Raw genomic sequence first — 121,896 nt, 5'->3', positions numbered from 1 at the left:
ATAAATGTTGAATATTTTTTATAAAGTTTCAGTTATTTTTTTACCTTAATGTTAATGTTGGACAAGGATTACACGACAACATATGGTTGTGCAGTGTGAGATTACACTTTCGCACTATTGCATTACGGGCCGCGATGGTGAATACGGTTTCACTGTGACTCGCAATTTACTCTGACCGTGACTCGAAAGTCAACAGAAATCCAACCATGCTGAATTTCACCACAACATTCACTATCTTTACTTGTGATTGGCAATACAACTTTTCAGCAACATATATCCCTGGCCTTAATGAGAAAATCTAATTTAACTGATGTCTAAATTATTATTCTGCCAAATATTTTGGTCCTCACTAGTGATGAGCGAGTATACTCGTTGCTCGGGTGACCTCCGAGTATTTCTGACTGCTCGGAGATTTTGTTTTCATCGTGGCAGCTGAATGATTTACAGCTATTAGCCAGCTTGATTACATATGGGGGTTGCCTGGTTGCTAGAGAATCCCCACATGTACTCAGCCTGGCTAGTAGCTGTAAATCATTCAGCTGCCAGAATGAAAACTAAATCTCCGAGCAGTCATAAATACTTGGAGGTCACCTGAGCTTGCTCGAGAAAACCAGAGCAACGAGTACAACCTATAGGTGATGCACACAAATAAAAGTATCTAAAGATGGTGCTTTTTTAGGTTGTTTAGACCAAAAATTAGACAGAATTAGTAAATCTGCCTCATTTTGTGATACTTTCCAGGGTTCCAGGGGTAGACATGTTACTGCAACCTGAGCAGCCGCACAGGAGCCCAAGCAGTACGGGGGCCACTTCCACCTCCAAAGCAGATGGAATTGTACATTATGTTGAGCTATTCGGCTGCAAAGGGCCCATATATTGCTCTTGCACAGGGGCCTCTTCTGTCAGTGTCCCCCTCTGGTACTTTCCATTCAGAGGCGTAGCTAGAGTTTCAGTTCAGGAGGGTGAAACTTCTCAGTGGGCCCCTAATCAGGTAACCTTGATTACAACCCAGTGATGCATCCTAATAGTGGAGGAGAACCTCAGCAGATGACCGCGCTGAAAATAATCACTATATATAGACCAACAAGGATATTACCGCCATATGATCAATGGTAAATACCAGTCCTACAGAACATATAAGAGATCACAGCACAGTTACAGATAATATCTTACCGCTGACGTTCTTTCGGATGGAATCGTTAATTTTTTCCGTCTTTTCCCATCTGGCCCAGACCGACATGACAACTTCTTCAAGCCACGACTCAGCTGCAGAGAATACAACAAAGACACATTTCATTTCTCATATTTCAGCCCCATCACCATCTATTCCCAACCTGCACAAACTCTTCATCCTGCTGATACCCCAATACTGAGCCGCTGCTGCCGTATGTGTCCCTATTACTGCCCCTGCTGTGTGGTTCACTGTGCCTTCTAAATTTTTAAGGAACCCTCTATAGTAATACCGGATGCAAGTGCCCTAGAAAACAGTGTCCATATTTTGCCCCCTAGAAAGTAATAATGCCCTCTGTGTGCCCCTTTGATAGTCACAGTAACCTGAGTTGCCTTGTAACAATAAGTGCCCACTTTACATTCAATAATGTCCTGAGTCTACCCCCTGTACAGCTCCCGTATACACAGTATAATGCCCCCTCACTGTACAGTACCACCCACACAGTATACTGACCCCTTAGTAGCCCCCAAACTGTTTGGCTCCAACACTGTATGATGGCCCCCTTGATAGCCTCCATATAGTATAATGCACCAGATAGTCCTCAATATAGTATAATGCACTCCCCATAGGGAGAAAAACCTGAATGCTGTATCCAGAATACAAACAGTTAAACACAGATGCAGAAGGCTCATAGTGTGCTGACATTAAAGAGATTAGGGATGTAGACAAAAGCCACCAGATGGAGCAGGTCACAGCGGCAGGTTGACATCTGTGCATTAGTCATGTCCTCTGTTCCTGTAACACCACAATGGCTTCTCCAATATGAAGAATCCCCTGAATTGTCTTATGACATCTGCAAAAAATCCTTTATCTGCTGTACAATAATGTAAATAAATATGAACATTTCACATTAGTCGATTCTTATTTTACTTAACACCCGTGCATAAATCTAATGTCTTCTCCCGTGCTCCCCCATTCTCTGGAACTCTCTACCCCAACACATCAGACTCTCGTCTACATAGAAACCTTCAAAAAGAACCTGAAGACTCACCTCTTCCGACAAGCCTACAGCCTGCAGTGATCCTCAACCTACTGAACCGCCGCACAACCAGCTCTACCCTCTCCTAGTGTATCCTCACCCATCCCCTGCAGACTGTGAGCCCTCGCGGGCAGGGTCCTCCCTCCTTCTGTACCTGTTAGTGCCTTGTTTTTTGCTCATGTTTAATGTATTTGTCTATATTTGCCCCCTTTTCACATGTAAAGCGCCATGGAATAAATGGCGCTATAAAAATATATAATAATAATAAAAATAAATAAATAATGTCACCACAACTGGCTATGTGCCGCTGCTGCTATCGAAGGCAAGGTGCGGTATATAAGCTAAAGATTAGTGTGTGTCTGTGCTGATCTGTTGCTGCAGGGCAGAGACAGAGGATGGGGATGCCACTCAACACTATACTGTACTGGTTATATACAGACCAAGGCATATACACACGTGGTCAAAATTGTTGGTACCCCTCGTTTAAATACAGAAAAACCCACAATGGTCACAGAAATGACTTGAATCTGACAAAAGTAATAATAAATGAAAATCTATGAAAATGAACAAATGAAAGTCAGGCATTGCTTTTTTCAACCATTCTTCCACAGACTTTAAAAACAAATAAAATTCATGAAATAGGCCTGGACAGAAATGATGGTACCCTTATCCTAATATTTTGTTGCACAACCTTTAGAGGCAATCACTGCAATCAAATGATTCCTGTAACCATCAATGAGACTTCTGCACCTCTCGACAGGTATTTTGGCCCACTCCTCAAGAGCAAACTGCTCCACTTGTCTCGTGTTTGAAGATTGCCTTTTCCAGACTGCATGTTTCAGCTCTTTCCAAAGATGCCCAATAGGATTTAGGTCAGGGCTCATAGAAGGCCACTTCAGAATAGTCCAATGTTTTCCTCTTAGCCATTCTTGGGTGTTATTAGCTGTGTGTTTTGGGTCATTATCCTGTTGTAATACCCATGGGCTGCGACTGAGACCAAGCTTTCTGACACTGGGCAGTACATTTCTCTCTAGAATCCCTTGATAGTCTTGAGATTTCATTGTACCCTGCACAGATTCTAGACACCCTGTGCCAGATGCAGCAAAGCAGCCCCAGAACATACAGAAACAGAGCCTCCTCCATGTTTCACAGTAAGGACAGTGTTCTTTTCCTGATATGCTTCATTTTTCCGTCTGTGAACATAGAGCTGATGTGTCCTGCTGATGTGTCCTGAGGACATTCTCTCAAAAGCTTTGTGGCTTGTCAACATGTAGTTTGGCAAATTCCAGTCTGGCTTTTTTATGATTTTTTTTTCAACAATGGTGTCCTCCTTGGTCGTCTCTCATGAAGTCCACTTTGGCTCATACAACGACGGATGGTGCGATCTGACACTGATGTTCCTTGAGCTTGAAGTTCACCTTTAATCTATTTAGAAGTTTTTCAGGGCTCTTTTGTTACCATTCGTTTTATCCGTCTCTTTGATTTGTCATCAATTTTCCTCCTGCGACTGTAGGATGCTAGCAGGTGTGTAGGATGCAGTGACACACAGGAGGCAGAGCAAGGGTTAACAAAGATTTTTATGTAACACAACAATAGTTCAAGCAGGGGGGTATTATAATAATAAAGGTAACAACAGTTCAACTTATCAGTCTCTGGGCCCTGGTAGGAGGTAGCTGAAAGATCCCTTGGTGGTGCCGCAGAAAGGCGATGCACTGTCTCCTTGCGATGGTGAATCCTCCGGGTCCTTCGGCACGTGGTCTCCTAGTACGGGCATGAGATGTTGTAGAGGTATAGGTATGTGGCACATTGGTTGTAGAAAACAGTTCAGCAGACAAGGCCGCAGGATTAGTATGCAGTCCAGCGGTTGCGGCCACAGGAGCAGGCCGGCACTCAGTATGCACCGCAGAGATAGGACTCAGCGGTACCTCTGTGATGATGAGCAGAACGATGCTCTGAAGTCCGTACTGGTCACTGTGCTGTGCAGAGATCTCTCTGGGCTCTGTGTCGTCAGTTGGGATGACACTGCTAACCGAGTGGGAAGGCACGGATAGCTGGCGTGGGTAAGTCAAGAGGGAGTCAACCGTCTCTGTGCTCTCACGCTGGTTCCCCACCAAAGGCCCCATCTTCCCGCACACACCGCTATTTAAGTCGGACCCGCCCCCATCAGTCAGGTGTCCTGAACTGCTCCGGTCAGCAATCTCTTCCCCCCAGAATAATGGTGACAGCCCCGACAGTTCCAGCCCAGACACGCAAGAGGGACCATTAGCCTGGCTCTCCTCCCTACACGACCACGTCCAGGGAGGTTGGCTACAGTCCCATGGATCTTAAATTTATGAATAATATGTGCAACTGTAGTCACAGGAACATCAAGCTGATGGTCTTATAACTTTTACGTTTAACATGTTTGTCTATCATTTTCTTTCTAATCTCCTGAGACAACTCTTTCCTTCACTTCCTCTGGTCCATATTGAGTGTGATACACACCATGTCACCAAACAGCACAGTGAGTATATGTAGTCCTATATACAGGCCCACTCACTGATTCCTAGGTTGCAGACACCTGTGATGCTAGCTAGTGGACACGCCTTGATTTAACATGTCCTTTTTGTCACATTATTTTCGAGGGTACCATCATTTCTGTCCAGGCCTATTTCATGAGTTTTATTTTTTTTTAAATTCTGTGGAACCATGGTTGACTTTCATTTGTTAATTTTCATAGATCTTTTATTTATTATTATTTTTGTCAAATTCAAGTTATTTCTGTGACCATTGAGGGTTTTTCTGTTATTAAACGAGGGGTACCAACAATTTTGACCACATGTGTACAGCACGGTAAGAGTATTACTGCCATATAGTTACAGTGCTCTTGTGTATTCCGCAGTCTCTCTGGGATGTAATTACTTGCACAATTAACTTGCAAGGTTGTACTTAGTCATCTGCTGGCCCTTGTCTATACTGATTCTTATTACAGTAAACCTGACATCAAATTTTTGCTGCCCGATGCAGTCTACAGCAGGCTTCCCTCCGCTTCACTCCATTTTACTCTCCCGACCAGTCAGAGAGAAGCTGCCTGGGGGTCATATCGGACTAATCAGATGAGACACAAAGTCCCCTGTTGGCTTTACAAAGTACGCCACAGCGTAACACATGCCTGGCTGCAAGCACGGAGCCCATGGTTCGGGCAGAATGAATCTGATGGCAGGTGCCATTTAACATCTACTGGGTTATACAAATTAGGATATGTTCACATTTAATGGGATTGCTACAGATTTTCTGTCTGGATTTCCAGATGATAAACCTACAGTAGCAGCAAAGTTGATGAGTTTTGGACAAATATCACCCACAGAGTATGTGCACATGACGTCTTTTTCAGCCAGATTCCCCCCAGAATCCATCCACAAAAGTTCCCCATATAAGGAACATAGTGCACTGCAATATCAAAATAACATTGCTGTGTACATGTTCTGTCTCATGTCACTTCTATTAATTGCTTCGGGGTTCAGAAGAGTAACATTTTCATTCTCTGCTTTCTATATTCCATAGTACAGAGTAAAAAGCGGCAGAAGTGGCTCCACCCAGGAGAACTCGGCGGCTGCGCCGGTGGCTAGATGGCGCCGTGTGCACATAGCCGCACACTTTAAAGTTTCAGTTTAGAAACTGACCTGATTTGTGGATTGTTAAATCACTAGCACAAGCAACAGAGGGCACCGCCAGGCATGAAGAGGCGGACTGCTACCTATGTGTCACTGCTTCTATTATACAAGTGAAACAAGGTAGCGCATCACCGAGTCTAGTGCACATCGGACAGCTGAGCTTTATTTGTACAAAAATAAGCAAATTGCAAGACACGTGACAGCAAGACCTGATTACATACACCTTATAAACATGAGACAAACAGAAAAAAAATGTGTTCTCCATGCTGAATTTTGACCCACAATGAAGCACCCAACCTGAAACACAACCTTGTAGGACTTTAGAGCTACTAGACAATGTGCCAAAAGAAACGGCCAAAGAATACAACAATAACGAACAGTTTGTAATAAACACTCATATTACATAGAATATTCCTAGTGCGAATATGCAGCAAGTAAACTTACAATACATTACAGCACGAGAAGGATCCAGTTTTGGGCTCCACATTTTAAAAAGGATATTCAGAAGTTAGAATCAGTTCAACAATGGGCAGCTAGATTATTGCAAGGGATGGAAGGACTCTTATATGATGAAAGGTTGGAAAAGTGGGGCTTGTTTAGCTTAGAAAAAAGACGCCTCAGACGGGATCTCATTTACATGTATATATATATGTGTGGACAGTACAAAACACTGGCACAGGACGTATTCCTTCCAAGGACCGTCCTAAGGACAAGGGGCACTCATTACGGGTGGAAGAAAGGCGATTCTGGCAGCTAAACAGGAAAGGGTTCTTTACAATTAGAGCAGTCAGACTGTGGAATGCCGACTACAGGAGGTAGTAATGGCCGACACTATAACAGCTTTTAAAAAAGGGCTGGATGATTTCCTTGATACACATAACATTGCGGGTTATAGATAGTTTAGTGACGAAATATACAATTGGTGGAGAAAGGTTGAACTTGATGGACCCAGGTCTTTATTCACCTATGTAACTATGTAGCTATGTAACTAAGACAGGTGAGTCATGAATGAATAGTATGGAGAGAGTGGAGAAGAGTCGTATGCTGCTGGGAAAAACAACCCACACATATCGCTGAACTAAAAGTTTTCTCAGGGGTGGACTGAAGGATGTATGCTGCAGGCAGAGGCACACCACATGTATCGCTGGACCAAGCTTCCTCAGGGAGGACTGAAGGATGTACTGTGAGTACGGAAAGTATTCAGACCCCTTTAAAATTGTCACTCTTTGTTTCATTGCAGCCATTTGGTAAATTCAAAAAAGCTAATTTTTTTCTTATTAATGTACACTCTGCACCCCATCTTGACTGAAAAAAAAAACAGAAATGTAATAATTTTTTGCAAAATTATTAAAAAAAGAAAATTTGAAATATCACATGGTCATAAGTATTCAGACCCTTTGCTCAGTATTGAGTAGAAGCACCCTTTTGAGCTAGTTTTGACTCATGATAGTTGGGGGACCTATTGGAGATTTTGCATTCGAGTCCCCAAGCTTCGTCATGCCACTGACAGAAGATCTAGGACTTATATGTTTAAGCTACAGATTTTTCATAATGTAAAAATCCCCACTCAGTACTAAATAAGTACTATAAGTACTAAAGGTTATGGGGCTTTATAATTGATGTCATATCGCTACCAGCTCTATCTATATATATAATTGTCTAAGGGGTACTTCCGGCTGTCTGTCCTGGAAATCCCGCGTCGCTGATTGGTCGAGGCCGCCAGGCACAGAATTAGTCCGAGGCCGAGAATTAGTCCCTCCCTACTTCCGTCCAGTCAGTGCCTGGCGCCTGCTCCATACTCCCCTCCAGTCAGTGCTCACTCAGGGTTAATGGCAGCGTTAATGGACCGCATTATGCCGCGGGTAACGCACTCCGTTAACGCTGCTATTAACCGTGTGTGACCAACTTTTTACTATTGATGTTGCCTATGCAGCATCAATAGTAAAAAAATCTAATGTTAAAAATAAAAAAACAGAAAAACCTGCTATTCTCACCTTCCGTTGTCCGCCGATGCGCGCGCGGCTGCTGCCAGCTTCCATTCCCAGAGATGCATTGCGAAATTACCCAGAAGACTTAGATGTCTCGCGAGACCGCTAAGTCATCTGGGTAATTTCGCAATGCATCTCTGGAAATGGAAGCTGGCGGCAGCCGCTCGCGCATCGAGACAGTTTCGCTGGTCGACGGAGGGTGAGTATATAACTATTTTTTATTTTTATTATTTTTTTCAACAGGGATATGGTATCCACACTGCTATATACTACGTGGGCTATGTTATATACTGCGTCGCTGCTATATACTACGTGGGCAGTGTTATATACTGCGTGGCCTGTGTTATATACCAGGTGGGCTGTGCTATATATTATGTGGGTTGTGTTATATACTGCATGGGCTGTGTTATATACTGCGTGGCCTGTGTTATATACTGCATGGGCTGTGTTATATACTGCGTGGGCTGTGTTATATACTGCGTGGCCTGTGCTATATATTACGTGGGCTGTGTTATAAAGTACGTGGCTGTGTTATATACTGCGTGGCTGCTATATACTACGTGGCTCCTATATACTACGTAGCCTGTGCTATATACTATGTGGCTCCTATATACTACGTGGCCTGTGCTATATACTATGTGGCTGCTATATACATACATACATACAAATTCTAGAATACCCGATGCGTTAGAATCGGGCCACCATCTAGTTATTCATAGACACCATGGAGGCAAGTTTTCTACAGATACAGTACTAGACCGTGTTCCAAATTATTATGCAAATTGCATTTAAGTGTCATAAAGATTTAATTGTTTTGTTTTTTAAATAAACTCGTGGATGGTTTTGTGTCTCAAGGCTTAATGATCACTGAAATCAATCTTAAAGGGAACCTGTCACCCCCCTCAGGCGTTTATAACTAAAACAGCCACCTTGTGCAGCACAAATGCTGCATTCTGACAAGGTGGCTCTTTTAGTTATGATGCCTGCACACGCTGAAATAAACCTTTATAAAATGTGCCCCCTCATACCGTGAAACCGTCCCGGAGGCGGGACTTTCCTTCCTTATCAGACGCAGCACAGCCGTCACTCCGGGGCTGTGCGCGCCGGGCGCCGCCTCCTCTTGCAGCATTATCGTCCCCGGCGCCTGCGCATTAAGTTTTTTTGGGCATGCGCAGTTGCGCTGCCCTTCGTACTTGCAGCGCAGGCGCCTAACTGTTTTGTGACTAAAACAGAGCACAGACAGAGTTCATGCAGATTAAGGCATAATGAGAAAGGTTTCTGCCAGACAAATTCATTGGATTAAGAGAGCAGCTGCCAAATACCATTACAAAGCAGCAAACAGTTATTTGAAGTTACTGGTGCCTCTGCAGTCCCTCGAACCTCAAGGTGAAGGATCCATTAAAGGCTTGCTGTGGTGCATAAACCTACTATTCCACCACCCCTAAACAGTGTTCACAAGCAGAAATGGTTGCAGTGGGCCCAGACATACATGAAGACTAATTTCCAAACAGTCTTGTTTACTGATGAGTGTCGAGCAACCCTGGATGGTCCAGATGGATGGAGTAGTGGATGGTTGGTGGATGGTCACCATGTCCCAACAAGGCTGCGACATCAGCAAGAAGTTGGAGTAGTCATGTTTTCAGCAGGAATCATGGGGAAACAGCTGGTAGGGCCCTTTAAGGTTCCCGAAGGTGTGAAAATGACCTCTGCAAAGTATATAGAGTTTCTGACTGACAACTTTCTTCCATGGTATAAAAAGCAGAAACGAGCCTTGAGGAGCAAAATCATCTTCACACATGACAATGCACCATCTCAGAATACCATCTCAGAGTCATTGGCTGCTATGGGCATAAAAGGAGATAAACTCATGGTGTGGCCACAATCTTCCCCTGACCTCAACCCTATAGAGAACCTTTGGAGTATCATCAAGCAAAAGATCTATGAGGATGGGAGGCAGTTCACATCAAAAAAGCAGCTCTGGGAGGCTATTCTGACTTCATGCAAAGAAATACAAGCAGAAACTCTCCAAAAACTCACAAGTTCAATGGATGCAAGAATTGTGAAGGTGATATCAAAGAAGGGGTCATATGGTAACATGTAACTTGGCCTGTTAGGATGTTTTGGAGTTAAATAGCTTTTTTGTTCACTGAATGTGACCTTCTAATGCTGCAAGTTCCACAAATCAGCATTTTCAGTTCTTTAAAACATATCAAATGTTTAGAAATTCTACTGTGCCTAATAAATTTGGAACAGTGCATTTTGAGTTTTTATTCATTTTGGAGATTATACTGTTATCAATGGGAGGTTTCTTCAATAAAATTTGATGTATAATCTAACGGGTGATGACTTTTATTAGACTGACTCTCATTTGCACTGACCATTTAGGAAAATCCGAGAAAAATATCATTTGCATAATAATTTCAAACATGGTGTATACTAATAGTTAATTAATATTAACCCTCATACAAGACAACACTGTTCAATATGATGCGTTCTTCCATAGATTATGTGACAATACACATAGTTCATCCACACAGCTGGATAAGGAAATACTCCAAGGATATGTGCACTAATTTTAATTTCAAGCAGGCCAATCCGAGTTTTCCAAGTGAATCACGCTTGGTGAAATGTTGGCGTTTTTCTGAAGCTTTTTTTCGTGTTTGTTTTTTTTTGTGTGTATGGCATAGAAATGCATATGTTCATTCTCTTTAGCGCTTTTGAGCTTTTTCAGGTGGATTTTTGGAGCCGGTCTAGATCCGATCTGAGCTGAAAAAAAATGCAGATGGGCATACGATCACAGAATAACATTGGTCTGAATGCAATTCTATTTTTTATCAGATTGCATTCGTCCGATGTATTCGCAAGTGTGAGCGAGCCCTTAGATGTGACGTAAAACACAATTTATTGTAGCTTTTTGCGTTCCTTTATACCAGCCTTTAATGTCAATTTCTATATGTACTGATGCTGACAGTATTAAGCTGTAGTGTTAATATTGTTTTTACTCCCTATCATCCAAGTTCCTCCAGCGTTTTTAGATCCTGCTGAAGTTGCCTAACTGGATTAATGTGTTCCCAACCCCCTCCCTCTCGTCTCTCATTTTTTTTTTTGCAGAGATATACTTTTCATTGAAAGAAAGTGCATGCCGGTTATATTCTCCAGATGATTGGCCGTGGTCTTCTAAAGGATGTGACATCAATGCAGCTTTTTTGTTTGTGAACTGTCGGGATCTTCATGAAGTTTGGGTCTAGTTGAGAGACGGATGATATTCTTCTTGCTGAGTGGCTGCTCTAAGGTTACACAGGTATTACTGAGCTCTGCTCACTGCTACATGTTCCCACAGGACTCCATTAATGCTAGACCGTACGTCACTCATGTAACCGGGCACTAATATTCTCAGAGGAACCTGGACTTTCAAGGTGTCACAAAGATCTTATTATAAATTAAGGATGGAGTCTGAACATAGTGGTCGCTCTCAGGACGACGGAGGTCAGCCCCCAGTAACGTACGTCTCTAACCCTCTAATGGCTGGTGAGTATATTTTACCTCTAACGTGGAAATGATAGCAGTAATCAAATGATAACCTACAGCTCATTACGTCTTATTGCCCCATGTTACTTTTACTTTGTGGCGGTTTTATTGTAGTGCAGGAACTTTTGCAAAAAAATAGGAAAAATAAATGAAGAAAGAAATTGCAAATGAAACCCCAGTGTCTATTCCGTATGGATGGGGGTGTTATTTGCGCAGTTTCCACGTGAATGCTTCCATTGTTGTACTTCCCATTGATACCTTTCTGATAGCTGTACTGTAAGGTGATATATACCTGGAAAGAAATTGCGAATTAATTTGTCCATTAGCGTACATTGTAAGAGCGTATCGATATCAAAAGAAAGAATAAATGACCAACAAATCAATAAATAAGATGATTAAAAATGTATATAATCTTTATTATGTATAAAGGAAGGGAAAAATTGGGGGCACTGACCCAAACAGGGGAGAAAAATGTATATAAAGACAATATGTAAAAAACAAATATGAAAAACAAAAAAACATAGTTATGGAAATATAACCATGTTATACAGGGTTGAATGTATAGTAGTGATCATGGGAATTGATCATAATAATGGTCATCAACGAGGTACAAATAAATGATATGCTGTAAAGTAGCTATGTACTATATGACCAGATACAAATTCCAATGTGAAAATATCAAGTAGTACATCTAAACATTGAAAAAACATGCAAGCAGGAAAATAATGTATCCATACTGAAGTATGGTCACCCCTGTGTGGATGGCGCTTGCCCCGACGCGCGTTTCGCCACTTTGCCTTTGTCTGGGAGGGGCTCATGAACATGCATATTACAGATCCATGTCCTTAAAGCGATATTTTCACTTTTTTAAAATGTTGGCATAATACTAAGATATTCCATCACATTGTGATGGGTGGAGGTCAAACCTTTGGAACCCATGAGTATAAAGTAGCAGTGTTTCCAAGGTATTATAAAATGTGGACATATGAACTACTGCAGGGTTGTAGAAAAAATGGACATTTCTGCTCAATAAATGAATAATAAAGAAGTAGTGCTACTTTATGTAATAATCATAATAAATATAAAAGGCGTCTTATAGCTCATCACACTCAAATGCAATGACTTTTTTTGGCAGATTTTCTGTTTCACCTTTAAATCCTGCGACAGCATGTAAAAAGGAGCATTGAAGCTGAGTATTCATGAGGGTAATGGAGCCAGATTCTCACTGAGCGGTTTGTACATTGGCCAGAACACCTCTGGGACACAAAATATTCAGCACTGGCTCATCCAGCAGGAAAATTACTGGTTATCGGCAGCACTGAGTGACAGAAAGGAACTGTTGTTTTAGTCAGAGAAGAGAACTTTGGACTTATTCTGAAATCATCTGTGTTTCTCATTAACTTGAACAGTTGAATTAAGACCAAATAATTTAAGGTCAGAGAAATTCAGCACCGTGAATGCAACAGTAATATCAAGGATAAAGAATGGCAATAACATAATGCAGGGATTTATCAAAAGTTCTTATTTATGTATAACTATATAACTATATGCACATACAATGCATACACATGTACATTATCTTAATATATATATATATATATATATATATATATATATATACAGTCATGGCCAAAAGTATTAACACCCCTGCAATTCTGTCAGATAATACTCAGTTTCTTCCTGAAAATGATTGCAAACACAAATTCTTTGTTATTATTATCTTCATTTAATTTGTCTTAAATGAAAAAACACAAAAAGAATTGTCCTAAAGCCAAATTGCATATAATTCCACACCAAACATAAAAAAGGGGTGGACAAAAGTATTGGCACCGTTCGAAAAATCATGTGATGCTTCCCTAATTTGTGTAATTAACAGCCCCTGTAACTTACCTGTGGCACCTAACAGGTGTTGGCAATAACTAAATCACACTTGCAGCCAGTTGACATGGATTAAAGTTGACTCAACCTCTGTCCTGTGTCCTTGTGTGTACCACATTGAGCACGGAGAAAAGAAAGAAGACCAAAGAGCTGTCTGAGGACTTGAGAAACCAAATTGTGAGGAAGCATGAGCAATCTCAAGGCTCCAAGTCCATCTCCAAAGACCTGAATGTTCCTGTGTCTACCGTGCGCAGTGTCATCAAGAAGTTTAAAGCCCATGGCACTGTGGCTAACCTCCCTAGATGTGGATGGAAAAGAAAAATTGACAAGAGATTTCAATGCAAGATTGTGCGGATGTTGGATAAAGAACCTAGACTAACATCCAAACAAGTTCAAGCTGCCCTGCAGTCCGAGGGTACAACAGTGTCAACCCGTACTATCCGTTGGCGTCTGAATGAAAAGGGACTGTATGGTAGGAGACCCAGGAAGACTCCACTTCTTACCCCGAGACATAAAAAAGCCAGGCTGGAGTTTGCCAAAACTTACCTGAAAAAGCCTAAAACGTTTTGGAAGAATGTTCTCTGGTCAGATGAGACAAAAGTAGAGCTTTTTGGGCAAAGGCATCAACATAGAGTTTACAGGAGAAAAAAGAGGCATTGAAAGAAAAGAACACGGTCCCTACAGTCAAACATGGTGGAGGTTCCCTGATGTTTTGGGGTTGCTTTGCTGCCTCTGGCACTGGACTGCTTGACCGTGTGCATGGCATTTTGAAGTCTGAAGACTACCAACAAATTTTGCAGCATAATGTAGGACCCAGTGTGAGAAAGCTGGGTCTCCCTCAGAGGTCATGGGTCTTCCAGCAGGACAATGACCCAAAACACACTTCAAAAAGCACTAGAAAATGGTTTGAGAGAAAGCACTGGAGACTTCTAAGGTGGCCAGCAATGAGTCCAGACCTGAATCCCATAAAACACCTGTGGAGAGATCTAAAAATGGCAGTTTGGAGAAGGCACCCTTCAAATATCAGGGACCTGGAGCAGTTTGCCAAAGAAGAATAGTCTAAAATTCCAGCAGAGCATTGTAAGAAACTCATCGATGGTTACCGGAAGTAGTTATTTTGGCTAAAGGTTGTGCAACCAAGTATTAGGCTGAGGGTGCCAATACTTTTGTCTGGCCCATTTTTGGAGTTTTGTGTGAAATGATCAATGTTTTGCTTCTTGCTTCATTCTCTTTTGTGTTTTTTAATTTAAGACAAATTAAGTGAAGATAATAATACCAAAGAATTTGTGATTGCAGTCATTTTCAGGAAGAAACTGAGTACTATCTGACAGAATTGCAGGGGTGTCAATACTTTTGGCCATGACTGTATATATATATATATATATATATATATATATATATATATATATATATATATATATATATATATATATATATATATATATATATATAAATGTATAGAATGTCATGTAAAACTTTGGACATCCCTGGTCAAAATTACTGTTATTTTGAACAGTTAAGCAAGTTGAAGATGAAATGATCTCTAAAAGGCCTAAAGTTAAAGAGGGCACGTTTCCCTTGCATTTTAGGCAAAAAAAACCATATATTGTATTTTTTTTTCATTTTAAAATTTACAAAAAGGAAAATGGGACGATTCAAAAGTTTGGGCATCCTTGGAGAAGTGTGTGCTCAGATAACTTTGACCAAGGTTTCAGACCTTAATTAGCCTGTTAGGGTTATGGCTTGTTTACTATAATCGTTAGGAAAGGCCAGGTGATACAAATTTCTGAGCTTAAAAAAAATCCAGCCTCCTCTAACTTTGTGCTAAAAAACAGCAGCCATGGGATCTTCTAAGCAGCTGCCTAGCACTCTGGAAATTAAAATGTTGGAGTCCCACAAAGCAGGAGAAGGCTATAAGAAGATAGCAAAGTGGTTTCATTTCCTCAGTTCGAAATGTAATTAAGAAAAGGTAGGAGTGGAGGTCAAGATAAGGTCTGGAAGACCAAGCAAAAGTTTAGCCACTTGTAGGATTGCTAATGAGGTAAATCAGAACCGCCGCTTGATAAATATGACCTTCGTGGAAAGGTCATCAGAAGAAAAACTTTCCTGCATCCTCACCATAAAATTCAGCGTCAGAGGTATGCAAAGGAACATCTAAACAAGCCTGATGCATTTTGGAACCAAGTCCTGTTGACCGATGAGGCTAAAATAGAACTGTTTGGCCACAATGATCAAAGGTATGTGAGGAGATACAAGTCTACAGAATTTTAGGAAAATAACGTCTCGCCAAATATTAAGCATACGGGTGGATCAATCATGCTTTGGGGTTGAGTTGCAAACCAATGGCACTGGGAACACTTCCCGGGTAGAGGGAAGAATAGATTAAATTAAATTTCAACAAATTGTTGATGCAAACATAACACCATCTGTAAAAAAGCTGAATTTAAAACTGGATAACTTCTACAATTGGATAATGATCCTAAACACAAGTCAAAATCCTCAATAAACTACCTCAAAATGAGCAAGCTGAAGGTTTTACAATGCTCCTCACAGTCCCCTGATCTTGTCTGGCTACAAAAGTTTTTACAAGCTGTGATACTTGCATGTATATATTATTTTTTTCCTTAAAATACATACGTCATCTTTAACGTTAGACCTTTTAGAGATTATTTCATCTTCAACTTACTTAACTGTTCACAATAACAGTAATTTTGACCAGTGGTGCCCAAACTTTTACATGCCATTGTATATTCTAATGTACATGTGTGTGTGAGTGTATATAGTATATGTTTTCAGATAGATAACTTAATGTAATATATAATCTAAATTTCACATGTTAAAAGTCTAGAAATTATGCAATAATTACCGTATACAGTACAGACCAAAAGTTTGGACACACCTTCTCATTTAAAGATTTTTCTATAATTTCATGACTATGGAAATTGTACATTCACACTGAAGGCATCAAAACTATGAATTAACACATGTGGAATTATATACCGTATTTTCCGCTTTGTAAGACGCACTTTATTTCCCCCAAATTTGGGGGGGAAATGGGGGTGCATCTTACAAAGCGGATATACCGCTTAACATTACAGGATGGGATGAGGGGGTGTCCGCCCCCGCGGTTGTCCGCCACCCTGCCGCCCGCCACCGCTGCCGCGGTTGTCCGCTGCTGCCCCGGGTGATGCTGGAGGCTCCGGTGCTGCGGGGGGCTCTGGCGACATTTTGTGAAAGACCAGAGCTCCCCGGCAGTTCGTCCATGCTTTCCTGTATGACTGACTCCGGGAAAATGGCCGCCGGAATCTCGGGAGATGAGATTTCAGCGCTGAGATCTCATCTCTCGAGATCTTGGTCCCAAGATCTCCATCTGCGCATGTGCTGCCTCCCGGCGGCCATTTTCCCGAAGTCCACTGCACAGGAAAGCATGGACTAACTGCCGCGGGCTGTAGCCATTCACAAAATGTCGGCAGAGCCCCCCTGCAGACCCCCTCATCCCAGCCTGCAGCACATGAGCCCCCCTGCAGCCCAGGAGCCCCCCTGTAGCACAGGAGCCCCCCTGCAGACCCCCTCATCCCAGCCTGAAGCAATGCTCCACTCCTGCCTCCAGCAACGACCCTGGGACCCTGATCCACCGCAGCCACAACCCCTGGTAAGCAATAAGATGCATGGATTATAAGAAGCCCCACCAATTTATTAAAAAAAGTTTTTTCCTATTTTTCTCCTCAAAATTTGGGGTGCGTCTTATAATCCGGAGCGTCTTACAAAGCGAAAAATATGGTACTTAACAAAACATTGTGAAACAACTGAAATTATGTCTTATATTCTAGGCTCTTCAAAGTAGCCACCTTTTGCTTTGATGACTGCTTTGTTCACTTTTGGCATTCTCTTGATGAGCTTCAAGAGGTAGTCACCGGAAATGGTTTTCACTTCACAGGTGTGCCCTGTCAGGTTTAATAAGTGGAAATGGATATTAGACCAGTGGAAATCTGTGCTTTGGTCTGATGAGTCCAAATTTGAGATCTTTGGTTCGAACCACCGTGTCTTTGTGCGACGCAGAAAAGGTGAACGGATGTACTCTACATGCCTGGTTCCCACCGTGAAGCATGGAGGAGGAGGTGTGATGGTGTGGGGGTGCTTTGCTGGTGACACTGTTGGGGATTTATTCAAAATTGAAGGCATACTGAACCAGCAAGGCTACCACAGCATCTTGCGGCGGCATGCTATTCCATCCGGTTTGCGTTTAGTTGGACCATCATTTATTTTTCAACAGGACAATGACCCCAAACACACTTCCAGGCTGTGTAAGGGCTATTTGACCAAGAAGGAGAGTGATGGGGTGCTACGCCAGATTTCCTGGCCTCCACAGTCACCAGACCTGAACCCAATCGAGATGGTTTGGGGTGAGCTGGACTGCAGAGTGAAGGCAAAAGGGCCAACAAGTGCTAAGTGCAGCGCCCCAGAGTCCTGGTCGTTGCAGTACTGTGGCTCCGCCACTATGGGGAGCTATGGTGCGTCCGATGGCACTGAAGGAGTTCATCTGACCAGGTATCACAGACACCAATACATTTCACAGCCGGGCCTCCGGGGGGAGCTAAGGGTTCTATTCATTAGGCCACTTCCCACCATAGTGGGTAAACTGGGGGTCAGGCAGGAAGTTAGATCAGAAAGCTGACTGGATTGGACGAAGCAACACCTAGTGGCAGAGGGTGTTGTGGAGGAAGAGACAGTAGGGTCTCTGTCAGGGGTGGGATCCTGACAGAGGCTTGGCATTGAAAAGAACGTAACGGGTCCGCGCCAGCTCCGGGAAGCGGCGGGACCCAAGAAAGGACTAGAAGCGAGATAGATTGTGCTGAGTGAGAAACGAGATCAAGCAATAGGAGAATTCCAGTAGGGGTCGTGCTGTAAGACCGGAGCAACACCCTACTGAGGCGCACTACCGGTGGCCGGAACGCCGAGGGAGTATTATAACATTCAGCTTCAAGCAATACTCTAAACAGCGGCAGGACAGTCAGTTTAAGGCGGGCTGTCTAACACATATCACCTATGAAGTCTTGGGAGGCAATTGCGGGAGAGGGGCGTCTCTAGGGTCCCGGAAGAACTCCAGGCCTATCCGACAAACGGGTGCCGTTCTAACTGTAACATCAGGAAGGGACGGAAGATTAGAAGAACATCATTTAATCGAGTTGTGAGGGAACTTAAGAAACAGACACAATGGTTGTGGGGTACTTTCCGTAAGCACAGCAGGGGAGGACTACAACACATAGCGCTAAGAAGGAAGGCACCGATTTCCACCTGTGAAGTGAACTCTGGAGGTGCCATTGGACCGGCCGGACTTGCGCAGCCTGGTGAACCGTATTCTGGACTGAGGACTCAGAGATCTCCAGTAAAGAGGTAAAGAGACTGCAACCTGGTGTCCTCGTTATTTACCGCGACCTGCACCCCACAACTGCACCGTTACAACACCACTTATTGCACCGGACGTCCCCCACTGACAGACAGGGCCACGGACCGGGTCTAGCCACCGTGACAACCCCAGGACTGAGACCCAGAGGCCCGGCTCCGGGTACCCCTCGGCCCTGCGGCGGTGTGGGGGCGCTCCAAACTTGGCGTCACGAACAGGATCTACTTAAGCCTGAAGAATCGGGTCATGTGTGCCTTGGAACTGTGATTTACTGTGCTTGGATTGTACTTTATTGCAAAGACTGTGGATTGTCACTTGCCGCCAAAAGTTCGCGCCAAAACCGCCGCCATTACAGCGCTAAGGAGAGCGCAGGAGAAGAAGAAGGGCGTGGAAGTGGGCGTGAACAAGCTGAAGAGCGCGAAAGACAATGGCCGCCCAGTCTAAATATCTCGGCCCCTTGAGGACGTGTCCGTCAGCAGCCGAGATCCGCCTCCTGATCCTCAATGGTGGGCAGAGACAGAGAAAACGAAACCGCCCACGAAGGAGAGAGCGGGAAAAGGACCAGGAAGAAGAAGTCAGCGACATGGAGGATGCCATGACCAGCCGCCCGGAGCCTGAGCGTGGGGTCGGAGCCGAGGACTCCCCCAGCTACCCGGAGAGGCACCGCAGCCAGACCTCCATAGTTGATGCTGACCTCCTGCAGACCGGAGCGGACGAGCTGATTCATCAACCCCGGCGGATGCAGCTGAGCACTGAGGCCGGGTGGAAGAAGACCATCATCGGGAGCCTCGCCAGACGTCTGTCGGCAGCCTCGTCTGGTCCGGAGCAAGAAAGAAGTTCCAGCACTCCGAAGCCAGAAAGCAAGGCCCTGCCGGAAAGCGAGGTACTGCAAGCAGAGATGACAGCGTCGCATGTTGTGAATTTGGATTCTGGGCTCCCCCGGTGGCTACTGGTGGAATTGAACTTGTGACATCATCTTCCCTGTTCACCTGTTCTGATTAGATCTGGGTGTCGCTATATAACCTGGCTTCTCTGTTAGATGCTTGCCGGTCAACAATGTTATCAGAAGCCTCTCTGTGCTTGTTCCTGCTCCCAGACATCTACTAGATAAGTTGGACATTCGTCCTTGTTTTGTTTTTGTATTTTGGTTCCAGTTCACAGCTGCAGTTTCGTTACTGTGTCTGGAAAGCTCTTGTTGATCAGGAATTGCCACTCTGGTATTATGAGTTAATGCCAGAGTCCTAAAGTAATTTCTGGATGTGTTTTGTTAGGGTTTTCTACTGACCATGAAAGTATGCTTTCTGTCTTCTGCTATCTAGAAAGCGGACCTCAAATTTGCTAAAACTATTTTCCTGCTGCGTTTGTTGTTTCATCTCATATCACCGCCAATATATGTGGGGGGCCTCTGTCTCCTTTTTTTTGGGCATTTCTCTAGAGGTGAGTCAGGTCTTATATTTCCCTCTGCTAGCATTATTTAGTTCTCCGGCCGGCGCTGGGCATATAGGGATAAAAAGTAGGACATGCTACCTGGCTACTTCTAGATGATGCGGTAGGTTTAGTTCATGGTCAGTACAGTTACATCTTCCAAGAGCTTGTTCCTATTGAGGCTTATGCTAGTTCTCTGGCCATGGAGATCATGACAGTTTGACCGGCCAACTAAAGGGTTAAAATCCTTGGCTGAGAAAGGAGAGAAATAAGAAGTCTGCTGAAAATTTTTTTTTTTTTTTTTTTTTCTAGTAGTTAGTGTGCTCTTAATTGGATCACTTGCCAGTCTGTCTATGCTGCAGTCTTTTTTTTTTTTTTTCTCTCTCCTTCTAATCTTTGAATGGCTCTATGTTCACCTGTCTATAATGGATCTACAGAGTGTAACTGCAGGTTTGAATAATCTCGCCACGAAAGTACAAAGTTTGCAAGATTTTGTTGTTCATGCTCCGGTATCAGAGCCGAGAATTCCTTTGCCGGAATTCTTCTCAGGGAATAGATCTAGCTTTCAGAATTTTAGAAATAATTGTAAGTTATTTTTGTCCCTGAAATCTCGTTCTGCTGGAGACCCTGCACAGCAGGTTGGGATTGTGATTTCCTTGCTCCGCGGCGACCCTCAAGATTGGGCTTTTGCATTGGCACCAGGGGATCCTGCGTTGCGCAATGTGGATGCGTTTTTTCTGGCCTTGGGCTTGCTTTATGAGGAACCTCATTTGGAACTTCAGGCAGAAAAAACTTTGATGTCCCTATCGCAGGGGCAAGATGAAGCTGAAATTTACTGCCAAAAATTCCGTAAATGGTCTGTGCTTACTCAGTGGAATGAGTGTGCCTTGGCGGCTACTTTCAGAGAGGGTCTTTCTGATGCCATTAAGGATGTTATGGTGGGGTTCCCTGTGCCTGCAAGTCTGAATGAGTCCATGACAATGGCCATTCAGATCGATAGGCGTCTGCGGGAGCGCAAACCAGTGCACCATCTGGCGGTGTCCACTGAGAAGACGCCAGAAAACATGCAGTGTGATAGAATTCTGTCCAGAAGCGAGCGGCAGAATTTTAGACGGAAAAATGGGTTGTGTTTCTATTGTGGGGATTCTACTCATGTTATATCAGCATGCTCTAAGCGTACTAAAAAGCTTGATAAATCCGTTCCCATTGGCACTTTACAGTCTAAATTTATTTTGTCTGTGACCCTGATTTGCTCTTTGTCATCTATTACTACGGACGCCTATATCGACTCTGGCGCCGCTTTGAGTCTTATGGATTGGTCCTTTGCCAATCGTTGTGGGTATGATTTAGAGCCTTTGGAGACTCTTATTCCTCTGAAGGGGATTGACTCCACCCCATTGGCTAATAATAAACCACAATACTGGACACAAGTGACTATGTGTATTAATCCGGATCACCAGGAGACTATTCGTTTTCTGGTGCTGTATAATCTACATGATGATTTGGTGCTGGGATTGCCATGGCTGCAGTCTCACAACCCAGTCCTTGACTGGAGAGCTATGTCTGTGTTGAGCTGGGGATGTAAGGGGACTCATGGGGACGTACCTTTGGTGTCCATTTCATCATCTATTCCCTCTGAAATCCCTGAGTTCCTGTCTGATTATCGTGACGTCTTTGAAGAACCCAAGCTGGGTTCATTACCTCCGCACCGGGAGTGCGATTGTGCTATAGATTTAATTCCGGGTAGTAAGTACCCAAAGGGTCGTTTATTTAATCTGTCTGTGCCTGAACATACTGCTATGCGAGAATATATAAAGGAGTCCTTGGAAAAGGGACATATTCGTCCATCGTCATCTCCCTTAGGAGCCGGTTTTTTCTTTGTGTCAAAAAAAGACGGCTCTTTGAGACCATGTATTGATTATCGGCTTTTGAATAAAATCACGGTTAAATATCAATACCCATTGCCGTTGCTGACTGATTTGTTTGCTCGCATAAAGGGGGCCAAGTGGTTCTCTAAGATTGATCTCCGTGGGGCGTATAATTTGGTGCGGATCAGGCAGGGGGATGAGTGGAAAACCGCATTTAATACGCCCGAGGGCCACTTTGAGTATTTGGTGATGCCTTTTGGTCTTTCTAATGCCCCTTCAGTCTTCCAGTCCTTTATGCATGATATTTTCCGCGATTTTTTGGATAAATTTATGATAGTGTATCTGGATGATATTCTGATTTTTTCGGATGATTGGGACTCTCATGTCCGGCAAGTTAAGAGGGTTTTTCAGGTTTTGCGGTCTAATTCTCTGTGTGTCAAGGGTTCTAAGTGCGTTTTTGGGGTTCAGAGAATTTCCTTTTTGGGATATATTTTTTCTCCCTCTTCCATTGAGATGGATCCTGTCAAGGTTCAAGCTATTTGTGATTGGACGCAGCCCTCTTCTCTTAAAAGTCTTCAGAAATTTTTGGGCTTTGCCAACTTTTATCGTCGATTTATTTCTGGTTTTTCGGATGTCGTTAAGCCATTGACCGATTTGACTAGACAGGGTGCTGATGTTGCTAATTGGTCCCCTGATGCTGTGGAGGCCTTTCAGGAGCTTAAGCGCCGTTTTTCTTCTGCCCCTGTGTTGCGTCAGCCTGATGTGACTCTTCCTTTTCAGGTTGAGGTTGACGCTTCTGAGATCGGGGCTGGGGCAGTGTTGTCGCAGAAAAGTTCTGACTGCGCCGTGATGAGGCCTTGTGCCTTCTTTTCCCGTAAATTTTCGCCCGCTGAGCGGAATTATGATGTTGGGAATCGGGAGCTTTTGGCCATGAAGTGGGCGTTTGAGGAGTGGCGCCATTGGCTCGAGGGGGCCAGACATCAGGTGGTGGTATTGACTGACCACAAAAATTTGATCTATCTTGAGACCGCCAGGCGCCTGAATCCTAGACAGGCGCGCTGGTCATTATTTTTCTCTCGGTTTAATTTTGTGGTATCGTACCTACCGGGTTCTAAGAATGTTAAGGCGGATGCCCTTTCTAGGAGTTTTGAGCCGGATTCACCCGGCAACTCTGACCCCACAGGTATTCTTAAGGAGGGAGTTATCTTGTCAGCCGTTTCTCCAGACCTGCGGCGGGCCTTGCAGGAGTTTCAGGCGGATAGACCGGATCGTTGTCCGCCTGATAGGTTGTTTGTTCCTGATGATTGGACCAGTAGAGTCATCTCTGAGGTACATTCTTCTGCATTGGCAGGTCATCCTGGAATTTTTGGTACCAGGGATTTGGTGGCAAGATCCTTCTGGTGGCCTTCCCTGTCACGAGATGTGCGAGGCTTTGTGCAGTCTTGTGACGTTTGTGCTCGGGCCAAGCCTTGTTGTTCTCGGGCTAGTGGATTATTGTTGCCCTTGCCTATTCCTAAGAGGCCTTGGACACACATCTCGATGGATTTTATTTCAGATCTGCCTGTTTCTCAGAAGATGTCTGTCATCTGGGTGGTGTGTGACCGTTTTTCTAAGATGGTCCATTTGGTTCCCCTGCCCAAATTGCCTTCTTCTTCCGAGTTGGTGCCCCTGTTTTTTCAAAATGTTGTTCGTTTGCATGGTATTCCTGAGAATATCGTTTCTGACAGAGGAACCCAATTTGTGTCTAGATTTTGGCGGGCATTCTGTGCTAGGATGGGCATAGATTTGTCTTTTTCGTCTGCTTTTCACCCTCAGACTAATGGCCAGACCGAGCGGACTAATCAGACCCTGGAGACATATCTGAGGTGTTTTGTGTCTGCTGACCAGGATGATTGGGTTGCTTTTTTGCCATTGGCGGAGTTCGCCCTCAATAATCGGGCCAGCTCTGCCACTTTGGTGTCCCCGTTTTTCTGTAATTCGGGGTTCCACCCTCGATTTTCCTCCGGTCAGATGGAATCCTCGGATTGTCCTGGAGTGGATGCGGTGGTGGAGAGATTGCATCATATCTGGGGGCAGGTGATGGACAATTTAAAGTTGTCCCAGGAGAAGACTCAGCTTTTTGCCAACCGTCACCGTCGTGTTGGTCCTCGGCTTTGTGTTGGAGATTTGGTGTGGTTGTCTTCTCGTTTTGTCCCTATGAGGGTCTCATCTCCTAAGTTTAAGCCTCGGTTCATCGGTCCGTATAAAATATTGGAGATTCTTAACCCTGTTTCCTTCCGTTTGGACCTCCCTGCATCCTTTTCTATTCATAACGTTTTTCATCGGTCGTTATTGCGCAGGTATGAGGCACCGGTTGTGCCTTCCGTTGAGCCTCCTGCTCCGGTGTTGGTTGAGGGTGAGTTGGAGTACGTTGTGGAAAAAATCCTAGACTCCCGTGTTTCCAGACGGAGACTCCAGTATCTGGTTAAGTGGAAGGGATACGGCCAGGAGGATAATTCTTGGGTCACTGCATCTGATGTTCATGCCTCTGATCTGGTTCGTGCCTTTCATAGGGCCCATCCTGATCGCCCTGGTGGTTCTGGTGAGGGTTCGGTGCCCCCTCCTTGAGGGGGGGGTACTGTTGTGAATTTGGATTCTGGGCTCCCCCGGTGGCTACTGGTGGAATTGAACTTGTGACATCATCTTCCCTGTTCACCTGTTCTGATTAGATCTGGGTGTCGCTATATAACCTGGCTTCTCTGTTAGATGCTTGCCGGTCAACAATGTTATCAGAAGCCTCTCTGTGCTTGTTCCTGCTCCCAGACATCTACTAGATAAGTTGGACATTCGTCCTTGTTTTGTTTTTGTATTTTGGTTCCAGTTCACAGCTGCAGTTTCGTTACTGTGTCTGGAAAGCTCTTGTTGATCAGGAATTGCCACTCTGGTATTATGAGTTAATGCCAGAGTCCTAAAGTAATTTCTGGATGTGTTTTGTTAGGGTTTTCTACTGACCATGAAAGTATGCTTTCTGTCTTCTGCTATCTAGAAAGCGGACCTCAAATTTGCTAAAACTATTTTCCTGCTGCGTTTGTTGTTTCATCTCATATCACCGCCAATATATGTGGGGGGCCTCTGTCTCCTTTTTTTTGGGCATTTCTCTAGAGGTGAGTCAGGTCTTATATTTCCCTCTGCTAGCATTATTTAGTTCTCCGGCCGGCGCTGGGCATATAGGGATAAAAAGTAGGACATGCTACCTGGCTACTTCTAGATGATGCGGTAGGTTTAGTTCATGGTCAGTACAGTTACATCTTCCAAGAGCTTGTTCCTATTGAGGCTTATGCTAGTTCTCTGGCCATGGAGATCATGACAGTCGCAGCACAAGGCCCTGCAACCAGCGCTACAGGCCGCAGTGGAGACGGAGCAGACCGGCACCGGAGGGACCGCATCTGAAGCAGGTATGAAGGACGACCCTGCCCTGATGACCGACACCACTCCAGCGACTGCTAGTGCCACAGCTGCTGACTCCGTTCCAGTGACTGATCTTGCAGCAGCCGCTACCTCTGCTGCAGCAAATGCCCCTATTCAAGCTGCGCAGACCTCCATCGCTGCGCATGATTTAACTGTACATGAGAGACGGATTAACGGCGTGTGTCCAGCACTAGGTGCAACCCTGGACTTCACCCTTCCCGGGCCAAGAGGGGTTAAGTGCCAGGTGCAGCCCTGGAAGCCGTTCAACTAAGCCTCGGAAACCTGAAACTGTAAATAGTTAATTGTTTATTTCCTTGCTATTTTGCTGCTAAAACCCGTCCTGGGTTAACTCTTAAAGGGATCCCTTTGTTTACCCGGGATCCCTATTGCTTTTTATTTTTGCTTTCACTTTCGTTTTTGCTTTTTGTTCCACAATGTTATAAGAACTGCCGTAATCATGAACAGTGCATGATACAAACTTCCTGTATATAGTTTGCACCTTCTTAAGGGTGTTTCCTACTGTTCTACTTAAAGACTCTTTGCGAAGATACCATACCAGAGCTTTTGCTGAGTATGGACTGGTAGCTAGAGAACAAATGCTACCTCCTAAAGATTTGGTCCCCTCTTAAAGGGGATGTTCACGTGTTGCACTTAAAGAAATGGTATTGCTTTAAGACTGATAGATAGCAATGATGTTTGATAAGAGAAAATGATGATGTTCACTGATGGTACTTAGAGAATGATGTTGCTCTAAAAAGAAAGTTAATGATGCTGCTGATATGTACAAGTTGTATGTAACTAAATTGTTGAAAGAAAGAAGTGTTTAATAATGTGTTCTGAGATAAAGTGATTATTGGAAAGATGCAGTAGACCCGTAGGGGTAGACATGAAGTCCTGCACAAGTGAAAGTTAGAAGAAAGATGCAGTAGACCCGTAGGGGTAGACAGAATGTCCTGCATAGTCGGAAGTAAGAACGTATTAATGAAGGTTGATGATCTAAGAAGAAAGTTGATAATGTTGATAATAAAATGGGGATAGAAGGTAAACCCTGAGTCCTCCATAGAAAGTTAAGAAAGAGTTAGTAATGTGTTACAGAGGACGGAAAGTGAACCCGTAGGGGTTAGGTAGTGAGTCCTCCTAGGAGCCATATGTAGATGGCTCAAAGCTTCTAAAACTGAAAGTATGTTATGTCCTATACTATGTATAGCAGTTGAAAAGGCAGTAGGTCCTGGCTGAACGGGACGGTCCTGTAACAGAAAGGAGAGGCAGTAGGTCTGGTGCCTATAGGACAGGCGGTCCTGCAGACTCAAAGAAGGAGAATGAAAAAGTTAACTTACCTTATAATGTGATTATAGGAAGGCCTTTGGTGGATACAGAGTGTATGTCCTTAAGGGCAATGTTAAAATGTTATTCAGCAGTTTTTGCACTTAGTAGAATACCCGGTTGGGTAACAGGAGTTATTTATAGCCTGTAATTTATAATGTTTTAATATTTAACCATGTTTTGTAACGTTCAAGTGTCCTCACCTCCCATAAAGGGAAGCTCTGTTCAAGTATACTTATTATTTGCACTCAACAAAATTGTATGTCTTTTTGCTAAACTTGTATTGTTGTTTTCTTCCCAGTCCCGGAGTACTGTGTTTAACCAGGGGGGAGTGCAGCGCCCCAGAGTCCTGGTCGTTGCAGTACTGTGGCTCCGCCACTATGGGGAGCTATGGTGCGTCCGATGGCACTGAAGGAGTTCATCTGACCAGGTATCACAGACACCAATACATTTCACAGCCGGGCCTCCGGGGGGAGCTAAGGGTTCTATTCATTAGGCCACTCCCCACCATAGTGGGTAAACTGGGGGTCAGGCAGGAAGTTAGATCAGAAAGCTGACTGGATTGGACGAAGCAACACCTAGTGGCAGAGGGTGTTGTGGAGGAAGAGACAGTAGGGTCTCTGTCAGGGGTGGGATCCTGACAGAGGCTTGGCATTGAAAAGAACGTAACGGGTCCGCGCCAGCTCCGGGAAGCGGCGGGACCCAAGAAAGGACTAGAAGCGAGATAGATTGTGCTGAGTGAGAAACGAGATCAAGCAATAGGAGAATTCCAGTAGGGGTCGTGCTGTAAGACCGGAGCAACACCCTACTGAGGCGCACTACCGGTGGCCGGAACGCCGAGGGAGTATTATAACATTCAGCTTCAAGCAATACTCTAAACAGCGGCAGGACAGTCAGTTTAAGGCGGGCTGTCTAACACATATCACCTATGAAGTCTTGGGAGGCAATTGCGGGAGAGGGGCGTCTCTAGGGTCCCGGAAGAACTCCAGGCCTATCCGACAAACGGGTGCCGTTCTAACTGTAACATCAGGAAGGGACGGAAGATTAGAAGAACATCATTTAATCGAGTTGTGAGGGAACTTAAGAAACAGACACAACGGTTGTGGGGTACTTTCCGTAAGCACAGCAGGGGAGGACTACAACACATAGCGCTAAGAAGGAAGGCACCGATTTCCACCTGTGAAGTGAACTCTGGAGGTGCCATTGGACCGGCCGGACTTGCGCAGCCTGGTGAACCGTATTCTGGACTGAGGACTCAGAGATCTCCAGTAAAGAGGTAAAGAGACTGCAACCTGGTGTCCTCGTTATTTACCGCGACCTGCACCCCACAACTGCACCGTTACAACACCACTTATTGCACCGGACGTCCCCCACTGACAGACAGGGCCACGGACCGGGTCTAGCCACCGTGACAACCCCAGGACTGAGACCCAGAGGCCCGGCTCCGGGTACCCCTCGGCCCTGCGGCGGTGTGGGGGCGCTCCACTAAGCATCTCTGGGAACTCCTTCAAGATTGTTGGAAGACCATTTCCGGTGACTACCTCTTGAAGCTCATCAAGAGAATGCCAAGAGTGTGCAAAGCAGTCATCAAAGCAAAAGGTGGCTACTTTGAAGAATCTAGAATATAAGACATATTTCAGTTGTTTCACACTTTTATGTTAAGTATATAATTCCACATGTGTTAATTCATAGTTTTGATGCCTTCAGTGTGAATTTACAATTTTCATAGTCATGAAAATACAGAAAAATCTTTAAATGAGAAGGTGTGTCCAATCTTTTGGTCTGTACTGTATGATATTCATTATGTTAACTAGGGGGCAGGTCACTGAAGCCCGTAGCACGAGCATATCATTTAGTCCATGAGCCGGGCCAGATATCGGTACCACCCGGAGTGACTAATTTTCTTTGGTATTTTTAGGTAGATGCATGTCTGTAGTTTATTTTTTGATATGATAGCCCTTACATATACGTAGCTTATTAACCCCTTCAGCCCTAGGCCTATTTGTACCCAAGTGCCTAAGCCAATCTGACCTGTGCCACTTCATGGGCTAATAACTTTGGAACGCTTTCACCTATCCAAGCCATTCTGAGATTGTTTTCTCGTGACATATTGTACTTCACGTCAGTGCTAAATGGGAGTCAATATATTTTACCTTTCTATATAAAAAAATGCTAAATATTCGGAAATTTTGGAAAAATCGGCAATTTTTTAACTTTGAAATTCTCTGCTTTTTACAAAAATACTGATACCCCCCATAATAGTTATTAATTTACACTCCCCACATGTTTACTTCATATTGGCATCATTTTGAAAATGAAACCTTATTGTTTTACGACGTAATAGGGCTTATAGTTTTATGCGCAATTTTTCACATTTACAGCAAAACCCACTTTTCAAAGGACCAAGTCACTTCTGAAGTCACTTTAAGGGGCTTACATAACAGAAACCACCCATAAATTACCCCATTTTGCAAACTACACCCCTCAAGCTGTTCAAAACTCATTTTTAAAAACTGTTAACCCTTTAGGTGTTCCACAGGAATTTTAGCAGAATGAAGGCGAAATTTCAAAATTTCATTTTTTTTCCAGATATTACATTGTAATCCAATTTTACCTGCAACCTAGCAAGGGTTAACGGCAAACCCAAACTTGGTTACCCTAATTCTGCAGTTTATAGAAACACCCCACATGTACTCGTAAACTAAAGTATGGGCACACAGCACAGCTCAACACGGAAGGAGCGCTATGTGGTTTTTGGGTGGCGGATTCACTGGAAGAAATCTAGGGGGCCATGTCACATTTGAAGGCTGCCTGAGGTACCCCCACAGTGGAAACCCCAAAAAGTGACCCTATTTTGGAAACTACACCCCCAAGGAATCTTTTAGGGGGTATAGTGACCACTTTGACCCAACCAGTGTTTCACAGTAGTTGGAAACACTTGGTTGAGAAAATGGAAAAAGTGCATTTTTTACATGAAGGTGTCATTTTAGGCTCATTTTTTTATTTTTAAGAGGTGTACCAGCAAAAAATGCACCCCACTATTTGTTCACCAATCTCTCCCGAACACAACAACACCCGATATCATGGATGTCATACTTGGACATGGTCGAGACCATGCTGGCCCTGGTTCGAGCTTCAAGAGAAGGCAACTGGATGCTTCACCTAGGAGCAATCCGACAGATGATACCATGGTGTTTTGCCTATGACAAGGTCAACTATGCCCGATACCTAACCTATTACTATGCCACAATGTCTCGGCTGCCCATAGAACACCCAGAGGTCCATGAATACTTCATGCAAGGTGGCTTTTCGGTCCAGATCGGTAGCAAGAATCCTTTTGGACGAATTCCTGTGGACCAGACCATTGAAGAGACAATCAACAAAGACACCCAGACACCAGGGGGCACAAAAGGCTTCAGCCTCAAAGTTGGAGCTGTTTCCAGGTTCTACCTGACATCAGAGTACCGCAGTATGTACTTGAGGCAGCTGAGGGCCCTGGTAGGCCAACAATATACTGACTTCAGCCATTCAGACCTACAGGTGTCTAGGATTAGAAGAGATGAAGCCGATGTCCAATCTTTCGTTCAACTGCTGGAGACAGGTTGGGTGAACCCCTTCAACAAAGAGCATAATGGTGAACTTATCAGTTTGTCAACAGCGACTGTAGCACCACCAGATGTAGCCAAAGACCTTCAAGGGGCATACAGTATAGGAGAGGATGCATATCAAACATTCAAGGATGAGCGTTTGGGTACCGATAAGCCAACTACATTGTTTCATGACAAGATGACGAAGAACAAACTTAAAACGTTCTCTAACATCCAAATGAAGACACGCAGACAAGGTCTTGGCAAGGAGGTAATTTTGAAGGCTGACAGAAACCTATTTGGCCAGATGATACTTGTAGCTGAGAACAGAAAGCTACAAATGAGTGATGTCTTGACTCATCCCCTGGGTCCATTGCCATGGGCACTTGCCAATGGTGATGGGTCTATCCGCAAGACCAACAAGGCTGCCCTCGCAAGGGAGTTGGAGAGGAATGCTCGTCCTGCAGAAGTGATCCCCGAGCCCTCTGCAACCATCATTGATGGGATGAGCCTGGTTCAGAAACTGAAGGGAAACAATGCAACATTTGGCCAGCTAGCAGGCACAGCAATGAGTCGCGCTATCCATGAGGGTGCTAAGAGCAAGCGCATTGATATTGTCTTTGACGTCTACAAGGAGACATCCATCAAAGATACAGAAAGAGTCAACAGATATGAAGGCACAGGGATCCATTTCAAGAACATTCAACATGGGCACAACATCCAGCAGTGGAAAAAGCTTCTAAGTAGTTCCTCCAACAAGGCAAGTCTCATAAAGTTTCTGGTAGAAGAATGGAAGGCGAAACACCACAGGGAGAAGCTTGAGGAGAAGGAGCTGTATGTCACATGTGAGCAGCTCTGCTTTAAGATCACCAAAGAACAGTGGGAAGAGGCTGCTGACCTTAAGTCAAATCAAGAAGAAGCAGACACACGCCTCCTTCTCCATGCTCTTCATGCAGCAGAATCTGGTTACAAGTCGGTCATCATCACTTCGGAGGATACTGATGTCATGGTCCTGTGTCTGGGCATGTGCCACAAAATCCCATCCCACCTGTTCCAGAAATGCGGTACACAGAACCGGACAAGATTCCTGGATATCACCACTCTGAGCCGAACATTGGGAGGCAGCGTATGTGATTCATTGATTGGTATGCATGCATTTACAGGCTGTGACACCGTCAGTGCATTCGCTGGCCGTGGGAAGATGACGACACTCAAGCAGTTGAAGATGAACAAGACATACCAGGATGCCTTTCAGGAAGTTGGTCGTTCATGGGAAGTGTCTACCGAACTTTTTGAGAAGTTACAGGAAATCACCTGCCACATGTACCTGCCAACTACCCAAACAACTGAGGTAAACAGGCTCCGTTATCAGCTGTTCTGTGCCAGACGTGGAGTGGTAGAGTCAAGTCAACTCCCTCCTTGCCAGGACTGCCTTTTCATGCATGCACTGCGTGCAAACTACCAGGCTGCGATCTGGAGGAGAAGTCTGCAGAGCCAGCCATGGGTTGCAAACCCAACAGACTGCGGTTGGATGATAGATAACGACGGAAAGCTTGTTGTCAAGTGGATGCAAGGGGCACCAGCACCAGAAGCTATTATACAGCTACTGTCCTGCAAGTGTGTGCGGTCATGTGAACTTCCTCAGTGTACTTGCCTCAGCAATGGCCTGAAGTGCACAGACATGTGCAGATTACAGACATGCCAGAACAAGGGTACTGAAGACGAGCCAGTAGAACAACAGTCAGATTCAGAGTCCGATGTTGAAGATATTATGGAGTAACATATATATATATATATATATATATATATATATATATATATATATATATGCACATGACATGTTCAGTGTGTATTTACATAACTTGGATTAAATTTTGTTACAAATACTACATCTAGTCACTCCGGGTGGTACCGATATCGTCATATTTGGTTCTTGGCTCATGCTAAAATTCCTGTGGAACACCTAAAGGGTTAACAGTTTTTAAAAATGAGTTTTGAACAGCTTGAGGGGTGTAGTTTGCAAAATGGGGTAATTTATGGGTGGTTTCTGTTATGTAAGCCCCTTAAAGTGACTTCAGAAGTGACTTGGTCCTTTGAAAAGTGGGTTTTGCTGTAAATGTGAAAAATTGCGCATAAAACTATAAGCCCTATTACGTCGTAAAACAATAAGGTTTCATTTTCAAAATGATGCCAATATGAAGTAAACATGTGGGGAGTGTAAATTAATAACTATTATGGGGGGTATCAGTATTTTTGTAAAAAGCAGAGAATTTCAAAGTTAAAAAATTGCCGATTTTTCCAAAATTTCCGAATATTTAGCATTTTTTTATATAGAAAGGTAAAATATATTGACTCCCATTTAGCACTGACGTGAAGTACAATATGTCACGAGAAAACAATCTCAGAATGGCTTGGATAGGTGAAAGCGTTCCAAAGTTATTAGCCCATGAAGTGGCACAGGTCAGATTGGCTTAGGCACTTGGGTACAAATAGGCCTAGGGCTGAAGGGGTTAATAAGCTACGTATATGTAAGGGCTATCATATCAAAAAATAAACTACAGACATGCATCTACCTAAAAATACCAAAGAGAATTAGTCACTCCGCTTGGTACCGATATCGTCAAATTTGGTTCTTGGCTCATGGACTAATTAACTCAAAACTGAAAGTAAGGATTAAGCAACAACCAGAAGATGGATTTCATCAACCAAGGTATCATTTTTATCAGTACAATGGCGATGATCTGCCAGTGTCTGTAGGTGCACAATCCTGCTGACAGGTTCCCTTTAAAGAAAACAATGTCAATGTTTTGGAGCAGCCAATACAAAGTCCTGATTTCAAGCCTATTGAAAATTTATGGGCAAAGTTGAAAAGGCAGGTGCGAGGAAGGCGACCTACAAACCTAGATCAGTTACACCAGTTTTGTCAGGAGGAATGGGCCCAAATTCCGACCAACTATTGTGAGAAGCTTGTGGAAGGATATCCGAACGGCTTGACCCAAGTCATTCACTTTAAGGGCAATGGTACCAAATACTAATGAAATGTATGTAAACTTTTGACTTTGCAGTAAAGGTACCTTCACACGAAACGACTTTGTAACGATATCGCTAGCGATCCGTGAAGTTGCAGCGTCCTGGCTAGCGATATCGTTTAGTTTGACACGCAGCAGCGATCAGGATCCTGCTGTGATGTCGCTGGTCGCTGAATAAAGTTCAGAACTTTATTTGGTCGTCCGATCGCTGTGTATCGTTGTGTTTGACAGCAAAAGCAACCATACCAGCGATATTTTACACTGGTAACCAGGGTAAACATCGGGTTACTAAGCGCAGGGCCGCGCTTAGTAACCCGATGTTTACCCTGGTTACCAGTGTAAAATGTAAAAAAAACAAACAGTACATACTTACATTCGCATCCCCCGCCGTCTGCTTCCCACACTGACTGAGCGCCGCAAAGTGAAAGTGAAAGCACAGCACAGCCGTGACGTCACCGCTGTGCCCTGCTACTGCCGGCGCTCAGTCAGTCAGTCAGTGCAGGAAGCGGACGCCGGGGGACGCGCAGGTGAGTATGTAGTGTTTGGTTTTTTTACATTTTACGCTGGTAACCAGGGTAAACATCGGGTTACTAAGTGCGGCCCTGCGCTTAGCAACCCGATGTTTACCCTGGTTACCCGGGGACCTCGGCATCGTTGGTCGCTGGAGAGCGGTCTGTGTGACAGCTCTCCAGCGATCAAACAGCGAAGCTGCAGCGATCGGCATAGTTGTCGCTATCGCTGCAGCGTCGTTTCGTGTGAAGGTACCTTAAGTAATAAAAATGCCTTAAACATTCTCTCTGTCTCATTATTGTGGCATTTGGCAAATATTAACAATTATGGTAATCCTAAATGACCTAAAACGAGAAAGGTTCATTCTGATTTCATGTCAGATATTGAGAAAAACATGCATATGTGTCTTTTTATATAGTGTATATAAACTTCTGGTTTCAACTGTACTGTATATATACAGTGGGTGAAAGAAATATTGAGCAGGCCACGAGTTTTCTAAGTAAATATATCTCTAAAGGTGCTACTTACATGAGATTTTCACCAGATTTCGGTCACAACCCATCCAATCCACTGTTCAAGTCCTGAAGGTCCTGTGGGCTCCTTCTATGAACTCTGAGCTTTAGTTTCTCCCGTAAATTTTCTATTGTATTCAAGTCAGGTGTTTGGCTGGGCCATTCTAGCAGCTTTATGTTCTTTGTCTGAAACCAAAGAGAGTTTCCTTGGTTGTGTGTTTGGGATCATTGTCTTGCTGAAATGCCCAACCTCATTTCATCTTCAGCATCCTGGTAGATGGCAGGAGATTTTTTATCAAGAATGCCTTGGCACCTTTGTCCATTCATCCTTCCATCCATTACATAAAGTTTGCCAGTGCCTTTTCCCATTATTACACACTAGCTATTGAACCCGTTCTACGCCCGGGTGGCGAGCATTTATATTGGTATATGGTCTCCATCCTGGTATGTGCTGCTCCCATCTTGCTCTCCCATCCTGTCATGTGCTGCTCCACCGTGTCATGTGCTGCTTCATCCTGCATCTCCATCCTGTCATGTGCTGCTCCACCGTGTCATGTGCTGCTCCATCCTGCATCCCCATCCTGTCATGTGCTCCCATCCTATCACGTGCTGCTCCATCCTGCGCCCCCATCAGTGCGGGCGGCTGTGCTGAGTGCGGGCGGCTGTGCTGAGTGCGGGCGGCTGTATGTGGCTGTGCTGAGTGCGGGCGGCTGTATGTGGCGCAGCTGTGCTGGGTGCAGTGGCTGTGCTGGGTGCAGCGGCTGTGCGTGGCTGTAGGCAGCTGTGCGTGGCTGTGGGCGGCTGTGCGTGGCTGTGGGCGGCTGTGCTCGGTGCGGCGTCTGTGTGTGGCTGTGCTGGGTGCGGTGGCTGTGGTGGGTGCGGCGGCTGTGGGTGGATGTGCTGGGTGCGGCGGCTGTGGACGGCTGTGCTGGGTGCGGTGGCTGTGCTGGGTGCAGCGGCTGTGCGTGGCTGTGGGCGGCTGTGCGTGGCTGTGGGCGGCGGCTGTGCTCGGTGCGGCGGCTGTGCTGGGTGCGGAGGCTGTGCTGGGTGCGGCGGCTGTGCGTGGCTGTGCTGGGTGTGGCGGCTGTGGGTAGCTGTGCTGGCTGTGGACGGCTGTGCTGGGTGCAGCAGCTGTGCGTGGCTGTGGGCGGCTGTGCTGGGTGCGGTGGCTGTGCTGGGTGCAGCGGCTGTGCGTGGCTGTGGGCGGCTGTGCTGGGTGCGGCGGCTGTGCTGGGTGCGGCGGCTGTGCTGGGTGCGGCGGCTGTGCTGGGTGCGGTGGCTGTGCTGGGTGCGGCGGCTGTGCGTGGTGGCTGTGCAGGGTGTGGCAGCTGTGCGTGGCTGTAGGCGGCTGTGCTGGGTGCAGCGGCTGTGCGTGGCTGTGGGCGGCTGTGCTGGGTGTGGCGGCTGTGCGTGGCTGTGGGCGGCTGTGCTGGGTGCGGTGGCTCTGCTGGGTGCAGCGGCTGTGGGTGGCTGTGGGCGGCTGTGCTGGGTGCGGCGGCTGTGCGTGGCTGTGCGCAGCTGTGCTGGGTGCGGCGGCTGTGCTGGGTGCGGCGGCTGTGCGTGGCTGTGCTGGGTGCGGTGGCTGTGGTGGGTGCGGCGGCTGTGCGTGGCTGTGCTGGGTGCGGCGGCTGTGCTGGGTGCGGCAGCTGTGCGTGGCTGTGCTGGGTGCGGCGGCTGTGGGTGGCTGTGCTGGCTGTGGGTGGCTGTGCTGGCTGTGGACGGCTGTGCTGGGTGCAGCGGCTGTGCGTGGCTGTAGGCGGCTGTGCGTGGCTGTGCTGGGTGCGGTGGCTGTGCTGGATGCAGCGGCTGTGCGTGGCTGTGGGCGGCTGTGCGGGGCTGTGCTGGGTGCGGCGGCTGTGCTGGGTGCGGCGGCTGTGCTGGGTGCGGCGGCTGTGCTGGGTGCGGCGGCTGTGCGTGGCTGTGCTGGGTGCGGCGGCTGTGCTGGGTATGGCGGCTGTGCTGGGTGCGGCTGTGCGTGGCTGTAGGCGGCTGTGCGTGGCTGTGGGCGGCTGTGCTGGGTGCGGTGGCTGTGCTGGGTGCAGCGGCTGTGCGTGGCTGTGGGCGGCTGTGCGTGGCTGTGCTGGGTGCGGCGGCTGTGCTGGGTGCGGCGGCTGTGCTGGGTGCGGTGGCTGTGCGTGGCTGTAGGCGGCTGTGCTCGGTGCGGCGGCTGTGCTGGGTGCGGCGGCTGTGTGTGGCTGTGCTGGGTGCGGTGGCTGTGGGTGGCTGTGCGTGGCTGTGCTGGGTGCGGCGGCTGTGGACGGCTGTGCTAGGTGTGGCGGCTGTGCTGGGTGCGGCGGCTGTGCGTGGCTGTGCTGGGTGCGGCGGCTGTGGGTGGCTGTGCTGGCTGTGGACGGCTGTGCTGGGTGCGGTGGCTGTGCTGGGTGCAGCGGCTGTGCGTGGCTGTAGGTGGCTGTGGATGGCTGTGCATGGCTGTGGGCGGCTGTGCTGGGTGCGGTGGCTGTGCTGGGTGCAGCGGCTGTGCGTGGCTGTGGGCGGCTGTGCGTGGCTGTGCTGGGTGCGGCGGCTGTGCTGGGTGCGGCGGCTGTGCGTGGCTGTAGGCGGCTGTGGGCAGCTGTGCGTGGCTGTGGGCGGCTGTGCTGGGTGCAGCGGCTGTAGGCGGCTGTGCGTGGCTGTGCTGGGTGCGGCGGCTGTGCTGGGTGCGGCGGCTGTGCGTGGCTGTAGGCGGCTGTACGTGGCTGTGGGCGGCTGTGCTCGGTGCGGCGGCTATGCTGGGTGCGGCGGCTGTGCTCGGTGCGGCGGCTGTGCTGGGTGCAGCGGCTGTGCTCGGTGCGGTGGCTGTGCTGGGTGCGGTGGCTGTGCGTGGCTGTGCTGGGTGCGGTGGCTGTGGTGGGTGCGGTGGCTGTGGGTGGCTGTGCTGGGTGCGGCGGCTGTGGACGGCTGTGCTGGGTGCGGTGGCTGTGCTGGGTGCGTCGGCTGTGGACAGCTGTGCTGGGTGCGGTGGCTGTGCTGGGTGCGTCGGCTGTGGATGGCTGTGCTGGGTGCGGTGGCTGTGCTGGGTGCGGCGGCTGTGCTGGGTGCGGTGGCTGTGCGTGGCTGTCCTGGGTGCTGTGGCTGTGGTGGGTGCGGCGGCTGTGGGTGGCTGTGCTGGGTGCGGCGGCTGTGGATGGCTGTGCTGGGTGCGGTGGCTGTGCTGGGTGCGTCAGCTGTGGATGGCTGTGCTGGGTGCGGTGGCTGTGCTGGGTGCGTCGGCTGTGGACGGCTGTGCTGGGTGCGGCGGCTGTCGCCACCTGATTCATTTCCGCCGCCATTTTCTTGGTCCTGCTCCCGGAATCGGCGCCTGCGCAGTCCGTGCTTTCCGGCGCCATTTTCTTGAAGACACACTGCAATGTGTCTTCAAGAAAATGGCGTCGGAAAGCGCGGATTGCGCAGGCGCCGATTCTGGGAGCAGGACCAAGAAAATGGCGGCGGAAATGAATCAGGTGGCGTAAGTAACAAATAGCTGTGGCATGAAGTGCCACAGCCTCATGGCACAGCAATTTGTTACTTGCGCTGCCTCATTCATTTCCGGCGCCATTTTCTGTGTCCTCCTGGTGCCGGAATCGGCGCCTGCGCAGTCCGCGCTTTCCGGCGCCATTTTCTTGAAGACACACTGCAATGTGTCTTCAAGAAAATGGCGCCGGAAAGCGCGGTCTGCGCAGGCGCCGATTCTGGGAGCAGGGGGACATTCATGGCCCGGAATCGCGTCGGTGGAACGGGACAGGTAAGTATACTCACCCTCCGCCTCCTGGCTCGTTCTTGTTTCTCCGTTGGAGATCGCGGTGTGCGTTCAGCGCTTACGCATACCGCGATCTCCTGGGAGCGTCGCTCTGTGGGGTCCAGACTGCGCCGGCGCTTGCACAGTCTATAAAGGCTTCGGACAGAGTGACGCTCCCAGCGTTATATTATAGATAACTTAATTTATTGATACCTGTGGTTTGATTTCTGTGCCTGCATTAGAAATGCATTTACTTAAAAAATTGTTGTGTTCCAATACTTATTTCATCCGCTGTATGTGTGTGTATATACACTGCTCAAAAAACTAAAGGGAATACTAAAATCCCACATCCTAGATATCAACAAATTAAATATTCCAGTTGCAAATCTTTATTCATTACATAGTGGAATGTGTTGAGAACAATAAAACCTAAAAATGATCAACATAAATTACAACTAATATCCCACGGAGGTCTGGAGTTGGAATTATGCTCAAAATCAAAGTGGAAAATGAAGTTACAGGCTGATCCAACTTCAGTGGAAATGCCTCAAGACAAGGAAATGATGCTCAGTAGTGTGTGTGGCCTCCACATGCCTGTATGAACTCCCTACAATGCCTGGGCATGCTCCTGTGGAAGCGGCAGATGGTCTCCTGAGGGATCTCCTCCCAGACCTGGACTAAAGCATCCGCCAACTCCTGGATAGTCAGTGGTGCAACATGACATTGGTGGATGGTGCGAGACATGATGTCCCAGATGTGTTCAATCGGATTCAGGTCTGGAGAACGGGCGGGCCAGTCCATAGCTTCAATGCGTTCATTTTGCAGGAACTGCCGACACACTCCAGCCACATGAGGTCTGGCAATGTCCTGCATTAGGAGGAACCCAGGACCAACCGCACCAGCATATGGTCTCACAAGGGGTCTGAGGATCTCATCTCGGTACCTAATGTCAGTCAGGCTACCTCTGGCAAGCACATAGAGGGCTGTGCGGCCCTCCAAAGAAATGCCACCCCACACCATTACTGACCCACTGCTAAACTGGCCATGCTGAAGGATGTTGCAGACAGCAGATCACTCTCCATGGCGTGTCCAGGCTCTGTCACGTATGTCACATGTGCTCAGTGTGAACCTGCTTTCATCTGTGAAGAGCACAGGGCACCAGTGGCGAATTTGTCAATCCTGGTGTTCTGTGGCAAATGCCAAGCGTCCTGCACAGTGTTGGGCTGCGAGCACAACCCCCATCTGTGGATATCGGGCACTCAGACCATCCTCATGGAGTCGGTTTCTAACCGTTTGTGCAGACACATGCCCATTTGTGGCCTGATGGAGGTCATTTTGCAGGGCTCTGGCAGTGCTCTTCCTGTTCCTTTTTGCACAAAGGTGGAGGTAGCGGTCCTGCTGCTGGGTTATTGCCCTCCTGCGGCCCCCTCCACATCTCCTGGTGTACTGGCCTACTGTATCTCCTGGTAGCGCCTCCAGCCTCTGGACACTACGCTGACAGACACAGCAAACCTTCTTGCCACAACTCGCATTGATGTGCCATCCTGGATGAGCTGCGCTCCCTGAGCCACTTGTGTGGGTTGTAGAGTCCGTCTCATGCTACCATGAGTGTGAAAGCACAACCAACATTCAAAAATGACCAAAACATCAGCCAGAAAGCATTGGTACTGAGTTCTGGTCTGTGGTCCCCACCTCACCTTCAGAACCACTCCTTCATTGAGTGTGTCTTGATAATTGCCAATAATTTCCATCTGTTGTCTATTCCATTTGCACAACAGCATGTGAAATTGATTTGCAAACAGTGTTGCTTCCTAAGTGGATAGTTTGATTTCACAGAAGTTTGATTTACTTGGAGTTATATTCTGTTGTTTAAGTGTTCCTTTTATTTTTTAGAGCAGTGTATATATCCCCTTAAAGGGAAACTGTCACCCCGTTATTTTGATATGAGGTAAAAATATGGTTCAATAGTGCCTGAGCTCTGCTTTACATTAGTATTTTTCATATCCCCCGATTTCCCACCTTTGCAGAGAAAATACCTTAGTAATCTCTCCATTTTGGTCTGTCAATCACCCCGGTCAGTCCGATGGGCGGGGCCTATTCGCCGATTCTCCCCATCTCCGGCTTTGCTAAACTAATCTTCTTTCCTTTCTTTGGCGTCAGTTTCTGCGGTTGCGCATTGAATTAGCGTCTCGCGCGTGCGCAGTATGCTTTGACCAACTGTGGGCAAAGCATGAAATCATTATTGCGCATGCGCCGGCTTTTGACCCTATGCTCTGCGCCCCGGAAGCTTAGAAAGACTTCTGGGGCAAAGAACGTCAAGGAAAATGATATCATGCTTTGCCCACAGTTGGTCAAAGCATACTGCGCACGCTCTAGAGGCTAATGCAATGCGCAACTGCAAAAAATGAACGCGATCTGTGCTATTCACAGATCAAGTTACGGGGGGAGAGACAGTGATTAGGCCCCGCCCATCGGACCGGACCAGGGTGATTTACAGATGAAAACGGAGAGATTACTATGGTATTTTCTCTGCAAAGGTGGGGAATCGAGGGATATGAAAGATACTAATGTAAAGCAGAGCTCAGGCCCTATTGAGCCATATTTTTATCTCATATCGAAAAACGAGGTGACAGGTTCCCTTTAATGACTTCCAATAAGTCTTTTTACTGACTTGTGATATAAGAGATTAGCCTCCACATACAGGAGACAATCCAGCAGCGATTGGTTGTACATTATACCTGACAAACTTGCTGCATTAGCCATGATCAGTGTTGGCACCGTCCATATCTGTTTAACCCCTTAGATGCTGCTGTCAAAAGGGACTACATCATATAAATGGTTAACAGAGTGTGGAGCTTCCTATTTAACCCCATCGGCACCCTGAGATCATGATTGTGTGGTCCTGATGTTTGCCTTGCCAATTCATGACCAAATAACGGTCTACAGCGACCTGTTCAGAAGTTAGTGACTTTTAGGTGGTAAAATACACATTTTCATTTCTGTCATGCCTCTCTGCATTCATTCCTGAAAATCACCTGAAGGGTTAATAAACTACCTGACAACAGTTTTCAATATGTCAAGGGATGCTTTTTCTAAAAATAGTATCACTTTTGGGGGGTTTCCAATATATAGGACCCCCAGAGTCACTTCAAACCTGGATAGGTCCCTAAAAACTAAATTTTGTAAATTTCTTTGAAAAAATGAAAAATTGCTGCTACATTTTTAAAACCTCCTAAAATGCAAACAAAATAAAATAACATTTTACAAATGGTGCTGATGTAAAGCAGACATGTGGGAAATGTTATTTTTTAATGTTTTTCTGTTGTATGATTGGAGCGCCCACTAGGGCCTAGGGGATACTCGGTACCGGGTTCAGTGGTTGTTAAAAGGGTAGTCACGGTGGCAGCAACCCGGTCCGTGGCCCTGAGTATCTAAGTTAAAGGAAAGGTCTTTAAAGGGGTTGTTTTGAATAAAGAATGTTTGTGACGCCACCTGTGGTGCTCGGCCAGGGATGGACGATGCTGCTCAAAGGTGTCCTCTGGGGATGATGGTATTGCAGAAGAGGTGGTATAGTTCCCCACAGGTAGAAATTAGTCCCCAGGGCTCCCAGTGTAGTTGGTAAGGGTTATAGATGGTGAAGTGCAGCAAAGAATTAGAGGACACAAGGTTACAGTCTCTTTACCTTTTACTGGTAGAATGCAGCCACAGTCCAGGGAACGAATCACAGGTGATGGGGAGGTCCGGCCAGCCTGGAAACGATTGAGAATCCCCCTAGCCAGGTGGGGTTGGAAGCCTTCCTTACTGCGCTGTGTTGTAGGTCCTTGCTGCCTAAGGCTTCACACAAGGTCCTCACTTTCTCTCTGTCCTATTAATAGGACAATATCCGTATGGCAGGCAACTCGAGCCTTATCACAGGTGTCCCTACTTGTGGTGACTTCAGGTTCTATATGCTCCTGTGCCTTCGGATGTAATGGTGGACAGGCGACTTGAAATCTCCTGCCCTCCGGTTTCTGCTCTGGGGCATATAGTTATCCCCACAACCTCGGAATTCCAGCTTCCGGTTTCTTGCGCTGATTCTGGAGTGAGCCCTCTCGCAGCTCCACTCCTAGTATCTTTCCTCTCCTTTACTTCTTCTCCCCTCACAGTCTCTCACAGACTGCTCTGTCAGGAGCTGCAGAACCATGTGTCTGCACGGCTCCAACTCTCCTCTAAAACTGACTACCTAACTCCTACTCCAGCCAGAATATATAGGGAAGCCACCTACAAACTGGATCAGAGCTCTCCTTCTGGAGTCAGAATAGTGTTGTCTGTAGGTGTCACCTGTTAAAGGGATCTTCCTTGCTTCCAGGCATGGCATCACCCTCCCCGTGAGGAAGGCAATACCACTGTAACAACTGGCTTCCTGGGGTGCTGCATAACTATCTGGATTAAAGGAATAATCATTCAAAATTTGAAAATTGCACTTTTTTTTACATTTTTGTCAAATGTTTTGTATTTATTTATAAAAAAAATCAAACATATCAACCTAAATTTACCGTTGTCATAAATTATAATGTGCCACGAAAAAACATTCTCGAAATCACTGGGATTTGTTGAAGCATTCCAGAGGTATTACTACCTAAAGGGACACTGGTCAGATTTTTCAAAAATTGGCCCGCCACTAAGAAGATGTACAGTATACATACATACAGTAAATATATGTATGTGTGTGTACATAATGCTTAACATACTGAAACAATTACATGCATGTCTAAAGTAAATAGTTGATCACTAAAATAACTCCGCAGCCCAGACCATACAAACAGCTTCTTGCCATGTAATTAGAGCAATGTGCACCACACATACATAAAATATAGTCTCAACCGTCCACCAAAAATGTATATCCTGTCATACTTGAACATAACGGAGCTGAACTTTTTCTTACACATGAGAGCGGATCATTCAGTTCCCGGACAAGTCTGAACTGGTTACTCTACAATAAGCTGAAAGTAATGCAAATTCTTAAACACAAAAAAACATCAAGTTCTCGGTTTAAAATCACACCAATGAATGATATTATTTGCCGTATTATTACCAGTGTACACAGAAGAAATCTAATCGGTTAGGCATGTGAATTAATCCTTAGGAAATAGACTCTAGTGACCCAAGTGCGTCAATGGCTCCACGTTTACCCCCAAATGTGGTCCCACATCAGTGGTTTGTCCACCCAACCAACAACTACTCATGGTCCTCCAGTTCCAAGATATAGCAATCACTTCTGAGGCTGGTGGTACCTTTTCATCTTAGCATGCCTTCACCACCAGTGACTATACAAGCTCCTATGACCCCAAACATATTTAGGTAATTGCTGTGTAACCAGTGTATTAATTATGTAGCCTGGGAAACACAGATATAAGAGGGCCGCTGTGCAAGAAAAGTATGATAGCTTATCACAATGCATCTCTGCTTTGGAGGTGGTGGTGGTCCCTCTTACCTCTTCTGTCTGTGTGGCTACACAGTTTGCACCAATGATATGTCTCCTCCTGAGATAGGCCATTGTTGACTTTGTAATGGTTCCGAATACAGGACTTTTTACTTTCTGCCAGTCTTTGATTTAGGCCGGTTTCACACATTCACGTATCACGGTCTGAGTACGGCTCAGCCTCGGCTCTCTTGACCCAAACTCAACATCCACATGTGTTTAAATCGAGAGACCTGTGACCGATCCACATTTGTCAGTCTGTACTCGGATCAGGAACAGTGGATGTGTGAAACCAGCCTTACACTTAATGTAGTAGTGAAACATTATTTTTTTATAATCTGTTTATTTATTTTTTTTATCCTATTTTCTAAAATTCATTATGAGGGCTGCCCTCTTTTCTGGACTGCTGGTAACAGCATTTAGAGATATGTTTTATAGTAGCTTTATGGACATAGGACACAATATACTGGGAATGTACATTGACTTTTATAGGAGAGTGTTGTGGGCATGCTCTGTGATATGGACAGAGGTGATTGTGCAGGGAGGGGAAAAGGGTGGGCTGCAACCTTCACCTATTGTGAATAATGGATTGTGTTATCTATGTATAGGCATTATCGTCATTGTAATCTGCCATATGATGGTCATAAGATGATAGGAAGTGATCTCAATAAACAGGAAGTGTCAGCCTATTATGAGGCTCATTAGCCAGAGTGAAAAATGCAAGTTATCAGTTGTTTTTTTTTTTATAATACAACAAATAAATATTTTTTTTTGAAAAATATGTTTAGCATAAAAAAGAAAAATCAATTTTAATAGTACGTCAGAGTGTGTATGTCTGAGATGTTTAGATTTTGATCCTTACTGTGAACTGGGATTGGTGACAAATTTCTGTACAGCAAAATAAGTGTTCATGTGCGCCAAATGAAGTAGTTAAAAAGGTGAACATATTACAAGATGTGAGACAGATGTTCATAAAATAAAATAAGACAGATGTTCATAAGACACATGGACGCTAGATATTTTCCTCTTATTCTAAACTCTCAAAATAGAACAATTTGCTCTATACAAGAACAAAGGAGGTCCTATCGGGATAATGAAACGATTCTTACCATCAAAACCAATCTCTATAAGCAACTATTGCTATTACACCATTACATCCTATGGATACAACAATAGATGATAATGGGTATTATACCTACCGATAATTCGGTTTCCAGGAGTCCATCCTGACAGCACTCTGGAGGACGTCCTCCTCCTCCTCCTTGCAGGGACAGGAAACAACACGAGAGGTTAAAAAGTCCCACTCCGCCCCCTTTCCTTTAGTGTTTTGACAAGTACCACACCATGGATAGATACCATTTGAATTTTATTAACCAAATCATATTTACAGCATATGACATAGTATACATAGGGGGGGAAGTAACGGTGCTGTCAGGATGGACTCCTGGAAACCGAATTATCGGTAGGTATAATACCCATTTTCCAGGACGTCCCCCTGACAGCACTCTGGAGAATACCAAAGAAATCTCCTTTAGGGTGGGACAACTGCCTGGAGAACCTTTCTCCCAAATGACATTTGTTGTGTTGCTAACACATCTAGTTTGTAGTGTTTACAGAATGTGTTCACGCTGGCCCAGGTTGCGGCTTTACAGATTTGCTCTAATGATGCCCCTGCCCATTCCGCCCATGATGCTGAAATGGCCCGAGTGGAATGGGCTTTTATTCCCACAGGACAATCTACCCCTTCTGACGCATAGGCTTTTGAGATTACTGTAGTGATCCATCTAGCTATAGATGTTTTGGATGCTTTTTTACCCCTATTTTTACCTCCAAAAAGGATAAATAGATTGGGATCTTTCCTCCAAGTACTAGTGGCCTCTAAATAGTCTAGTACTGCCTGTCTTACATCAAGAGAATGTAAAGATTGTTCTTTTGTATTAGAGGGTTTATTGCAAAAGGAGGGTAGAATTATTTCCTGGTTTCTATTTTGTACAGAAGCTACCTTGGGAATAAATGATGGATCTAGTTTTAAGATTATATGATCCTCACGAATCTGGAGGTACGGATCCCTAATTGACAGGGCTTGTATCTCCCCTACTCTTTTGGCCGTTGTAATTGCTACCAAAAATGCTGTTTTCCAAGTTCGTATTGCAATGGGCATGTCACTTTTAAGGGTAAAAGGATCTTTACATAGGGCTCTGAGCACTAAATTTAAATCCCAAGTGGGAGTTAATTGTCTAAACGTGGGACGTAATCTCTGGATGGCTTTTACGAATCTAATTATCCAAGGATGAGAGGCCAACGGATAATCCAGGAATGTGCTAAGAGCCGAAATCTGCACCTTAAGGGTACTAGGCCTCAGCCCCATATTGAATCCAGATTGGAGAAAATCCAGAACTCTGGGAACATCCGGGTTTTCCGATATCACGGTCGACCTGCCACCTTTCATACAGAATTTCTTCCAAATTTTGCAGTAAATAGCTGACGCTACTGGCTTACGACTAGCTTGGATTGTTGAGATGACTTCATCAGATAGCCCCCTTGATTTCAAGATGTCCCTCTCAGGATCCATGCTGAAAGGTGTAATCGTTCCGGGTTTTGATGTAACACGGGCCCTTGATGAACGATGTCCTTCCATAGGGGAAGTCTGATTGGACTGTCTGTTGTCATGGCTCCTAACAACGGAAACCAGCTCCTTCTCGGCCAGAATGGCACAACCATCAGCACTGTTGCCTGCTCTTCCTGAATCTTCCTGAGTACTCTCGGAATGAGTGCTATTGGAGGAAATGCATAAGAGAGTGGTTCGACCCATGTTTGACTCAAGGCGTCGACTGCTTCCGACATGTCCGTAGGGTTGAGGGAATAGAATCTGGCCACCTTCGAATTTTTTCTTGTAGCGAATAAGTCTATCCTGGGAGTCCCCCAATGATGACATAATCTTTGAAAGATTTCTTGATTTAATTCCCATTCTGTCGGACAGATTTCTTTTCTGCTCAAATAATCGGCCAGGACGTTTTGAGATCCCTCTAAGTGGACTGCTATGATTGACAGGACTGTGTTCTCTGCCCAAAAAAATATTCTTCGTGCCAACTCTTGAAGTGGTTTGTGTCTGGGACCTCCCTGATGTCTTATGAAGGATACCGCTGTCATGTTGTCTGTTAGGATTTTCACATGTTTGTTCTTCAAGCGAGAGTGGTTTCTTCTTAGAGCTTCCCAAATAGCGTAAAGCTCTCTGTAGTTTGAAGATCTTTGACTGATATCTTCTGGCCACCTGCCCTGAATGAATGATCCTTCTAGATGGGCTCCCCAACCCCACTGACTGGCGTCTGTAGTGATCACCACACAAGGGTTCAAGGTCCATGGAACACCCACTCTTAGGTTGCTGTATTGAGTCCACCAGTGCAATGACTTTTTTACTGCTCTTGACAGACGGATTACTTTGTCCAGCGATGACTGACGTCGATCCCATGTCGAGAGAACCTGATCCTGTAACAATCTTGAGTGAGCCTGTGCCCACCTTACGCAAGTAATACAGGCCGTCATCTTCCCTAAGATCTTCATGGCCGATCTTATAGTAATCCAATGTTTTAGGAATTCCATGATTAACGTTCTCATTGCCACCTGCTTTTCTCTTGGCAAAAAGGATTGTCTTGAGGTGGCATCTAGAAGAACTCCCAGAAACACCTTCCAAGATTCGGGCTTTATGTGTGATTTCTTCTGATTTACAACCCAACCTAGATATTCTAGGACTGAAATGGCTCGATCCCTGTGTAGGATTAAGATGTTTTTTGTTCTGGCTACCAGCAGAAAATCGTCCAAATAAGGAATTATTGTAATTCCCTCGTTTCTTAAGTATGCCACCACCTCTGCTACCAGTTTTGTAATTATTCTTGGTGCTGAGGCCAGGCCGAACGGGAGACACTGAAATTGTAGGTGGCAGGTTTGGTCCGGAATCTTTACAGAAAACCTCAGAAGCTCCTGAGATGTTGCATGGATTGGAACCTGATGATACGCGCTTTTTAGGTCGAGCGTACACATTACCGCATCTTCGTCTATGAGGTGGACAGTTGTTTTTATTGATTCCATTCTGAATCTTTTGTATCTTACATAGACGTTCAAGGGTTTTAGGTTTATTATTGTGCGAGTTTCTCCCGATGGCTTTGGAATTGAAAATAGTGAAGAGTAGTGACCTCTGGCTATTTCTGTTTTGGGAACCCGCACTATAACTTGAGACCTGAACAACTTCATAAGGTCTAAGAACATTGGTGAATTTTTTGCCACACTGGTGGGTGGAATACACCTCTGTGGTGCTGGGGATACGAGCTCTATCTTGTATCCTTCTGAAATTATTTTGAGGACATAGGCATTTTTTGTAATCTTTTTCCAGTTGTTCAGGAAAAGACTGAGTCTGCCCCCTATACCTATGGCGTCATTGTCTCCTAGATCTAGGGCTTGATCCAAACAGGGAATTCCTTCCCCTTCGGTTCTGAGAGTATGCTCCTCTATAGGTACCCCTGTTGGATCTCCACTGTTCTCTATAGTCATGCTGCTTGCCTCTATAGGAACTTCGAGGTGGGGGTCTTTTCCGAAATGGCTGAAACTTTTTCGGTTTTTCCTCTGGAAAACCTTTTTTATTGTCTGAAGCGGATTCTAAAATATCATCTAACGCCTGTCCAAATACTTTGGATCCTGAAAAGGGAATAGCACATAATTTATTTTTAGATGCATTATCCCCTGACCATGATTTAAGCCATATAGCTCTACGAGTCGCATTGGATAATGAGCTATTCCAGGCCGCAAATCTCACGGATTCTGCTGACGTGTCAGCCATAAAGGCTGTGGCAGACTTTATGATGGGTAAGGAAGAAATTATATCGGCCCGCGGGGTTTTATTCACCAAATGTTCCTCTAACTGCCCCATCCACAAATACATTGATCTAGCTACTGACGTGGCTGCAATGTTAGCCTTTATCAGTGCTGCCGACGTTTCCCAGGAACGGCGCAACAGAATATCTGCTTTGCGGTCCATAGCGTCTCTAAGACTAGATGAGTCCTCAAATGGAATAGCCGTTTTTTTAGTAACCTTGGCTATGGGTACGTCAACTTTCGGAATTTCCTCCCATGACTTGATATCCTCCGGATCAAATGGTAGACGACTTTTAAACTCCCGAGACACTATCAGTCTACGTTCCGCATCCTTCCATTCTTGCAATATCATCTGTTTCAGGTGATCGCTTACAGAGAATACCGTCTGTCTTTGTGACGTAAGCCCTCCAAACATCAAATCTTGTCTGGACTTCGGCCGCGGCTCCTCTTTCATCTGCATTGTATTCCTCACAGCTTGTACTAAATCTTCTGTCTCTTCCACGGGAAATAGAAACTTTCTTCCTTGATCCTGTTCCTCCAATGGTAATTCTCCGTCTTCTTGATCCGAACCTCCACCGTCTGATTCTTCCTTAGATGAAGCCTCCACATCGTCCTGGTCCAGGTCCATCCGTGGTCTTTTGCGACCCCGACCTGGGCTGGAGGGGTACCGTTGTGTCATAGTAGCTAATGAATTCTGTACCTCTTCCCGAATTAAAGATCTCATTTCAGATAATAATAACGGTTGCTCTTCTCTTACAACTCTAGAGATGCAGGACCCGCACAACTCCTTTTTATGTGCTTCTGGTAACTTTGCATTACATATGGAGCATCGTCTGGACTTTGTCAGTGCCTTGCCTGACTTTTTTGCCACTGGCAGGGATGTCTGTTGAGTCTCCTTATCCTAAGTATAAGAGTGAGTGTATCTTAGTGACTTAGGAATAAGAGTGGAAGGTAATATGCGCTATGCGCACTTACCCCAGCCTCCTCACTCCTGGGATCCATATCCTCTGTTTAAATATAAATATACCATATAAATAGAACATCTCCTGCCAGATATACATACAGGGATTTAGCAGCACTGCTGCACTTACCCCTTGTCTCTGGCATTGAAGACCTCCTTTCCGGCTCGTGCCTGTGAATGTGCGTCCCGGTTCACTGTAGCGCTTGCTGAGTAGAACGCTGGACGCCCATTCCCATCTCCGGCGCCTTTTTATCGATGTTTCAGCGTTCCACACTGTGGAACGCATGTTCTGCCGCCGAATCCGCCGGAAATGACGCCGCTGACGTCACCGGAAGTGACGATATACACTTACTTCCACGTTCCACGCAGTGGAACGCACGCTGAAGCCGGGAGGTTCTGCCGTCCCTGCATGCTCGTATGAGAGCATGCGGACCTATGCGCCTTTCCACCTTCCTGGCGCCGGCGCCTCTTGTTCCTCCTGGCGCCCGAGCCGAGAGCCTCCCCCTGGGAGGAAGCGGCTCACCCAGGAGCGCGTCCGCTCGACTGGTCTCTGGGCACAGGGACTCCCAACCGGGAAGTATGTGCCCTGGGCTATCGACGAGGGGGAAGGATATTGGACCAGCCGCACGATCCCCCTGAGCCCTCCGGTCCGGTAAGCTTGCTTCTCTCGTGTGTCCCTCCATGCAGGGACAGGAAAAACACTAAAGGAAAGGGGGCGGAGTGGGACCTTTTAACCTCTCGTGTTGTTTCCTGTCCCTGCAAGGAGGAGGAGGACGTCCTCCAGAGTGCTGTCAGGGGGACGTCCTGGAAAATGCAATAATCCACAAATTTATGTCTCTAAAACCATGAGAGCTTAAAGGGAACCCGTCACCTTGGAAAACGCGATCTAGCTGTAGATATAGGTCAATCTGCAGGTAGATAGCATTACGACGATGCTGTATGGCTGACTTACTAGAAGTGCAGCTACTGGGAAAAAATGAACTTATTTTCTAATGGGAGCCTTCAGCTTTCAGTCATTGGGATGTGCGTGAAGCGTCTACAGGCACCACTCACTATTCTGTTACCGGCAGTTATAAGCACATCACAGCACTTTGATTGACAGTTGGCCGTGCACAGATGTCCGCAGAGCCGGTGAGGAGACAGTTGTCATCATGAAAGCAAGCATAAAGGGTAGGTAGGAACCGAGACCTATAAGCAGTGAACTGCAGCTCCAGAGATTTGGTTTAGATCTCATTCAGGTTTACGTTTTTCACGTATGTGTTCTATCAGTGTTTTTCACAGCGAGAACATGTATCTATTGTAGTCTATGTGACTGTTCACATGGCCATGTGTTTTTGTAAACTGAGTGATCTGCAAGAAATCACTGCGAAATGTCCTTTTTTGATCCAAGTCATGAATGTAAATTATCCATACTGGTCTAAGGGTCTGTGAAAATCATGTACAGTGAGCACACAGATGGCAAAAGTCCATGTGCTGTCAATATATTGGCACCCTTGAAATTGTTTCAGAAAATGAAGTATTTCTCCCAGAAAATTATAGCAATATTTTGCTATACACATGTTTATTAATGACAATTATTTGTTTCCCAGACTACAAAAAAGCACACAGTGGTCCTGAAAAATTTTTTCTTTGACCTATGAAAGGCATTGAGATGGCTGATGCCAATTATTTACTTCCCAGACTACTATAAAACTCACACCACTTTAGGAAAATGATTTATCTGGCCTGTAAATGGCAACGAGCTGGCTGATGACAATTATTTATTTCTTAGACTACTAGAAAACACAAATTGATTTATAAAAATTATTTATTTGGCCTAGAAATAGCAATAAGATTGTTGATGACAAATATTTGTTTCCCAGACTACTAAAAAGCACACAGTGGTCCTGAAAATTATTTCTTTGACTTATGAAAGGCATTGAGATGGCTGATGCCAATTATTTAATTCCCAGACTACGATAAAACTCACACCACTTTAGGAAAATGTTTTATTTGGCCTAGAAATGGCCAAAACAGAAATCTGCAGCTGGTTATGTACGATGATACATGGAGGCAGCAGAAGCCAAATGAAGTAACATTTTAATAAGGACCTGTAGGATAACGATTACCATCCAAAAATGTAAACATTTAATAAAAAAAGAATATTAAAGGTGTCAGTGTCCTAAGCTCCTCAGGCTGTTTATTGTTATATTTACTAATAACATTAAATATTTTGTGATGTGATATATATTATAACACTTCTTTTTTTCTTTGCAGACTTTGTGTCTGATTGGTCTTTGTTACATGAAGCATCAATTCATGGACGACAAGGAACATTAAACAAATTAATTAACCAGGTAATACAATAATTGTCATTAATGTGGAACTATCTACTGGAACCCTACAAATCACAACAGAAAAAGGCCTTTTTATGTTTCCCTAGACTCAGCACCACTTGAATACAGTCTCTGGTGCTACGGCTGTTGCAGTTTGGCTAAAGAATATAGTTCTCTGACGTAGGCTGCTGCCCTTTCTTCTCACAATCTCTAAGGGTCTCAGTGTTCAGATCCTCACAGATCATATAATTCTGTTATATCTTAGAGATATTCCATAATTAACTGATGACAGTGATTTTCGAAGAACATGAAAGCACCCTTACCTTTTCTATATTGATCACTGAGCCTGATAATAGGCTGACACTTAGCATTCTGCAGATATCGCTTTCAGTAGTCTCATCATCATCACAAGCAGAATTACACTGAAAGTTAGCACTAGTATATATAGAAAACACAGGATTCGCCATTTACAATAGGTGATGGTCACAGCTCCCCTAATCCTACTCCTTGCACAATGACCTCCCACAAGCCACAGATCATGCTTTCAACAATCTGAAATGGTCAGTGAATCTCCATGGATATTGGCCCCCTCCCAGACTAAAAACATCAGCTTTCAGCCGCCCCAGAAAAGGCTCATCAATAAGATCCATAATTCTGGCGCTTAGCATTCACTCTTCCCACTTTCCCTAGTGCATTGTCAAGGGGGTAATCGTAGTGAGGTTGATGTCTGCTTTGTAATGTCAGCTGACATCAAGCCCAGCAGTTAGTAATGGAGAGGTGTTTCTAGTCATAATGTAAATAAAAAACACCCTGAATAAAGTCCTTTAAGTGAAATAAAGACACTGACAATTTTATATTAATAAAAAAAAAGCAAATTCATACTCACCTTGATGCCTAATCCACTGAGGCCCATGACCCCTGTAAAAGAGTTAAAAAAATAAACAACCATATTCCTCACCTCTCTGACGAGAATATAATCCATTTGCTGCCACATCACAGCAGAGGTGACGGGAGATCCCCTGCTGGGATATGTGTGCCGAGGAGCACAAGATAGTATAAAAAGGGAAATCTGGCCATGGGAGCATGGAGCCACGGGCCTCATGTGGTAGCCCAGATTGCCCTCATTATAATCAGCCTATGATGGGTAATGAAACATTTCGAAACTACTTGTCTAACAATTTGATGAGTTTTACATAGTAATAATCCCATTCCTAATGACAACATTGAAAAATGTTCCCTATGTGCCTAAAAAGTGGGAATCACCCACAAGTAACATCATTTTGGAAACTAGACCCCTTAGGGAACTTATCTAGATGTGTATTGAGCACCTTGAACCTCCAGGTGCTTCACAGAACTTTATATTGTTGAGCTATGAAAATTAAAAAATCAAATTTTTCCCCCAAAAAAATATTTTTAGCTCCAAATTTTATATTTTCATAAGGGTAACATGAGAAAATGGACCCCAAAATCTGTTGTGTAATTTCTCCTGACTTCACTGATACCCCATATGTGGTCGAAAACTACTTTTGAGGCACAGTGCAAAGCTCAGAAGGGAAGGAGCGCCAAATTACAGGGCAGATTTTGCTGCACTGGTTTGAGGGTACCATGTCACATTGGCAGAGCCCCTGAGGTGCCTAGAGGTACAGTGATTATATTGATACCACAGGTGTGTCACAGAATTGCATACCACTGGTCAGTGAAGAAAAAATAATTTACATTTTTACCACCAAGATTGTGTGTTAGCCACAAGTTTTACATTTTCACTCTGGGAAATGGGTAAAAATGGCACCAAAATGTTCCCCACAATTTCTTCTGAATGTAGAAATACCCCATATGTGGATGTACAGTACTGCTTAGCCACACGGTGAGACTCGGGGGAAGGGGGGTCAATGGAGTGCTATTTGCCTTCTGGAGCACAGATTTTCATAAAATAGTTTGGATATAAAGAGCCCTTAAGTGCTAGAAACGCAGAATCCCCCTTCAAGTGACCCCATTTTAGAAATTGCACTCCTCGGAAAGTTTATCTACAGGTGTAGTGACGATTTTGACTCCATGGGTATTTTCCAGAAGCAAGGAGTAGTGGATGTTGTTGAGAGAAAATTGTAAACTGCCATTGTAGTGACCAGTACGCTGGTGAGGAGGCATTTTGCTTTTCCAGAGCCTTTGTGCTACTAGTAACATGGAAGCCCGCTACATTTCTGTTAACAGATGATGGACCTGAATGGGGACTTGCTTTGTTTGTGAATTGAGTTGAAGCTTTTATATTTTACATAACATTTAGGATCACATTTATCCAGCGCTCTACGCTGAGCACTTACAATCTTATAGTGACGTGACAGATCAAACTCTGGATGAATCCATTCACTATAATGAGGCAACAGAGTTATTGTGGACTCCATATGGCCTCTGTTCAGCGTTATCCTTCTTGCCAGAAGTGCATAATGCTGTGGTCAACCGCACTTTTATATTTGCCTAAAAAGATGGACACCACCAGATCACAGGCCATATGGGTCCACAGTGCCTCCATCTGCTTCATTATAGGGAATCTTCCGCCAGGGGTTCCGATTGAATCATGTATTTGAGATATTTAGATGGAAAGTCCGATGTAAGCGCTCAACGTAGAGGGCAGGATAAATATGTGCCAAGGCTTACTGCGATCTTTGGGAGGCAGAATGAAAAATCAACAGCATTTGAAGAATTGGTTTTATTTATTTTTTACGCCGTTCCTCATGCAGTATAAGGTATATGGCGACTTTATTTTCGGGTCGGTGTGATTACAGCAATATCAGATTTATATTGGGTTTTTATGTTTGTCAGCTGTCACACACTAAAAGATACTTTTTATTGCAAAAACTAATTTTTGCATTGCCATATTTTGGGAGCTATAATTTTTCCATATTTCGGCAGACAGAGTCATGTTATGGATTGCTTTTGCTGGATGAGTTGACGTTTTTATTGGTACCATTTTTGGGCACATGACTTTTTTGATTGCTTTCTATTTTGTTTTTTGGGAGATAGAATAAACTAAAACCAGCAATTTAGAAAGTGTTTTCTTTTTATATACAGTTCTGCGTCTGATAAAACTGGTAAAGCAGCTTTATTCTTCAGGTCCGTACCATTACAGCAATACCCCATTTATAACTTTTTTCTATTTTTTGCCTCTTTTACACAATAAAAAATATTTTATAGAAAAAATTATTTTTGTATCGCTTTATTCTAAGAGGTATAACTTTTTTATTTTTCTGCTGATGGAGCTTTGTCATAGCTTGTTTTTTTCTGGACAAGATGACGTTTTCAGTGGTACATTGTTTATTTACCGGTATATTCATCTTTTTTTATCACGTTTTATTCTACTTTTTGTTTGGTCATCTTTTTTTTTTTTTTGTTTTGGTAATTTTTTTTGCCTGTTTTTTTATTTATTTTTTTAGTGTTCACTGAAGGGGTTAACTCGTGGGACAGTTTTATATAGCAGGTCGTTCTGGACGTGGTGATACCAAATATGTGTACTTTTTTGTTTATTTGTTTTTTGCTTTTTTTCTTAAATAAATACATTTACTTATTGGAATTATATTTTTTCTTTTTTATTTGGTGATTTTTTTCAATATATTTTTATATTTTTACACTTTTTTATATTTTTTTAAACTTTCTTGCATTATCCCAGGATGGGACATCACTGTATTGTGACAGATCACTGATCTGATACTCTGCAATGCTTTTGCACTGCAAAGCATCAGATCAGCATCTGAAAGGGAGGGAAGGAGGCGTCTCAGCTGCTGCTCTGAGCAGGAACTGAGAAGTGACCTTCACTGAAGGACCCCATAGCCATCTTGCGACCGGGGTCTCCATGGAGACCATCAAGACAATGCGATCGCTTCCTGATGGAAGCATGCAGGGAGCCCCTCCTCGATGTTGCTCTAACTATTGACAACGGCATCAGAGGGGTTAAATGCCTGTGAATGGTGCTAGCACCGATTGTGGGTGCTGCTGCAGGGTGTCAACTTTCAACCGAGGCCGCACGATCACTGCTCCCTCAGCGCCGTACAGGGCATGTCGTGAAGGGGTTGCGGATAACCTCTCAATTTTGAAAGGTAGCATAAGTCTGGGTTTTGAAAAAAGAGAATGGACAGCACCTCCAAAAAATCATGCATTGATCTAATGCGGCAAAAATGTATATAGCCGAACATGAGGTTTTAGTCTAACATTCTGATCAGACTGTATGAAGCCACTGCCATGTCACGGCAAACCTCTAAGTGGGTCTTAACTTTTATTGCCTTAAAAGAGCGGCATTGTGTGCTAACCACCGTCACAGCGACAATGCACCAGCAGGGCAGGTGGCCAGGTGCCTCATAGCACCCATGGTGCAAGACTGAGTCCCCATGACTCCTGACCGCACTGCCCCACAAGCACAAAACAACAGCAACAATGGCCGCCACACCTTCCTCAAGTTCTCAAATGAGAGCAAAAATAAGCTGGACCCCTTTGCCGACTCTGGCTACTTAAAATCACCTGTGCCAAATGGGAGGAGTGCTGGTCCGTCCAAGAAGAGGGACAGACCATGCAATACGCTGAAGAAAGAGAATGGACAGCACCTCCAAAATCATACATTGATCTAATGCCGCCAGGTAAAAATATATATAATTGAACATGAGGTTCTTAGTTTAACATTCTGATCAAACTTTATGAAGCCCTCTGCCATGTCACGGTGAACCTTTCTGAACTAGGTCCTAACGTTTATTGCCTTAAAGGAGCGTCGTCGTACGGTAATACTGCCGCAATGACAATGCACCAGCAGGGCTGGGTTCACACTTGCATTTTGACATTACATTTTTCTGTTCTATTTTAGGAACAAGCAAACCGAATTTATGCCCAAAATGGGTGTGCTATAATACTAGTGCAAACTGAAGCAGAGGGGATCACTGATTCCGTCTATATCAGTAATGTGACAGATCCTTTATGGGTATGATTTCTGTTTGTTTCTAAATTGGAACAGAAAAACATAATGTTAAAACACAAGTGTGAACCCTGCTGTTCCTCTTCAATTTAAAGATTCTCTACCAGTTGATGCCACATTGTCAGATTAGGAATTGAGTATAGTAACACTTCATATTGTTATTACTTTCTTTTTCTAAGGGATACAGCGTAAATCTGATCACAGCAGATCACGTGACCCCACTTCATGAAGCTTGCCTTGGGGGTCATCCTGGCTGTGCTACACTCCTGCTTAAACATGGAGCTAAGGTATACATCATTTATCCAAAACGTGGTCTTTTATAACATTTAAAATGAAAGGTACAGTAGGTACATGACATTCTTGTAAATTTCCAGCGATCACTGCTGACTTTCCATCTATATGCAGTTCTTCAGCACTGCACTGTCATTGGAAGTCACATACTATTTTTCGGTTGCAGATAATGAACTGTTCATATACTGTACGCTCCACTGCTATATACAGTTAGGTCCATATATATTTGGACAGAGACGACATTTTTCTAATTTTGGTTGTAGACATTACCACAATGAATTTTAAACAAAACATTTCAGATGCAGTTGAAGTTCAGACTTTCACCTTTCATTTGAGGGTGTCCACATTAAAATTGGATGAAGGGTTTAGGAGTTTCAGCTCCTTAACATGTGCCACCCTGTTTTTAAAGGGACCAAAAGTAATTGGACAGATTCAATAATTTTTATTTTTAGTACTTGGTTGAAAACCCTTTGTTGGCAATGACTGCCTGAAGTCTTGAACTCATGGACATCACCAGACGCTGTGTTTCCTCCTTTTTGATGCTCTGCCAGGCCTTCACTGCGGTGGTTTTCAGTTGTTGTTTGTTTGTGGGCCTTTCTGTCTGAAGTTTAGTCTTTAACAAGTGAAATGCTGCTCAATTGGGTTGAGATCAGGTGACTGACTTGGCCATTCAAGAATATTCCACTTCTTTGCTTTAATAGACTCCTGGGTTGCTTTGGCTTCATGTTTTGGGTCATTGTCCATCTGTAGTATGAAACGACGACCAATCAGTAGTGTTGAGCGATACCGTCCGATACTTGAAAGTATCGGTATCGGAAAGTATCGGCCGATACCGGCAAAGTATCGGATCTAATCCGATACCGATACCCGATACCAATACAAGTCAATGGGACTCAAGTATCGGACGGTATCCCTGATGGTTCCCAGGGTCTGAAGGAGAGGAAACTCTCCTTCAGGCCCTGGGAACCATATTAATGTGTAAAATAAAGAATTAAAATAAAAAATATTGCTATACTCACCTCTCTGACGCAGCCTGGACCTCACCGAGGGAACCGGCAGCGTTGTTTGCTTAAAATGCGCGCTTTTCCTTCCTTCCGTGACGTCAAGGCTTCTGATTGGTCGCGTGCCGCCCATGTGGCCGCGACGCGATCAATCACAGCAAGCCGTGACGTAATTTTCAGGTCCTTCTAGGCATTCAGTATTTTAAAATTACGTTCCGGCTTTGTGATTGGTCGCGTCGCGGTCACATGGGCGACGCGACCAATCACAAGCCGTGACGTCACGGGAGGCAGGAGACGCGCGCATTTTAAAATGCGCGCATGTCCAGCCTCCCGTGACGTCACGGCTTGTGATTGGTCGCGTCGCCCATGTGGCCGCGACACAACCAATCACAGCAAGCCGTGACGTAATTTCAGGTCCTTCAGGATTTTAAAATTACGTTCTGGCTTGTGATTGGTCGCGTCGTGGTCACATGGGCGACGCGACCAATCACAAGCCGTGACGTCACGGGAGGCTGGACATGCGCGCATTTTAAAATGCGCGCGTCTCCTGCCTCCCGTGACGTCACGGCTTGTGATTGGTCGCGTCGCCCATGTGACCGCGACGCGACCAATCACAAAGCCGGGACGTAATTTTAAAATACTGAATGCCTAGAAGGACCTGAAATTACGTCACGGCTTGCTGTGATTGGTCGCGTCGTGGCCACATGGGCGGCACGCGACCAATCAGAAGCCGTGACGTCACGGAAGGAAGGAAAAGCGCGCATTTTAAGCAAACAACGCTGCCGGTTCCCTCGGTGAGGTCCAGGCTGCGTCGGAGAGGTGAGTATAGCAATATTTTTTATTTTAATTCTTTCTTTTACACATTAATGTTGTTTCGATACCGATACCCGATACCACAAAAGTATCGGATCTCGGTATCGGAATTCTGATACCCGCAAGTATCGGCCGATACCCGATACTTGCGGTATCGGAATGCTCAACACTACCAATCAGTTTTGCTGCATTTGGCTGGATCTGAGCACACAGTATGGCTCTCAATACCTCAGAATTCATTCGGCTGCTTCTGTCCTGTGTCACATCATCAATAAACACTAGTGACCCAGTGCCACTGGCAGCCATGCAGGCCCAAGCCATCACACTGCCTCCGCCGTGTTTTACAGATGATGTGGTATGCTCTGCATCATGAGCTGTACCACGCCTTCGCCATACTTTTCTCTTTCCATCATTCTGGTAGAGGTTGATCTTGGTTTCATCTGTGCAAAGAATGTTCTTCCAGAACTGTGCTGGCTTTTTTAGATGTTTTTTAGCAAAGTCCAGTCTAGCCTTTTTATTCTTGATGTTTATGAGTGGCTTGCACCGTGCAGTGAACCCTCTGTATTTACTTTCATGCAGTCTTCTCTTTATGATAGATTTGGATATTGATACGCCGACTTCCGGGAGAGTGTTGGTCACTTAGTTGGCTGTTGTGAAGGGGTTTCTCTTCACCATGGAGAGTATTCTGCGATCATCCACCACTGTTGTCTTCCGTGGGCGCCCAGGTCTTTTTGCATTGATGAGTTCACCAGTGCTTTCTTTCTTTCTCAGGATGTACCAAACTGTAGATTTTGCCATTCCTAATATTGTAGCAATTTCTCGGATGTTTTTTTTCTGTTTTCGCAGCTTAAGGATGGCTTGTTTCACCTTCATGGAGAGCTCCTTTGACCGCATGTTTACTTCACAGCAAAACCTTCCAAATGCAAGCACCACACCTCAAATCAACTCCAGGCCTTTTATCTGCTTAATTGAGAATGACATAATGAAGGGATTGCCCACACCTGTCCATGAAATAGCCTTGGAGTCAATTGTCCAATTACTTTTGGTCCCTTTAAAAACAGGGTGGCACATATTAAGGAGCTGAAACTCCTAAACCCTTCATCCAATTTTAATGTGGATTCCATCAAATGAAAGCTGAGAGTCTGAACTTCAACTGCATCTGAATTGTTTTGTTTAAAATTCATTGTGGTAATGTCTATAACCAAAATTAGAAAAATGTTGTTTCTGTCCAAATATATATGGACCTAACTGTAGGTAAAAAAATCCCTTTTTTGACATTTTGCCCCATGCACAAAAAGGCTGGGTTTAACGACCAATATTAATTTCATCGAGAGCTGTTTGAAGCCCACTCAATGACAGCTGTCAGGGGACGATTGGAAGGCCTGCATATATTTAGTTTGTTGTCCCAGTTCGCTAATTTTTATCTTGAGAGTTTAGCCAGCTTTGCATTAAAAATGACCACTTACTAGATTTTTTTTAATTAAATTGACCTACAATTATTGCTGCCCCATTAATTCTCTTTTTCTTCTGCACCCCTCCATTCCAAACCCATGCCCTCTGGCAATTAAGGTACAAATTTTCCCTTCAACCAACTGGACGTATACTACTGTGGGTGCAACCAGGTTTGGATTGGTTAATGTCAGATGAAAAAGAAAACACCTAGAGAGTTCTGTGGTAAATTCCCAGTTAGTTGAAAAGAATATTTTCAGCATTATTACTGGGGGCATAACTGTAGAATGGAGGGCTGCAGTAGAAAAAAGAAAACAGTTCCAGAATATGTGGAGCAGCGGCAAATGGAGGAGTGCTCAATTTAAATTTAAAAAATCGAGTGAAAGGTCCCCTTTAAATTGAAAAAATAAATAGGTAAATTTTAAAGAGGTCACTTAATATGATTTACTTTATGTGACACTTTCTGACTGTAGGTACAGCAAAGTATGTGTTTCGCCTAATGGTGGCTCACATGGGTTTGTGAACCCACTGTGCCACAGGACTGGGCTTGCCTACGAAGGGGCATAGCTAAGCAGCTACCAGGTGTTCACTGGAGCTCATTACAGTGGAGACAGACTGGGCTGCAGGTAGCCACCAGGTACCACTCGTCGCTGACGCTGACACTGGTTAGGGCTAGGTTCAGACGCGACGGTCTAGGATAGTGGAACAGCAACTGGCCGCACATGAACTGGAGGATAATGTTCAGGCAATGGCCATTCATGGACAATGGGATGAGGTACAGGCCCTAGCCGATCTAGAACCAGGAGACGAGATTCATGCACTGGCTACACACAGACCGCAGGACAATGTTCAGGCACTGTATGCACTGGGAGCTGGGGAATTCAGGAACAGGACTGGCCAATGGGACCAGTGGATTTTGGATACAGGACTGGCCACACCGAGACCAAGATTGTTGTGAAATTGGATTCTGGGCTCCCCCGGTGGCCACTTGTGGAATTGTACTTGTGTGCATCATCCCCTCTGTTCACCTGCTCCTATTAGGATGTGGGAGTTGCTATATAACCTTGCTCCTCTGTCAGTTTCATGCCGGTCAACAATGTAATCAGAAGCCTTCTGTGCATGTTCCTGCTACTAGACAACTCCTAGCTAAGTTGGACTTTTGTCCTTGTGTGTTTTTGCATTTTGTTCCTGTTCACAGCTGCTGTTTCGTTACTGTGTCTGGAAAGCTCTTGTGAGCGGAAATTGACACTCTGGTGTTATGAGTTAATGCTAGAGTCTTAAAGTAATTTCTGGATGGTGTTTTGATAGGGTTTTCTGCTGACCATGAAAGTGCCCTTTCTGTCTTCATGCTATCTAGTAAGCGGACCTCGATTTTGCTAAACCTATTTTCATACTACGTTTGTCATTTCATCTAAAATCACCGCCAATATATGTGGGGGCCTCTGTCTGCCTTTTGGGAAAATTTCTCTAGAGGTGAGCCAGGACTGTCTTTTCCTCTGCTAGGATTAGGTAGTTCTCCGGCTGGCGCTGGGCATCTAGGGATAAAAAACGTAGGCATGCTACCCGGCCACTTCTAGTTGTGCGACAGGTTTAGTTCATGGTCAGTATAGTTTCCATCTTCCAAGAGCTAGTTCTCATATATGCTGGGCTATGTTCTCTCGCCATTGAGAATCATGACAGTTTGACCGGCCCAAAAAAGGGTTAAATTACTGGCTGAGAAAGGAGAGAAAAAAGAAGTCTGCTACAATTTTATTTTTTTTTTTCCTCTAGTTCTGAGTGTGCTCTTAATTGAATCACTTGCTAGTTTGCCTATGCTGCAGCCTTCCTCTCTTTCTCTCCTTCTAATCCTTGAATGGCTCTGTGTTCACCTGTTTCAAATGGATCTTCAGAGTGTAGCTACAGGTTTGAATAATCTTGCCACAAAGGTACAAAATTTGCAAGATTTTGTTGTTCATGCACCTATGTCTGAGCCTAGAATTCCTTTGCCTGAATTCTTCTCGGGGAATAGATCTCACTTTCAAAATTTTAAAAATAATTGCAAATTGTTTTTGTCCCTGAAGTCTCGCTCTGCCGGAGACCCTGCACAGCAGGTCAGGATTGTAATTTCCTTGCTCCGGGGCGACCCTCAGGACTGGGCTTTTGCATTGGCACCAGGGGATCCTGCGTTGCTCAATGTGGATGCGTTTTTTCTGGCCTTGGGGTTGCTTTATGAGGAACCTCATTTAGAGCTTCAGGCGGAAAAGGCCTTGATGTCCTTGTCTCAGGGGCAAGATGAAGCTGAAATATACTGCCAAAAATTCCGCAAATGGTCTGTGCTTACTCAGTGGAATGAGTGCGCCCTGGCGGCGATTTTCAGAGAAGGTCTCTCTGATGCCATTAAGGATGTTATGGTGGGGTTCCCTGTGCCTGCGAGTCTGAATGAGTCCATGACGATGGCTATTCAGATCGATAGGCGTCTGCGGGAGCGCAAACCTGTGCACCATTTGGCGGTGTCTACTGAGAAAACGCCAGAAAATATGCTATGTGATAGAATTCTGTCCAGAAGCGAGCGGCAGAATTTTAGACGAAAAAATGGGTTGTGCTTCTATTGTGGTGATTCAACTCATGTTATATCAGCATGCTTTAAGCGTACTAAGAAGCCTGACAAGTCTGTTTCAATTAGCACTTTACAGTCTAAGTTTATTCTATCTGTGACCCTGATTTGTTCTTTGTCATCTATTACCGCGGACGCCTATGTCGACTCTGGCGCTGCTTTGAGTCTTATGGATTGGTCCTTTGCCAAACGCTGTGGATATGATTTGGAGCCATTGGAGGCTCCGATACCTCTGAAAGGGATTGACTCCACCCCATTGGCTAGTAATAAACCACAATACTGGACACAAGTGACTATGCGTGTTAATCCGGATCACCAGGAGGTTATTCGCTTTCTGGTGCTGTATAATCTACATGATGTTTTGGTGCTGGGATTGCCATGGCTGCAATCTCGTAACCCAGTCGTCGACTGGAGAGCTATGTCTGTGTTAGGCTGGGGATGTAAAGGAACTCATGGGGACGTACCTTTGGTTTCCATTTCATCATCTATTCCCTCTGAGATTCCTGAATTCTTGTCTGACTTTCGTGACGTTTTTGAAGAACCCAAGGTTGGTTCACTACCTCCGCACCGGGAGTGCGATTGTGCCATAGACTTGATCCCGGGTAGTAAATACCCTAAGGGTCGTTTATTTAATCTGTCTGTGCCTGAACACGCGGCTATGCGAGAATATATAAAGGAGTCCTTGGAAAAGGGACATATTCGTCCTTCGTCATCTCCCTTAGGAGCCGGTTTTTTCTTTGTGTCTAAGAAAGACGGCTCTTTGAGGCCGTGTATTGATTATCGACTTTTGAATAAAATCACGGTTAAATATCAATATCCGTTACCACTGCTTACTGATTTGTTTGCTCGTATAAAGGGGGCCAAGTGGTTCTCTAAGATTGATCTCCGTGGGGCGTATAATTTGGTGCGAATCAAGCAGGGGGATGAGTGGAAAACCGCATTTAATACGCCCGAGGGCCATTTTGAGTATTTGGTGATGCCTTTTGGTCTTTCAAATGCCCCTTCAGTCTTCCAGTCCTTTATGCATGACATTTTCCGCGATTATTTGGATAAATTTATGATTGTGTATCTGGATGATATTCTGATTTTTTCGGATGACTGGGACTCTCATGTCCAGCAGGTCAGGAGGGTTTTTCAGGTTTTGCGGTCTAATTCCTTGTGTGTGAAGGGTTCTAAGTGTGTTTTTGGGGTTCAAAAGATTTCCTTCTTGGGATACATTTTTTCCCCCTCTTCCATCGAGATGGATCCTGTCAAGGTTCAGGCTATTGGTGATTGGACGCAACCCTCTTCTCTTAAGAGTCTTCAGAAATTTTTGGGCTTTGCTAACTTTTATCGTCGATTTATTGCTGGTTTTTCTGATGTTGTAAAACCATTGACTGATTTGACTAAGAAGGGTGCTGATGTTGCTGATTGGTCCCCTGATGCTGTGGAGGCCTTTCGGGAGCTCAAGCGCCGCTTTTCTTCCGCCCCAGTGTTGCGTCAGCCTGATGTTGCTCTTCCTTTTCAGGTTGAGGTCGACGCTTCTGAAATCGGAGCTGGGGCGGTGTTGTCGCAGAGAAGTTCCGACTGCTCCGTGATGAGACCTTGTGCCTTTTTTTCCCGTAAATTTTCGCCCGCCGAGCGGAATTATGATATTGGGAATCGGGAGCTTTTGGCCATGAAGTGGGCTTTTGAGGAGTGGCGTCACTGGCTTGAGGGGGCCAGACATCAGGTGGTGGTATTGACTGACCACAAAAATTTAATTTACCTTGAGTCTGCCAGGCGCCTGAATCCTAGACAGGCGCGCTGGTCGTTGTTTTTCTCTCGGTTTAATTTTGTGGTGTCTTACCTACCGGGTTCTAAGAATGTTAAGGCGGATGCCCTTTCTAGGAGTTTTGAGCCTGACTCCCCTGGTAATTCTGAGCCCACAGGTATCCTTAAAGATGGAGTGATATTGTCTGCCGTTTCTCCAGACCTGCGGCGGGCCTTGCAGGAGTTTCAGGCGGATAGACCTGATTGTTGCCCACCTGGTAGACTGTTTGTTCCTGATGATTGGACCAGTAGAGTCATCTCTGAGGTTCATTCTTCTGCGTTGGCAGGTCATCCTGGAATCTTTGGTACCAGGGATTTGGTGGCAAGGTCCTTCTGGTGGCCTTCCCTGTCACGAGATGTGCGAGGCTTTGTGCAGTCTTGTGACGTTTGTGCTCGGGCCAAGCCTTGTGGTTCTCGGGCTAGTGGATTGTTGTTACCCTTGCCTATCCTGAAGAGGCCTTGGACGCACATCTCGATGGATTTTATTTCGGATCTGCCTGTTTCTCAGAAGATGTCTGTCATCTGGGTGGTGTGTGACCGTTTCTCTAAGATGGTCCATCTGGTTCCCTTGCCTAAGTTGCTTTCTTCTTCCGAGTTGGTTCCTCTGTTTTTTCAAAATGTTGTTCGTTTGCATGGTATTCCGGAGAATATCGTTTCTGACAGAGGGACCCAATTCGTGTCTAGATTTTGGTGGGCATTCTGTGCTAGGATGGGCATAGATTTGTCTTTTTCGTCTGCTTTCCATCCTCAGACTAATGGCCAGACCGAGCGGACTAATCAGACCTTGGAGACATATTTGAGGTGTTTTGTGTCTGCGGATCAGGATGATTGGGTTGCTTTTTTGCCTTTGGCGGAGTTCGCCCTCAATAATCGGGCCAGCTCTGCCACCTTGGTGTCCCCGTTTTTCTGTAATTCGGGGTTTCATCCTCGATTTTCCTCCGGTCAAGTGGAATCTTCGGATTGTCCTGGAGTGGATGCTGTGGTGGAGAGGTTGCATCAGATTTGGGGGCAGGTGGTGGACAATTTGAAGTTGTCCCAGGAGAAGACTCAGCTTTTTGCCAACCGCCGTCGTCGTGTTGGTCCTCGGCTTTGTGTTGGGGACTTGGTGTGGTTGTCTTCTCGTTTTGTCCCTATGAGGGTTTCTTCTCCTAAGTTTAAGCCTCGGTTCATCGGCCCGTACAAGATATTGGAGATTCTTAACCCTGTGTCCTTCCGTTTGGACCTCCCTGCATCCTTTTCGATTCATAATGTTTTTCATCGGTCATTGTTGCGCAGGTATGAGGTACCGGCTGTGCCTTCCGTTGAGCCTCCTGCTCCGGTGTTGGTTGAGGGTGAGTTGGAGTACGTTGTGGAAAAGATCTTAGACTCTCGTGTTTCCAGACGGAGACTCCAGTATCTGGTCAAATGGAAGGGATACGGTCAGGAGGATAATTCTTGGGTCACTGCCTCTGATGTTCATGCCTCCGATCTTGTCCGTGCCTTTCATAGGGCTCATCCTGATCGCCCTGGTGGTTCTGGTGAGGGTTCGGTGCCCCCTCCTTGAGGGGGGGGGGTACTGTTGTGAAATTGGATTCTGGGCTCCCCCGGTGGCCACTTGTGGAATTGTACTTGTGTGCATCATCCCCTCTGTTCACCTGCTCCTATTAGGATGTGGGAGTCGCTATATAACCTTGCTCCTCTGTCAGTTTCATGCCGGTCAACAATGTAATCAGAAGCCTTCTGTGCATGTTCCTGCTACTAGACAACTCCTAGCTAAGTTGGACTTTTGTCCTTGTGTGTTTTTGCATTTTGTTCCTGTTCACAGCTGCTGTTTCGTTACTGTGTCTGGAAAGCTCTTGTGAGCGGAAATTGCCACTCTGGTGTTATGAGTTAATGCTAGAGTCTTAAAGTAATTTCTGGATGGTGTTTTGATAGGGTTTTCTGCTGACCATGAAAGTGCCCTTTCTGTCTTCATGCTATCTAGTAAGCGGACCTCGATTTTGCTAAACCTATTTTCATACTACGTTTGTCATTTCATCTAAAATCACCGCCAATATATGTGGGGGCCTCTGTCTGCCTTTTGGGAAAATTTCTCTAGAGGTGAGCCAGGACTGTCTTTTCCTCTGCTAGGATTAGGTAGTTCTCCGGCTGGCGCTGGGCATCTAGGGATAAAAAACGTAGGCATGCTACCCGGCCACTTCTAGTTGTGCGACAGGTTTAGTTCATGGTCAGTATAGTTTCCATCTTCCAAGAGCTAGTTCTCATATATGCTGGGCTATGTTCCCTCGCCATTGAGAATCATGACACAAGATACTTCGGATACAAGACTGGCCGCACTGGGACCAGGGAACTACTTCAGGCACCGGCCACACAGAGATGAGGGATTTGGTTTCAGGACATTGGCACACCGGGACCAGAGGTTCAGATTCAGGATGCTGGCCGCACTGGGACAAGGGAACCTCAAAACTCACTAGTCGAAACACTTCACTCACTAATGATTAAACTTGTTGCTTGGCGACTCCCTAAGGGAGAGAGAGTCTTTTCTGCAGGATGACACCCAGCAATTGGCTGGGAACCATCTCGCAGGTGTACTGATTATGCTAAATGCCTCTCAACTACAAGCTGAGGGCATTTAGTATATGTGTGCCTTTAAGAACAGGTAGAGCACACGCGTGTACTAGGCACACCGCCGGAACTGCGATGCGGACACAGGAAGCAGAAGCACGCCAGGAACCGTGCCGAGAGCTGGGGCAGTGAGTATGCCGGTGACCCTGAGGTGAGGGAGAAGGGAACATCGTGCACGGGCACCGGCAATAGAGATACGGCGTGCCATAGACAGACACCTAATTGTCTAGTTAGATCAGGTGGCTCTCTGCCAGTTTTTATAGCATCACTGCTTGCTCTTCCCGATGCGTTGCCCTCTTTCTCCTGAAACACCTTTGAGAGAAGACATGGCTACCCACTCAAAAGACCTTGGCATGCATTTGTAAAAAATTATATGGATGTCTTGCTTTAAAGGGATTGTCCCATAAACAACATTTATCACCTATCTACAGGATGATAAATGTCTGATTGTTGGAGGTACAGTTGCTGAGACTCCCTCACCGGTCTCAAGAATGGGGGAGAGCCAAGTCCCTACGTGAATGGATGGATAGTGAGGATGTAATACCACTAGTGATGAGCGAATATACTCGTTGCTTGGGTTTTCCCGAGCACGCTCGGGTGGTCTCCGAGTTATTTATGACTGCTCGGAGATTTAGTTTTCCTTGCTGCAGCTGCATGATTTGCGACTACTAGACAGCTTGATTACATGTGGGGATTCCCTAGCAACCAGGCAACCCCCACATGTAATCAAGCTGGCTAGTAGCTGTAAATCATGCAGCTGTGTCAACAAAAACTAAATCTCCGAGCAGTCGCAAATATGTGAGACCACCCGAGCAACGAGTATACTCGCTCATCACTAACTACCACCAAACCCAGAGAAAGTGTATGAAGCAATGATCGAACATGCTGAATAACAATTCACTCAAGACTCTGGGACCCCTATTCCTATGATCACTGGTGGTCCCAACAGTTGGTTTCCAAGCAATGAGGAGATTACCACCTATTGTGTGACTAGGTGATACTTTTTTTGTTTTCTGGGTGTAAGAAATACAGTCCGCTCGTTTACCAGTTAAAGGCATGCTATTCATGTAGAAAAAAGTAAGAAACCATTGTAGTAGTCTTATTTTTTTAGTTATTGTGTATCAGAGCAAGAACGTTTAGGGTATCTGTGTCCTCCAGGAGTATCAGGCACAGGAGGACTGATACTAGCATCTAGCAAACCTGAGCAAGTTTTGGGGCTCTTGGTACCTGAGGGGCTCAATCAGCACAGGTGTCAATCCACCGTACATTTATAGTATATGTGCGTGCTGCATTAATGGAGCATGCTCTGAACCTGAGCCCGCTCTATACAGTGTGGGTGCCGAGTTTGTTATACCTCTGGGTTTAATAACTGTAATGGGAACTACTCCTATTGCAGAAGTTTAACCTCTTAGATGATGCTGTCGCTTGTGATAACTCCGTTTAAGAGGATAGAAATGGGGGAAGATGTACCTGCTGACCTTTATTGGACCAATATAATTTTACGGTACGTATGGCATTGTCATGGCAGGCGGAGGGCGTACTGAAAGCCCCGATGCTTAGCCTGTGGCTGGTCTTATCAGAAGGTGAGGTATTGCAGTGCCTTGTACAAATGATCAAGTGATCCTAGGTTTAAGTACCTTAATGGGACCAATATATTTTTTTTTTTTAAAAAAAGCTAAATATTTGAAAATGAAAAAATATATCAAGGAAATCTCATCCCCCACCCTTTTCCCTTAACATAAATAGTAAGAAAATAAATTAAAAAAGTTACAGATTTAGCATTGCTGCAAGTGTATCAGTCAGAAGCAATAAAATAGCATATTTATCCCATACTGTGAAAACTAAAATAGAAGCAAAAAATCAAAATGGCAGAATCACTGTTTTTTGGATCTTTGCCCCCCCCAAAAAATGAAATAAAAAGAGATCAGAAAGTTGTGTTGATTGTAAAATGATGACGTAAAGCAGCTCATACCGGAAAAATTAAAGCCCTGATACAATTCTAGCAACTGAAAAATAGAAAAAGTTACAGCTGTTAGAAGGCGACAAACTCAAAAGCGAAGAAGGGCCCACTTGGACCCCATCACCCAAGTGCCGGCATAAACCTGAGCAGACCTAAGGCACAGTTTTATTTTCAACATATGTGCATTTTATTCTTTATTCATCTTTCAAGTGTATTACACGGTTTGCAGCAAAGTTCTTGTTCTTAAAATAGTTTCTCACGTTGGTACAGAACAATACATGGTGCACATACTGTACAGTCATCGCTCCAATGAAATGAAGCAGCTTCGAAACATATCCAATCCATATATTTATTTCATTTTTGTTATTTCTTGGATATTTGCCCTTTAAAAGACATTTCACAGATATTAGTGATGAGACAACATGCTCATCACTAAGGTGTTATCCGAGCATGCTCGGATGTTAATAGAGTGTCTTCGGCATGCTCGATTACTATGTTTGAGTCCCCGTGGCTGCATGTCCTGCGACTGTTCGACAGCCGCAACACGTGCAGGGATTACCTAACAAACAGTCAATCTCTGCATGTGTTGCGCCTGTTGAACAGCCGTGAGATATGCAGCCGTGGGGACTCGAACTTATTATTCGATCATGCAGAAGTCACTCTATTAGCACTCAAGTGTGCTCGAATAACACCTTAGCGATGAGCACGTTCGCTCATCAATACAGAAATGTGATTTTCTACAGATCAATTAGATCCAACTCTAAGAAATGTTTATGGTGGCTAATCAAACTGTTGCCTGACATATTGAGATCCGTGCTTACTTCTCTTCCAGGTCAATATCCCTAACATTGACTGGAAGACCCCAATATTTAACGCCTGTGTCAGCGGTAACGTGTCTTGTGTGAATCTGCTCTTACAGCAGGGGGCCAGTCCGCATGCAGCATGTGATGTGGCATCTCCAATTCATGAGGCATGTAAGAGAGGTAAGTAGTCATGTGGTGTCACACAATAGGAGGCCACAGGTATTTATCCCAAGTAAACTGTGTAAGAGTTTGATCAGAGTGTGATTAGCATAATTGACTTGATTCTCTCAGATGAGAGAAAATACGGTGATGTGGACGTGGCCTTACCCTGATCCATTATACAGTTAAATTCACCTTCAGGCCTCATTCAGAGACCTGTGATTTTTCTGGCACGTAATAACACGTACCGCTGTTCATCAGTGTTTTGGTATCCGTGTTTGGTCAGAGTCAGTTTCTACCATCAGTGTTTCATCTGCGATTTTTTTATGTACAAAAAAAAAATGCTGAAAATCTTTTCCCATGCGTTCCAATGTTAACTCCTTCACGGTGCAGTAAATTCTGTTTTTTTTGTTTTGTTTATAACCATAAGAGGGCTTCTTTTTTGAGAGACAAGTTGTACTTTTGAATGACACTATTCAATTTACCATATAGTGCACCGGAAAGCGGGAAAAGTATTCCAAGTGTGATGAAATTGCAAAAAAAGTGCAATTCCACAACTTTATTTTTCTTCTCTACCATGGTAACTATATGCTAAAACTGCCCTGACAATATGATTATCCAAGTCAGTACAATTACACACATACCAAACAAGTTTACTGGGTTTTTTTTATTTAAGTGGTGAAAAAACATTCAGAAATTTGTAAAAAAAAAAATAAATAAGATGACCGTATTTTTGGCCCAAGTGTGATCCGACAAAATATCGGATCGCAGTTGGACCGATGTTATTCTGTGGGGCCTTACACATGTCAGATTCTTTTTGCTCGGACAGAACCTGTCTGAAGAAATAAATCACAGTATATTCGAATCGTACTCGGCCATGTTAAGCTAGTTTCACACTAGCATTTTGAGGAGCTGCAGAGGGCTGCGGCCTACTTCTGCATGTGGCCTGCGTACCTATCTTTAACATTAGATACGCAGGTCGTGCGTCTGTATGCGGATGCTTCCACATGCGTCGTTTTGACGATGTGGAGAAAAAAAGAAATTGCAACCTGCTGTGTCCTACGCTGGTCGCCGCATCATCAAAAGGATGTCTCTATTTACTCAGTTTTTTAACTAGGGGCCACAGTATACAGTTACGCATATATTCAGGGGTCACTGTGACATTATGTGAACTGCAGTTGGAAAAAAAACTAGACAGTAAATTTGAGAGCATTTTTTTTATTCTGTTCACAAGATTATCTGTAAGTCTGAGGCCAGCAGGGTGATAACAAGGTGCGAGTATTGCCGGCTGTGTAGCTGGTTTTGAGCCAGAAGTGTGTTGTATCTTATCGTGACCTTGATGATGCGTCGCCCCCTCTTCTATAAGAACTCCTAACCTTGGCATTGTGTAAATTTCACAGGTTTGTACACTGCGGGAGGAACCTGCGGCTCTTATAAAGTTACTTCTCTTTATTCTGAACCGTTATATTTCCGTACTGCCATGACCAAAGACATAGAACTAGAAACATAGGAACATAATTGATGACAGAGCTGCTATCAGTTGCCAGGACTGGAGTAGTATTACAGAAATGTCTTGGAAATCTTTGTATTCAGATGGTATTGGTTTAAAATTAACACACATTTTTTTCATGGTTCTCACTAAATGTGCCAAGATAATAAAGTATAATCAGTAACATTATCTGAAGGGGTGAGACCAGACATGCAGAGGAAACTCTGCCACAGCCAATGACTACAAGGTTATGACACAAAATGGTGAAGCCATTGACAACTGCAGTGGGCAAAATGTTAGTTGTGTAGTCAACCGTATGCCTGATTTCTCCCTAAGGCTACATTCACACATCTGAGTGTCAGGGTCCGGGAACGTACTGTGATATATGGACCAGCTGCAGATCCCTTGACCCAAAGTCAACAGTCTTATAGGCATGTGTGAGGCTGTTGAGTTTGGATCAGGAGTCCCGCAGGTGGTCCATGAATCATGGTTCCTACTCAGGTTTCAAAATCCAGATTTGTGAATGTTGCCCAAGACCACATATTCAGTCAATGGGCTGTCTATGTGCCCAGTGGACAGCACACCTGCCCAATAATAACCAGTGGTCCATGTGAAGACAATAGCAGATATATTCTTGCCTGATCTGTTTAAGAACCAGTCTGGTGCATATAAATAGCAGGCGCTATGCAGATGAACACGCAGAGCAAGCCATGTCTGCAGTTTGGTTTGCAGGTGTGACTGACCCTGGTTTTAGTATGGCCATGTAAACCAGCCTAAGGGCTGTCATTAGCAGCAGAGGGCTTTGTATAGTGGGAGAACAGAACAGGTGTGAAGTAGGAAAATAAGAGCAGGGAATTAATGCAGGGGAGTTAGAGGAAAATGGTAAGGTGTGTAATTGAGTAGCCAGGTAGAGAAGTCAACAGATTGAATCTTCCTTTATTGTGTTATGAGGCATAGATTATCTGGAATAGGCTTTCTTTGAGCCCAAATATACATTAGATAGTTGTCAGCTGAATGATCATTCATCCACCAGCCCCATAGGTGGCACTGGAGTTCTAGTCCTCTTCCTCTCTGAAGAGACAATTTGTATAGTCCCATACATAAAAACGCTCAGCTTGACCACAGGTCCATGTGAAAGTTGCTGTCAGACTTCAATGGCAATGGCTTATATTCGCTGAAATTCTATAGGTCTGATCCTGCTCTCCCCTGAGTTCATCTGTTGGGGACTGGCGGGACGCTTCCATACACGTGAGACCAGTGTTCCCCAAGTCAAGAGTCACCAACAAATCATGTTTTCAGGATTTCCTTTATATTGCCCATGTGATAATTTAATCACCTGTCCTATAAAGAATTCCTGAACACATGATTGAATTGTGGGTCTGTCAGTGGTCACCTGGCAACTCTAAAATGGCTACCACGAACAGGCTTAGTGCAAGCTACTCCGCTTACTACATCCCAGGTGTTGCCCTAGCCTTTACCTTTTAACCCCTGTAGGGATTTGGATGTCAATAGGGGTCCCTGGGCTGGGGTTATGGAATATGCTGCTGTACTGTGGTGCAGGCAGGCAGGAGTGGTCAGGTAGCTGAGTCAGAACCCAGAGGGCAGGAAAACTACAAAATCAGAAGATAATCTACACTGGAGCTGAACCAGAGGACTGAACCATAGGAGCATAAGGATATATCGGGCAGCTTCCCGCATTAAGCTGAAAGCAATACCATCAAAATTTTTATTCATGTAGTATATTGCAGTCATCATATCATATAGAAATGCATTGGTAATCCCCATCTTCCTGACCCAGCTGCTCCCTTCTCCCTCTGCCTGGGACTTTTGCAGTGACTTATGACTCATACAGGGAAAATGTACCTGTTTCTACATAGAGAGAATGGAAAAGAGAAGAATTAGCTGGGTAGAAAGGCAAAATGAGCACTTGTAAGTACACAGTGCAATATCATATAATGACTGCAATATATTAAGAGGGTGTGGTCAACTGGAGAGCACACACAACCATACTGCCAGACTGGATGTCACTGCAGGTCCCAGTCACCCTAATCTTAGTGGCTGTACAGAGTCTGCGCTGTCCAGAGCTTCTGGTTCCAGCATCTCTGCTATCACCGGCAACATCCACAGGCAAATGGCTACAGAAGGTGGAGACGTAATAATGGTCTCTTGGTGAAGACTGGAGTTGGGGAACACTGCATTCGACTGTCAGTTGATCATACCAATATGCCAAAACCATTAATTTTTCAGAGCCAAGAAGCTCCATGTTAATCCTTTATTTGGGTTCCAGATGCAATAAACAGTAAAAGTCTAATGGCTAATTCTGCTCATTTCTGATTTTTTTTTTTCAAATTCAGGTTGCAAATTAATTATGACTTGATTAATCTCAGACTTTAATTAAGTTCTAAAATTTGACTAATATACAGTAACTATAGTCTGACCTCCGGGCCTGATTGTATATCCAAAATCTAAAGGCAGAAATAGATGGCGGTATTGACATCACAAATTTCACATCTATTAGTTGTCAGACCCTGAACATATACAGGTTAAAATCAGATCCAGGAAAAAGCAAAAAAAAAAAAAGAAGAAAGGATGAAAGTTAAAATGACAATTATTATTACTGAATTAAAAATGTATTTTTTCACTCAATTTAGGCTATACAGAGTGTGTGGAGTCTCTTTTAAATGCCGGAGTCAGTGTAGAAAAAAACATAAATCACCTGGGGTCTCCGCTTTATGTTGCTTGTGAAAATGGAAAGTTGGAAACAGTTAAAAGACTACTAGAACTAGGTAAGAAAGTAACTTTCTCTTCTACACATCAACTGGTCTGTTTGGTGAATATTAAAGGAAAGCTCTTAACGAGTAACCGTCATTTAATTTTTTACTTCTTAAATCAATAGTACACGTGAAAATAAGCAACTTTATAATATATCGTATCAGAGAAATCTACTTCCCTCTCCACCAGGACTGAGTTTTCATTTTCAAAATTTTCAATTTATGGGTAAAATCTGTATTCAGTGAAGACAGATTTTGACATTAGTGAGATAGAAGATGATATCTACTACTGATAAGAATCTATGTTTAGGACGGGGGTTGGAGAAGGGAGGAGCTAGAGACAGTGCCTCTCCTTCATTCTCCTCCTTCTGTCTACATAGAATCTCATCATTAGCAGCTGCCATCTTCTGTCTCAGTGATGTTCCATGTTCTTCCTGTACGCTAATTAAGTCTTTTAATTGGCTCGATAAGGCTATGTGCACACTGAGTTTTTAGAGCAGAAATCGAGCATAAAATCTCCAAATCCTCTTTCAACACTACTCAAAGACTTGGAGTTTCCATTCAAAAAACCCAACAAACAGACTTAGTGTTCACACTGCTATTATTTAAAAATGAAGTTTTAATCTGCAGTGTATTCTGATTATGCCTCCCTGGGTGTGATTGATATCTTTGATGAACTTCTTGTGCCGGTGGTGCTAACAATATGGTGATAGCTTATATCAATCACGCCCTGGGAGATCTAAGGCAGGACCAGTCCTGTTTCATTAGCATATGTGACTCTACCATTTTGGACTTTAGGATTTGGTATATGTCCTGCTGTAATAGCAGTTTGAACTGTTATGGGACTCATGCTACAGTATAGTTATGCAATTGAGCGTCTATGGAAAAGTGCTTTGCGCAATCTCATGTCTGAAATGACTAAAGTGAAAGCTAATGGCACGACCAATTTGCAAGATAACAAAGCAAAGTCATATATGTAACAATGCAATGCTCACATTATCAATTGTATCCTGCATTTGTGAACGGGATCAATGCACAAAGCAATTGCACTGTCATATGCATCAAATCTTTGGGCGCCGTGGATGGTCAGGGACCTTTCAGGAGCCTTGGACCCCAGAAAGCCACTCAAAATACTTAGACTACGTGATGCCACTGATTGAGAAAAAGAACTGGAAAGGTAACAGTCATTATTTTACAGGTAATACTTGCTGAGCTTGGAACTTGCATGCTTAGAAACAGGAATGTCCCAAAAAGCAGGTCTTATAGAAATACAGAAATAAATATAAAAATAAAGAAATAAAATATATATATATATATATATACACACACACACACATATATATCTATAATATAACGCTGGGAGCGTCACTCTGTCCGAAGCCTTTATAGACTGCGCAAGCGCAAGCGCCGGCGCAGTCTGGACCCCACAGAGTGACGCTCCCAGGAGATCGCGGTATGCGTAAGCACTGAACGCACACCGCGATCTCTAATGGAGAAGCAGGGACGTGCCAGGAGGGTGAGTATGCAATATTTACCTGTCCCGTTCCACCGATGCGCGCTGCTCCATCCTCCACATCCTCTGCCTGTGACGTTCAGTTCAGAGGGTGTGATGACGCGCTTAATGCGCGCCGCCCTCTGACTGAACAGTCACAGCCAGAGGACCCGGAAGACGAAGCGGCATGCATCGGTGGAACGGGGGACAGGTGAATATAGCAAGTGCTGGGGGCCTGAGCTAGCGGCGACTCCGGCACCTGACCCCCACAGCGTGCCGGTGTCCCCGCCTGCTCAGGCCCCCGGCACTCGGCGCCCAGCACAGCCACGCACAGCCGCCTGCACTCAACACAGCCACGCACAGCCGCCCGCACTCACCACAGCCACACACAGCCGCCCGCACTCACCACAGCCACGCACAGCCGCCCGCACTCAGCACAGCCACGCACAGCCGCCCGCACTCAGCACCGCCACACACAGCCGCCCGCACTCAGCACAGCCACGCACAGCTGCCCGCACTCAGCACAGCTACGCACAGCCGCCCGCACTCAGCACAGCCACGCACAGCCGCCCGCACTCAGCACAACCACGCACAGCCGCCCGCACTCAGCACAGCCGCCCGCACTCAGCACAGCCGCCCGCACTCAGCACAGCCACGCACAGCCGCCCGCACTCAGCACAGCCGCCCGCACTCAGCACAGCCGCCCGCACTCAGCACAGCCGCCCGCACTCAGCACAGCCGCACTCGGGCAGTAGAGCCGGAGAGAGAAAGATGGGAGCAACATATGGCAGAATGGAAACAGGAACATGCAGAGTGGGTGCAGCACATTACAACAGAATGGGGGCACAGGATGGGAGCAGCACATGACAGAATGGGGGCGCAGGATGGGAACAGCACATGACAGAATGACTGCGCACGATGGGAGCAGCACATGACAGAATGGGGGTGCAGGATGAGAGCAGCACATGACAGAATGGGGGCGCACACATGACAGGATGGGGGTGCAGGATGGGAGCACATGACAGGATGGGGGAGCAGGATGGGAACACATGACAGGATGGGGCGCAGGATGGAGCAGCACATGACAGGATGGGAGCAGCACATGACAGAATGGGGGCACAGGATGGGAGCAGCACATGACAGAATGGGGGCGCACACATGACAGGATGGGGGTGCAGGATGGAGCAGCATATGACAGGATGGGGGCGCAGGATGGGAGCACATGACAGGATGGGGACGCAGGATGGAGCAGCACATGATAGGATGGGGGAGCAGGATGGAACAGCACATGACAGGATGGGGATGCAGGATGGAGTAGCACATGACAGGGTGGGGGCGCAGGATGGGATTACATGACAGGATGGGGGCGCAGGATGGAGCAGCACATGACAGGATGGGAGAGCAAGATGGGAGCAGCACATACCAGGATGGAGACCATATACCAATATAAATGCTAGCCACCTGGGCGTAGAACGGGTTCAATAGCTAGTATATACACTATGTTCCAAATTATTATGCAAATTACATTTTTCTCTGATTTTAAATTCTCTGATTCTAAATGGTCCGTGCAAATGACAGTCAGTCTAATAAAAGTCATCACCCGTTAGATTATACATCGAATTTTATTGAATAAACCTCCCAATGATAACAGTATAATCTCCAAAATGAATAAAAACTTAAAATGCACTGTTCCAAATTATTAGGCACAGTAGAATTTCTAAACATTTGATATGTTTTAAAGAACTGAAAATGCTCATTTGTGGAATTTGAAGCATTAGGATGTCACATTCACTGAACAAAAAAGCTATTTAACGCCAAAACATCCTAACAGGCCAAGTTACATGTTAACATAGGACCCTTCTTTGATATCACCTTCACAATTCTTGCATCCATTGAACTTGTGAGTTTTTGGAGAGTTTCTGCTTGAAGTCAGAATAGCCTCCCAGAGCTGCTGTTTTGATGTGAACTGCCTCCCACCCTCATAGATCTTTTGCTTGATAATACTCCAAAGGTTCTCTATAGGGTTGAGGTCAGGGGAAGATGGTGGCCACACCATGAGTTTATCTCCTTTTATGCCCATAGCAGCCAATGACTCAGAGGTTTTCTTTGCAGCATGAGATGGTGCATTGTCATGCATGAAGATGATTTTGCTCCTGAAGGCACATTTCTGCTTTTTATACCATGGAGGAAAGTTGTCAGTCAGAAACTGTATATACTTTGCAAAGGTCATTTTCACACCTTCAGGAACCTTAAAGGGCCCTACCAGCTGTTTCTCCATGATTCTGGCCCAAAACATGACTCCTCCACCTCCTTGCTGTTGTTGCAGCCTTGTTGGGACATGGTGGTTATCCACCAACCATCCACTACTCCATCCATCTGGACCATCCAGGGTTGCTCAACACTTATCAGTAAACAAGAATGTTTGGAAATTAGTCTTCATGTATGTGTGGACCCAATGCAACCATTTCTGCTTGTGAACACTGTTTAAGGGTGGCCGAATAGTAGGTTTATGCACCACAGCAAGCCTTTGAAGGAGCCTACACCTTGAGGTTCGAGGGACTCCAGAGGCACCAGCAGCTTCAAATATCTGTTTGCTGCTTTGTAATGGCTTTTTAGCAGCTGCTCTCTTAATTCGATGAACTTGCCTGGCAGAAATCTTCCTCATTATGCCTTTATCAGCACAAACACATCTGTGCTCAGATACAGCCACAAATCTCTTAACAGTACGATGATCACGCTTAAGTTTTCGGGAAATTTCTAATGTTTTCATCCCTTCACCAATGCATTGCACTATTTAATGCTTTTCAGCAGCAGAGAGATCCTTTTTCTTTCCCATGTTACTTGAAGACTGTGACCTGCTTAATACTGTGGAACATCATTTTTAAGTAGTTTTCCTTTAATTAGAATCACCTGGAAAACTAATTATCCCATGTGTTTAAGATTGATGTCAGTGATCCATTGAGCCCTGAGACACAATACCATCCACGAGTTTATATGAAAAACAAAACAACTAAATCTTTATCACACTTAAATCCAATTTGCATAATAATTTGGAACACAGTGTATATATATATATATAGTGTTCTATATAAATGGGTACACTACATCAGATTTGTCAGAAAAAACTTTATTTTCCTTTCAGAATCAATATTTTCTATGCGAAACCATATTAAAAAAAATACTCCCTCAAATGTAGGCTTGGTTTGAAGACCGAAAAAGGAATTTTCCAAACAAATTAATTTAAGACCATGTTGCAATATTGAGTAAACCCCAATGAAAGTCTTAAGAGCAAAAATATAGTTTAGACTTCAAAATTCTAATTAACAAGAATTAAACCACAGGAAAGCCTTTTCATTAACCGGGTATCCATCAGACAGTTGACTATGTGACAGAATTACTTAACAAAAAAAACACCAGCAGTAATGGCGCCATATGGAAGAGAAATGCCACAAGACCTGAGAAAGAAAATAATTTCTTTACACAAGAAAAGTGAATGCTACAAGAAGATCAAAGCTTTACTCATCAGTCAGAATACTGTAGCAAAAGATATACAAAAATGTAGCTAAGATTGTATGGCAACCATCTCACAGAAATGCCCAGGCCGACCACTGAAGATAACACCTAAAAAGGAGTGTCTTCAGATGGGATGGATTGAAGAAAGTTGACATACAAATTCACTGCTGTTAGGTAAAGAAGTAGAATGCCAAACCAAAGAGTATGCTTCCCGTGGCACAATATGGTGTTCACTGTAGAGGAATTGCATGCATAAGTGTCATCCATGAAGGTAGTCTCTCGTAAAGCCCATACACAAAAAAGCCCAGCTACAATTTGCCAGGATCTATGCTGAAAAATATGAAGACTACTGGGACTCTATACTCTGGAGTGATGAGAAAAAGATAAATACACTGCTCAAAAAAATAAAGGGAACACTTAAACAACAGAATATAACTCCAAGTAAATCAAACTTCTGTGAAATCAAACTGTCCTCATAGGAAGCAACACTGTTTGACAATCAATTTCACATGCTGTTGTGCAAATGGAATAGACAACAGATTATTGGCAATTATCAAGACACACTCAATAAAGGAGTGGTTCTGCAGGTGGGCACCACAGGCCACATCTCAGTACCAATGCTTTCTGGCTGATGTTTTGGTCACTTTTGAATGTTGGTTGTGCTTTCACACTCGTGGTAGCATGAGACGGACTCTACAACCCACACAAGTGGCTCAGGTAGTGTAGCTCATCCAGGATGGCACATCAATGCGAGCTGTGGCAAGAAGGTTTGTTGTGTTTGTCAGCGTAGTGTCCAGAGGCTGGAGGTGCTACTAGGAGACAGGCCAGTACACCGGTGGAGGGGGCCGTAGGAGGGCAACAACCCAGCAGCAGGACCGCTACCCCAGCCTTTGTGCAAGGAGGAACAGGAGGAGCACTCCCAGAGCCCTGCAAAATGACCTCCAGCAGGCCACAAATGTGCATGTGTCTGCACAAGCGGTAAGAAACCGACTCCATGAGGATGGTCTGAGTGCCCAATGTCCACAGATGGAGGTTGTGCTCACAGCCCAACACCGTGCAGGATGATTTGCATTTGCCACAGAACACCAGCATTAGCAAATTCACCATTGGCGCCCTGTGCTCTTCACAGATGAAAGCAGGTTCACACTATTCACATGTGACAGATGTGACAGAGTCTGGAGATGCCGTGGAGAACGATCTGCTGCCTGCAACATCCTTCAGCATGACCGGTTTGGCAGTGGGCCAGTAATGGTATGGGGTGGCATTTCTTTGGAGGGCCGCACAGCCCTCCATGTGCTCACCAGAGGTAGTCTGACTCCCATTAGGTACCGAGATGAGATCCTCATACCCCTTGTGAGACCATATGCTGGTGCGGTTGGCCCTGGGTTCCTCCTAATGAAGGACAATGCCAGACCTCATATGGCTAGAGTGTGTCAGCAGTTCCTGCAAGATGAAGGCATTGAAGATATGGACTGGCCCGCCCGTCCCCCGGACCTGAATCTGATAGAACGCATCTGGGACATCATGTCTCGCACCATCCACCAATGTCACGTTGCACCACAGACTGTCCAGGAGTTGGCTGATGCTATAGTCCAGGCCTGGAAGGTGATCCCTCAGGAGACCATCCGCCACCTCATCAGGAGCATGCCCAGGCATTGTAGGGAGGTCATACAGGCACATGGAGGCCACACAGAATACTGAGCATCTTTTCCTTGTCATGAGGCCTTTCCACTGAAGTTGGATCATCCTGTAATTTGATTTTCCACTTTGATTTTGAGTGTCATTCCAAATTCAGACCTCCATGGGATATTCATTTTGATTTACATTGATCATTTTTATGTTTTATTGTTCTCAATACATTCCACTATGTAATGAATAAAGATTTGCAACTGAAATATTTCATTCAATGATATCTAGGATGTGGTATTTTAGTGTTCCCTTTATTTTTTTGAGCAGTGTATTTTTGGAACTTATGGCTTCAAAATTGTATGTTCTTGCACAGGTGAAGAGTATAAAGAAAAATGCATGGTGCCCACAGTGAAACATGGTGTTGGCCTTAGGTGTAGCAGTTTTTATGTGGAGTGTTTTCATCAACTAATTGAAAAAACTGCAGATTTTGTAGTGGACATTATATTATTAACCTTACTTTCCAGTTATGGGTTAAAAAATGTTTTTGAATCTCAGTCTTGTCAAAATTTTGGAAATTGCTCTTACCGTATATTGAGGGAGATATTGATTAAAATCTTACTTTTCAAAGAGGGTGTACTCATTTTTACTGAGCACAGTATATGCTTTGAGATATTAATTTAAATATATATGTATCTGATCTTTGTCTGTAGGGGCAAGTGCAAATGTGGGTAAAGAACTTGACTCCCCATTACATATTGCTGCAAGAAATGGCAATGCGGAACTGGCAAGCCTTCTTATTGACTATGGAGGAAATATGCAATCTAAGAATGCAGATGGGAAACGACCTTCAGAAATCATCCCATTGCACAGCACTTTACACCAGCTCTTTTTAAACAGAGAAGGTAGAAGTGGATCATTTTCAGACAGTTTGTAGCTTGATTATTATTGGTATAGATTTAAATGCCATTAAAAACAGCAGAACCCTTGTACTTTCTTTTCAGATTCACGGTTATGCTTGTTAGCTTGTTTCCTCTTCTCCTCATATCTTACCCAATGGAAAATAAATGGACACATATCCTGTATTTTTCTCCTACTGCTGTCAAATAAATTACAACCTAAAATGCCATCATATAAGCCTCTATGGGACCGGAATTGGTTATTTCCGATAGTAAGATCCTTCTCATAAAATACATCTCTTGAAAATTAGTGAATATTGCGGAGCTAGCTTTCCTTGTAGAAGCTTCAGGAGACCAGAACTGCAGTCTTGTAGTTTGCTACAGAAAATAATAGAGAACCTTACATTCACCTTCTCCTTGACTTTATATTAGTGGACCTAATTCCAGCAGAAGCCAGGATATAAGAATTGTGTAGAACTTGTATTTTTGGTGGACTCATCCATCCTCAAGGCTCTCGGTTGTGCTCTGTGAGAAGAACAGTTTTTTGAAGGGTATATTCACCGTTTCCATTCTTATAGGGGCTTCCTACTGTACAATTACCATTCTTATTCATTATGATCAAAAGAATCCACATTTCTTTTACAAAATGCTGATGGGAGGGTCCAAATTTAGTGAATGCAGCATGAACCGATTAATCTTTCCTGTTAGATATCAACAGTTCAGGCTGGTGGAGGTGAAATGGTGGTTTGAGGAATGTTTTCTTGGACAACCTGATTCTTTGATACTTGTGGATGGACATCTAGACTGCAGGGCTAACCTAAGCACTCTGTCTGATCAAGTGCGTCTCTTATGGCAACTGTTTTCCCTTCGGCAGAAGATTTCTTTCTACAAGACAATGCACCATGCCACAAGGGTTGTATGGTAGGATTGGTTCCAACAACATGACAGGGAATTTTTCTTACTTCTCTGACCTTCATAGTCCCCAGATCTTAATTCTATATAGATCTCTGGAATGATATGGAACGGGAGCCAATATTTCTGTGGAATGTTTTCACACCTTTATAATTTACACTGCAACTTTGATGGCCATATGAGATTCGATATGCCACTAAATAGGTGTTTCTAAAAATGTGGCATTTGTTTTACATTTTTCAAATTTGTTTTATGATGAGAATTGGACTAATTATTAACCAAATCAAGGAAAAGGAAACAAGGACACTTGTACTTAACCTATTAAATTGTTTTTAAACAATTAACAGATGTCATATCAATTATATGGAATATCAATATGGAATAACGGTCCTGGCCACTGGGACCTGCTATAGATACAGTGAGGTGTTATAGGACCGACTTTACTTATTCATTGACTCAGAAATACCAGCTGTGTCACTGATGTTGAAACACATCTGTAATGTGACACAGCTCACAAGAGCATCTGTACCATTGTCATAAAGAGGTACCAGAGACAAAACCAGAATTTGGGATGTGGATGCTGTGCATACAATGGCTGCTATCTATCTGAAGAGGACAATTGGTAAGAGAAAGTGTGAGGAAACCCTTGTCTGTCCATTGTTTCCAGTCCAGAAAATCTCCCAATTATCCCTCAAAATATCATTCCAGCAGGAGTCCGGGCAAGTTGTACAATGCAGTTCAGTGAGAGCTCTTAGCGCTCATTGCATTGTCTAATGGAACATTTTTCGGCTATTTTCACACAACAGGTTTTTTTTTTTATCACATAGGGAAAACAGTCAGTGTTTTTTTTTAGTGAGCTGGACTCAATTTTGGTTCATGTATCAATTTTTACAATAATTGTTGCATCCATTTTTCTCATATGAAAAATATTCTTAGCTTCTCCAAGTTTTTAAACAATAAAATCTTGAGAGCACAGTTGACCTCTGTGTGCTATCAGTTTTCTTTTTTACGGGAACATTGACTTGTATTGGAGAGTATGATCCGCAAAATCGATCAAAGTACGACATATCTCCATTTTTCTTTGTTTTGATTTTTGTGAACAGTCCACAAGAAAAAGGACACACGAAAAGGCGCATTGATTGTAATCCGTCCATAATGCATCTGTGAAAGCAATGGATAGTACATGTACCAAAAAAAAACGATGTATGAAAGAGCCGAAAGAGCTGTCTGTAATTTGTATCATAGGTACACTTCAACTGTGAGAGACAAAATCTAAAAATAAAAACCAGAAAATCACATTGTATGATTTTTAAATAATTAAATTGCATTTTATTGCATGGCATAAGTATTTGATCACCTACCAACCAGCAAGAATTCTGGCTCTCACAGACCTGTTAGTTTTTCTTTAAGAAGCCCTCCTACTCTACACTCCTTACCTGTATTAATTGCGCCTGTTTGAACTTGTTAACTGTATAAAAGACACCGGTCCACACACTCAATCAATCACATTCCAACCTCTCCACCATGGCCAAGACCAAAGAGCTGTCTACGGACACCAGTGACAAAATTGTAGACATGCATAAGGCTGGGATGGGCTACAGTTCAATAGGCAAGCAGCTTGGTGAGAACAACACAATTATTAGAAAATGGAAGAAACACAAGATGACTCTCAATCTTCCTCGGTCTTGGGCTCCATGCAAGATCTCGCCTTGTGGGGTAAGGACGATTCTGAGAAAAGTCAAGAATCAGCCCAGAACTACACAAGAGGACTTGGTCAGTGATCTGAAGAGAGCTGGGACCACAGTCTCAAACATTATCAATAGTAATACATTATATTGTCATGGATTAAAATCCTGCAGGGCACACAAGGTCCTCCTGCTCACACCAGCACATGTCCAGGCCCATTTGAAGTTTGCCAGGGACCACCTGGATAATCCAGAGGAGGCATGGGAGAAGGTTATGCAGTCAGATGAGACCAAAATATAACTTTTTGGTATTAACTCCACTCACCGTGTTTGGAGGAAGAAGAAGGATGAGTACAACCCCAAGAACACTGTCCCAACCGTGAAGCATGGTGGAGGAAACATCATACTTTGGGGGTGCTCATCTGCAAAGCGGACAGGAGGACTGCACCATATTGAAGGGCGGATGGATGGGGTCATGTATCGCAAGATTTTGGCCAACATCCTCCTTCTCTCAGTAAGAGCAGTGAAAATGGATCGTGGATGGGTCTTCCAGCATGAAAATGATTCAAAACACACAGCCAGGGCAACTAAGTAGTGCCTCCATAAGAAGCATTTCAAGGTCCTGGAGTGGCCTAGCCAGTCTCCAGACCTGAACCCAATAGAAAATGTGCAAAGGGAGCTGAAACGCAATGTTGCCCAGAGACAGCCCGGAAACATGAAAGATCTGAAGAAGATCTGGATGGAGGAGTGGACCAAAATCCCTGCCGCAGTGTCTGCAAACTTAGTCAAGAACTACAGGATACATCTGACCTCTGTATTTGCAAACAAAGGTTTCTGTACCAAATAATAAGTTCTGTTTTTCTATTGTATCAAATACTTATTTCATGCAATAAAATGCAAATTAATTGTGTGAAAATCATACAGTGTGATTTTCTGTATTTGTTTTAAGATTCTATCTCTCACAATTGAAGTGTACTTGCGATATAGACCTCTCTATTCTTTGTAGGTGGGAAGACATGCTAAATCGGCAGTGTATCAAATACTTATTTTCCCCACTGTGTATATATATATATATATATATATTGTATGGCTTTGCATGAAGTGCCTATTCAATACCTCTTTATGATCTCCTGCTGTGATTGGACACTACTCTACATACCAGATGTGCTTGTTTCCTATTTATGTTACCCTGTGAGTTTATGTTGTTAACATTTATGGAATTCTTTTCCCAGTTCCGCTGACTTTGAAGCAGATATGCCGCCTCTGTATTAGGAAGTGCTTTGGACAAAAACAACATCATATGATTTATCAGCTTTTGATTCCAGATACTTTAAAAAAATATCTATTGCACCGATGATAAGTTTGGTTACATTCTATGTAAATTGTAATATAAAACAATGACCTGATATGACTTGAACAATTTCTATGGACCTACTGTATTTTAAATATATACTATAAAAACACAGATAATTGTGTCTTTTTGTTGTCAAATTTGTATGCCTAAAACGTATATGGAAATGTGTCCTGATGACCCACAACATACAATCTGATGTTACAAATCATTTTTGAGTGCAATGTAGAAACTAAAGGTTAAGTATTCAGTTCAATAGAAGAGATTAAATACACTAAATTTTAATTGCTCCTAGGATTTACAGTATATTTATTGCAGAATTTACTTAGCTAAAATTCTGCACCGTAAACCTGAAAAGAAAACAAATCACGGCAGATTTTATTGTGGAAATATAGCAGATTTGTTATACATACCCTTTGCAAATCTGGGCAGAAATCCACATCATTGGTCAATTTATGCTAGTAATTTTTTTGAAAATCTCACTCAGATAACTGCTATTGTAATACACATACACCAAAAGGACGGAATACAGAAACAGCACCGATAGTGTAAAAAACAAAAATTATTTTATTAATAAATAGTATCACAAATAAAGGTATCAAATGTATCATACAGTATGGCACGGAGGAGAAAAAGATGAGGAAACAAACTGGTACAGCAAGGAGAGAGCGGACACCTGAGCAACCAAGGAAGTCAAAGCGCCGGATGTGTTCCCTTCCACGGCTGCCATCGGTACGTCATGCGCATGCGAGCACGAAGATGCCCGGTGACGTCACTGGACATGCGCGGAGTACACAATTGATAACCACAAAGAAAGTGGGACGGCGCAGAGATCAAGGCGCGCGTGCGCACCGCGGCAGCCATCTTTATGAAGACCAAAGGCGCAGCCATAACAAAGGATACAAAGTATGAATCTGTATATGGCTTGCGATAATACAGAAAGATAAAATGATGTGACCACAGATAATAAATAAAATGCGTGAAGAATCACATATACTGTAGTAAGGCACAATTGATCAAACAACAGTGCAGGCAATCTAATATATAAAGCTGAATGTGTGTATGTATGTATGTGTGTATGTCCGGGATTGGCATCTGAACCGTCGCAGCTACAGCCACAAAATTTTGCACACTCACACGTCTGGACCCCGAGAGCGTCATAGGCTATGTTGTGAGGTGAAATTTTAACCCCGCGCTTTCCAATTCACCAAACAATTTTGCCCCTATCTACATAATGGGGAAAAAGTGAAAGGAAAAGTGTTGGAGGCGTCGCAGCTACAGGCACAAAATTTTGCACAGTCACACGTCAGGACCCCGAGAGCGTCAAAGCTATGTTGTGAGGTGAAATTTTAGCCCCGCGCTTTCCAATTCACCAAACAATTTTGCCCCTATCTACATAATGGGGAAAAAATGAAAGGAAAAGTGTTGAAGGCAAATTAACAGCTGCCAGATGTGAACAAGGGGGACTTAAAGAATGAGAGCGATGGCGCCAAAGAGTATATACTGTACAGTTGCTAAGGTGGGGCCCCGACATGGGATAATCACCACACCACCATGGGGATATGAACACACACACAAAATGCGCCACACACTACCACGTGCTCGAACACATATACCACCCTCAGCGCATATTTCACCACACATACACCAACCTCGCCACATAAAAGTCGAAACACAAAAGTCGCCGCTCAAAACTCGCCACACGCAAAACTCTCCACATGCAAAACTCGCCACACGTGCAAAACTCACCTCATGGAAAACTCGCCACACGCAAAACTTGCACACGCGGAAAAATTGCCACATGCAAAAAAGTTGCAACACATGCAAAAGTTGCCTCACACAAAACTTGCACATACTCAAAAGGCACCACACATAAAACTCGCCACGCGCAAAACTCGCCATGCGCAGAACTTGCTGCACACAACTTGCTACACTAACCTGTCACATGCAACTCGTCACACAAAAAGTTGCTACACGCATGTCGCCACACAAAACTCATCTCACAAAAGTCGCTACATGCATGTCGCCACACGCAACTCAACACACACAACTTGACACACGAAACTCGCCCTAAAACACACACAAGTCTGGTATTATCCTTCAAAAATAAAAATCTGATTAATAAGCAGACAAACTACAAGAGCAACAAATGTACCATATAGGAATCCGGCAGCTGTCAGTCACATGACTAGTCTATTATGTGTATGTGTGAGCTAATATATACTGCCAGGGGGTGGGCTTACTGTTGGCTGGGGATTTATCAGGCTGCCAATTTAGCTTACAAATACTGAGGTAAAAATACTGACCAAATAACGTGTGAACGAGGTCTAATACAGGAGGAGATGACATACAGATATATACTATATACAGGAGGAGATGACACACAGGTATATACTATTTACAGGGGAGATGACACACAGGTATATACTATATAGAGGAGGAGATGACATACAGGTACATACTACATACAGGAGGAGATGACATACAGGTATATACTATATACAGGAGGAGATGACACACAGGTATATACTATATACAGGAGCAGATTACCTACAGGTATATAGTATATACAGGAGGAGATGACATACAGGTATATGCTATGTATAGGAGGAGATGACATACAGGTATATACTATATACAGGAGGAGATGACACACAGATATATACTATATATAGGTGAGATGACACACAGGTATATACTATATACAGGAGGAGATTACATACAGGTATATACTATATATAGGAGGAGATGACATACAGGTATATACTATATACAGGGGAGATGACACACAGCAGGTATATACTATATACAGGGGAGATGACATACAGGTATATACTATATACAGGAGATGACATACAGGTGTATACTATATATAAGGGAGATGACAAACATGTATATACTGAGGTGAAAATGAGAGGTGTGAGGTGAAACTGAAAAGGTGTGAGTGCAAAATGAGAGGAGTGAGGGAAAATAGTGGAGTGATCGGAAAATGACAGATGTGAGGTCGAAATGACAAGTGTTAGGGGGGAATGAGAGGAGTGAGGGGGAAAATAAGAGGAGTGAGGGGGAAAATGAGAGGTGTGAGGGAGAAAATGAGAGATGTGAGGGGGAAAATGAAAGATGTGATGGGGAAAATGAGAGGCGTGATGGGAAAATAAGAGAAGTGAGGTGCTATAACTAACCACAGATATTTACTATGCCCAGGCAACGCCGGGCTCTTCAGCTAGTATACTATAAAACTAGTAGAGTACAATATTTGTTATATCACCGAATCGAAGTGCTCATAAATAAAGTGACAGTAGTGCAGTATATTTTTAAACATAAAGACACATACATAAAAAGTATACAGCAAGAAAAGACATAACCACAATGAAAACACTACGTCATAAATATGTTGTAGTGAAAAAAGAAGAAAACTATCCCAGATGGTAAAATCCCGGTCTTCACAGGAATAAGGGTGCCGACAAAGAATATTAGCAACGGATCCAGAACGATAGCAAAATCCGAAATCCAAAGGCCAGCATAGTATGATAAATACGACAAAACAAAGTCGCATTTGTTTTAAGTATTGTAATACGCAGCAGATCATCCAGAAATTTAAGACAGTAAATCTGCTATGTATAATGAGCTGTGTATATGTACGCAAACACATGATAACTAATTTCACATTAATCAGAGAGTAATTTTTTAGGAAATATAATTACTTAGGACACTAATTTGAATTCCTCAATGTTAATTTTTCAACATTTATAAATGTATTTCCCAAGTCCTTTGCTGTACTGACCCAGAGAAAGACACAAAGAAATTTATATACTGTACATATGTATATATATATATGTATATATATATATATATAGTTTATTTCTTAAAATGAACTACAATGGGGCCTGAAACAGGTTAAACTCCTTTACGACAATGTTTCCCAACCACAACGCTGACGAAACAACCAAGGATGCAGAAACCCAGGTCAATAGTCCGACTCTCGCACTGTCATACTGCGGATGTGCCAACCAGGGGAATGTCAGCACCTGCATGAGATCTCAGTAGCAGGTCACACAGGAGAGTGACCTGTCAATCACAGTCAGAAGACTAGTGGTGAGGCCAAAAGATGGAAAGCTAGAAGTGAAGTCCAAGCCGCTGCACTTATGAGTTAATTTACGTAAACATTTGAGGCTTATTTCCAAGAAAATGGAAACACGAACATTTAATACAAAGGTATGGAGGTCATCAACATTTCTGATTCTGTATATAGATACAGTTAGCTTAGGGTCCAAAACCTGCTGACATGTTCCCTGTAGTCCTTTTCTGTGCTAGCCTTATCATATATTTTTTGCATTGGATTTATTAGGTCAGGGATCCCCCACCAGTGGCTCGGGAGCCACATGTGACTCGCGGGACCATGATGTGTGGTTTATGGCTGTCTGCCATCTTGGTGCAGTAGCACCAGGTCTAGCAAAGAGTTATGAAGAGCAGATCTCCAAGTGGTGACTTTTGTGAGTAGCCCTGCATAGAAGATCTAGATGTGAATATACAGGCATTGAGCTTGGAGAGATAAATTAAGTGCAAAACTGGACAGAGGATGATACTGCCAGGTAGAGGGGGTGCTTGAAGCAAGATACGATAATGTAGGGTGGGCGCCCCTAGGTGCAAGATACTGCCTTGGTGGGATTTCTGTGGGGAAGCCTTGGCTGTCGTTGTATCGATGATGAGGGCTTTAGATGTCACTGCTGTGGGGAAGGTGGGAGCTGGAGGTCACTAATTGGGAGGTTCTAGATGTCACTCAGCATCCTCCAGGTTTTGCTACTACCTTCTCCCTGAGTGATCACAAATGTAGAGGAGGGATAGAATGTGACATGTGCTGCCCCCAACGTCATCAGGATTATCTGGACACCACCAGGTGACCCACAAATGAGGTGCTTCAATCTCCACAGAAATACCACCAAGATAATCATAGACATGTGGTCCAAATAAATAACAGAACTTCGCAGAAGTGTACTCCGGAGGACAGAGAATGAACTTCAATCCAATATTGCGGCCAGCATGCAGCCAGCGGGTAAGGAAAGGGTGAATCAAACACCCGAAAACCCCGCCCATATGACCCAAAACCGGTCCCGCCAAATTCAGGTGACAGGTTACCTTTAAAGGTATATTTCTCCTTGTCTTACCACTGATATACAGCAGGTGGTGCTAGAGCCACACAGTAGTTTTACTTTTATCACACACTTTCTCCCTATGACAAAACTGTTCTGTGTAATAGCGGTCATTATATTTTATTCACATTGATTTATTTTTCTCAGTAAGCAATACAAATTATTTTGCCCGTCAATATTAGCACTGTTGAATTAATTACCTTGATTTAGGAGAAAAGTGCTGATACACTGGTAAGTTATGTTACATGGGCAGTTGTCTATCTCTTTAAGGAGGTGAGAATTATATCAGAAATAATATAAAGTTAATGTTTAAAATCCTGAGGTTTGTTGATAATTGTGTATTGACCGTATCACTCATCCTTTCTTGTTTTTATAGATAGCAGATAGGGATTGTTACTGGGTCTGGGATCTGCGACCCGTACAGCTTTATTGATGTTTGCATGTAAAATGGCTGTTAATTTGTAAGGAGAATGAGACATAAAGCCCAGGAGCAGAATTCACACTAAGATGTATTGACAGTTAGCAGGAAAGTCACCTCATGTGAAGACCTCATAACCGATGAGCAATGTACCAAGAGAGATATGATAATTGGACGCTTTACTTGCCTCTAGGGTTATTAAACAAGTTGAAAAAACCCAAAAAGCAAGTACCAATGGAATCCTAGACTACAAAAACAAACCAAAACACAAGGATTCCTAAAATATAACTTTTAATAAATAAAGTTAAAATAACAAAGTTCTAAAATTGAGGACAATACAGTGAAAATAAATAGCCAACAGGGGAACTAACTGACCCCTATCAAATACCCTACTCCTGTCCACTACCTATTTGCGGGGGTAGGCACCCTAAGTTTCTGCGGTTGGTGCCCCCGCTCCACGAAGACTGGCCCTGTTTGCCCTACAAATACCCTATAGTCCCTAAAAGGTAGTGTCACAAATACCAATAGACCCAAAAACCAAAAATATTATAAAAAATTAGCAAAAATAGTGTAAATAAATAAGAAAAAATTAGAAAAAACAAACTAAGCAAAAAAACTCAAAAATAGTTTTATAGCCCAAGCTGAAGACCCTAAATACCATACCACATACCATACATTTTTTTTTTTTCTTTTATGGGGTATACAAAAGGAGAGATATTAATATCGCCTTTAAACAACTCAAAAAAGAGAGCCCCTCAGATCACAATGATACCATCATATCTCACTAAATACATAGAGTAGAAAACCCCAACTGCCACATCTGTAGTTACAATGGCCTGCTAGTTTATCCATAAGCAAAAATATTATAAAAAATTAGCAAAAAACTGTATGAAAAACATAATAGAAAAAAATAATAATCAAAAACAAACTAAACAAAAAAACTAAAAAATAGTTTTGTAACCAACAGCCTGGATGCCCTGATAAGGTATTCAAACAAAATATAGCTTTTTTTGTGCCGACAGAGAGGGAAAATATTAATGTCCCATTTATGCACAAAACTCAGTTATGGGAAACCACTCAAATGACAATAATGCCCATACGTAATTCTCACACAATGGTGAAGTCAGCAAAAGCTAGATGCAAAAAAGCCACCTTAGTACATCGGCTAGTTCCAAAAAGAGTCATTTCATAGAGTGGAGACACCAGAGTATGATGCAAAAGTCCTATCCCAAAGAGATGTATATATAGTGTGTCAAAAAAGTCATTCTGATGGCCATATCATATGCAGCAAAAATAGTCATTAAGCCATATTAGGCGCTTTACTCATCTGATTCATAGGAGTCCTTTCACCAGTGCTGCGGGTATCAGTCCAGCCACCGACAGACATCTCCATAAAGTAGTCGTAAGGCCATATCAAGCGCTTTACTCATCTGATTCAAAAGAGTCCTTCAGCAGCGCTGCAGATATCAGTCCAGCCATCGACAAACATCTCCATACAGGATAGCATCCCTTACAATACCCAACGCGTTTCCCCCCCGTGGGAAAACCGGGGGTTCATCAGGGGGTAATAACCGTCCACAGACATGGAGATGTCTGTCGGTGGCTGGACTGATACCCGCAGCACTGGTGAAAGGACTCCTATGAATCAGATGAGTAAAGCGCCTAATATGGCTTAATGACTATTTTTGCTGCATATGATATGGCCATCTAAATAATTTCTGCACTGATATCCACAGCGCTTGATATGGCTCAATGACTATTTTTGCTGCATGAGATGTGGCTATCTGTTGTGATTTTGCTTTTTGCTCCCTCTAGTGGTCATTAGTGATTTGACTCTGGAGCTTCTGTCTTTTCCTATATCCTCACCTGGGCCGTTAGTTCAGGGGCGTTGCTATATAAGCTCCCTGGACCTTCAGTTCAATGCCTGGCATCGTTGAAATCAGAGCTAATCTGTTGTGCTCTTGTCCTATGATCCTGGTTCCTGTATTTCAAGCTAAGTCTGCTTCTTTGCTTTTTGCTTTTGTTTTGTTTGGTATTTTTGTCCAGCTTGTTCCAACCGCCGCCGCGGTGTGGGTCCCCGACTACGTGTTGGGGATTTGGTGTGGCTTTCTTCCCGCTTTGTTCCTATGAAGGTTTCCTCTCCCAAATTTAAACCTCGTTTTATTGGTCCTTACAAGATATTGGAAATCCTTAATCCTGTATCCTTTCGCCTGGATCTTCCTGTGTCGTTTGCTATCCACAACGTGTTTCATAGGTCCTTGTTGCGGCGGTACGTTGTGCCTGTGGTTCCTTCTGCTGAGCCTCCTGCTCCGGTGTTGGTTGAGGGCGAGTTGGAGTACGTGGTGGAGAAGATCTTGGATTCTCGTCTCTCCAGGCGGAGGCTTCAGTACCTGGTCAAGTGGAAGGGCTATGGTCAGGAAGATAATTCCTGGGTGGTCGCCTCTGATGTTCATGCGGCCGATTTAGTTCGTGCCTTTCACGCCGCTCGTCCTGATCGCCCTGGTGGTCGTGGTGAGGGTTCGGTGACCCCTCACTAAGGGGGGGGTACTGTTGTGATTTTGCTTTTTGCTCCCTCTAGTGGTCATTAGTGATTTGACTCTGGAGCTTCTGTCTTTTCCTATATCCTCACCTGGGCCGTTAGTTCAGGGGCGTTGCTATATAAGCTCCCTGGACCTTCAGTTCAATGCCTGGCATCGTTGAAATCAGAGCTAATCTGTTGTGCTCTTGTCCTATGATCCTGGTTCCTGTATTTCAAGCTAAGTCTGCTTCTTTGCTTTTTGCTTTTGTTTTGTTTGGTATTTTTGTCCAGCTTGTTCCAATCTGTATCCTGACCTTTGCTGAAGCTCTAGGGGGCTGGTGTTCTCCCCCCGGACCGTTAGACGGTTCGGGGGTTCTTGAATCTCCAGCGTGGATTTTTATAGGGTTTTTGTTGACCAGATAAGTTATCTTGCTATATTCTGCTATTAGTAAGCTGGTCTCTCTTTGCTGAACCTGGTTCATTTCTGTGTTTGTCATTTCCTCTTACCTCACCGTTATTATTTGTGGGGGGCTTGTATCTTGCTTTGGGGTCCCTTTCTCTGGAGGCAAGAGAGGTCTTTGTTTTCTTCTCCTAGGGGTAGTTAGATTCTCCGGCTGGCGCGAGTCATCTAGCGATCAGTAGGCATGATCCCCGGCTACTTCTAGTGTTGGCGTTAGGAGTAGCTATTTGGTCAACCCAGTTACCACAGCCCTATGAGCTGGATTTTTGAATCTCGCAGACTTACACGTTCCTCTGAGACCCTGTCCACTGGGGTCATAACAGTATGCCAGGCCAGTATTAAATGTTTAATGCATTGCAGAAGTGGGATTATAAGAAAGAAAATTTTGAGGTTTTTTTTCCCTCTCTCATTTTTTTTTTTTTTTTTCTTTTCCCCTTTACCTCAGAGTGGCTTAAGCTTGCTGCAGACATGAATGTCCAGACCTTGATTACAAGTGTGGACCAGCTTGCCGCTCGTGTGCAGGGTATACAAGATTATGTTACCAGAAATCCTAGGTCTGAACCCAAGATTCCGATTCCTGAACTGTTTTCAGGAGACCGATTTAAGTTTAGGAATTTCAGGAATAATTGTAAATTGTTTTTGTCCCTGAAACCTTGTTCGTCTGGAGACTCTGCTCAACAAGTAAAAATTGTTATTTCATTCTTACGGGGTGACCCTCAAGATTGGGCTTTTTCGTTGGCGCCAGGAGATCCGGCATTGGCTGATATTGATGCGTTTTTTCTGGCGCTCGGTTTACTTTATGAGGAACCCAATCTTGAGATTCAGGCAGAGAAAGCCTTGCTGGCTATGTCTCAGGGCCAGGACGAGGCTGAGGTGTATTGCCAAAAATTTCGGAAATGGTCCGTGCTGACACATTGGAACGAGTGTGCACTGGCCGCTAATTTTAGAAATGGCCTTTCTGAGGCCATTAAGAATGTTATGGTGGGTTTTCCCATTCCCACAGGTCTGAATGATACCATGTCCCTGGCTATTCAAATTGACCGGCGGTTGCGGGAGCGCAAAACCGCAAATTCCCTCATGTTGTTGTCTGAACAGACACCTGATGTGATGCAATGTGATAGAAAAACCGCAAATTCCCTCATGGTGTTGTCTGAACGGACACCTGATTTGATGCAATGTGATAGAATCTTGACTAGAAATGAGAGGAAAATTCATAGACGCCGGAATGGCTTGTGCTACTACTGTGGTGATTCTACACATGTTATCTCAGCATGCTCTAAACATATATCTAAGGTTGTTAGTCCTGTCACCGTTGGTAATTTGCATCCTAAGTTTATTCTGTCTGTAACTTTGATTTGCTCACTGTCATCTTATCCTGTCATGGCGTTTGTAGATTCAGGTGCTGCCCTGAGTCTTATGGATCTCTCATTTGCTAAGCGCTGTGGTTTTATTCTTGAACCATTAGAAAATCCTATCCCTCTTAGGGGTATTGATGCTACGCCATTAGCAGAAAATAAACCGCAGTATTGGACACAGGTTACCATGTGCATGACTCCTGAACACCGCGAGGTGATACGTTTTCTCGTTCTACATAAAATGCATGACTTGGTTGTTTTGGGGCTGCCATGGTTACAGACCCATAATCCAGTCCTTGACTGGAAGGCTATGTCAGTGTCTAGTTGGGGCTGTCGTGGTATTCATGAGGATTCCCTGCCTGTGTCTATTGCTTCTTCTACGCCTTCGGAAGTTCCGGAGTATTTGTCTGATTATCAGGATGTCTTTAGCGAGTCCAGGTCCAGTGCATTGCCTCCTCATAGGGAATGTGACTGTGCAATAGATTTGATTCCAGGCAGTAAATTTCCTAAGGGAAGACTGTTTAATCTGTCGATACCTGAACATACCGCTATGCGTTCATATATCAAGGAGTCTCTGGAGAAAGGACACATCCGTCCGTCTTCTTCCCCTCTTGGTGCGGGATTCTTTTTTGTGGCTAAAAAGGACGGATCTTTGAGGCCTTGTATTGACTATCGGCTTTTAAATAAGATCACTGTCAAATTTCAGTATCCTTTGCCGCTGTTGTCTGACTTGTTTGCCCGGATTAAGGGTGCCAAGTGGTTTACCAAGATAGACCTTCGTGGTGCGTACAACCTTGTGCGCATTAAGCAAGGGGATGAATGGAAAACCGCATTCAATACGCCCGAAGGTCATTTTGAGTACTTGGTGATGCCTTTTGGGCTCTCTAATGCCCCTTCAGTTTTTCAGTCCTTTATGCATGACATTTTCCGGAACTATCTGGATCAATTTTTGATCGTTTATCTGGATGATATTCTGGTTTTTTCTGATAATTGGGACTCGCATGTGGAGCAGGTCAGGATGGTCTTTAAAATTTTGCGTGAAAATTCTTTGTTTGTCAAGGGCTCAAAGTGTCTTTTTGGTGTACAGAAGGTTCCCTTTTTGGGGTTCATTTTTTCCCCTTCTGCTGTGGAGATGGACCCAGTCAAGGTCCGAGCTATTCTTGATTGGACTCAGCCCTCGTCAGTTAAGAGTCTTCAGAAGTTCTTGGGTTTCGCTAACTTCTACCGTCGTTTTATCGCTAACTTTTCTAGCATTGTGAAACCTTTGACGGATATGACCAAGAAGGGCTCCGATGTGGTTAATTGGGCTCCTGCTGCCGTGGAGGCTTTCCAGGAGTTGAAACGTCGGTTTACTTCGGCGCCTGTTTTGTGCCAGCCTGATGTCTCGCTTCCCTTTCAGGTTGAGGTGGATGCTTCAGAGATTGGAGCAGGGGCCGTTTTGTCGCAGAGAGGCCCTGGTTGCTCTGTTATGAGACCTTGCGCCTTTTTCTCTAGGAAGTTTTCGCCTGCGGAGCGAAATTATGATGTGGGCAATCGGGAGTTGTTGGCCATGAAATGGGCATTTGAGGAGTGGCGTCATTGGCTCGAGGGTGCTAAGCATCGTGTGGTGGTCTTGACTGATCACAAAAATCTGATGTATCTCGAGTCTGCTAAACGCCTGAATCCTAGACAGGCCCGCTGGTCATTGTTTTTCTCCCGTTTTGACTTTGTTGTCTCGTATTTACCAGGTTCAAAAAATGTGAAGGCCGATGCTCTTTCCAGGAGCTTTGTGCCTGATGCTCCTGGAGTCGCTGAACCTGTTGGTATTCTTAAGGATGGTATTATCTTGTCAGCTATTTCTCCTGATCTGCGACGTGTGTTGCAGAGATTTCAGGCTGATAGGCCTGATTCTTGTCCACCTGACAGACTGTTTGTGCCTGATAAGTGGACCAGCAGAGTCATTTCCGAGGTTCATTCCTCGGTGTTGGCAGGTCACCCAGGAATTTTTGGCACCAGAGATCTGGTGGCCAGATCCTTTTGGTGGCCTTCCTTGTCTAGGGATGTGCGGTCATTTGTACAGTCCTGTGGGACTTGTGCTCGAGCTAAGCCTTGCTGTTCTCGTGCCAGCGGGTTGCTCTTGCCCTTGCCTGTCCCTAAGAGACCTTGGACACATATCTCCATGGATTTCATTTCTGATCTTCCGGTGTCTCAAGGCATGTCTGTTATCTGGGTGATATGTGATCGCTTCTCCAAGATGGTCCATTTGGTTCCTTTGCCTAAGCTGCCTTCCTCTTCCGATCTGGTTCCTGTGTTTTTCCAGAACGTGGTTCGTTTGCACGGCATCCCTGAGAATATTGTGTCAGACAGAGGATCCCAGTTCGTTTCCAGATTCTGGCGATCCTTTTGTAGTAGGATGGGCATTGACTTGTCGTTTTCGTCTGCTTTCCATCCTCAGACTAATGGACAGACGGAGCGAACTAATCAGACTTTGGAGGCTTATTTGAGGTGTTTTGTCTCTGCTGATCAGGACGATTGGGTGACCTTCTTGCCGTTGGCTTAGTTTGCCCTTAATAATCGGGCTAGTTCCGCCACCTTGGTTTCGCCGTTTTTCTGCAACTCTGGTTTCCACCCTCGTTTTTCTTCTGGTCATGTGGAACCTTCTGACTGCCCTGGGGTGGATTCTGTGGTGGATAGGTTGCAGCGGAACTGGAATCTTGTGGTGGACAACTTGAAGTTGTCACAGGAGAGGGCTCAGCGCTTTGCCAACCGCCGCCGCGGTGTGGGTCCCCGACTACGTGTTGGGGATTTGGTGTGGCTTTCTTCCCGCTTTGTTCCTATGAAGGTTTCCTCTCCCAAATTTAAACCTCGTTTTATTGGTCCTTACAAGATATTGGAAATCCTTAATCCTGTATCCTTTCGCCTGGATCTTCCTGTGTCGTTTGCTATCCACAACGTGTTTCATAGGTCCTTGTTGCGGCGGTACGTTGTGCCTGTGGTTCCTTCTGCTGAGCCTCCTGCTCCGGTGTTGGTTGAGGGCGAGTTGGAGTACGTGGTGGAGAAGATCTTGGATTCTCGTCTCTCCAGGCGGAGGCCTCAGTACCTGGTCAAGTGGAAGGGCTATGGTCAGGAAGATAATTCCTGGGTGGTCGCCTCTGATGTTCATGCGGCCGATTTAGTTCGTGCCTTTCACGCCGCTCGTCCTGATCGCCCTGGTGGTCGTGGTGAGGGTTCGGTGACCCCTCACTAAGGGGGGGTACTGTTGTGATTTTGCTTTTTGCTCCCTCTAGTGGTCATTAGTGATTTGACTCTGGAGCTTCTGTCTTTTCCTATATCCTCACCTGGGCCGTTAGTTCAGGGGCGTTGCTATATAAGCTCCCTGGACCTTCAGTTCAATGCCTGGCATCGTTGAAATCAGAGCTAATCTGTTGTGCTCTTGTCCTATGATCCTGGTTCCTGTATTTCAAGCTAAGTCTGCTTCTTTGCTTTTTGCTTTTGTTTTGTTTGGTATTTTTGTCCAGCTTGTTCCAATCTGTATCCTGACCTTTGCTGAAGCTCTAGGGGGCTGGTGTTCTCCCCCCGGACCGTTAGACGGTTCGGGGGTTCTTGAATCTCCAGCGTGGATTTTTATAGGGTTTTTGTTGACCAGATAAGTTATCTTGCTATATTCTGCTATTAGTAAGCTGGTCTCTCTTTGCTGAACCTGGTTCATTTCTGTGTTTGACATTTCCTCTTACCTCACCGTTATTATTTGTGGGGGGCTTGTATCTTGCTTTGGGGTCCCTTTCTCTGGAGGCAAGAGAGGTCTTTGTTTTCTTCTCCTAGGGGTAGTTAGATTCTCCGGCTGGCGCGAGTCATCTAGCGATCAGTAGGCATGATCCCCGGCTACTTCTAGTGTTGGCGTTAGGAGTAGCTATTTGGTCAACCCAGTTACCACAGCCCTATGAGCTGGATTTTTGAATCTCGCAGACTTACACGTTCCTCTGAGACCCTGTCCACTGGGGTCATAACAGCTATCTATATGACTGTTGGACCCATATTTACAGCGTGATTGAAGGACCTCGATGTATTGGACGGGCCATATCCTCATTTCTTCTCTGTGTGAAAACGCTTCATTTGGTTCAAACTGCATATGATATGGCCATCAGAATGACTTTTTTGACACACTATATATACATCTCTTTGGGATAGGACTTTTGCATCATACTCTGGTGTCTCCACTCTATGAAATGACTCTTTTTGGAACTAGCCGATGTACTAAGGTGGCTTTTTTGCATCTAGCTTTTGCTGACTTCACCATTGTGTGAGAATTACGTATGGGCATTATTGTCATTTGAGTGGTTTCCCATAACTGAGTTTTGTGCATAAATGGGACATTAATATTTTCCCTCTCTGTCGGCACAAAAAAAGCTATATTTTGTTTGAATACCTTATCAGGGCATCCAGGCTGTTGGTTACAAAACTATTTTTTAGTTTTTTTGTTTAGTTTGTTTTTGATTATTATTTTTTTCTATTATGTTTTTCATACAGTTTTTTGCTAATTTTTTATAATATTTTTGCTTATGGATAAACTAGCAGGCCATTGTAACTACAGATGTGGCAGTTGGGGTTTTCTACTCTATGTATTTAGTGAGATATGATGGTATCATTGTGATCTGAGGGGCTCTCTTTTTTGAGTTGTTTAAAGGCGATATTAATATCTCTCCTTTTGTATACCCCATAAAAGAAAAAAAAAAATGTATGGTATGTGAATACCCTATTTAGGGTCTTCAGCTTGGGCTATAAAACTATTTTTGAGTTTTTTTGCTTAGTTAGTTTTTTCTAATTTTTTCTTATTTATTTACACTATTTTTGCTAATTTTTTATAATATTTTTGGTTTTTGGGTCTATTGGTATTTGTGACACTACCTTTTAGGGACTATAGGGTATTTGTAGGGCCAACAGGGCCAGTCTTCGTGGAGCGGGGGCACCAACCGCAGAAACTTAGGGTGCCTACCCCCGCAAATAGGTAGTGGACAGGAGTAGGGTATTTGATAGGGGTCAGTTAGTTCCCCTGTTGGCTATTTATTTTCACTGTATTGTCCTCAATTTTAGAACTTTGTTATTTTAACTTTATTTATTAAAAGTTATATTTTAGGAATCCTTGTGTTTTGGTTTGTTTTTATTAAACAAGTTATAGCACACAGCAAATAGGGAGGTAACTCAAATAGCAGTATCATGGTCTCCTGCCACTACAGAAGAATGCAATTTGCTCATCAATAGCTGCTGCTGAGGTGCTATCTATTCCCAGCCCTTATTCAGTTATTTCTTGCAAGAAGATTTGCCAAATTTTTCATTATTTGAGTTCCGCAAATTACAGCAAAATTAGGGTTTGGGGCTAGAAAGGAGTTAAAAAAAGCTTAAACTCCCCTCTCCTTGGCCCTCAACATATCACTCCCACTGGTCCACAATTGACTCTTCTTTACTCTCTTCTATCATCTTCTCTTTCCATTGACTTCAATGTATTTTGCAAACCACGTGACCATGTGGTGCCCAGGAAAGTGTGGCAGACCGATGCAAAAAAAAAGAAGATAGAAGATAGAAGAGTTGCTTGGAGGGCCAATAGGCAGGAACAGGAGAGGTGAGCTTAGGCCTCTTTCAGACTTCCGTTTTTTACAATCAGTAAAAGACGGATCCTGTGCAGATTGTAAAAAACGGATGCACTGGAGCCGTTTTTTTGATGGTTCCAGTGCATCCCAGAAGGCTATGTGCACACGTTGTGTATGCATCTTCGCTGTGGTTTTTCGCTGCGAAAACACATACAGTTAGGTCCATATATATTTGGACAGAGACAACATTTTTCTCATTTTGGTTATAGACATTACCACAATGAATTTTAAACAAAACAATTCCGATGCAGTTGAAGTTCAGACTTTCAGCTTTCATTTGAGGGTATCCACATTAAAATTGGATGAAGGGTTTAGGAGTTTCAGCTCCTTAATATGTGCCACCCTGTTTTTAAAGGGACCAAAAGTAATTGGACAGATTCAATAATTTTAAATAAAATGTTCATTTTTAATACTTGGCTGAAAACCCTTTGTTGGGAATGACTGCCTGAAGTCTTGAACTCATGGACATCACCAGACGCTGTGTTTCCTCCTTTTTGATGCTCTGCCAGGCCTTCACTGTGGTGGTTTTCAGTTGCTGTTTGTTTGTGGGCCTTTCTGTCTGAAGTTTAGTCTTTAACAAGTGAAATACATGCTCAATTGGGTTGAGATCAGGTGACTGACTTGGCCATTCAATAATATTCCACTTCTTTGCTTTAATAAACTCCTGGGTTGCTTTGGCTTTATGTTTTGGGCCATTGTCCATCTGTAGTATGAAACGACGACCAATCAGTTTAGCTGCATTTGGCTGGATCTGAGCACACAGTATGGTTCTGAATACCTCAGAATTCATTCGGCTGCTTCTGTCCTGTGTCACATCATCAATAAACACTAGTGACCCAGTGCCACTGGCAGCCATGCATGCCCAAGCCATCACACTGCCTCCGCTGTGTTTTACATATGATGTGGTGTGCTTTGGATCATGAGCTGTACCACGCCTTCAACATACTTTTCTCTTTCCATCATTCTGGTAGAGGTTGATCTTGGTTTCATCTGTCCATAGAATGTTCTTCCAGAACTGTGCTGGCTTTTTTAGATGTTTTATAGCAAAGTCCAGTCTAGCCTTTTTATTTTTGACACTTATGAGTGGCTTGCACCGTGCAGTGAACCCTCTGTATTTACTTTCATGCAGTCTTCTCTTTATGGTAGATTTGGATATTGATACCCCGACCTCCTGGAGAGTGTTGGTCACTTGGTTGGCTGTTGTGAAGAGGTTTCTCTTCACCATGGAGATTATTCTGCGATCATCCACTACTGTTGTCTTCCGTGGGCGCCCAGGTCTTTTTGCATTGATGAGTTCACCAGTGCTTTCTTTCTTTCTCAGGATGTACCAAACTGTACATTTTGCCACTCCTAATATTGTAGCAATTTCTCGGATCGGTTTTTTCTGTTTTCAGAGCTTAAGGATGGCTTGTTTCACCTGCATGGAGAGCGCTTTTGACCGCATGTTTACTTCATAGGAAAACCTTCCAAATGCAAGCACCACACCTCAAATCAACTCCAGGCCTTTTATCTGCTTAATTGAGAATGACATAATGAAGGGATTGCCCACACCTGTCCATGAAATAGCCTTGGAGTCAATTGTCCAATTACTTTTGGTCCCTTTAAAAACAGGGTGGCACAGGTTAAGGAGGTGAAACTCCTAAACTCTTCATCCAATTTTAATATGGATACCCTCAAATGAAAGCTAAAAGTCTGAACTTCAACTGCATCTGAATTGTTTTGTTTAAAATGAATTGTGGTAATGTCTATAACCAAAATGAGAAAAATGTTGTCTCTGTCCAAATATATATGGACCTAACTGTATACAACAAAATCCATGATAAAAATAATTTTAAAAAAATCATGATATTCTTACCTTCCGGCGTCCCGCGCAGCCCCTGCAGCCTTCCCGATGCTTGCGATGCTCAGTTCCCAGTGATGCATAGCGAGACAATGAACTGTGATGACGTAGTGGTCTCGTGAGACCGCTACGTCATCGAGTCATTTCGCTATGCATCACTGGGAACCGGAGCTGCCGGCAGCATTGCGAGCATCCGGGGGGTCGCGGGAAGGCTGCGTGGGACGCCGGAAGGTAAGAATATCATTTTTTTTATTATTTTTAAAATTATATCTTTTTACTATTGATGCTGCATAGGCAGCATCAATAGTAAAAAGAGAGAGAGAGAGAGAGTGAGAGAGAATTTCCCTGACAGGAAATTCTTCCGTGCATGCTCAGTTTGAAAAGACGGCATCCGTCGCTGGATTCTTGCTTTTCACAGTCAGCGACGGATCTTGCGTCCATACGCTTCCATTATAGCCAACGACGGACAGTGCAGGATCCGTCGCTGAGTGATTTTCCGACATACAGAAAAAACGTTCCTCTGTGCGTTGTCCCTGCCCGACGGACAGCAGTTTTACGATGGATCCAGTGCACGATGGATGAAATGGAATGCCATCTGTCACAATCCGTCGCTAAGGCCTCTTTCACACTTTGGTCTTTCTTTTTCCGTCACAATCCGTCGTTTTGTGAAAAAAACAAATCCAGCAAATGGTGCTGCTGGATCTGTTTTTTTCTCATAGACTTGTATTAGATTGTGACGGATGGCCTCACGTTTCATCCGTCGTGCACTGGATCCATTGTAAAATTGCTGTCCGTTGGGAGAAGACAACGCACAGAGGAACATTTTTTCTGTACGTTGGAAAATCGCTCAGCGACGGATCCTGCGCTGTCCGTCGTTGGCTATAATGGAACCCTATGGACGCAGGATCCATAGCTGACTGTGAAAAGCAGGAATCCAGCGATGGATGCCGCCTTTTCAAACTGAGCATGCGTGGAAGAATTACCTGTCAGGGAAATTCTCTCTCGCTCTCTATCTCTTTTTACTATTGATGATGCCTATGCAGCATCAATAGTAAAAAGATATAATGTTAAAAATAATTTAAAAAATTTAAAATTGTGATATTCTTACCTTTCAGCATCCCCCGCAGCCTTCCCGCGGCCCCCCTGATGCTTGCGATGTTGCCGGCAGCTCCGATTCCCAGTGATGCATAGCAAAATGACCCGATGGCGTAGCGGTCTCGCTACGTCATCACAGGTCATTGTCTCACTATGCATCACTGGGAACGGAGCATCATGAGCATCTGGAAGGCTGCAGGGACTGCGGCGGGATGCCGGAAGGTAAGAAAATCACAAATTTTTTTATTTTTTTAAATTATTTTTATCATGGCTTGTGTCGTGTATGCGTTTTTGCAGTGAAAAACTGCGGCAAAGACTCTTACACATTGTGTGCACATAGCCTTCTAGGATGCATTGGAAACGTCAAAAAAACGGCTCCAGTGCATCCGTTTTTTACAATCTGCACAGGATCCATGTTTTCAACATTTTGACGGATTGTGACTGATTGTAAAAAACGGAAGTGTGAAGAGGCCTAATACAAGTCTATGAGAAAAAAACTGATCCAGCAGCACCATTTGCTGGATCCGTTTTTTTCACAAAACGACGGATTGTGATGGAAAAAGAAAAACGGAAGTGTGAAAGAGGCCTAAGGGTACTTTCACACTAGCGTTTTTTGAAATCCGTCGCAATGCGTCATTTTGCCGAAAAAACGCATCCTGCAAAAGTGTTTGCAGGATGCGTTTTTTCCCCATAGCCTAGTATTAGACGACGCATTGCGACGGATTTACACACGTCGCACCCGTCGTGCGACGGGTGCGTCGTGCAGTGGTGGACCGTCGGGGGCAAAAAACGTTGCTTGCAACGTTTTTTGCTCCGTCGTAAACATCTTTTCCGACCGCGCATGCGCGGCCGGAACTCCGCCCCCACCTCCCCGCACCTCACAATGGGGCAGCGGATGCGCTGGAAAAATGCATCCGCTGCCCCCGTTGTGCGGCGGAGAACACGCTAGCGTCGGGAACGTCGGCCCGACGCACAGCGACGGGCCGAGCCTGGCGCTAGTGTGAAAGAAGCCTAAGAGGGTTTTTTAACACTGTCAGAGCAGATTCAGTTTGCCACAAATTTATTCAATTTGAATCAAATATTGCAGCAGAATTTATGCCATATTTCAGCAGATTCATTGATCTCTACGCAAAAAACACAAGTGTTTTCAGAAAATGATGTGAAATGAGTCCTATTAAACCTTCACCAATCATAAGAACGGAGTTCATGTGTTCCTTGTAAAATGAAGTGATTCCTACTCAAAGTCTATGGCATGGGTGTCCGACCTTTTGGCTTTTCTGGGCCACATATTAAAGAGAATCTGTCGGTAGGATCAACTCTCCTATTTGGGGTCATAGTGTAAGATGACAGTGGCTAGGCGACAATGACACTGAGCCTGGATTATATTTCAAAACTGCTTTACTTTGTTGAGATCAAGAAAATTGCAGTAAATATAGGCAATAAGGAAATTAGTAAGTGTAAGGTCGAAGTCTATAAGCTTTATTGGGGTCTGAATAGAGTCAACAGGCCACAATGGCAATAATCAATCAGTCCCTGAATACTTGTAGTCACAGGTGATGGACCCCAGGCCTCTGGATCTTTCTACTATAGCCTCTGAGGGTGCTGTCTTCTTGTCTTGTTCTTCAGCTTGCAGCTCCTCTGTTTCTCTCTCCCTGTTCCCCAGTATACACACTTTGACCTGATCATCTTAAAAACTTCCCTGACTAAAACCAGAAGGAGAGTTCCTGGCTAGTGATGATTAAACATGCTCGCTGATACAGAGTAATCCCTCTCGTGCATGTTTGGCGCCTGTTACTTAGCCACTAAGCATGCAGAGATTGCCTGCCAGTCACTGTAATGCCATAGCCATCTTGGTGGTGGCATTACTGAGATTGGCTGGCCATATTACATCATCAGGGGTATAAAAGTACAGGCGTCTCCACACTTAGCTCACTGACGCCATTGCATAGCTCTGGGACAAGTTTGTTTTGGAGGGAGAGAGTGCTTGTCCAAGGCTTGTGTGTGCACAGTATAATGAATCAGAGACCTGTAGTGTGGATATTGATGTTAAAGCTGAACCATCATACTAACAGCGTTTCTAAGGGCTAATAAATTGTTTTGCTATTTGTATCAGATAGATTGTGCATTTAGCTTAGGTACAGCAAGGAGAGCAGTAAAATAAAGGCTAAACGCAGGGCTAAGTGTTTCACAGTCCGTTGCTAAATATTCAGGTGCTGCATGTGACCAGATTTTTGTTTGGGGGGTGCACAAATTTACTGTATTGCCATAAATAGAGCATTATATGCTTTGTGCTACATTTCTGGGATATATAACACTTCCAAAAAGCATAGAATTTTTTTTCTGGATTCAATTACTCACCCATACAGTATCACATGCTCTGTGGTACATTTCGGTGTTATAAAACACTTCCAAAAAGTTTTTTAAAAAATGTCCTGATTCAATTACTCACCCATATAGTACCACATGCTCTGTGGTACATTTTGGTGTTATAAAATACTTCCAAAATGCATTTAAAAAATGTGCTGGGTTAAATTACTCGCCTATACAGTATTTCTGTGATACATATCACTCCAAAAAAAGCGTTAACATTTTTTTTTCTGCGTTCAGTTAGTCATTCATACAGTGTAATGTGCTTAGTGAGCGACAAAGATGGCAGAACTATGCAAGACTCCTGAGAAAGTGACCAGAGGAATAATGGAGCCAGAGGAAGCTGGCGCGACAGGAGAGGTGGCAGGAGGGTGTGGTCCTGATCTGGCCACTTTCCCATAACCACCAAGTCCCAAACCCAGGCTGCAGCCTTCACTGTTGGAGTTCTTGTGGACTGTAGATGGGAGAGCCAGGATCCAGGAACTAGTGAGCGGACTGTGGGCCTAGACTCATCAGAAGAGACAAGGAGGTGAACCAGGGATGGAGAAATGCTATCGGGCCCGCTAGCCGCAAGGTACTGACAGTTGACATCCCAATGGGTGGTCGTTACATACATCCAACAGCGGAGAAGGGAGTCCATTGAAGAGTTTGGGATCGGTCATCACATTTTGTTCACAACCATTGGACAGTAGATACCAAACACTTGCCTCAAGGTTGCAAGAGCTGACTGAAACCAGGGTCACATTCCTCAAAATGGAGGATGAACATGGTATGCAGTGGGTGTGATCCCAGAAGGAAGGGAGCTGGATCTTGAGGAATGAATGGGCCTGGGAGCAGCTCCTCGAGGTAGCTCGAGATGGGGCTACTACCATCCTCGAGAGATCGTACTGTCATTGGGGTTCCTCGTCTCCTAAGCGGGAGCAGGTGATGGTGCAAGGGACACAGGGGGCTGTCTCCCATTTCTTATGTCAGGTGCTTTGGCACTTTCGGAAGCCGGGTCACTTGCAGTCCAGGCACCTGGGAAGCAGGTGGAGGAAGTCCTCCCAGCCTCCCAAGGAAGGAGCTTACACCTGAAGAGGATTACTGTATTACACTCATTATAATTTTTTCCTTGCTTTATAGTTTGTGCAAAACCTTTATGAGTGTAAGAGTACAGCAACTACACTTTACAAATGTTTGAATGAGGCCTGCCACAGTTGTTGCCTTTCGGATGTCTATGGATGAACGTCCTTATGATTTTTTCCTGGCTTTGTACAAAGTCTTTATGATTGTACTAGTACATCATCTACACTTTCAAGATATTTGATTGAGGCCTGTCAGTTGTTGCCTTTCAATGGACTATGGATGACCCTCCTTATAATTTTTTTCCTAGCTTTCTCAAAGCCTTTATGAGTGTAGAAGTACAACAACTACACTTTCAAAATATTTACGTTAAATACATTTTTCTGAATTCAATTAGTCATCCATACAGTTTTCATCTCTGTTTTTATCACAGTACTCATTTTTAATAATTATTGCTAATTATATGTGCGTCTTTGATTATTCTTGCAGAGTATATCATTGTGTATTATTGATAAGGCACATACTCTCTTCATATTGGGTTGTCTCTTTATTAGTGGATCTTTGAACAGACTATTTACTATGCCCATTTATAACAGCTTATCTACATCAAATGAATCCTTAAACACGTCATGGAATATGATTGAATCTCTTCATATTGGATTTAATTACCGTATTTAAGTGATTTTGCTCTGTTCATGTAAACATACTCACTAGATGGTCCTACTCCATGTATTATGTTGCTTGATGCCACTACACTGACAAGTATATGTGTTCCTTGTATTTTATAGGAATGTTTTCTCTCTGTTCTTCACAGGTTTCCTCTTTCTGATACTCACCTAGCTTACATTGGGTCCGATGTGTGGGCACGCCATTCGTGTCGGACGTGCGTATCCCTGGCTGTAAATTTCGATGTTTTATAATCCTGAAAACAAGTTGTCAATTTTTGGGGGGTATTATATGGCTCATCTATACAGTATTACGTGTTCTTGGGTACATTTCGGTGGTATATATAACACTAAAAATGCAGGGAGAAATTTGTCTGCATTCAATTACTCATCCATACAGTTTTATGCGCATTCTGTTTCAATTTGGTGTTATATAAAAATTCGCAAAAACTTTGAAAAAATGTTTATGGATTCAATGATTCACCCATACACTATAACGTGGTTCTTGATACATTTCACTGGTATATTAAACTCACAAACACCCTTACAAAACTTTTTAGTGATTCAATTAGGCATGCATAAATTGTAACATGGTTCTTGACACATTTCGCTAGTATATTAAACTCTAAAAAAACTTCCAAAAATTTTTATGGATTCAATGATTCATGCATACAGTTTTTATTGTGTTTTGTGCAAAAGTATGGTGGGTTAAAATTTTTAAAAATCGCTTGGTCTGTTACATTTCACATAATATTTTGGGTAAAAAAAATGACTATTGTCATAAATACTGTAGAACCTGATTTGTGTGAAATTTTGTTGGTTTGAAATAAAAAACAAAATTGGCATGCTACAGGTGTATATTTTCTTAATATTTTAATGAAGCCATCCAGTTGTTGACTTCACGGGTGTATAGGTGACTCTGCTTGCAATTTTTTGAAGGCTTTGCATTGTGTAGAACTTTTATGAGTGGAGAAGTATAACAACTATACTTTGCTCACAATATTTGAATGAGGAACTACAGCTGGTGCCTTCAAGGTTGTATGGATGACCCTGCTTGTAATTTTTGGAAGGCTTTGCATTGTGCAAAACTTTTATGAGTCTAGGAGTACCACAACTATACTTTGCTCACAATATTTGAATGAGGCAGTACAGTTGGTGCCTTCAAGGGTGTATGGATGACCCTGCTTCTAATTTTTGGAAGGCTTTGGATTTAGTGAATAGCCTTTATAAGTCTAGGAGTACCACTACATGACAGTATGAACAGAATGTGTATGAGTTGCCCTCCTTTATATCTAATACAGGGTGTATCTGAGTCCCTTTAACGTCAAATTTTTGACAGTTCTTGCTTCCTTCATAAATTACACTGAAATTTCCAATTTTTTACAAAAAAAATAAATTTTGGTTTTCTTAAATTATTATTTTTTAAAAAATCCGTTTTAAATTTTGCCTTATACAAAAGTCATTATACAGGAAAAATTGTTTCTTAACATTTTTTTCATGTAAACTCCAAATTCTTGTTGATTTTGAAAGTGTTTTTGTTAGTCCTTAAAGTGGAGTAAAAGTGTGACAGCATTGTTCTTAAAAGCGATCTGGGTATCAGAGATGCTTTCAGGGGTCTTCCCCATCCTGTTCTCCTTCCTTTCAGCACTTTTTCCATCCATTTCAACATTTTCACTGCCCCTCAGACCTCTTTGTAGGGTCTGCCAGAAAAATGCTTAGATTTCCTTTTGACTTCCATTATATTCATTACTTGAAACGAGCATTCAAGCATTAGGAATTGCTAGGTTCAATTAATGAGCTTCCAAGCATTTTAGTGCTCACTCATCGCTATTCCTTGCTTTTTACTGGGAACTACAGGGAGGTTTTGGCTCCATCTACTGAACAATACAGGTACATCTTTCTTGCGTATGCTTCAATAATTTCTAAATATTGCAGCACCCTTGCCATGTGTGTTCATGATGTAGTCTTCACATCTGTAGGGCAATCTGCCAAAGTTGGAATGTTGAGAATGACATAGCTGGTAGGACTACTCTGTGCTTGAATGGGTGACCTCTATGTTCCCTGTTGGAACATCATCATCTCTTCTTTCCAATGGTTCAGCCCTTGGACCAGGTGATACCCACCAGCCTTCATCTTCCAGTATCCTCCCTGCTGTTGGAGGGTCAACTATCATTGCTGGTTGTGGTCTGCTCCCAATTGTACGGGGCTCTAGCATATTTCTGTGGACCATCTACAGAGGCCTTCAGGTTTGACGTTGAATACCGGTACTGCTAGATTAGGTTGTTTCACCACTTCATAGGGACTTGACTCCCATCTATGTTGGAACTTCCTGGCTTTTCGAGTTGTCTTGTGTCCAATCTCCATATTCTTCATTCTCCTTTAACATCATTTTGAGAGGACATTTCCTTTTATTCCAAACATCAATAGAAAGTAGCCAGTGGTAGAGTGTTGTTATAATCCTATACAAGTTCAGCAACGGTCATCTTTCTTTTTTTTTTCTTCTTCAAAAGTTTGTAAAAATTGTGATACAGTCCAATTCAGGTTTCACAAGTGGCATTACACTGGAGATGGTAGGGAGTGGTCTGTGTCAATTATTCAATCACTCCCTCAGAATCCATCTGCTTGGGCATCCTAACTGTTTGCTGTGCCATTCCTCAGTGGTACACTCCTCTCCCGATACAGTTACTGGCTCTTCTTGTTGAATAAGGCAGTCTTCATCTCTGAGGGCCATTGACAGGCCCAACAGGGTGGTGAGATAGATCATTCATCGGCATTTCCGTTGCTACGATCTGGACGGTACCACACCTTATAATGTGCTCAGCTGGGCCATCCAGTGCTGTTACAGAGCACCTAACCTGGCAGTATCTAAGTGTGCTATAGGATTGTTGTCGGCCCACAAGGTAAATTTTGTTTCCATAAGGAGATCATCAAATTTCTCAGTGACTACCCACACTACTGCCAAGATCTCCAGCCTAATGGATCTGTCAAGATTTATCCCTCCACCGCACAGTGTCAGACTGGCGTAGGAACTCACTCCTTATCATCTTGAATTTGGGTCAGTACGACACTCAGCCCCTTCAGGCTTTCATTGATAAATAGAGCAAATGGCTTAGTGAAATCTGCACAGCTTATGATAGAAGCACAGGTTAAAAGACTCCTCAATTCCTGAAAGCCTCGATCTTCTTCCTCTCCCCACATGATCGCTTTTTTAGCAAAGCAAGATAATGACTCGTCAAACACAGTCATTTCAAGGTCCTGGAGTGGCCTAGCCAGTCTCCAGACCTGAACCCAATAGAAAATCTTTGGAGGAAGCTGAAACTCATTGTTGCCCAGCGATAGCCCCAAAACCTGAAAGGTCTAGAGAAGATCTGTATAGAGGAGTGGGCCAAAATCCCTGCTGCAGTGTGTGCAAACTTGGTAAAAACAGGAAATGTCTGACCTCTGTTTTTTGCAAGCAAAGGTTTATGTACCAAATATTACATTCTGTTTTTCTATTGTATTAAATTTTTATTTCATGCAATAAAATGCAAATTAATTATATAAAAATCATACAATGTGATTTTCTGGATTTTTTTTCCTCATGTTCACTGTACTTTTTAATGCTGCAGGTACATTCAGTGCACACAAAAAATCAGGACCTATATGGGCACCACCATGGAATAAAAAATATATATATTGCATAAAAGACAACACAAAATTCTTTTGGAACCAGTTGGTTTTCTAATGAACTGCCTGAGCCAGATATAATTTAGTAATTCAGAAATCGAAACTGAACAAAAGCACCAAATATCACTAACTTAACACAAGAAGAAGTATGTCTGCATCTGTTAAATATTAATAAAGCCCCCAGGCCAGACGGTCTTCATCCACTGGTATTGTGGGAGCTGAGCTCAGTAATTGACAGACAGCTGTATTTCATCTTATTAAACTCACTTGTAACAGTGTCAGTGCTGATGTGGTACCATATTCAAGAAGGGTAAGAATGTGGATTTATGCAACTACTTCATTATACTACTAGTTTAACATCGGTCATGTGCAAAATACAATGCTCAAAATTGAAATTTCAGACAACAAAAAGAAGTAAATGTTAATGATATGCAAATGATGACAAAAATCGAAACAAAATACTTTAAACATCTCGATTTATTCAGTATGAGTGCCACTCACAGAAATACATGCTCCATAAGTCTTCACTCCCCACACTTCACAAAACACAATCTCAATGCACTGATTAAGCAAGAATGGGTTGTCATCAGTCAGGATTTAGCCTAGTAGCTGATATCCAGCATTTATCTTTCGAAAAACTTGGGGCCTTCATCAAGTTATAGATGCATGGTAATAACATAAAACAAAGATAATACTTATATGGACAAACAGAAAATATATATAGCACTCATCAAAAATAAGTATATACCATTCATTTGTGACAGAAGCAAGAGGGATAAATCCAAGAGATCGAGAAATATACAAGGAGTTGGAGCGGCCCCCAGATGCAGTACAGCGGGGTACTCGGATCCGGGTCTCTTGGTTCTGAGGATGTCACGGTGGCCCGACCCGGTCCGTGGTCCTGCTAAGGGGCGCCAAATAAAAGGTGTAGGTGGTGGTGTAGGTCGCAGTAAATAACGAGGACACAGGGTTGCAGTCTCTTTACCTCTTTACTGAAGGCTTCGGCATCCGCAATCCAGAGCACTGTTAACAGGGCTGGCTGAGACCGGCCGGTCCGAAGGCACATCCAGAGTTCCCTTTGCAGGTGGAAATCAGTAGCCTACCTACTAGCGCCTGGGTGTTGTAGTACTTCCCTGCTGAGCACCACGGGATAGTCCTCACAACTGTTGTGTATGTTTCTGTTCTTTCTCTCCATCCCCCAGATGATATGGATAGGACGCGCCCATATGACGGGGTAGGCCTGGAGTTATTTTATAGGGACCCTAGAGACGCCCCTCTCCCACAATTGCCTCCGTTGTCTTCATTAGGTGATTAAAGTGAGGCAGCCAACCTAAAATTAACTGCCCTGCCGTTGGTTTGAAGTAATGCGTAGAGCCCAATACTTCCTCGGCGTTCCGGCCACCGGCTACGCGCCTCAGTAGGATGTTGCCGATCTCGGGGCACGACTCCTACTGGTTCTATCGCCTTTGTGCTGTGATCTCGTTTCTCACTTCTCCACAATATACTTCGCTTCGTGTCCGTTCTTAAGATGCCGCCGCAATGAAGTGCAGGCGCGGCTCCGTAACGATCTGTCCTTTCGCTAGGCCTCTGTCAGGATCCCACCCCTGACAGGGACCCCCCTGAATCTTCACAAGCAATGCTCTTCTCTCACTAGATGTTACCTGGGCAAAACCCAGTCAGCTTCTCCCTAACTTCCTATCCAACCCCCAGTTTTACCAGAGTGTGAGGAGTGGCCTAATACATAGAACCCTTTGCTCCCCCTGGTGGCCGGAGTGTGAAGTGTAATGTGTGACTGTGATACCTGGTCAGTAGTGTTGAGCATTCCGATACCACAAGTATCGGGTATCGGCCGATACTTGCGGTATCGGAATTTCGATACCGAGATCCGATACTTTTGTGGTATCGGGAATTGGAATCGGAAGTTCCCAGTGTATGGTTCCCAGGGTCTGAAGGAGAGGAAACTCTCCTTCAGGCCCTGGGATCCATATCCATGTAAAAAATAAAGAATTCAAATAAAAAATAGGGATATACTCACCCTCTGACGCGCCCTGGTAGTAACCGGCAGCCTGCTTTGCTTAAAATGAGCATGTTCAGCACCTTCCATGACGTCACGGCTTCTGATTGGTCGCGTGCCGCTCATGTGACCGCCACGTGACCAATCACAAGCCGCAACGTCATTCTCAGGCCCTAAACTCCTCATTCTAGGAATTTAGGACCTGAGAATGACGTCGCGGCTTGTGATTGGTCGCGTGGCGGTCACATGAGCGGCACGCGACCAATCAGAAGCCGTGACGTCATGGAAGGTGCTGAACGCGCTCATTTTAAGCAAAGCAGGCTGCCGGTTAACAGCGGTAAGGTTAAGGGGCCTCCGGACGGGTGAGTATATCAATATTTTTTATTTTAATTCTTTATTTTACACATTAATATGGATCCCAGGGCCTGAAGGAGAGTTTCCTCTCCTTCAGACCCTGGGAACCATCAGGATACCTTCCGATACTTGGTGTCCCATTGACTTGTATTGGTATCGGGTATCGGTATCGGCGATATCCGATACTTTTCGGGTATCGGCCGATACTATCCGATACCGATACTTTCAAATATCGGACGGTATCGCTCAACACTACTGGTCAGGTGAACTCCTTTAGTGCCATCAGACGTACCATCACTCCCCTTAGTGGCGGAGCGCCAGTACTGCAACGACCAGGACTCTCGGGCGCTGCAGATACAATGTGAGAATATCCCAAAGTAGATAAGGACAATAGAAATTGATTCAAGATGTCATAATATAAAAAATGAGGCAAAAATGAGAGAATTTGTCAATATACTGTATGAGTGAACTAATGAGAAGGATACAACGTAAGAAGAAGGACGGGATTGCAAATTAATAAGTTCTTGAAGGTATGTAAATTAAAGAATCACAGTATACAAACTAGTGCATAGTGATAAGCTGCATAAGGAAAGTTTCAAGATGAGTAGAATAAACACAAGAGAGGTATGAGACAAGTAGTGGATAAGTATAAGTATAAGTAGCAGACATGAAACTGACATGTGAACCATACAAATGGCAACAACAGATGAGTGAAGAGAACCAAATGAAGTAACTCACAAATCACAGGCACCTACTGAGAGGCAATGAATAGGGTTGAGCGAAACGGGTCGGCCATTTTCAGAAGTCGCCGACTTTTGGCAAAGTCGGGTTTCATGAAACCCGACCCGACCCCTGTGTGGGGTCGGCCATGAGGTCGGCGATCTTCTGAATCTGGTATCGGAATTCCGATACCGAGTTCCGATAAGTTTGCGATATCGGAAATCGGTATCGGAATCCACATTTAAGTGTAAAATAAAGAATTAAAATAAAAAATATTGATATACTCACCTCTCCGACGCAGCTTGGACATCGCCGCTGGTAACCGGCATCTTCCGTTCCTAAGAATGGTGCTTGAAAGACCTTTCGATGACGTCATGGCTTGTGATTGGTCGCGGCCGCCCACGTGACCGCTCAGCGACCAATCACAAGCCGTGACGTAATTTTCAGGTCCTAAATTCCTCATTCTAGGAATTTAGGACATGAGAATTACGTCACGGCTTGTGATTGGTCGCTGAGCGGTCACGTGGGCCGCCGCAACCAATCACAAGCCGTGACGTCATCGAAAGATCCTTCACGCGCTCATTCTTAAGAAGGAAGGCTGCCGGAAAGAAGCAGGGCGCGTCCGAGGGTGAGTATATACCTAATAGGAATATTCTTACCCTCGGCTTCTTTCCGGCAGCCTTCCTTCTTAAGAATGAGCGCGTGAAGGACCTTTCGATGACGTCACGGCTTGTGATTGGTCGCGGCCGCCCACGTGACCGCTCAGCGACCAATCACAAGCCGTGACGTAATTCTCATGTCCTAAATTCCTAGAATGAGGAATTTAGGACCTGAGAATTACGTCACGGCTTGTGATTGGTCACTGAGCGGTAACGTGGGCCGCCGCGACCAATCACAAGCCGTGACGTCATCGAAAGGTCTTTCAAGCGCCATTCTTAGGAACGGAAGATGACGGTTACCAGCGGCAATGTCCAGGCTGCGTCGGAGAGGTGAGTATATCAATATTTTTTATTTTAATTCTTTATTTTTCACTTAAATATGGATCCCAGGGCCTGAAGGAGAGTTTCCTCTCCTTCAGACCCTGGGAACCATAGTATCCCATTGCACTGCATTGGGTTTCGTGTTTCGGCCGACCCCGACCCCGACTTTTTTATAGGATCGGCCGATTTCACTCGACCCGACTTTTGAGAAAGTCGGGTTTCGTGAAACCCGACCCGATCCTATAAAAATAAAAGTCCCTCAACCCTAGCAATGAATAATAAGTTTCTGCACATAAACTTTCAGAGAGGACACTGGCATTGCAAAGCACTTTGTGCTGAGGTAGCTGGCCATATCTGGAAGTGGTGACTCATATAGTGCGCAGGTGGGACTAAGACGTGTATCATAGTGACATGGTGGTGACACTGTAGGGGGTACGGCGTGATGACCTGCGCATGCACTCCAATCCAGAAAGTAAAGTGCAGTGCAAGGAGCATAAGACATAGGAATAACAGTGGGAAAGAAAACAGAGGGAGTATAGAAATAACAGATAAGGTATATTGAAAAGATAAATGAACAAAACGGGAAGATGGAAAATAAAAGGGAAAAAGGAGACAAAGAAAGAATATGAGGGAAAATAGTCATGATTGAGGGTGTGTTAGAGCATGTGCACACGATCCTGAGTTGCTGCGGGTTTGACGCTGTGGCCAGATGTTACAGTATAGTGGATTGGAATTTTAAAAAATCCCATGTCCGGGCGGATCATGTCAAGGGTTAACTTTGCTCTGCCTCATTCTGGGTTCAGGTTTGCTATTTAGCTCCAATGCATCTGCAGCGTCCCAGAGTCCTGGTTGTTGCAGTATTGTCGCTCTTCCACTAGGGGGAGTGATGGTACGTCTGATGGCACTAAAGGAGTTCACGTGACCAGGTATCACAGTCACACACTACACTTCACACTCCGGCCACCAGGGGGAGCAAAGGGTTCTATCTATTAGGCCACTCCTCACACTCTGGTAAAACTGGGGGTTGGATAGGAAGTTAGTCGGGAAGCTACCTGGGTTCGACCCAGAGAAGACCTGTCAGGCAGACATGGGGAGAAGGAGGACCATCTGAGCTGTAGACAGAGGTCTCTGTCAGGGGTGGGATCCTGACAGACACATAGCAAGAGATAGAACGTTACGGAGCTGCGCCTGCACCTCATTGCGGCAGCATCCTAAGGAAGGACAAGAGGTGAAGTATATTGTGGAGAAGTGAGAAATGAGATCAAAGCACAAGGAGATAATACCAGGAGGAGTCCTGCCTTAAGATCGGCAACATCCTTCTGAGGCGCGTAGCCGGTGGCCGGAACACCAAGGGAGTAATAGGCTCTAAGCATTACTTCAAACAACGGCAGGACAGTTAATTCCAAGTTGGCTGCCCAACCTTTATCCTAATGAAGACAACAAAGGCAAATTGTGGGAGAGGGGCGTCACTAGGGTCCCTATAAAATAGCTCCAGGCCTACCCCGTCATACGGGTCGTCCTATCCATACCATCTGGGGGACAGAGAGAAAGAACATCAGAAATATACATGACAGTTGTGAGGACTATCCCGTGGTGCTCAGCAGGGAAGTACTACAACACCCAGGCGCTAGTAGGTAGGCACTGATTTCCACCTGCAAAGGGAACTCTGGATGTGCCTTCGGACCGGCCGGATTCAGCCAGCCCTGTGAACGGTACTCTGAACGGTGGACGCTGAAGTCTTCAGTAAAAGGTAAAGAGACTGCAACCTTTGTGTCCTCGTTATTCATCGCACCTTACAACATCCACCATTACCACCTACTCATCAAGGGAAGCCCTGGGGACATACTTCACCTGTGGGAAGGTATACTGTTGTGAATTTGCTTTTTGCTCCCTCTAGTGGTTACTAGTTTTTTGACTCTGGTTTTTCTGTCATTCCTTTTATCCGCACCTGGGTCGTTAGTTAGGGGTGTTGCTATATAAGCTCCCTGGACCTTCAGTTCAATGCCTGGCAACGTAGTTATCAGAGCTAGTCTGCTGTGCTCTTGTCTACTGATCCTGGTTCCAGTTATATCAGCTAAGTCTGCCTTTTGCTTTTTGCTATTTGTTTTGGTTTTGTATTTTTGTCCAGCTTGTTCCAAATCTATATCCTGACCTTTGCTGGAAGCTCAAGGGGGCTGGTGTTCTCCCCCCGGACCGTTAGACGGTTCGGGGGTTCTTGAATTTCCAGTGTGGATTTTGATAGGGTTTTTGTTGACCATATAAGTTACCTTTCTTTATTCTGCTATCAGTAAGCGGGCCTCTCTGTGCTAAACCTTGTTCATTTCTGTGTTTGTCATTTCCTCTTACCTCACCGTCATTATTTGTGGGGGGCTTCTATCCAGCTTTGGGGTCCCCTTCTCTGGAGGCAAGAAAGGTCTTTGTTTTCCTCTACTAGGGGTAGCTAGATTCTCCGGCTGGCGCGTGTCATCTAGAATCAACGTAGGAATGATCCCCGGCTACTTCTAGTGTTGGCGTTAGGAGTAGATATATGGTCAACCCAGTTACCACTGCCCTATGAGCTGGATTTTTGTATTCTGCAGACTTCCACGTTCCTCTGAGACCCTCGCCATTGGGGTCATAACAGTTTGCCAGGCCTGTATTAAATGTTTAATGCATTGCAGAAGAGGGATTATAAGAAAGAAGATTCTGAGTTTTTTTTTTTCTTCTTCCCCTTTACCTCAGAGTGGCTATGCTTGCTGCAGACATGAATGTCCAGACCTTGATTACAAGTGTGGACCAGCTGGCTACTCGTGTGCAGGGCATACAAGACTATGTTATCAGAAATCCTAGGTCAGAACCTAAAATACCGATTCCTGAACTGTTTTCCGGAGACAGGTTTAAGTTTAGGAATTTCGTGAATAATTGTAAATTGTTTTTGTCCCTGAGACCCTGTTCATCTGGAGATTCTGCTCAGCAAGTAAAAATTGTTATTTCGTTCTTACGGGGTGACCCTCAGGATTGGGCTTTTTCGCTGGCGCCAGGAGATCCGGCATTGGCTGATCTGGATGCGTTTTTTCTGGCGCTCGGTTTACTTTATGAGGAACCCAATCTTGAGATTCAGGCAGAAAAGGCCTTGCTGGCTATGTCTCAGGGGCAGGACGAGGCTGAAGTGTATTGCCAAAAATTTCGGAAATGGTCCGTGCTGACACATTGGAACGAGTGTGCACTGGCCGCTAATTTTAGAAAAGGCCTTTCTGAAGCCATTAAGAATGTTATGGTGGGTTTTCCCATTCCCACAGGTCTGAATGATACTATGGCACTGGCTATTCAAATTGACCGGCGGTTGCGGGAGCGCAAAACCGCAAATTCCCTCATGGTGTTGTCTGAACAGACACCTGATTTAATGCAGTGTGATAGAATCCTGACTAGAAATGAGCGGAAAATTCATAGACGCCGGAATGGCTTGTGCTACTACTGTGGTGATTCTACACATGTTATCTCAGCATGCTCTAAACGTATAGCTAAGGTTGTTAGTCCTGTCACCGTTGGTAATTTGCAACCTAAATTTATTCTGTCTGTAACTTTGATTTGCTCACTGTCATCTTATCCTGTCATGGCGTTTGTAGATTCAGGTGCTGCCCTGAGTCTCATGGATCTCTCATTTGCTAAGCGCTGTGGTTTTACTCTTGAACCATTAGAAAATCCTATTCCTCTTAGGGGTATTGATGCTACACCATTGGCAGCAAATAAACCGCAGTATTGGACACAGGTTACCATGTGCATGACTCCTGAACACCGCGAGGTGATACGTTTCCTGGTTTTACATAAAATGCATGATTTGGTTGTTTTAGGGCTGTCATGGTTACAGACCCATAATCCAGTCCTGGACTGGAAGGCTATGTCAGTCTCAAGTTGGGGCTGTCGTGGTATTCATGGGGATTCCCTGCCTGTGTCTATTGCTTCTTCTACGCCTTCGGAAGTTCCGGAGTATTTGTCTGATTATCAGGATGTCTTCAGTGAATCTGAGTCCAGTGCACTGCCTCCTCATAGGGACTGTGACTGTGCTATAGATTTGATCCCAGGCAGTAAATTTCCTAAGGGAAGACTGTTTAATCTGTCGGTACCTGAACATACCGCTATGCGTTCATATATCAAGGAGTCTCTGGAGAAAGGACATATTCGTCCGTCTTCTTCCCCTCTTGGTGCGGGATTCTTTTTTGTGGCAAAAAAGGACGGATCTTTGAGACCTTGTATTGATTATCGGCTTTTAAATAAGATCACTGTCAAATTTCAGTATCCTTTACCGCTGTTGTCTGACTTGTTTGCCCGGATTAAGGGTGCCAAGTGGTTCACCAAGATAGACCTTCGTGGTGCGTACAACCTTGTGCGCATTAAGCAAGGTGATGAATGGAAAACCGCATTCAATACGCCCGAAGGTCATTTTGAGTACTTGGTGATGCCTTTTGGGCTCTCCAATGCGCCTTCAGTTTTTCAGTCCTTTATGCATGACATTTTCCGGAAGTATCTGGATAAATTTTTGATTGTTTATCTGGATGATATTTTGGTTTTTTCTGATAATTGGGATTCGCATGTGGAGCAGGTCAGGTTGGTCTTTAAAATTTTGCGTGAAAATTCTTTGTTTGTCAAGGGCTCAAAGTGTCTCTTTGGTGTACAGAAGGTTCCCTTTTTGGGGTTCATTTTTTCCCCTTCTGCTGTGGAGATGGACCCAGTCAAGGTCCGAGCTATTCTTGATTGGACTCAGCCCTCGTCGGTTAAGAGTCTTCAGAAGTTCTTGGGCTTCGCTAACTTCTACCGTCGTTTTATCGCTAATTTTTCTAGCATTGTGAAACCTTTGACGGATATGACCAAGAAGGGCTCCGATGTAGCTAACTGGGCTCCTGCTGCCGTGGAGGCTTTCCAGGAGTTGAAACGCCGGTTTACTTCGGCGCCTGTTTTGTGCCAGCCTGACGTCTCACTTCCCTTTCAGGTTGAGGTGGATGCTTCGGAGATTGGGGCAGGGGCCGTTTTGTCGCAGAGAGGCCCTGGTTGCTCTGTTATGAAACCTTGTGCCTTTTTCTCTAGGAAGTTTTCGCCTGCCGAGCGAAATTATGATGTGGGCAATCGGGAGTTGTTGGCCATGAAATGGGCATTTGAGGAGTGGCGTCATTGGCTCGAGGGTGCTAAGCATCGTGTGGTGGTCTTGACTGATCACAAAAATCTAATGTATCTCGAGTCTGCTAAACGCCTTAATCCGAGACAGGCCCGCTGGTCATTGTTTTTCTCCCGCTTTGATTTTGTTGTCTCGTATTTACCAGGTTCAAAGAATGTTAAGGCCGATGCTCTTTCTAGGAGCTTTGTGCCTGATGCTCCTGGAGTCGCTGATCCTGTTGGTATTCTTAAAGATGGAGTTATCTTGTCAGCTATTTCTCCGGATCTGCGACGTGTGTTGCAGAGATTTCAGGCTGATAGGCCTGAGTCTTGTCCACCTGACAGACTGTTTGTCCCGGATAAGTGGACCAGCAGAGTCATTTCCGAGGTTCATTCCTCGGTGTTGGCAGGTCACCCGGGAATTTTTGGCACCAGAGATCTGGTGGCCAGGTCCTTTTGGTGGCCTTCCTTGTCAAGGGATGTGCGGTCATTTGTGCAGTCCTGTGGGACTTGTGCTCGAGCTAAGCCTTGCTGTTCTCGTGCCAGCGGTTTGCTCTTGCCCTTGCCTGTCCCGAAGAGACCTTGGACACATATCTCCATGGATTTCATTTCTGATCTTCCGCTATCTCAGGGCATGTCCGTTATCTG

General features: G+C 44.3%; 1 protein-coding gene and 1 long non-coding RNA gene across 6 annotated transcripts; one reads left to right on the top strand and one right to left on the bottom strand.

The window, feature by feature from the left end:
• The first annotated feature begins 10,975 nt into the window (after nucleotides 1-10,975).
• Nucleotides 10,976-85,957, top strand: LOC143815193 (ankyrin repeat and SOCS box protein 9-like). Of its 5 annotated transcripts, none has more exons than XM_077294171.1 (7): nucleotides 10,977-11,379; nucleotides 51,622-51,701; nucleotides 56,811-56,918; nucleotides 69,966-70,116; nucleotides 74,236-74,370; nucleotides 81,700-81,891; nucleotides 81,991-85,708. In XM_077294171.1, exons 1-7 carry the CDS (start codon nucleotides 11,298-11,300, stop codon nucleotides 82,173-82,175), a joined length of 933 nt encoding a protein of 310 aa, XP_077150286.1. In that variant the 5' UTR covers nucleotides 10,977-11,297; the 3' UTR covers nucleotides 82,176-85,708. The 5 variants fall into 5 exon arrangements, with proteins under 5 accessions (XP_077150289.1, XP_077150286.1, XP_077150287.1 ...); XM_077294172.1 differs by lacking the exon at nucleotides 81,991-85,708 and adding an exon at nucleotides 85,715-85,957 and having other exon boundaries at nucleotides 10,978-11,379; XM_077294173.1 differs by lacking the exon at nucleotides 10,977-11,379 and adding an exon at nucleotides 50,425-50,535.
• On the bottom strand, nucleotides 11,448-50,447 carry LOC143815194 (uncharacterized). The gene is made up of 3 exons (XR_013223697.1): nucleotides 50,318-50,447; nucleotides 34,379-34,548; nucleotides 11,448-11,671 (listed from the first exon to the last, which is right to left on the bottom strand). It is a non-coding gene; the product is annotated as an uncharacterized LOC143815194 (long non-coding RNA).
• Nucleotides 85,958-121,896: the final 35,939 nt, after the last annotated feature.

This window comes from Ranitomeya variabilis, chromosome 3, assembly GCF_051348905.1.
Source record: "Ranitomeya variabilis isolate aRanVar5 chromosome 3, aRanVar5.hap1, whole genome shotgun sequence".
Taxonomy (NCBI): domain Eukaryota; kingdom Metazoa; phylum Chordata; class Amphibia; order Anura; family Dendrobatidae; genus Ranitomeya; species Ranitomeya variabilis.
Note: the sequence above shows the minus strand (reverse complement) of the source record. Positions and strands in the feature narration are given on the sequence as shown.

Excerpts from the sequence above, each read along its gene's own strand:
- LOC143815193 (XM_077294171.1), top strand. The coding sequence starts at position 11,298 with ATGGAGTCTGAACATAGTGGTCGCTCTCAGGACGACGGAGGTCAGCCC. Across the intron at positions 56,919-69,965 it reads TGCTTAAACATGGAGCTAAG|GTCAATATCCCTAACATTGA; the intron begins GTATACATCATT and ends CTTCTCTTCCAG. Across the intron at positions 81,892-81,990 it reads GCTCTTTTTAAACAGAGAAG|ATTCACGGTTATGCTTGTTA; the intron begins GTAGAAGTGGAT and ends CTTTCTTTTCAG.